This window comes from Peromyscus maniculatus, chromosome 1 (assembly GCF_049852395.1).
Source record: "Peromyscus maniculatus bairdii isolate BWxNUB_F1_BW_parent chromosome 1, HU_Pman_BW_mat_3.1, whole genome shotgun sequence".
NCBI classification, from domain to species: Eukaryota; Metazoa; Chordata; class Mammalia; order Rodentia; family Cricetidae; genus Peromyscus; species Peromyscus maniculatus.
Genome location: NC_134852.1, coordinates 10460958 through 10605136, shown reverse-complemented (window position 1 = coordinate 10605136; position 144179 = coordinate 10460958). Strand labels below are relative to the sequence as shown.

The window sequence follows — 144179 nt, the reverse complement described above, 5'->3', positions numbered from 1 at the left end:
GATGTTTCTTGTCTATGTTCATTGTCGAGAATATTATATGTCCTACTGAAATAAAGAACACGTGCTGTAGAGTCAGGAAAGAGCCGTGTAAAATAAAAATGTCTGAAAATATTCAAAACCATGTTTTCAAATTTTACATATTAAACATTTTCAGATATTTCCATGTCAACCATTCAACAATGAAGTGAAACAACACGACATAAAAATACATTTCTGGCTGGGCGGTGGTGGCGCACGCCTTTAATCCCAGCACTCAGGAGGCAGAGGCAGGTGGGTCTTTGTGAGTTCGAGTCCAGCCTGGGCTACCAAGTGAGTTACAGGAAAGGCGCAAAGCTACACAGAGAAACCCAGTCTTGAAAAACCACACACACAAAAAAATACATTTCTGGTGCTCTTGGTAAAGAATGGTGAGTGTACAGGGCTAGAGAAATAACTTACAAATTAAGAGTGTGTTCTGAACTTGCAGAGGACCCAACTTCAGTTCTCAGTGCTCACAGCAGGAGGCTCACAACTGCCTGTGACTCCAGCTCCAGGGGATCCAATCAATGCCCTCTTATGCCTTTACAAGCACCAGAACTCCCATGCACAGATTCACCCACCATTTAATCAGTGTGTGCTCTCATACTATGCTAAAGCAGACTCCCCTTTTACAATTGCCTTTTGCCATTTACCAAGGACCATAGCTTGGTTTGTGTATCAGAGTAATTGTGGCCTCAGAAAAAACCCTTTGTTTATATTTGTGAAATAACTTGAGTAATATTGGCATCAACACTTAGAGATTTTGGTAGAATTCTGCACTAAATCTATTTCTTTTTGCTGGGGAGATATTTTATTGACTGCTTTGATTTCACTTAAATTGCTTATCTAATCTTCATTTAATCTTTATTTTTTGTAAGTGGTGTGCATAGAGATAATTATCCATTTCTTCTAGATTTTCCAATTTGGTGCAGAACAGGTTTTTAAAATATGTCCTTATGATTCCTTTGATTTACTTTTGTCTGTTTTTTTTATGTCCCATGTTCATGTCTTGTTTCTTAATTTAGATATTCTTCCTACGGTTTAGTTAAGTTGCATAAGGGTTTGTGAATGTTATTGATTTTTCCAAATGACTAAAATTGTTTTATTGTTTCTTTGTATTTATTTTGTTTGTATTGCATTAAATTCAACCATGAGTTTGATTATTTCTTGCCCTCTACTCCTGCTGTGTGTGATTTCTCCTTTTTGTTCTAGAGCTTTCTGGTGTTGCTGTTAACTTCCTTGTATTATACCTCTCCAATATTTTATTTATGTACTTAATAAGTTTGGGTATATCCATTATGTATGTAACTGTGACCTGTAATCATGTTTGTATCTATTTTTCTAACACCTATTATATATCTATCATCTATGAATCTATTATTTATCTATCACATGTCCAGTCATCGTTGTATTTTTTCTATGTATGTATGTATCTATCTATATATCCATCTATCATCTATCTCTATATCTATCATTTAATATCTATTTTCTGTCTACATACATATATACCTATTAACTATCCATCATCTTTTTTCTCTTCTCTTCATTCTGTCAATCAGATGATCTGTCAGTCAATTATTTATGTATTTGTGATTTATTAATCTATCTTTCAATTATCTATTTTTGCACATCTTTCTTCTACCCATTACCTATTTACATCTGCTTGTCATTCTGTCTGCCTATTATATTCTTTTAAATAGCTCTAAATATCATGTTTTTCTGTATATTCAATACATATTTTTCTTTTCAAAGTAAGCACAGTCTTGAGGATTTCCATGGAGTTTTCAGTCCCTCAGTCTCCTCTCAAGAATTTTCATTCATCATGTAACCAAGACAGTATGCCATGGGTTGAAGAGAGGCAACCAAGCTTCACAGTTCCAGACACAATCACAGTCACCTTAGCAGAATGCTAAGGAGATTAGACTATCCTTGCCTGCCACTAAAATAAGTTAGTATTCTTGTTAAGAGATAGTCTAGCTTTTGTGGGAGTCCTTTCTTCCTTGATAACTTGTTTTCTTTAAGGACTCACTGGGACACAGGAAGGTGTTTTTTGTGGGTTCAAATGCTGATATAGCTGCAGTCCAGTTAGCTTCCTGTTTGTGTGCCTTCAAAACCACAGGTAATTATGAGGCAGTAGGACCCACAGGAGGTGTGAGATCTCAGTTACTGACCATACTTTTCTAAATTCATTACTTCAAATGCAAAATAAACAGTTCTTTTTTGAAATAATTAGTTGGTCTTGTGGGGAATTGCCGAAGAAACAAAGAATCCTTCTGTTTATATTTCCAGCATGAAAGGAGAATTTCCCTAAAAATGTCTAATGTTTCTCAAATTCCTATCTCTTTTTTTTTCTTATATTTAGCCTAGATTATACCAGAATTCAGTCATGGAGCAGATGCTAGCCTCAAACTTGAGTTAATTCTCTTCAATTCTGCCCAATTCTAGGAATATACATGCTCATTCTAACACTTGTCTGTAAACATTTTTATCTTTATTTTTATTTTTAAAGAGAAAATATTTGTTTCACTTACAGTTCCATCACCTTAGGTGAATCACAGGGACTGTCACTTGAGAGACAGTTGGTTAATTTGGACCCACAATTAAAAATCATATCAAGGAGTATTTCCTTATACTGAACTGTTTACTTCACTCTTAAAGATTTAAGGACTACCTACTTAGGAAATGATGCCACTCTCTAAATGTTGGGCAGGTTCCTTCACACCAATCAAACTAAACAGGAAAATCTCCCCCTAGACATGCCCATATGCAAACTCTCTGTGATTTATACAACTCTTAGACTCTAGAAAGTATTATGTATTCTGGCAAGTTGATATTTTAAATTAAATTCACACTAGCAGATATACCAAGATAATACTCCCATTTACAATTGCCTAAAATATTTAGAACCAAGTGCTACACCACTCTTGAGAATATTCCTGAAGGAATTTATTATCAGCACACCATGGATACAGTTGCATATTCATGTCTGTTGATCCACTAGGTGTTCCCGGCTGCTGTGAGTTCATTTGTAGTATTGCCTTGTCATATTCAGAGACCAGACTCTCACTGTTCTTCTTCCCATCTTCTAACTCTTATGCTCATTTGAAAGCCTTCTTTTGTGATGATCCCTGAAGCTGGAGGGGTCATTGTAGATGTTCCAAATGGCCATTTGTCTCTATATAGTGTTTTAGAACTCTTTGGCTGATGTGTCTGAGAAATGTTTCAATTTTTCTTGGAAGACTTTAGATCACCACCACCCCTACTCCTGCTGGTTTCTTTTCTACTTCTAGTTGGTTCTCTCTTCTGCTTTCCTGTTACATGCTCTTCTTACCCACCATCCTTTATTCTCTACCCCTGTTATTCTCCTCTTCTTCTCTGTCACATCTGTCACTACAAGTCTCATGGATCATTGTAAGAGATGGCATTAGTCCTCTCTTTCTGTCTATCTCTCTCTTTCACACCTACACACAGACATACAAACATACACACAGTATAACATATATGTGTAAAATGCCATAAAGAAACTTTTTACTTTGTTAGCTAACCTAAAAATGAATAAAAACTAAAAACATAGAAATATAATCTTTAATTTGTATACCACATAACGAAATATGTGGTATTTATCTTTCTGAAATGTGCTCTTATGATAAACTATAATTCCCATTTGCATCCATTTTCTTGTAAACTTTCTATTTAAGTTTTCATTATGAATACATGTTGGGATAACAAAAATATTTGTGCCCACTGATTACTAGGGAAACCAGGAATGTTAACCATCCATGCTTGTCTTTTCAAAAAAGAGATTATAGCCTGAATTTTTCCTGGATATATGAGAATTAAATATGATTAATACCTTGGTGATCTGTGTTGTCTGAAGGCTCAGATCCTATCAATCTCCTACAAGCAGGTTCAGAAGCAGCTAATAGTCTATATAATCACTGTTTTCTGTGAAAGATCAGTACATATCAAGCTCCCAAAATGAGGACTGCAGAAACTTAATATTCTTTGTGTACCTTACATTATCTGCACAGCCTGGTACTCCCTCAGGCTCCAAGAACCAGGACCAGAGTTGGCTAATAGTTCAAATGACTGCTAAGCTATTTGTGTGATAGAGAACACACAAGAGTCTACCCAAGGCCCTTAACCCAACACAGGTAGCCTATCTCTACAGTCTATCTTTTGGAACAAACCATGTTCTGACATAGATGCCATTATACTTCCTTTTGCACTAGGGATTGTATTATATCAGGATTTTCCCCTCAAAGTGTACTGTGTTTCAATATACTTAAACTGCTTGGTGTCAGACTTCAGAAGTTTGTACCAGCGGGGACAACTAAGTCATGCTGAAACGGGTTTCCTTCTTGCCTTTCAAGTTTAATTTCTTTGCCACCCATAACATTTGCAAGGATCCCCACAGCTGACAACCAGTGTGAAGTGCTCAGTCCTTAGTGAAGGGTAAAACACTTTTCTAGTGTAGGGCAAATCCTATAATGCTATGAACATAGTTGAGCATGTGCCCTGTGGTATGATTGAGTATTCCTTGGATATATGTCCAAGAGTGGTATAGCTGGGTTTTGAGGAAGGTTGATTGCCAATTTCTGAGAAAACACCACACTGATTTCAAAAGTAGCTGTACGTTTGCACTCCAACCATCAGTGGAGGAGTGTCCCCGTTTTTCCACAACCTCTCCAACATAAGCTGTCTTCTATGCTTTTGATTTTAGCCATGCTAACAGGTGTAAAATGATATCTCAGAGTTGTTTTAATTTTCATCTTCCTGATTATTAAGGATGCTGAGCAATTAATTAAATGCCTTTCGCCATTTGAAATTCTTCCTTTGAGCATTCTCTGTGAGTAGCTCTATAGCCTATTTCTTAATTGGATTGTTCATTATTTTGAAGCCCAGTTTCTTGAATTCTTTATATATTTTGGAGATCAGCCTTATGTCAGATGTGGAGTTGTGAAGATCTTTTCCCATTCTGTAGGCTGTCCTTTTATCTTATTTACTGTGTCCTTTGCCTTACAGAAGCTTCTCAGTTTCAGGAGGTCTCATTTATTAATTGTTTCTCTCAGTGTCTGTGCTACTGGTGTTATATTTAGGAAGTAGTCTCCTGTGCCAATGCGTTCATGACTACTTCCTACTTTCTCTTCTATCAGGTTCAGTGTAACTGGTTTTATATTGAGGTCTTTGATCCAAATGGACTTTAGTTTTGTAAATGGCAATAGATAGGGTTCTATTTGCCATCTTCTACATGTTGACATCCATTTAGGCCAGCACCATTTGTTGAAGATGCTTTCTATTTTAGTTTGTCCAGTTTTGACTTCTTTGTCAAAAATCGTATGTTCATAAGTGTGTGGGTAAATGTCAAGGTCTCCAATTCAATTCCATTGGTCCATATGTTGGTTTTTATGCCAATACCAAGCTGTTTTTTTATTACTATAGCTCTTATAGTAGAGCTTGAGGTCAGGGATGCTGATGCTACCAGAAGTGGCTTTGTTGTAAAGGCTTCTTTTAGCTATCCTGGTTTTTCTGTTTTTCCAAATGAATTTGAGTATTGTTGTTTCCAGGTCTGTGAAGAATTGTGTTGGAATTTTGATGAGGATTGCATTGAATCTGTAGATTGCTTTTGGCAAAATTGCCATTTTTACTATGCTAATCATACCTATCCATGAGCATGGGAGATCTTTTCATTTTGTGGTATCTTCGATTTCTTTCTTCAGAGACTTAATGTGCTTGTCATACAGGTTTTTCACTTGCTTAGTTAGAGTTACCCCAAGGTATTTTATATTATTTGTGGCTATTGTTTAAGGTGATGTTTCTCTGATTTCCTTCTCAGCCCATTTATTATTTGTATATAGGAGGGCTACTGATTTTTTGAGTTAATCATGTATCCTGACAAATTACTACAGGTGTTTATCAGCTGTAGGAGTTCCCTGTTAGAATTTTGGGGGTCACTTATGTATACTATCATATCGTCTGCGAATAGTGTCCACTTGAATTCTTCCTGTCCAATTTGTATCCCTTTGATCTCCTTTTGGTTTCTTATTGCTCTAGCTAGGACTTCAAGTACTATGTTAAATATCTGTGAGGAGAGTGGACAGCCTTGTCTTATTTCTGGTTTTTAGTTGAATTGCATTGAGTTTCTCACCATTTAATTTGATGTTGGCTGTTGGCTTGCTATAAATTGTCTTTATTATCTTTAGGTATATTTCTTGTAATCTTGATCTCTCTAAGATCTTCATCATGAAGAGGTGTTGGATTTTGTCAAAGGCCCTTCCACCAACTAAGAAAATGATTATGGGGTTTTTGTCTTTCACTTTGTTTATATGGTGTATTACATTGACAGATTTTTATATGTTGAACCATTTTTATATCTCTGGAGAAGCCTACTTGATTATGGTGGATAATTTTTTTTGATGTGTTCTTGGATTCAGTTTGCCAATATTTTATTGAATATTTTTGCATCAATGTTCAAGAGGGAGATTGGTGTGTAATTCTCTTTCTTTGGTGCATCTTTGTGTGGCTTGGGAATCAGAGTAACTGTAGCCCCATAAAAGGAGTTTGGTAGCATTCCTTGTTTCTATTGTGTGGTACAATTTGAAGAGTATTGGTATTAACTCTTTGAAAAACTGTTCTAATTCTGTGTTGAATCTGTCAACGGCTGGGCTTTTTCTTTTTCTTTGGTAGGGAAAGTTTTAATGAGTCTTTCTAATTCCTTAGGGTTATTGGTCTATTTATATTGTTTGTCTGGTCTTGATTTAACTTTGGTATGTAGTATCTGTTCAGACAATTGTCCATTTCTTTTAGATTTTCCAATTTTGTGGAGTACAGGTGCTTGAAATATGACCTGTTGAATCTTTGGGTTTCCTCATTGTCTGCTGTTATATCTCCCTTTGCATTTCTGATTTTGTTAATTTGGATGTTCTCTTTGCATTTTGGTTAGTTTGCATAAGGGCTTGTGTATCTTGTTGGTTTTCACAAAGAACCAACTCTTTGTTTCATTGATTTTTTGTTTTGTTCTCTTTGTTTCTATTTTATTGATTTCAGCTCTCAATTTGATTTTTCTTGTATCTATTCCTCCTGGGTAATTTTGCTTTGTTTTGTTGTAGAGTTTTTAGCTGTGATGTTACTTTACTAGTGTGAGATTTCTCCAATTTCTTTATGTGGGCCTTTAGTGCTATGAATTTTCCTTTTAGCACTGCTTTCATAGTGTCTCATAAGTTTGGGTATGTAGTATATTCATTATCATTGCATTCGAGGAATTCTTTAACTTTCCTTCCTTCCTTCCTTCCTTCCTTCCTTCCTTCCTTCCTTCCTTCCTTCCTTCCTTCCTTCCTTCCTTCCTTTCTCCTTCCTTTCTTTATTAACCTCTTGGTGATTCAGCTGAGCATTATTCAGTTTCCATAAGATCATACACTTTCTGTATTTTTTGTTGTTCTTGAAATCTAACTTTAATCCATGGTGGTTCAATAAAATACAGGAGGTTATTCCAATTTTTTGTATCTGTTAAGATTTTCCTTGTGACTGAGTATGTGTTCAATTATAGAGAAAGTTCTATGTAGTGCTGAGAAGAAGGTAAATACTTTTTTGTTAGGATGGAATATTCTGTATATATATAAGGGCATTTGAGTCATATCATCTGTTAATTCCCTTATTTATCTGTCAAGTTTTGATCTGGCAGATCTGTCTAGTGTTTAGAGTTGAGTGTTGAAGTCTCCCACTATTAATGCGTGGGCTTTTGATATGTGATTAAGCTTTAGCAATGTTTCTTTTACATGTGTAGGTGCCCTTGTATTGGGGGCATAAATGTTCAGAATTGAAACTTCATCTTGGTGGATTTTTCCTGTGATGAATATGTAATGTCCTTCCCTAGCTCTTTTGATTGATTTCAGTTTGAAGTCTATTTTGTTAGATATTAGGATATTTATACCAGCTTGCTTCTTAAGTACATTTGATTGGAAAGTCTTTTCCCAGTCTTTTACTCTGAGGTAGTTTCTGTCTTTGAAGTTGAGCTGTGTTTCTTGTATTCAGCAGAAGGATGGATCATGATTTCTTTTCCCTACTTTTATCCTCTGTCTTTTTATAGGTGAATTAAGTCCATTGATATTAAGGGATATTAATGACCAGTGATTGTTAATTTCTGTTAACTTTTGGTGGTAGTATGTGTGTATTTCCCTTCTTTGGGATTTACTGCTGTGGGGTTATCTATTGCCTGTGTTTTCATGGATTTATCTGCCTTCTTTAGGTTGGAATTTTCCTACTCGTATTTTCTGTAGGGCTGGATTTGTGGATAGGTATTGTTTAAATCTGGTTTTGTCTTGGAATGTCTTATTTACTCTGTCTATGGTGATTGAAAATTTTGCTGGGTATATTAGTCTAGGCTAGCATCCATGGTCTCTTAGTGTCTGTATTACATCTGTCCAAGAACTTCTGGCTTTCAGTCTCCATGGTGTGTTATTCTGATGGGTATAACTTTATATCACTTGGCCTTTTTCCCTGCTGCTCTTAATATTCTTTCTTTATTCTGTATGTTTAGTTGTTTAATTATTATGTGGCAAGGGGACATTTTTGGGGCACCTAGTCTATTTGGTGTTATATAAGCTCCTTGTATCTTCATGGGTGTTTCCTTCTTTAAGTTGGGAAAGTTTTCTTCCATGATTTTGTTTTATATATTTTCTATGACTTTGAGTTGGTATTTTTCACCTTCTTCTATCTCTATTATTCTTAGGTTTGGTCTTTTCATGGTGTCCCAGTTTTCCTGGACATTTTGTTATGACTGTTTTTGGCTTTGGTATATTCTTTGACTGATGAGTCTTTTTCCTCTATTGTATCATCTACACTAGAAAATTTCTCTTCCATCTCTTGTATTATTTTGGTTATGCTTGCATTTGTGTTTCCTGTTCATTTACTCTGATTTTCTATTTCCAGCATACCCTTTGTTTGTGTCTCCTTCATTGTTTCTATTTCACTTTTTAGGTCTTGAACTGTTTCCTTCACATGTTTAATTGCTTATTCGTTGATTTCTTGGCTTTCTTTAAGGGATTTATTGGTTTCTTCCATTTTTTTTGTTTTTCTTTTCCCCAATTTCTTTAACAGAATTTTTCATTGCTTCTTTAAAGCTTCTGGCATCTTCAATAAGTTCTTTTTAAGGCTGCTTTTCCCTACTTCTTTTACATTGTGATGTTGAGGTCTTGCTGTTGTAGAAGGTGATGCCATATGCTCTTTTTGTTGTATGTATTTTTGCATTGACATCTACCCATCTCTTCCTCCAATAGGTTTAAGATGTGCCTCTGTCTGAGTGAGCTGCTATTTGTCTAATCTGTGCTTGCTGTTTCTGTTTCTTAGGGGGCCCCTCTGGGTCCATTCTTAGCTCTTGGTCTAATTGGAGTTGGCAGAATCTGTATTGCAGGGAGCTGCTCTTGGTCCAATTCAAGCTACCTGATTCTGTGGCTCATGGATTTGCTCTTGGTCCTATCAGGGTTCTTATTCCAGTCATAGCTGGCAGATTCTTTGTCTCAAGAAGCCTCTCTTGGTCCAAAGAGAGCTGGCAGATTCTGTGTCTCATAAGCCACTGATGTTGCATGTTGATGAGTATTGGTTTGTGGTGTGGGTCTTGTAGATTGCTGGGTCCAATGGGTAGTTTTGGTGGAGAAGCCTGTCTGTAGGAGATATCCCTGCTGACCAGCTATGGGGAAGATTTGGGTGGGGGTTCCCTAAGACTGCTTATGTCCCAGGACTTGGGTCCTAGAGGCTTGTGTAATTTTTATACATTTGAATTTTTCTTTTTTGAAATTAAGGTATTTTCTAAGTGTACAAAAGAATGGGATCATGATATTTTCATAGTACAAATTGTACCATGTTCTTGTCTCCTCCCTCTACTATCTTCTTCACTCTTATTTTGCACCTCAGTGTTCTCTTGTCTGTTTCCAAAACATCTCCTGAGTTCTTCTGATTTTACACCACAGACATATAAATACAATTGTCTAATTTCACCATGAGAAAACACACATTTCATGTCACACATTCATATTTAAATCATGATTATGCCTTTGAAAGAAAATGTCAGATTTATCTTTAATAGCCTAAATTATTTCATTTACCTTGAGGACCCCCCAGTGGTATACTTTTTCCTACAAATGGCACAGCTTTATTTTCCTTTATGGCTGCATAAAAATCCATTGAAGATGCATGAATGGCATTTCTTATCACACTGATATGCTGATAGGCATCTGTCCTCATTCCCTATCTTGGCTACTGTGAACACTGCAGTAGTAAACCTGGGTGTGCACGTGTTTCTGGCTTTTGATTTTCGATCTTTTCAACCACACACCCAGGAGTTATACTTGAGCTTTTCTATGCCATTTTTCTCCTCAGATCAGTTTTATACTTTTAGAAAAAATTTACAATACTAATTTTATATCCATGTGCATGTGTGTCTGTACACTCACATATGTGTTAGATACCTTGAAACAGGAGTCCTAGGTTGTTGTGATCCAGTACACATGAGTGAGAAGAACCGAACTCAGGCCCTCTGCTATAGCAAAGCACTCTTAACTGGTGAGCCATCTCTCTAGCCCTGTTCTCAGCAGTTTTGAAGCCATCACTTTTAGTCTGCATGTTTTGCACAGCTTAAAATTCAACCCTGGGTCTTGTATAAGTTATCAGAGCACTCTGCAAATGAACCACATCCCCAGCACTTTTTAGAAGACATCACCTTCTCTGTAGCAAAGGCTGGTCTGTGTATTCAAAGTTGTCTATTGCTTAATGCCTGGAAATAGTCCTTGTGTCTTAAATATATATTTAATGCCAACCCATCAAAGGCAGTCAGCAAATGTGGTGTATCTGAAAAGAGATTTAATAGGAACAAAGAAAAACCAATATACAGGTGGTGTTTTTGGTACCATTTCCCCCTATTATCATGTAACTACACTATGGACTTCCCAAATTAATTCAATATCAACTTATTAAATTCAGATGGGCAAACACATCAAGAGAGACTGAATGTCTAGAATGTCAGAGCAGGGCGGTAGCTCTGATAATGGCTGGATCTCCAGCAGCAAGGCAAAATCACCAGATAATCTTAGAGCTGGATGGGACCTTTGACATGGTCCCAGCACTTTTCCAAACTGAAAGAGATGTTGAAGTAGAATTTAAGCCTTTTGAAACTCCCCTTATGTATGACACCTTATCTTTTAAGGCCATCAGGTGAGTGTGATAAAAAAATAAGTATAGAACTCACAATGTGAGCCATAATGTTCTATTTGGCTGTTTGATTTCTCTATTGTTCTATCATCCATCTCTCCATCTTTCTCTCTATATCTATAAACTATCTATTTGTATGTATGTATCATCTATCTCCCTATCTATCTATCTATCTATCTATCTATCTATCTATCTATCTATCATCTATCTATCGTCTATCTATCTATCTATCTATCTATCTATCTATCTATCTATCTATCTATCTATCATCTATCTATCATCTATCCAACTCTCTATCTTTCATCTATTTACCTCTTACCTATATACCTATATCCATCCAATATCTATCATCATTTGTACTGTCTAGTCTATGTCAACTTCACACAAACCTGTGTAGAAAAATTTCAAAGCAGTCTTATTTAATAAGAAACATGGAGCCAAATGTAGGGGTGAAAGCCTTAGAGTTCAGGGAAATAATGAGAGCCACCACGTAATCTAAACTCACCACACTGTAGTGTGGTACTGCTGCCTGACTTTTGTATTAATGGCTTGCTATTTCCTCTGATCGCCGTGCAAAATTTACTTGTTAACATACAAATAAAATATCACCACAGTTCAGCATAAATAAAGTATCACCACAAACTAGAGATGTCTGAAAGTAGGAAACCTTAAATGAGAAAATGCCTCCATGAGATCCAGCTTTAAGGCCTGTTCTAAATTTGCTTATTGATGATGATGGGGCCAAACCTTGGTGGATGATGCTATTCCAGAGCTGGTGGTCATGGGCTCTATAACAAAGGAGGTTGAGCAAGCCATGAGGAGCAAACCAGTAAGCAGCACTCATTCATGGCCTCTGCATCACCTCCTGCCTCCATGTTCCTGCCCTGTTTGAGTTCCTGTCATGATACCTTTGAAGATGACCATCAATATAGAAGTATATGCAAATAAATCCTATCCTCCTAAACTTGTTCTTTGGTCATGGTGTTTCATTGCAACAATAGAAACCCTAACTAAGAAATTATCTGCTATCCTTTCATCAACCTACACAATTCTGTTCCCTCCCATTTGCCTGTATATACACATGCATGTGCCTTATAAATATAAACATATAAAAGCTAAATTTCCTAAAGTTCTTTTTGATATAGTTGGAATGAGTTATTTCCTTTTATTAGATGCTCAGCAACTTATGTTTCAAATTTTTATTTTTTTTGTATATGGGTGTTTTACCTGAATGTATGTCTGTGTACAGTGGGGACATCTGGTACCTGTAGACTCCAGAAGACAGCACTTGAATCTCTGGAGTTGGAATTCCAGGTGGTTGTGAGCTGCCATGTGGTGCTGGAAATTGATACCAGGTCCTATGGAAGAGTATCGAGTGCTTTTACCCACTGAGCTATTCTCCAGTCCTGCAAACAACTTTTTTATAAGCAAAATATTCTTAATTTAATATTACCAAATTATTCTCAAAATAAATACATAACTTCTTAATTTAAAATTATGTAATTATTCTCAAAATGAAGACACTTGGGGTCAGTCATAACATAGGGGTTAGAGTTTTACTTTGATGGGTAAAATTAGTTTTGTTTGTATTAAAAACCATGAACTTACTGGAAAAAGCAGGTGAATAGAGGGTCTTTCTCTTTCAATCCCTTCTCTTCTCACTTGCATCTTACCAGACAGTGTCATCATTTGAGGATACCTATACTCTTATTTATATTTTTAAATTCATTCACTATTTTTTCCAGCCCAATCACAGTGTCCCCTCCCTCTTTTCTAGCGTTCATTTATCTAACCTTCCTTCTTCCTTCCATCCACTTCTCCTGTCTCTTCAGAAAAGGGTAGGTTTTCCATGTATATCAGTCGGACATGGCACATCAAGTTACAGCAAGCTTATGTATCTCCCTCCTGTTAAGGCCTGATTGGCAACATAGTAGGAGGAAAGGGTTCCAATAGTAGGTAACAGAATGGGAGACAGCCCCTGCTCCCATTGTTAGGAGTTCCACAAGAAGATCAAGTTATAAAACTGTAACATATATGCAGAGGGCCTAGATCAGTACCATGTAAGCTCTCTGGCTGTCATTTCAGGCTCTGCAAGCTTCTCTGAGTCCAGGTTGTTCATATTGTGGGCTTTCTCGTGGTGTCCTTTACCCCTCTTATTCCCGCAATTCTTCCTCCCTTCTGCAACAGGATTCCTTCAGATCTGCCTAATGCTTTGTCTGTGGACCTCTGTGTCTGTGTGTTGACAAATTTCTAAATGATCTTATTAAATAAAAAATGTGGAGCCAAATATAGGAGTGAAAGCCTTAGATCAGGGAAATAGTGAGAGCCACCAGCCAACCTACCTCACCTACTCTGCTTCCAAATGCCAGGACTTCCTGTCTACCCAGGCTTTTATTGCCTTGCTGTTCTGCTCTCTCATTGGCTATCTAGCCCAGATACTTCATTTCCTCTTCCTACACAGCTTTGTCACTTTCTGTCCATCTGCACAGACCTCCAGATCTCTATGGTTGGTACTGAAATGAAAGGTATGTGTCACCATGCTGGGCTGTCTTCCCCAGTGTGGTTTTGAACACACAGAAAACCTGCCTCCTAAGTGATAGGTTTAAGGGCATGTGCCCCCACTTCCTGACTATTGTGTTTACTTAAAATGGCTTGCTATTTCCTCTGGTCTCCAGGCAAACTTTATTTATTAACATACAAATAAAATATCACCACATTTGTTTCCATCACTTGCTGGGTGATGCCTCTCTGATGACAACTGGCCTAGGCACCAGTCTATGACTAGAATAGAATATCATTAGGAACCATTTCATTGACTTTTTTGCCAGTCATATTTTATTTTATACTAAGTTTCTGGTCTATTAGGCTCCACATTCTGGTCTTTCAGGCAATGCTGGATGTGGGTTCCCTCTCATAGTATGAGTCACAAGCTGCACCAGTAATGGGTTGACCACTCCCATAATTTTTGTGCCACCTTTATCCCAGCTCATCATGTTGGCAGAGAAAATTGTAGGTTAGAAGTTATGTAGCTGGATGGGCACCCCTGTTCCTCTACTGTGAGTCTTGCCTTGTTAAGGAGATGGCTGGTTCAGGCTCTGAATCCCCCATTCTTAGGAGTCTTATATAATGTCACTCTCATAGATTCCTGAGTATTTCCATTGCACAAGGTTTTATAGATCATCCCAGAGATCCCCCTGAATCCAAATGTCTCTCCCAACACTCTTTCTCTCCATTTTCTTCTCACTGTATCCCTTCTGTTGCCATGAACACACTCCTAATCCATCACCCCCATTTACCTATGATGTCCATTCTATTTACCCTTCACAGTGAGATTTTCCCTTGAGCACTGCTTGTTACCCCTTTTGGTTTGTAGATTGCAGCATGCTTTCCCTTTACTTTATGACTACTACACACTTAGAAGTGAGTAAATATCAGCCGGGTAGTGGTGGCGCACACTTTTAATCCCAGCACTTGGGAGGCAGAGCCAGGCGGATCTCAGTGAGTTCGAGGCCAGCCTGGACTACCAAGTGAGTTCCAGGAAAGGTGCAAAGCTACACAGAGAAACCCTGTCTCGAAAAACCAAAAAAAAAAGTGAGTAAATAACATTTTTGTCTTTCTGGGTCTGGGTTACCTCACTCAGGGTGATCTTTTCTAGTTCCATCCATTTGCTAGCAAATTTCTTGGTGTCATTAATTTAACAGCTGAGTAATACTATATTGTGTAATTGTAACACATTTTCTTCATCCATTCTTCATTTGATAGACATCTAGGTTGTTTCCATTTTCTGGATATTGTGAATAATGCTGCTATGAACATAGTTGTGTAAGTGTCCTTGTGGTATTTTAGATGGTCCTCTGGGTATATGCACAGGAGTGGTATAGCTGAGTCTTGAGGTAGGTCAGTTCCCAATTTTCTGCAAAACCACCATATTGACTTCCAAAGTGCCTGTGCAAGTTTGCACTTCCACCTGGAGTGGAGTGGTGTTCCCCTTGTGCCACATCCTCTTCAGCATAAACTGTCATTTGTGTTTTTGATCTTAGCCATTCTGCCAGGTATAAAATGGAATCTCAAAGTCATTTTGATTTTAATTTCCCTGATGGCTAATGGTGTTGATTATTTTTATGTGCTTCTCAGCCATTTGAGGTTCCTCTGTTTAGAGTTCTTTATTTAGATCTATATCCCATTTTTAATTGGATTATATTTTATGAATTCAAATTGATCATATAATAAAAACTCATTGCTAGATATTGGGGTAAATGCTGAAAGATCAGAGGAAACAAGCCACAGCCACTTGTCACCTTGCCAACTCCTCAGCTCATCCTGTCCCCATGAATCCTTAGACTGAATTCTCTGAGTCCTCAGCCAAAATGCTCTAGTTCCTGTATCCTCAAACCTTCTATGCCTTTCTCTGCCCATACATTTTACTTCTTCCCTAATGCTGGGATCAATGGCATATGTCCTTCCCAAATATTGATAGCAAAGACATGAGATCTCAAGAATTGGGATTAAAGGCTTGACTCTCAAGTACTAGGATTAAAGGTATGTGCCACCAATGCCTGCTCTCTTTCTCTGCTAGACTGAATCAATTTCATATAGTCCAGTGTGGCTTTGAACACACAGAGATCTAAACAGATCTCTGCCTCCTGAGTGATAGGATTTAAGGTGTATGCTATCACTGCCTGGCTTCTTTGTTTAATCTAGTGCCTGTTTCTGTCCTCTGAACCCCAAGAAAGCTTTATTTGGTATACAATATATCATCACAGGATGATTTGATTTTTTTTTTTGATGCCTGTTTTCTTGGGTTATTTATATATGTTGAGAATCAGCCTTCTGTTAGATGTGGGTTGGGTGTGTTTGCTTGTTTTTTTTGTTCTAGAGCTTTCAGGTATCTTGTTATGTTGCTAGTATGACATCTTTCTAATTTCCTTATGAAGACACTTAAAACTTTCCTCTTAACCCTGCTTTTATTATGTCTCGTAAGTTTGGGTAGTATGTGTATTTATTTTCATTCATTCTAGGAAGTCTTTATTTCCTTTCTTCATTTATTCCTTGACTCAGTTGTGATTAGGCAGACAGTTATTCAGTTTCTATGACTTTGTAGGCTTTCTGTTGTTTTTGTTAATGTTGAAATACATCTTTAATTCATAGTTTTCTGGGAGGATGCAGGGGCTTATTTAAATTTTCCTGTATCTGTTGAGAGTTGCTTTGTGACTCACTATAAGGTTGATTTTGGAAAGATTTGATGGGAAGAAGGTATATTCTTTTGTGTTTGGGTGAAATGTTCTGTAGATATTTGGTTTATAGTGCCTGTTAGCACTATTATGTCTCTTTTTGTTTTGTCGTGATGACATTTTCATTGGGGGTAGTGGGGTATTGAAGTCTCCCATAATTAATGTGTGAGGTTCAATGTGTAATTTAAGCTTTAGTTATGTTTCTTTTCAAATGTATGTGTCCCTGTGTCTGAGGCATAGATGTGAAGAATTGCAATGTTCTCTTGATGGATTTTTCCTTTAATGAGTTTGAAATGTCTTTCTCTATCCCTTTTGATTAATTTTGGGAGGAAGTCTATTTTGTTGGACATTAGAATAGCTACATCAGTTTGCTTCTTAGGTCCATTTGCTTGGAAACAGTTTTTCATCGGTTTACCCTTAGACAATGTCTATGTTTAGTGTTGAGGTGTATTCCCTGCATGCAGCAAAGGGATGGATTGCATTTCCATATTCATTCTGCTAGTTTGTGTCTTTTTATTGGGGAATTGAATTCCATTGCTACTGAGAGATATTAAGGACCACTGCTTGTTAATTCCTATTATTATGTTGTTGTTGTTGTTCGTATTTTGTGTGTGTGTGTGTTTGTTTCAGATCTCTGGGATTTGCTTGTGTGTGTTTATTTATTGCTTGTGTTTTCATGGATATATTTAACCTCCCTGGGTTAGAATTTTCCTGTTTGTACCTTTTCTGGGCCTGTATTTGTGTGTAGATATTGTTTACATTTGACTTTGAAATGAAATGTCTTGTTCCTTCCATCTGTGGTGATTGAAAGTTTTGCTGGGTATCATATTCTGTGCTTGCATCTCTGTTCTCTTACCGTCTATGAAACACCAATCTAGGCCCTTCTGGCTTCTAAAGTCTCTATTAAGAAGTCACCTGTCATTCTAACAGTTCTGCCTTTATATGTTACTTGGCCTTTTTTCCTTTGCACCTTTTAATAATCTGTCTTTTTTACTGTATATTTTGTGTTTTGATTATTATATGGTGTGGGAACTTTTTTTTCCTTTTCCTATCTATTTGGTGTTCTGTAAGCTTCTTGTTCCTCATAGGCATTTTGTCCTTAGGTTGGGAAATTTTTCTTCTATGATTTTGTTGAATATATTTTCTGCTCATTTGAGCTGGGGTTCTTCTTTTTCTTATATTCCTCTTATTCATAGATTTGGCTTTTTCATAATGTCCCAGATTTCCTGGATGTTTTCTGTTCATAATATTTTAGAATTAACATTTTGTTTGATGGATTCATCTCTTCCCTCCAATATATCTTCTATGCTTGTGATTCTCTCTACTATCTCATATATTGTGTTGGTGATGTTTGCATCTGTAGTTCCTGTTCACTTACTCATATTTTCTATTTCCAAAGTCCTTCCTTTTATGTTTTCTTAACTGCTTCTATTTCCATTTTCATGTCTTGAAGAGTTTCTTTCACCTGCCTTTTTTCTATTAGCTTTTTTGGCATTATTTATGAAATTTATTTATTTCTTCCTATGTTTTATTTTAGCCCACGACTTCAGAACAAGTCTTCTTCTTACACAAGGCAAGGTTGGATCTAAGGACCCAGGGTAAGACACTACTCACTGCCAGCTAAGATTCCCTAAAGCTGACCCAACAGCTCCCAACTGCATCCTCTCCCCTGAGTTCCAAATTCCAGACCACATCTTTGTCAGATAATTTTTACTATACTAGAGACCACACTGTACTAGGAATTCCAGAGACCAAGCAATACCCAAACACCTCAGTCAGATAATTTTTAAATACCAAGTTCCTAAAGTAAACATTCTGTCTTTGTACAAACAGAATGTCACCTGGTACAAAGAAAGCATTTATTTGCAGAAAGAGAAAAAGAATTATTAAATATATATAATACCAGGCAATGACAAAAATAATCACTAAGTAGACTTTAACATTTGCAAATTCAATTTTGATATCTAGTTATCTTTTTTCCCTGAGCTGAAGACTGAACCCAGGGCTTGAGCTTGCTAGGCAAGCGCTCTACCACTGAGCTAAATCTCTAACCCCGATATCTAGTTATCTTAATCACTGAAATTTTAAACTTTTAAACATATAGTTAGCCGTCAATATGACATTAACCATCCCAATGTATGAAGAGATACTTATGGGAGCATGGGTGACACAAAATTTGGTGCACCCCCAAAAACCAATGTCAGTGTGGGTGAAGAAAAAGGAAACCTGCATCCCTGCATATTGTGCAGCTTGGTTAACTGGAGGGTCTCCTCAGCTTTTGTCATTACTCATATGAAATTAGGGAGGACCCTTGTGAATTCCGTATGTTTCAGAATATTCCGGAGCATTTTGAAGTTTAGTTTAGTTCTGGTGACTTAATTATTAATCTTCCAAAACGCAATGTTCCAATTATGAGGAACTAACTTTTCAACAGGAATGCAATTGAAAAAGAAGAGAATGCGGTGCTTATTCAACCACACCTTAGAAAATGTTTCAATAATGGGGATGTATACATTGAAATATTAAAGAAATATGAGGATGGGTCTGGTGAGAGAAGACTTTGACATACAGCATTTGGGGTGCACAGTACAGCAAATGGTAAAACCCAATGTTAAGCGTAGGCTTTCAGAATGATAACTCTAACAGCAGAGTTAGAAAGACAAGATTGGGTTACTGAGTGTGAATATGATATATATGAAATTGTTTTGAAACCCATTATGTTGTATAACATGATTACATATTAGTAACATACACTAATAAAGAGTGAGCCTCTTGTTGATCTGCAATTGTGAGATACTCAACATGGTTACAGCTTCAAGTACATCAAGAACTTACAGCCAGTCAGGTTGTAGAGGTCAATAAGACAAAAAGACAGCCAACAGATTGGGAAAAGATCTTCACCAACCCCACATCTGACAGAGGATTGATCTCCACAATATATAATGAACTCAAGAAACTAGACATCAAAGTACTGAACAGTCCAATTAAAAAATGGGCTAAAGAGCTAAACAGAGAATTCACAAAAAAAGAACTACAAATGGCTGAAAGACATTTAAAGAAATGCTCAACATCCTTAATCATCAGAGAAATGCAAATCAAAACGACTTTGAGATACCACCTTACACCTGATAGAATGGCTACGATCAAAACACCAATGACAGCCAATGTTGGAGAGGATGTGGAGCAAAGGGAACACTCCTCCACTGTTGGTGGGAATGTAAACTTGTACAACCACTGTGGAAATCAGTATGGCGGTTTCTCAGAAAATTAGGAATCGAACTACCTCAAAACCCAGCCATCCCACTCTTGGGCATATACCCAAGGAATGCTGATTCATACCATAAAGATACATGCTCAGCTATGTTCATAGCAGCACTATTTGTAATAGCCAGGACCTGGAAACAACCTAGATGCCCATCAACGGAAGAATGGATGAAAAAATGTGGTACATATACACAATGGAGTACTACTCATCAGAGAAAAGCAATGAAAGCATGAAATTTGCTGGCAAATGGATGGAACTAGGAAAAAATTATCCTGAGTGAGGTAACCTAAACCCAGAAAGACAGTTATGGTATGTACTCACTCATAGGTGGATTCTAGATATAAAATAAAGAACAATCAGACCACAACCCATAGAACCATAGAGGCTATATATATAGCATGGAGGTCCCTAGGACGACTGTGGCATATAATAAATTTCAGTTTTATTCAATTATTGAAAAAAAATAGCCAAATGAATGGAAACACATGAACTATGAACCAAAGGCTGAGGGGCCCCCAGCTGGATCAGGCCCTCTGAATAGGTGAGACAGTTGATTGGCTTGATCAGTTTGGGAGGCAACTAGGCAGTGGGACCAAGTCCGGTGCTCATTGCATGAGTTGGCTGTTTGAAACCTGGAACTTATGCAGGGACACTTGGCTCAGTCTGGGAGGAAGGGACTGGACCTCCCTGGACTGAGTCTACCAGGTTGATTGCAGTCCTCAGGGGAGGACTTGTCCTGGAGGAGGTGGGAATGGAGGATGGGCTGGGGGTAAGGGGAGGGGGTTGGAGGGGGAAGAATAGGGGAACACATGGCTGATATGTAGAACTGAATGGTATTGTAAAATTATATATATATATATATATATATATATATATATATGTATTAAAAATGTTTCAATAATGGGGATGTATACATTGAAATATTAAAGAAATATGAGGATGGGTCTGGTGAGAGAAGACTTTGATATACAGCATTTGGGGTGCACAGTACAGCAAAAGGTAAAACCCAATGTTAAGTGTAGGCTTTCAGAATTATAACTCTAACAGCAGAGTTAGAAAGACAAGATTGGGTTACTGAGGGTGAATATGATATATATGAAATTGTTTTGAAACCCATTGTGTTGTATAACATGATTACATATTAGTAACATACACTAATAAAGAGTGAGCCTCTTGTTGATCTGCAATTGTGAGATACTCAACATGGTTACAGCTTCAAGTACATCAAGAACTTATAGCCAGTCAGGTTATAGAGGTCTGCAGGAGTGAAATGAAATAGAGACCCATGAACAAAGCAAAAGAGTTTGATTTCTGTTGAGTAGGTTGCAAGGACCTTAGCCTTTGTAAGTAAAGGAAAGCCACTTTCAGAATCATATTACAATAATGAAGCATGGTCCCAAAGTTAGAGACCTCTGTCTTCACATTCCAGCTCTTGTTTCACTGCATCTATCGGTCTTTACTGGAGAAAGGACTGTGGTCTTCCTCAGAACTTTCTTTGAGAACTCATGGATGAACATATTTCATCTCAGCTTAACATTCCCTGACATCCATGTATAAACTGGGATCTGTGGAAAATTCCTTGGGAATCTGGGAATCGGGAATGGTCAATTTTTGTTTGAAGGTCATCTGATCAAATTTTAAGTATGTCACCTCCTGCACTTCTTCTCTTTCAGGATTCTAGAAAGAGGTAAACGTTAACTGATATTGTGTACACATAATCTTGCAGAGAATAAAGGTATATTAGACTGTGTGGAAGAGAGAAGACTCAGGAGGACCTACCTGTCTGTTCAGTGTTGCTCTCACTTCAGAGCCTTGATCCATGATGGCTGCATTTTAGAAGACAGAATTAATCAAACCCATGTAATAAAGTACTTCTGTACTCTCATTTCAAATGCAAGGTACTAGTGAGAGATATTGTGAAACCCAAGGTTGCTCACCCACTGCAAATTAGAACTAGATTTTCTACAATGTTGCACCCTAGAAATTCTTTCTTCAGCATATACTCTCTGCCCTCCTCCCTCCCTCCCTCCATCCTTCCGTTCCTCCTTCTCTCCCTGCCTCCCAATTTCTCCTCTCTCTCTCTCTCTCTCTCTCTCTCTCTCTCTCTCTCTCTCACACACACACACACACACACACACACAATCACTCTTGTTAAACCTTCTCCTTGATATTAGTGCATTCTTTGAATGCAAAGATGCAGAAGATGCTTTGAGGAATTATTCAGTGTCTAAAAACTGTGGAGAAGAGCAGGGGCTGTTTTTTCTGGGATTTTCTCTAGAAAGCTCTGTCTTAGTTTCCCTGTCTTGGTCAAAGTATTTTCTTATAAATTAAGAAAACATACCTCTACTTCTCTGGTCTTGTTTTCTCACAGGAGTCAGATGACTTTCACTGTCTTGTTCCTGAGACTTACTTTTTTTGGCAGAGCAACAAGAATAAATGAGGATGATGAAGAAGACAAGGATCATAGTCACTGACAGTCCAATCAGCATATGCAGGTTCCTGCGGTTATCTGGAGGAAGATGTGAACCCAATAAGAGGTATATCTCAGTATCCTCATTTTGACAGATTGCATAGTATTTATTGATTAATAGGTAACTGATAAAATATTGCTTTAGGACAAGAGTCTTGATGGAGAACCCACTAGTAATATCCTACTCAATGGAAACAATATCAAATGGACTTCTAATGAATTATTATTATACCCAGATATGATTATATTTCTCAACTCTCAACAGAGGAATCTATATTTGTGGTAGAAGGTGATTAATACAGATACCCACAACTGGGGAAGCTGTGGAAATAAAGAGACTGTAGAATTATGGCACTAAATGAGATGTTTACATCTCAAATCGGTCTCCAAATGTTTAGCATCATTGTGAAAGATATGGAAGAAGATATTGTAAAGAGGCTGTAGTTAAATATAGAAAGCTGTCTTCTGTACACTGAGGGCAGGTGAAAAATGAACTTCACAGGAGGTTGAGATAGCATGCCCAAGAATGGTGCAAGTTCAAGCATGACCAAATGTCATCATGGAGAGTGGAGGTGGATATGAGGTCCCATCCCTAGTCAAGTGACTATAGGCTATCGGTGACTGTTGGGAGAATGAGTGTCAGTTTCAGGAGAGTTTCTACTAGTAAATTGACTATGCTCCAGCAGAGGTCCACATATCCAGGAATATATTGGTGTTATGCAAGTGGCAGAAAACCACAGGACCCTAGGTTCAAATCATGTGTTCAGTAGCTCAATCTGAGATTGATATCAGTGCTCATTAGATCTGCTTTGCTTCTGTAATACCTTGAACTAAACATTTCATTCTCTTGTAGAGAAAAAGTGAAGTCAAGTCTAATCTGTCAGAAGTAGTATTTTTATATAAAATCTTCCCTTTTGCTCACTTGTTTCCTTCTTCAGGCCCCATCACCTCCTCTCCAGGAGGAACAGAGTTAGAACGAGCACTTCATTGATCCTGAAAAGGGAGTAAAATTTACTCTTCTTTTCTCTCACCAAGGTCTCAGGTACAGAAATTAGAGATGTATAGTCATTAAATTTCCCAAACTGCTCCTAAACAACTTCTAATGTTGAAGAGTTCAAGAATCAGAGAGGGGAGATGATGATGATAAGACAGAGTAAGGAAGGAGCTGAGACAAAATAATCCAAAGAGCTTTGGGTCTCTAAGTTTTCACAATAGAGAAGAGGAATCAATTACTCACTGGTTGTGAAGTATGCTTCTGTGCAAGAAGTGCAGTTTCTTGTTGAGTTAACTAAAGAAGGGGACAGAAGAGGGAGAAAGTTCATCAGAGGCTGTCTGCCTTCCCCTTAAGGAAAGTTTTTTAAATTTGGACAATGACCACCACCCACTCCACCTCTTAGTCCTGAGCCTGTAGAGTTATAGAATGATATTTAGTGGTTTGCTTCTAGGTGTTGACTCTCTCATCTGATTTCAAGATTTGATGATTCATAGAAATGCTGTGGGAAGATATATGTGAGCAAGAGGTCAGGAGGGCTGCTCCATCTCTGCTCTGCCCAAACTGATATGAACCTCATCCCTAATGAGTCATCTGTAATGGCCAGACCAATTTATATATCTGCCTCTCTATATAGATATCCCAGTGTGGATGCAAAGTCATATAAGGAGTTTTGGGGAGACTCCCTGTCTATTACTTTGTATTCTGTTTTCAAGTCCCAAATTCCATGTTTTTTTGTTTTTTACAAAAGGTTTTCAGTTGAAATATAATTCTTTCCCTTTCCCATCCCTTTCCTCTCTCCAGTCCCTCCCAGAAACCCTTTTGCCAAGCTTTCTCATATCCTCACACCTCTCTTAAATCTATAGCCTCTTTTTCATTGACAATTATTGTTACATATATGATGGCTAAAGCTATGCATATTCACACATATATGTACACATGTCATATATATATGTATATATGTATACATGTACATATATACACATCAAATATGTATACACATATATAAATGTAACACACACAAATATACGTTTAATCCCACACACGTGACATTAGGACTCACAACAGTCCTTTGTAGCTCCCAATGCTACTTTCTCTCTATCATCTATTGGAGGATTCTGAGACATGGCTTCAGTATTTCATCAGTCACAAGATATGAGGTATATATGAAGTTCTCTTACCTGTGACAAGAATGTACAAGGGGTCACTTGGGGTTGACCACAGATGGGAAGAGTTCCTGAAAGAGCCATAGCATCTATAGTTCCCTGCCTGGACCACAGGACCCAGATGGAAGCTGTCCTGGAATGTTCCATTGTGGCTCTTCACTGAAGGTAGCCCATGGTCCTTGGGTACCCCTTCCCTGGACAGATGGAACATGTCAAACTGAAGGTCAGAGAAACAGGTCAAGGTCATGTTTTCTCCTGACATCACCACAGGTTCCATCAGGGCTGACAGAGAAGGTTTCTTGTATAAACCTGAGAGAAAAGAGGCAGAGATAGTTAGTTACCAGTGTTCATTCACTCCTCAGTGTTCCTTCTGCCTGCTTCTATTTCTCTCTTTTCTTACCTAACCTCCTCTCTATGTCTCCATTTCTCCTCTCCCCTCTTTCTCTCATTCTCTCTATTTTTATGTTACCATCTTTAGTCTATGACCTCACTCTGGACTCAAATATTTTATGCCAATTTTTGCTCAGTGACATTTTCTGCCTATTTTGGCATTGGTTCATTCCATCTGTCTTTTAAAGTTTGTTTTTATGAGCATAATTAATTTTATCTAGCAATAACCTTCATAATGAAATATTCATATGCATGCATAATATATTTTTATGCTTGTTTTGAAAATATTTCTTAATTTTTGAAATTGAAGTATATCATTTAATGTATTTATATCATTTAATAATTTTAAAAATTGTTGTTACATATATTTATAGATGAATACTATTAACAATATTAATGTTATTATTCTTTCTTGCCCCTCAACTTCCACTAATCACACTCAATTTTCTAATTGGTCTTCTCTATACTTTCACTTTTTTCCAGTTGTTTTACAAGTAAGTGAGTTCAATTAGAGTTACTCATAATTTTGTTTTAATTAGCAGACCAAGTAACAGCCTTCATTATATTATCCTCATTCAGCTCCTTTTGTTCATTTTCTTTCCTCTTCCACCCCTTGTACAGCATTGCTGATATCTTTACTCCTCTCAATTCATCCTCCATGTCATATGTCTTTCATTTCTTTCCCATCCCTCTCTATTAAATTTTTCTTCCTTGGTCACTTGCTAATTTCATGACCTATAACTTTGCTATCCTATGTATATTAAAAATTTAGAATCTAATGTCATTCTATTTTTCATTCTTGTATCAGTTTACATATCTATGTTAATTAATCTCTCTTTTCAAAATACATAATACTTCATGAAATTCTATATTTCTCTTGAACAATGACCATGGTGATCTTTCCTCTCTTGTTCCTTTTAGTGTGTTTACTGCTCAAGTGTGATTTGCCATCTGCTTCCTAATCACTTAGTTCAGAATTTGTTTTTCGCTTCTGCCTTTATGTCTTCCTCCAAGAGAGCCAGACATATCATGTGTCTGACAAGCTCTTTCTTGAAATATTTAATATCTACTATAATTTTTCCATCTCTACTATCAAAGTTTCCATGTAGGCTTCTGTCTTTTTTTGTAGATTTTTCTCTTAGCACACATTCCATGTTTACTAATTTTCAGCCCCTCCTGGTTCCACCTGTGTGAAGGCTCAAAGACTCATTAAGTACCAGCCCAATTAAGTATTTGGACTCAGGTCAGACACATGATCTGTCTTGCTCTTTTGGTAGAATTCTTATAGATGTAGAAGTCAGTAATTTTCTGAATGTCAGTAGAGAGACTTCATTCTCTCTGGTTCATATTATGCTCACCTAATTGTCATTTTCTGTTTATATCTACTTTGCACCTCCCTGTATCTGTGCTTTATGTTATAACCAAGGGTCTGTTCTTCTGTATTTCTTTTCATTGTCTATGCCAGTAAAACAATTAACAAGGTTGCCTTTATGTAAATTATTTACACTCCTTTTTTTCTGGTGATATCCCATAGTTTTTAGTGTATAGAATATGTTTCTGTATCACAAAGAGAATGATGAGCAGGTGACATGCTCTTACCTGTGATCTTTATGTCAATGGGGCCACTGGATTCAGACCACTCATATGGAGAGTGATTGAAGGAACCATAGCATGTGTATGTCCCAGCATCATCAGGTGTCACAGGACCTATTGAGAAGTTGGCTTGGGAACCTCCATGATAATGTCCTGCAGAAAGCTCAAAAGAGTCTTTGATTGTTCCATTTTTATGGGAAGTCAAAATGAAGGTGTCAAACATAATCTCTGATCGACACTCCAGTGTCACCTTCTCTCCTAAATTCACAAGGGAAGGTTGTAAGGCCAAGAGGAAAGGCTTCCTGTAGACTCCTAAGAATAAAAAAATTGTATGAATGTGATAAAAATCTCTGTCTTTGAAGACACGTGGTTCCCCCTCAATTGGTCTGTTCTCCCTGTCAATACTCCAGTGAACTTGTTTTTGTCTAATTCCACTCTAGACACAGCCTCCTCCATCTTTGTTTCCTTTTCCCACTAAATTGATTTTAGGATTAGCACAATATCTTCCCACTGGCTTGTAATGAGAATGTGTCTATTGAATCCTACTTCCATAGGCACTATTGTCTTTTGCTAAGACTGGAAAATGCAGGAAACATGGCAAGCTTCACACCAGGCTGCTTTATGTGTCTTTTTATGCAACTTTTGATTATGTATAATCCTTGGCAGGATAAAGGAATTAGTACTGAACATAGTTATGAGGGAAAGACTTCTAGAGCTCACTGTGGTTCAAACCTCTATAAGGCATTCCTGATCCAGAATCATGAACATTTTTTCCTCCAACACATTGATGAATTAGCATCCTGATTTTTACTGCACTCAGAGCATCCCTTTCTTGAGACTCAATTTGCTCTTGACTTGAGTTCCTATATAATTTTCCAGTTGCTAACATAACAAATTACAACAAATTTCATTCTTAAAAGAATACAGGTATTGTGGAGATCAGAATTCTGAAAAGCTCAAATGGCATAAATCAGGTTTCTACAGGGATAGTAACTACTGAAATCCCTAGAACTGTCCATTATTTTTTACATTCTAGGTTCTAGGGCCTCATGCATTCCTTGGCACTTGGACCCTTCATCCATGTTTAGAGTTAGTGACAGGGTGTCTCCCTCATCATGATTTCTTTGGCCCACAACTGAATTTTTCCTTACTTTGTTACATCAACCCTTGTAGTTCTACAGACATGAAATAATTTAGGATATTCTTGCATCCTGATATCAATTGTTAAAAATCTGTGTTCCATCCTCCAGCTCAATTTTCCTTGACTTATTTAACACACAGGGTGCCTTAGGGACTAGAAAAAAATGCATGACCTTGTACATCTTATTATGCCCAGAACATTATATATTTCTCTGTGTTGAATATTCCTTTATAAGTCCAAACCTCTTACTAACACTTTTTCTGAAAAATACAGGGTTGGGAGATTTGGGGAAATGAAAGGAACTCAAAACATCATCTCTAACCTGAAATTATGATCTTCACAGGGTCACTTATTTCTGAAATTTTAATAGGGTAATGAAAATTCAAACCATAGCATCTGTATGTCCCTGCATGTTCTGATGTCACACGATTCAAGACAAATTTCTTCTGGAATGGTCTTCCCTGGTTCTGAGGGATATGATTACCATGGTCTTTGTACAACTTGAAGTTGTAATAGTCACTATGAGTGTCACATCGAAGTTCCACACGCTGTCCCAAAGGAACAATATGGCTTGGCCAGGCAGAGAGTGAAGGCTTGTCATGACTTCCTGCAGAGGGATGCACAGAGAAAATATTTAATGATGCTCCTTCATCCCTGAGAGCTGAGTCTCCAATTTTCTCTTCTTTGGGGTCCTTTGTATAACACTTTTCTCTGAACTGATACAGCCCTTGTTCAATGTAAGAGGCTGAGATGTTCAGGAGATTCAGAAAGTAAACAAACTTTCTCTGTCATGGAAAGGTGAAACATTCAAGAGTCATCAGTGGCCCTTCCCAGCTCTATAGAAAGAGTGAGACACTGGACCACCTGGACTCTGAGTGCTAATGTTTATGCCCTATTGGGCTGCCCGTAAGTTGTGCACTGAGCTCCAGGGTTTTGGCTTCATGATAATCACTCATATTCGGGTGTGCTTTAAGTAAGGGTTGCGTCACCCTTGCTTCGTTGAGTAACCTCTAATCCATACTGCTATCAGTAGCAGAGTAAACCCATGGATTCTCATGGTTATGCTTTGGTGCAATCACTCTTTGGTCTGCCACGGATTTCTTTCATGAGGTGAGTAGAATTGTAAGTATTGTACACATAGGGTCATTTTGAAGTGATGAGTGTGAAAACTGTGGTTTTTTGAATAGTTATGTTTTCCATAGATGCATCTGTTTCAATGTACAGCACATAGGGGATGTCAGTAATAGTAGGTATGTCCTCATTGGAGTAGGTGTGGCCTTGGTGGAGGAAGTATGTCACTGTGGAGGCACACTGTGTAGTCTCTTATGCTCAAGCTATTAAAGCTATTAACAGTATGAAGCACAGTGTCAGTCTGCTGACAGTGGATCAAAATGAAAAAAATCTCCACTCCTTCTCGAGCATCATCATCATGACTGCCTGCACACTGCTAGGTTTTCTACCATGATTTTAGTGGACTAAAACTCTAAACTGTACATCTGCCCCAATCAGATATCTCCCTTTATTAGAATTTCCATGGTCATGGTGACTCTTCAAACAGCAATAGAAACCATAAGACAAAGATTGTAGGTGTTATCTAATATAATATATATATATATGTATATATATATATATATATATATATATATATATATATGATATGTCTTTCATGTTAAGATATTCTAGCTGAGAATTTTGAGTTTGGAATCATGAAGTAAATTCATCATGAAAATATTATAATTTAAAAAGAAATTACACCAGAAGTATAACAGGAAAGATCAATGAGATTGAGATGATAGATCAATATTGATGCCTCTAAGGAAGTAGAAAATGGCAGCTCTTGATTCTCCAACTCTAGAAATGTAACAATATTCAGATTATAAGTATATCATGAATATTCCAAAACTCATGAATGATGGAAAGATAGCCCCCAGGACCACAGAATTGAGAAGATCTCTAACAATGATGAGGAATGAGTCTTTTGAACTACTTTGCCCCTTAAGTACTTAAGTACTTTGTAAACATTTTTATTCACAGAGGTTATAGAGGCTCATTTTTCTACACTAGTGTGATAAGCTAGAGGCTAATATATAGTTTCTCCATCATTTCAAGTCTCATTTTATGTGAAATATTGGGAGTCTAGTATAGCAAAGCAACTTATTTATTTGTATTTCTGGTGGATTTGGACTCATTTGGACTACATGGTTGAGGAGTTCATATTATTAGTGCACAGGCACCCAAGTGTAAGAGCATAACAATTAAAATCAGAGACGTAAAACATTACAGAGAACAATGGTGAGACTCAAGAAGAAAACACAAAATTAGGAGACCTATAAACTCCATGATGAATAATTCTAGAGTGTCTTTAATTACAGAAGTATAAGAAACCACCAACAAAACCTGGGCAGAATCTGCTGCTCATGGACATGCCAGAATGGTCTGAAGAACATGAGAAGGCCACCATCAGTAATAAGAACAGAGAGGCTGCCCTCCAGCATGTGTAACTCTCCAACTCAATAGGTTCAGTTTCCCACCACTCAATATTCTGCTTCCCTTCTTGACCTACCATCCAGCAAAGCTTTCAATCACCATATATGGGAAAAGCAACATATTCCAAGATAAAGTGAAATTTTAACAATATCTGTCTCTACATCCAGCCCTACAGAAATACTAGAAAGACATTTTCATGCCAATAACACTAACTACACCCATGTAAAAAGAGGATATAAACAATTTCAAACTCACACACACACACACACACACACACACACACACACACACCACACACACACCACACACACACACACACACACACACACACACACTCACACACACACACAGAGAGAAAGATATATATATTGAGAGAGAGAGAGAGAGAGAGAGAGAGAGAGAGAGAGAGAGAGAGAGAGAGAGAGAGAGACTACCCCTATCACCACCAAAATAACAGGAATTAACAATCATTGGTCATTAATATTTTTCAATATCAATGGACACAATTCCTCCATGAAAAGATCCAGAGTAGCAGAATAGTGTGAAAACAGGACCCATCCTTCCGTTGCATACAAGAAACACCCCTAATATCGAAGGTAAACATCACCTCATTATCTCAGAATAAAGCACTGGTCAAAGCATTTCTAAGCAAATGGATATAAGAAGCAGGCTGTGTCATCCATTCTATTATAAAACAATATAGATTTCTGTGGTGATTTGAAAGGCAATGGCCTGAAAGGGAGTGGGCTATTAGGAGGGGTGGCCTTGTTGGGGTTGCTGTGGTCTTGTTGGAGGAAAGTAAACAGAGAAACACTGGACCTAACAGACATGGTGTCCCAAATGAACATAATAGCTATCCACATCACATATCACCCAAATACTTAAGAATAAACCCTCTTCTCAGTACCTCATGAATTTTTTTTCAAAAATTAACCACATACTCTTTCACAGAACAAGTTTCTACAGATATAAGAAAATTGAAATAACCCCTGTATTATATCAGACCACTACATATTGAAGCTGGAATTCTAGGAAACAGAAACAAAAGAAAGCCTACAAACTCATAGAAAGTTAAGAACGCTATACTGAATGAAACCTGGGACAAGACCAAAGTAAGAAAGAAATGAAAAACATTACACAGTTCAATGAAAATGAATGCACAACATACCCAATCCTATGGGACATAATGAGAACAGTGCTAAGAGAAAAGTTCATAACTTTAAGTGCCTACATATATAAATTAAAGAGATCTCATATTAGCAACTTATCAGCACACCTGAAAGATCTAGAACAAAAAAAATAGCAAACACATCCAAGACATCAGGAAATCTAACTGAGGGCTGAAATCAACAACAGAGAAACCAAGAAAATAATTCAAAGAATCAATAAAATGAAGAGTTCATTCTTTGAGATAATCAACAGAATGGACACTACTTTGCTGTGGGATGTTCTTTAAGCTGTGAATATGTGTTGCTCCTATTGTTTGATAAATAAATGCTGTTTGGCCAGTAGCCAGACAGGCAGAACAAGCAGAGAAGGATAATTCTGGGAAGAAGAAGGTTGAGTCAGGAGATGACGGCCTGAATTCCAGGAAGCAGCATGTAATGGCACACAGGTAAAGCCACAGAGCACATGGCAACAAAAAGATTCACGGATATGGGCTGAGTTTAAGTGATCATTTTAAAAGCGGCTGTGGGTTTCGTGGGGCTGGGCTGGGAAAACCTTTCAGCTACACCACCTCATCCAAACTAACTAAAAGGCAGGCAGAGAATATACAAATTATCAAAATTAGAAATGAAATGTTGGACATAACAACAGACATCTAAGATAACAAAGACATCACTAGGGCACACATTAAGAACCTGTAATCCACAACACTGAAAAATCTAAAAGAAATGAATAATTTTCTCATTATTTACCACTTTCCAAAGTAAAATCAAGGTCAGATAAACAATATAAACAGCCCTATGTCCCCTAAGGAAACAGAAGTTCTTCATTAAAGTTTCCCAAAGAAAAAAGTACAGTCAGTAGATTCTAGGCCAGTCTTTCTCATGAACATTAATGCAAAATATTCCATTAAATACTAGCAAACTGTATCCAAGAACACATTAAAAAGATCATCCACAGTGATCAAGTAGGCTCCATCACAGAGATGTATGGGTGTTTTAACATATGAAAATCTGTTAATGTAATCTACCATATACTTCTGAAAAAATTCCACATAATTTTCTTATTAAATGCTAAAAAAGCCTTTGAGATTAATCTAAAAATTCTTCATGATAAAAGGACATTAGGGATACAAGGAACATATGTAAATATAGCAAAACAATATACAGAAGGCCTTTAGTCAACATCAAATTAAAAGGAGAGAAACTCAAAGCATTTCCATTAAAATCAGGAAAACCACAAGGTTGTCCAATTTCTCTGTATGTATGCAATTTGGTTTCAAATCTACAGAGAAACTCTGTCTTAAAAAAAGAGGTTAAAAGCCAGGCGGTAGTGGCGCACGCCTTTAATCCCAGCACTCGGGAGGCAGAGGCAGGCGAATCTCTGTGAGTTCGAGGCCAGCCTGGGCTACCAAGTGAGTTCCAGGAAAGGCGCAAAGCTACACAGAGAAACCCTGTCTCGAAAAACCAAAAAAAAAAAAAAAAAAAAAAAAAAAAGAGGTTAGAGAGGTTGATTGATAAAAAGACAGAAATATACAACGGAAAAAAAAGCATCTTTAACAAATGGTCTAACTGGATGTCTACATGCAGAAGAATGATAATGGATGGATAACTATCACTCTTAAAATTGAAAGTCTAAGTGGATCAAAGACATCAACATCAAACCAGAAATATCAACAGATGGGGGGCAGATGCAGCGATCCACACCCAAACATTAGGCAGGGCTCTAGGAAGCCCAAATAATAAGAGAAAGGAAGGTAGGAGCCAAAGAGGTAAAGGCATCACCAGCGCTTGAGTCAGTGATTCAAGTAGGATGGGCTCCTGGCCTGCAGTTACAGAGACTGAAGAGTCCATCAGGGAACTTGTATAGCTACTGTGCATATGTGTTATGTATGTGTAGCTTAGTGTTTGTTCTTGGACTCCTAGAATAGGGAGTTCGTGCTATCTGTAATTTTTATACCTACATTTGGGACCCTGTTCCATCTACTGGGTTTCCTTGTCCAGTGTTCATACAAGCATATGTGCTAGGCTTAGTGATACTTTTTTGTTGTTTTTTCTTTTCAAGACAGGGTTTCTCTGTGTATCTTTGGAACTTTCCTGGAACTCACTCTGTAGCCCAGGCTGGCCTCGAATTTACAGAGATATGCCTGCCACTTTCTCCCAAATACTGGGATTAAAGGCGTGCACCACCGCCACCTGGATTAGTCTTAATTTTAGTGCTTTTATCTGTTGATGTCCTAGGGAGCTTTGCTCTTTTCTGAAGGGAAATGAAGGAGGGTTAGATCTGGAGAAGATGAGGGTGTGTGTGTGTGTCTGTGTGTGTGTGTATGTTTGTTTGTGTGCTGGAGAAATGGAAGTAGGAGAAACTGTGGTAGGCTTATAAAATATGAGAGAAGAATAAAAAGAAGAATAAAAAATCACTGTCAATTATTAAGAGAATAAAACACATATAAAGCTTTAGAGCTATCAGCTACTGATAAAAGAGAAAATGTGCCATTTGTTTTTCTGGGTCTGGGTTACCTTGGTCAGTGTGACATTTCTTAATTTATCTATGTCAATGCTAATTCCATTGATATTTACCTTTGAACAGTATTCCACAGTGTACATGTGTTAAAATTTTATTATCCATTCGTCAGCTGAAGGACATTCAGGTTTTTTCCTAGTCTTGGCTATTGAAAATACAGCAGCAAAGAACATGACTGAACAAGCATTTATGCCATAGGATGTCAAGTTCTTTGGATACATTCCAAGGGGTGGAAATGATGTACATAGAACTGTTATGTATGAAATTCTCCATATACTAAATTTATAATGAAAAACATCTTTTATAAAAAAGATGCAATCTAACTATGAAAAAAAGAAACTCTGGGTAGAAAATGTTTTGAAATTTTGAAATGAATCACCAACAGCATAAACATTTGTAAACCACTCCCACAGACAAAAAAATCATCCACTGAATTGGAAAAACATATGCACCCACTTGATGTCTAAGTGGGCAAAGGCTCTTTCTGGTAAGTTTTACTCTCCAAAAGCCACTGCCAGGATGCACATGGTTAAAAGAGAAATTTGATTCCAGCAGGTTTTTCTCTAACTACACTCTTGTGTCATGGTGCATGTACACACACACACACACACACACACACACACACACACACTCACATTCACCAAAGAAATGTAAAAATTTAAAAGTTAAGAGAACATTCCAACAGTTTACTTGATTATAATATAGGAGTCTGAGTGAGCTTAGATTATGCATTACATGATCTCACATGTAAATACAAAACCTGAATGAAAATACAAAGAAAATAAATTGAAACCATCCAAATTCCAAATTGTAAGTCATAAAAATTCAAGAAAGGGTAAAGGAACATTGAGTTTTCCTTGGGAGGATGGAGGTGGAATGTAGCATGAGGTTTGGGAGCACAATGAATATTATTAAACATATTATTTGAAATTCACAAAGAAATTGTATAATATTTACAAAAACACAGAAAAACAAAGCTTAGAAAAAAGGAGAGAAACACTTATTTAGAAAAGTTACTGTACAACACTCTTGAGACAGAAGAAAACTGAAAATGTTCAGACAAAAGATTGTGAAATGACATGAAACAAATTCAAATACAATCATCAAGATCACCGAGCATATAATTGTCATAAGAGATCCTGACATCAGATTGACAAAAGAGGAAAAGAACATGGGTGACTTCCAGTACAGCTAATGTCAGACTTGTGAGCGAATACCTACAGGACACAGGAGACCAGGATGACCAGCTCAGTGGAAAAAGGAAAAACTCTGCCTATAAATGTCAACAGCACTCTCCTTCAGAGATGAAGTATATAAAAATTATATCAGAAAACTTGTAGCAGACAGAGTTTTTCACAGTAAGCTCAGGTAAATCTGTGGAATCCCTCATGCTGAAATGAAGGCTTGTCATATGTTTCCAGGTGTTTTATTTGCACCACTTGAGAGGCAGAGGTGAATATCTGAGTTCATGGGTAGCCTGGTCTACCAAGTAAATTCTAGGATAGTCGTGGCAACAAAGAAAAACCCTGTGTTGAGAAACCAGAAATTAAAAATTTATCCAATATGTGTTGATTCCTGACTCAGCGAAGAGCTGTATCTGGGACAATGTATGAAAGAGCTGAGTGGCAGGTTTTCAGAGTCCTAATTTCAAAAATCAGAAGGCTCACCAACAAGTCACTCACAGAAGCCAGCAGCCAACACACTGTGATGCCTGCTCTCCTGTTAGAATGAAACCTATCTATTGCAATGGATAATATCTCAATATTTAAGGATGGACTCACCTGTATGTGCCAATGTCCTCAGGATTAGGAAGAGACCTGAAAGAAAAACTCATGATGAACTCATCTTTCTCTTTTCAGTAGCCTGGCCATCTGACATCCCTGTCCTGTTGGTCCTCTGTACATTAGAATCAGAACTTACTTAGTTAAGATGAACTCATGCATTAATATAAACCATGAACGCCAGTGTTTCTGCTGTAGGCGGATTCAGCCTACCTGCATGATATTTCCACCCAGTTATTGCACACCATCTATTCCCAGCAGGACTCACCAGTACAGATCAGGTTTAGGAGCACAGACAGCATGGTGCTGCTTTGGCTGACAAGAGGCAGAACCAGAATAAAACTTATAGGATGTGAGAGGCTGGAGGTGTCTACCTGACCACAGCTCGGAAAACTTACCAACAGAAACTTCTGCTCTCACTGCCTCATTTATGGTGTGTGTGTGTGTGTGTGTGTGTGTGTGTGTGTGTGTGTGTGTGTGTGTGTGTCAGGGTTTTTCTGTAGTCCTGGCTATACTGGAAAGCCCTTTGTAGACCAAGCTACGTTGGCTTTGAATTAAAAGCCCCACTAGCATCTGCCTCCCAAGTGCTTTGATTAAATCTCTTTAACCATTGACTTTGAGGATCATAACTTCTTGGAATTTGTTCTGACTTTAGCTTTTCAGCAAAGGTATGTACCATGACTACAACTGAATTGCATCTTGAACCCAGTCCCTTTATTCAAAATGTTAAATCTGATTATTGTTCTCAAACTTTTGATGTGTTCTTTGCTTTTTTAATTCACGACTCAGTGTTTCCTTTGGCATTCTATACAACATGTCCCATAATTATTTTTCATATTGTAAGATTAGTCCTAATGTGTCAGTCAAAATGATTATACTGCTATTATTCAAGTTTTAGGTTATAGTTATTCAATTTCTTAATTAATCATGTTGGTATTTAGAATAATAAAATTCCACTTTTTAAAAATGAAACAAACAAAGCATGTAAGTTTTTGTTGTATTTGAAATTTGTTTTAAAAAGCTGAAAAAATATCAAAAGATGGAGAATCTCTCCTGCACATGTATCAGTAGGAATTTCATAGTAAAATGGCCATCCTATCAAAAGTAATCTAAAGAATCTCATCTATGCAGTCACATCAAAATTCCAACACAATGCTACACAGATCTTAAAAAGACAAATTCTGGCTTTAATGTAAACACACATAGAAATTAACAGGATAGTTAAACAATCATGAAAACTAAAATAAATGCTGGAGGTCTCACTACTCCTAACTTCAGGTCATACTATAGACCTATGTGAATAAACACACCACAGTATTGGTGCAAAGACAGACAGGTTCATCAACGGAATCAATTTGAAGGCCCAGACAGAATTCTAAACATCTATGTGTATCTGATCTTTGCTAAAGAAACCCAAAACATTCACTCGAAAACAAGACAGTATCTTCAACAAATGGTTTGATCAAACTGTATGGCTGCATGTAGAAGAATGCAAATAGCTTCATACTTATCAATTGCAATAAACTCAAAATGAGTATAATCCCTAAGTGCATTATAAATATGTAAATATTCTCCTTATAGATACATGGAAATGTAGCTCTCACACCTGACAGAATCTTCTAGAAAGAATATTCTCTATTATGAGAATATTGATGTTTCTTTTCTAGGTTCCTTTTCGAGATGACATATGTCCTACTGAAGTAAAGAGCAAGTGCTGTAGAGTCAGGAAAGAGCCTTGTAAAATAAAAATGTCTGAAAATATGCAAAAACATTTGTCAAATTATACATATTAAGCATTCTTAGATATTTCTAAGTCAACCATTCAACAATGAAGTGAAACAACACGACATAAGAATACATATCTGGTGGTTTTGGTAAAGAATGGTGAGTGTACAGGGCTAGAGAAATCATTTATCCATTAAGAGTGTGTTCTGAACTTGCAGAGGACCCAACTTCTGTTCCTAGTGCCCACACAAGAGGCTCACAACTGCCTGAGACTCCAGCTCCAGGGGATCCCATCAATGTCCTCTTCTGCCCTTATAAGCACCATAACTCACATGCACATATTCACACATCATTTAATCAGTGTGTGCTCTTACACCAGGCTAAAAAATTCCCCGTCTTTCTGTATATTCACAACACCTTTTCTTTTCAAATAAGCACAGTCTTGAGGGTTTCCATGTAGATTTCAGTCACTCATTGTCCTTTCAGTAATGTTCATTTACCCTGAAACCCAGACAGTATGTCATGGGTTGAAGAGAGGCAGCCAAGCCCCACAGCTCCAGAAACAGTTTCAGTCACATTAGCAGAATGCTTAGGAGGTTAGACTATCTTTGCCTGCCACTAAAATAAGTTATTCTTCCTGTTAAGAGACAGTCTAGCTTTTGTGGGAGCCCTGTCATCCTTGATAACCTGCTTTCATTAAGGACTCACTGGGGACACACGAATGTGTTTTTTTGTGTGTTTAAATGCTGATATAGCTGCAGTCCAGTTAGCTTTCTGTTTGTGTGCATTCAAAACTACAGGTACTTGAGAGGTAGTAGGACCCACAGGATGTGTGAGGTCTCAGTTACTGACCACACATTTCTAAATTTGTTACTTCACATGCAAAATACGCAGTTCTTTTTTGAAATACTTAGACTTGTGAAGAGTTGCAGAAGAAAGAAAGAATCCTTTTGTTTATATTTCCAACATGAAAGGAGGGTTTCCCTATAAATGTCTAAGTTTGCTCAAATTCCTGCCCCTCTTTCCATCTTAAATTTATTTTTATATTTTTCCTGGCAGCCTATATTGTGCAGTCCAGGTTTTACCAGAATTTAGTCATGAAGCCAAGACTGGTCTCAAACTTGAGTTAATTCTCCTCCATCCTGCCCAAATCTGGGAATATAGGTGTTCACTACCATACTTGCCTGTAACCATTTTTATCTTTATTTTTATTTTTGAAGGAGCAAAGTTTTGTTTCACTTGCAATTTCATCATTGTGGATGAATCAAAATTACTGTCACTGAGGAGACAGTGGTCAAATTATATCTACAAATAAAAATCAGATCAAGGAATGTATGCTTATAGTTAACTTGTTTACTTCATTCTTAAAGGTTTAAGGACTTCCTCCTAAGGAAATGATGCCACTCACTAAATATTGGGTAGGTCTCTTCACACCAATAATACTGAACCAGAATATTTCCCTCCAGACAAGCCCATATGCAAACTCTCTGTGATTTCTACAACTCTTAGATTCTAGAAATGATTCTTGATTCTGGCAAGTTGACATTTTAAATTAAAATTCATACAAGTAGATATATCAAGATAATATTGCCATTTACAATTGCCTAAAACATTTAGAAACAAGAGGACACCTTTCTTGAGAATATTTATGAAGGACTGTTAGTCATCAGCACACCATGGATACAATTGCACATTCATGTCTGTTGATCCACTAGGTAGTTTTACAGCTCTGGTGCTTTCATTTGTATAACAGCCTTGTCATGTTCAGAGACCAGCCTCTCACTGTACTTCTTCCCATCTTCTAGTTCTTATGCTCTCTTCAAAGCCTTCTTTTGTGATGATCCCTGAAGCTTGGATGGGGTTGCTGTAGATGTTCCAAGATTACCATTTGTCTCTATATAGTGTTTTATGGCTCTCGGGCTGATGTGTCTGAGAAATGCCTGAATTTGTTCTTGAAAGACTTTAGATCACACCCACTGCTCCTGCTAGTTTCCTTTCTGCTTCGAGCTTGGTATCTCTTCTGCTTTCCTGTTACATGCACTTCTCACCCACCATCCTTAATTTTTATTCTCCTCTTCTCTCTCTCTCTCTCTCTCTCTCTATATATATATATATATATATATATATATATATATATATATATATATATGGCATAAATGCTATATTTTGTTGCTAACAAAAAATAATAAAATTAAAAATATAGAAACATAATTCTTAATTTAATTCAACATAATGAAATATGTGGTAGTTTATCTTTCTGAAACTTGCTCATTAGGATAAACTATGATTTCCAGTTGATGCCAGTTTTCTAAAACATTTCTATTTAATTTTTCATTATGTATACATGTTAGGAAAACAAAATATTTGTGCCCAGTTCCAACTAGTGAAGCCAGGAATGTCAACCATCCATGGTTGTCTTTTCAAAAAACAGATGTATATCCTGATTTTTTCCTAGAGTGCTGGTAATTAAAAGTGATCAATAGCCTGGTGATCTCTATTGTCTGAAGGGGCAGAATCTATGAATTACCTATAAGCAGGCCTAGAAGTAGCTAATAGTCTGTATAAACTGTTTTCTCTGAAAGGCCAGGCCATATGAAGCTCCCAAAATGAGGACTGCAGATGCTTAATAGTCTTTGAATCCTTTACATTATCTGCACAGTCAAGTACTCCCTCATGCTCCAAAAAACAGGAACAGAGATGGTTAATAGTCCAATGACCACTAAAGTATTTTTGTGATAGAAAACACATAGCAGCCTTCCCTAGGCCTTTTTAGCACTTTGTTTCTTCCTTTTCTCATGTGGTCTTAATTTACCACAGTCTCCGATTCCTTGTTCTCCCTCTATGTTCTTTATCCAGCTGGGATCTCCTGCTCTCTTTCCCTCACACTTCGACCTTCATTGTTCCCACTCATGTCCAGGTTGTTCATGTAGATCTCAGCCATTTCTCCATTATTGGGTGATCCTCATGTCTTTCTTTGGGTCCTGTTTTCCAGGTAGCCTCACTGGTGATGTGAGTAGCAGTCCAGTCATCCTTGTTCCACATCTAGTATCCTCCTATGAGTGAGTACATACCATATTTGTCTTTCTGAGTCTGGGTTACCTCACTCAGGATGAATTTTTCTAGATCCATCCATTTGCCTGCAAACCTCATGATGTCTTTGTTTTTCTCTGCTGAGTAGTATTCCATTGTGAATATGTACCACAATTTATTTATCCATTCTTCAGTTGAAGGGCATCTAGGTTGTTTCCAGGTTTTGGCTATTACAAACAATGCTGATATGAACATAGCAGAGCAAGTGTTCTTGTGGTATGATTGAGGATTTCTTGGGTATATGCCCAAGAGTGGTATAGCTGGATCTTGGGGGAGATTGATTCCCAATTTTCTAAGAAAGCGCCATATTGATTTCCAAAGTGTTTGTACAAGCTTGCATTCCCACCAGCAGTGGAGGAGAGTCCCCCTAGTTCCACATCGTCTCCAGCATAAAGTGTCTTCAGTGATTTTTATCTTAGCCATTCTGACAGGCATAAGGTGGTATCTCAGAGTTGTTTTCATTTGCATTTCCCTGATGATTAGGGATGTTGAGCAATTCCTTAAATGTCTTTCAGCCATTTGAGTTTCCTCTGTTGAGAATTCTCTGTTTAATTCTATAGCCCATTTCTCAATTGGACTGTTGGTCGTTTTGATGTCTAATTTCTTGAGTTCCTTATATATTCTGGATATCAGTCCTCTATCAGATGTGGGGTTGGTGAAGATCTTTTCCCATTTTCTAGGCTGTCGCTTTGCCTTGTTGACTGTAACTTTTGCTCTACAAAAGCATCTCAGTTTCAAGAGGTCCCATTGATTGATTGTTTCTCTCAGTGTCTGTGCTATTGGTGTTATATTTAGGAAGTGATCTCCTATGCCAATGCATTCAAGACTACTTCCTACTTTCTCTTTTAGCAGGTTCAGAGTAGCTGGATTTATGTTGAGGTCCTTGATCCACTTGGACTTAAGTTTTGTACACGGTGATACATATGGATCTATTTGCAGCCTTCTACACATTGATATCCAGTTATGCCAGCACCATGTATTGAAGATGCTCTCTTTTTCCATTGTACACTTTTGGCTTCTTTGTCAAAAATTATATGTTCTTAGGTGTATGGGTTAATGTCAGGTCTTCAATTCGATTCCATTGGTCCACATGTCAGGTTTTATGCCAATACCAAGCTGTTTTTATTACTGTAGCTCTAAAGTAGAGCTTGAAGTCAGGGTTTGTGATGCCTCCAGAGGTTGTTTTATTGTACAGGATTCTTTTGGCTATCCTGGGTTTTTTGTTTTTCTATATGAAGTTGAGTATTATTCTTTCCATGTCTGTGAAGAATTGTGTTGGTATTTTGATGGGGATTGCATTGAATCTGTAGATTGCTTTTTGTAAGATTTCCTATCCATGAGCATGGGAGATCTTTCCATTTTCTGACATCTTCTTCAATTTCTTTTTCAGGGACTTAAAGTTCTTGTCATATAGGTCCTTCACTTGCTTGGCTAGTGTTTCCCCAAGGTATTTTATGTCATTTGTGGCTATTGTAAAGGGTGATGTATCTCTAATTGCCTTCTCAGCTTCTTTGTACATTGTATATAGGAGGGCTACTGATTTTTTTGAGTTGATCTTGTATCCTGCTATGTTGCTGAAGGTGTTTATAAGCTTTATGAGTTCCTGGGTGGAATCTTTGGGGTCACTCAAGTATACTATCATGTCATCTGCAAATAGGGAAAGCTTGACTTCTTCCTTTCCAATTTGTATCCCCTTAATCTCCTTATGTTGTCTTATTGCTCTGGCTAGAACTTCAAGTACTATATTGAATAAGTATGGGGAGAGTGGACAGCCTTGCCTCGTTCCTGATTTTAGTGGAATTGCTTTGAGTTTCTCTCCATTTAATCTGATATTGGCTGTTGGCTTGCTGTAAATTGCCTTTATTATGTTTAGGTATGTTCCCTGTATTCCTGATCGCTCCAAGACTTTTATCATGAAGGGGTGTTGGATTTTGTCAAATGCCTTTTCTGCATCTAGTGAGATGATCATGTGTTTTTTTTTCCTTTGAGTTTGTTTATATGGTGTATTACATTGACAGACTTTCGTATGTTGAACCACCCTTGCATCCCTGGGATGAAGCCTACTTGATCATAGTGGATAATTGTTCTGATGTGTTCTTGGAGTTTGTTTGCCAGTATTTTACTGAGTATTTTTGCATCATTGTTCATGAGGGAGATCGGTCTGTAGTTCTATTTCTTTGTTGTATCATTGTTTGGTTTAGGAATCAGGGTAATTGTAGCCTCATAGAAGGAGTTTGGTAATGTTCCTTCTGTTTTTATTATGTGGAACAATTTAGAGAGTATTGGTATTAACTCTTCTTTGAAGATCTGGTAGAATTCTGCGCTGAAACCATCTGGTCCTGGGCTTTTTTTGGTTGGGAGACTTCTAATGACTGTTTCTATTTCCTTAGGGGTTATTGGACTATTTAAATAGTTTATCTGGACTTGATTTAACTTAGGTATGTGGTACCTATCCAGAAAATTCTTCATTTCTTTTACATTTTCCAGTTTTGTGGAGTAGAGGTTTTTGAAATATGACCTGATAATTCTCTGGATTTCTCAATGTCTATTGTTATGTCCCCCTTTTCATTTCTGATTTTGTTGATTTGGATTCTCTCTCTCTGTCTTTTGGTTAGTTTGGATAACAGCTTGTCTATCTTGTTGATTTTCTCAAAGAACCAACTCTTTGTTTCATTATTTTTTTTGTATTATTCTCTTAGTTTCTATTTTATTAATTTCACCTCTCACTTTGATAATTTCCTGGCGTCTATTCTTCCTGGGAGACTTTGCTGCTTCTTGTTCTAGAGCTTTCAGGTGTGCTGTTAAGTCACTAGTGTGAGATTTCTCCAACTTCTTTATGTGGGCATTTAGTGCTATGAATTTCTCTCTTAGCACTGCTTTCATAGCGTCCCATAAGTTTGGGTATGTGGTGTCTTCATTTTGGTTGATCTCTAGGAAGTCTTTAATTTCTTTCTTATTTCTTCCTTAATCCATTGATGATTCAATTGAGCATTATTCAGTTTCCATGAGATTGTAGGTTTTCTGTAGTTTTTGTTGTTGTTGAAATCTAACTTTAAACCATGGTGGTCTGATAGAACACAGGAGGTTATTCAATTGTTTTGTATCTGTTGAGATTTGCTTTGTGGCCAAGTATGTGGTCAATTTTAGAGAAAGTTCCATGGGGTGCTGAGAAGAAGGTATATTCTTTTTTTTGTTAGGATGGAATGTTCTGTAGATATCTATTAGGTCCAATTGGGTCAGGACATCAGTTAAGTCCTTTATTTCTCTGTTAAGTTTCGATTTGGGAGATCTGTCCAGTGGTGAAAGTGGGGTGTTGAGATCTCCCACTATTAATGTGTGGGGTTTTATATGTGGTTTAAGCTTTAGTAATGTTTGTTTTACATATGTGGGTGCCCTTGTGTTTGGGGCATAAATGTTCAGAATTGAAACTTCATCTTGGTGGATCATTCCTGTGATGAGGATGTAATACCCTTCTTGATCTCTTTTGATTGATTTTAGTTTGAAGTCAATTTCGTTGGTTATCAGGATGGCTACACCCGATTGTTTCTTAAGACCATTTGATTGGAAAGTGTTTTCCCAGCCCTTTATTCTTAGGTAGTGTCTGTCTTTGAATTTGAGATGTGTTTCTTGTATGCAGCAGAAAGATGGGTCCTGCTTTTGTATCCATTCTGTAAGCTTATGTCTTTTTATAGGTGAATTAAGTCCATTGATATTAAGGGATATTAACAACCAGTGATTGTTCATCACTATTATTTTTGGTGGTAGTGTGTGTGTACTTCTCTTCTTTGGGGTTTACTGCTGTGGCTTTATCTATTGCCTGTGCTTTCAAGTGTGTATCTGACTTCCTTCTGTTAGAATTTTCCTTCTAGTGCTTTCGGTAAGGCTGGGTTTGTGGATAAGTATTGTTTAAATCTGGCTTTGTCTTAGAATGTCTTGTTTACTCCGGCTATGATGATTGAAAGTTTTGCTGGGTATATTAGTCTGGGCTGACATCCATGGTCTCTTAGTGTCTGCATTACATCTGTCCAGGTCCTTCTGGCTTCAAAGTCTCCATTGAGACATCAGATGTTATTCTGATGGGTTTGCCTTTATCGGTCGTTTGGCCTTTTTCCTTTGCTGCTCTTAACATTCTTTCTTTATTCTGTGCATTTAATTGTTTAATTATTATGTGTCTAGGGGACTTTTGGGTGGTCTAGTCTGTTTGGTGTTCTATAGGCTTCCTGTATCTTCATAGGCATTTCCTTCTTTAAGTTGGGAAAGTTTTCTTCTATAATTTTGTTGAATATATTTTCTGTGCTTTTGAGTTGGTATTCTTCACCTTCTTCTATATCTATAATTCATAGGTTTGGTCTTTTCATGATGTCCCAAATTTCTTGGACATTTTGGTTCAAGACTTTGTTGGCTTTAGTGTTTTCTTTGACTGATCAAACTATTTCTTCTACTGTATATTCTATGCCAGAGATCCTCTCTTCCATCTCTTGCATTCTGTTGGTTATATTTGCATCTGAAGTTCCTGATCCTTTACTCAGATTTTCTATTTCCATCATTCTCTCTGTTTGTGTCTTCTTCATTTTTTCTATTTCTCTTTTCAGGTCTTGGACTTTTTCCTTTATTTGTTTCATTGCTTTTTCATGATTTTCTTTCAGTACTTTATTGTTTTTTTCCAGGACTTTATTTTTTTCTTCCATGATTTTATTGTTTTCTTCTAATTTGTTTGCCCTTTCCTCTAGTTGTTTATAGCATTCTTCCCATTTTTTTTTGTCTTTTCCTCTACACAAGCCTCTACCTTCCTCATGATGTTATCCATAAGGCTGTTTTCTTCTGCTTCTTCCAATTTTTGATGTTCAGGTCTAGATGTTGGAGGTGGGCTAGGTTCTGGTTATGCTGTATTGCTCTTCATTTTATTGTATGTACTTCTGCCTTGACGTCTGCCCATCTACTTGTGTTTCGTTCTTGGTCTTATCAGCGCACTTGGTTCAGACAGAGCTGACAGATTCAGGAAGTCTCTCTCTCTCATCCAGATGGGAGCTCTCTTGTCCAAATGGGAACTCCAGAGTAGGATGGAAGCTCTTATCTGGACAGGCAGTCTGGGGCAGGATGGGAGTTTTTGTCCAGACAGGAATTCTGGGGTAGGATGGGCACTCTTGTCCAGAAGGGAAGTCCAGTGCAGGATGTGAGCTCTTGTCCAGAAGGGAAGTCCAGGTCAGGATGTGAGTTCTTGAACAGAAGGGAAGTCCAGGCCAGTATGGGAGCTGGGGCCAGTCTCTAAGTCTCAGGAAGTGGCTGGGCTCTCTGGCAGATGGCCGTGGGGGCAGGGTGTGGTGATTGCAGGGCCTGCTGGGGCGGTTTGGAGAAGGGGATCCTTCCTGGTGGTGCTAGAAGGGGACCTGCCCGGTGGCCAGAACCTGGGGCCAAGTTGGGCAGGTCTTCCTCGGAATGGCTTGTGCCCAGGGATGGGGTCTGTGTTGGGACGGATACTCACCTCTGGTCCATAAGAAATGTTGGGGGCAGGATGGGAGCTGGGGGCTGGTTTCTAAGTCTCAGGGTGTGGCTGGGGTCTCAGGCAGATGGGCATGGGGCAGGGCATGGAGATTACAGGGGGTGCCAGGGGGCTTGGAGAAGGGTATCCTTCCAGGAGGTGCTATAAGTGGACCTGCCCGGTGGCCAGAACCTGGGGCCAAGTTGGGCAGGTCTTTCCCGGATTGGCTGGTGTCCAGAGATGGGGTCTGGGTTGGGCCCGGATACTCACCTCTGGGGGGTTGTGTTCTTAAGATTACTTCCTGCTGTCTGGATATGACAACATCTTTAGGGAATCCTGTAAAGTAATTGGGTTAATTTTCAAGTCTTGGAAGAGCTAGCTGTATCATTTGTTGTCCAGTCTTTTCATAATTGGAAAAAGCTGACTTATTAGTCTGTGAAGCTGGATCGTTTCAGCTCATTACCCTGAAATTGTCCTGAGCAGTTTGCAGTCCAAAGTCAAACTTTAGGTGATGTTTGTCAGCTTAGTGGCATTGTCAGATTCCTGCTGAATTCATTGCTGTGGAGCCCCATCCTCCTTTTGGAGACTTCACGCTTAAATATTAGGTCATATTTAAACTTTTTCAGGTAGTTCTCTCTTCTTCTTTGGAAGCTTATTTGTCCAAAGTTCTTTAAATTCTTCAAGATGGTTCTTTTATTTTCCTGGAAAGACAAAATAAAACTCTGCCTCAACACTAACTTGGGGAGTTCCTTTTTCCAAATTATAGCTGATCAAATGAAAAGCATTTGTTAGTCATATAAATTAGTTTAGATTGAACGGTCATGCTGTTTGATGAACTATCATCTCTGCTAATTAAGAGGACTCTCTTGTTCAAATCTAATCTTTGTCAGTTATTATTTATGGTTTTCCTTGAAATATTCAGTTTATTTTTGAAAGCTGCTCTATGATCAAGAGCAATGTGATTTTTTACAATAGGTATTAGGTTCTTTAATTGCAGTGAGGAGTTTCCTCCATGATGACAGGAAATGACTGAACCCAATTTGACAGGGGGCACTGTAAGAGGCTCCTCAAAGGATTTCTGAATGGTTAAGGGTTACCTTGGCTGTCCCTTGTTGATTTGCATTCATTGGTCCAGTGTCTGACTTTGCCACACCTTCTACATAGACCAGAAGGCAGGGGTCATCTGTTGAGATTGTTCTTAGAAAAAAAAACTTTTTGGTAGGAAAGTCCTGTTTTTAAGCTATATTTAATTGACCTTTAAGCACCTAACATTTTTTTCTTCTTATTTTTTTAAACCATTTTTTAAAAATTTATTTTACAACACCATTCAGTTCAACATAATAGCCACAGATTCCCCTGTTCTCCCCCTCTCGCCCCCTCCCCCTCCCCCCAGCTCATCCCCCATTCCCACCTCCTCCAGATCAAGGTCTCCCCTGAGGACCGGGGTCGACCTGGTAGACTCAGTCCAGGCAGGTCCAGTCCCCCCCTCCCAGACTGAGCCAAGTGTCCCTGCATAAGTCCCAGGATTCAAACAGCCAACTCATGCAATGAGCTCAGGACCAAGCACCAACACACAGTTGCCTCCCAAACAGATCAAACCAAAAGACTGTCTCACTCATTCAGGGGGCCTGATCCATTTGGGGGCCCCTCAGCCTTTGGTTCATAGATCCTGTTAAGCACCTAACATTTTAATTTTTCTTTAAACCTCTGGAAATTACCTTTGTATCTAAGTATCCTCATAGTTATGAGTGGTTATGAGATCAATATTTACTGTATGTCAGATTCATCCCTCCAAGGGTTCTGATCTTGCCTTTAATGGCCTAATTACCCTTTTGCATTATAAATTAACATTTCCAAAAACCAGAGATTCAACTATTTTATTGGGCCTTGTATAACTTTAGTAAGTGACTCACTTTTCTTTACTACTTCTTCAATTCTGTACCAAGCATTCAAAGCTGGTACAAGGCATAAAGGCATGGTGTGGTCATCATATAGAGATATCCTTTGTACATTAGCATAATATTCCTCTCTATGAAGTTGGTCTTGGGAGATTTCCATATCTCTAGCCCTACTTTGTTGTTAAATGGTCCTAACCTTATTCTTCCACCAGGTCCTCCATTGTAGTTGAGGACCAGGCTCCAAGAGTGGTGTAACCAAATCTTTCCAGTCTTGAGGGATATAGTTCTATTAGAAGTTGACCATGAGTTTAACATCTGTTTCACATATGGTGAATGCATGCCACATGACACTATCAGTTCGTTGAGTCTCCTGAAATCTAACATTTACACAGAAACCCATTCATCTGTTATACACCTTGGGGATAACTATCATTTAGCAGTTCCTGTGAGGTTACTGGATAAATTCAGGTTGGCTGTTTTCAAACCTTAGGCTGTTCCTCTCTAACTTGATAATGCAATGCTCAGATTGGTTTTCCTTTAAATTCCTCTGCCTGAGTCTGAATATTTCTATGATCTGTTTTAATAAGTTTTTCTAAAACTTGTATCTTGGCACTCATATTAACCAACGTTTTAATGATAAAACAGGAATCTTCAAACAAATAGTATTTATAATTGATAATATGTAAATCCTCTCTATACTAATTATCCTCCAATTTAATTGCTCCATTTTCAAACTGTCCAGCATATTATCATACAGATACCTAACTCCTTCTATTGTAATAGTGTTTCCATTTCTTTAATGTGCTAGAATCTCTCTCTTTCAACTACTTCTCCTTTTGAGAATTCCCTATTTTCTCACCAAATCTGCCAATGATGATGGTAAGACGTGAGGCTGACTGCTTCTGTGTAGAACAGGAGAAGCCTGAGATGTTTTCAAGGTAGCTACCTAGTGTGGCAGCAGCCTGAGGAGGGTGTCCAGGAAAAGACCAAAACCCACACAGAGAGAAGAACCCAAAGAGCCAGCCATGTGCATGGAAGAATGTGCAAAAGTGTCTAACTCAAGCCGGGCGTGGTGGCGCACGCCTTTAATCCCAGCACTCGGGAGGCAGAGCCAGGCGGATCTCTGTGAGTTCGAGGCCAGCCTGGGCTACCAAGTGAGCTCCAGGAAAGGTGCAAAGCTACACAGAGAAACCCTGTCTCGAAAAATCAAAAAAAAAAAAGTGTCTAACTCCTGCGGGTTTTGGAGTTTGCCTCAGACAAGCTGCAACAGAAAAATCCCACCTCACTCAGAGGCTTGAGAAAAAGCAAAAAACCTTAGCCTCCATGGTAGTGACAACTTTGTCTGTATATAGCTCTGGCTTATCCTGGCACCTGCAAAGTCACAGGCAATCAGCTTTTTTGTGAATTGGTGCCCCACAAGTTGGACCCAGATGTATTCCAAATCCTAATGGGTGTTTACAATAAGACCTGAGGCCAGCTATCTGGGTAAATGCTGAAAGGTCAGAGGCAAAGGAACAAGCCACAGCCACCTCTTACCTCTCACCAAGTTCTCAGGCAAATAAAGTGGGGACACCTGTCTCTGCCCTGCCTTATCACTTTCTGTTTCCTCCAAACCAGTGCTGGGATTAAAGGTGGGTGCCCATTGTCTGGACTCTGTGGTTAACTAGTGACTAGCTCTCCACTCTGATCTTCAGACAAGCTTTATTTGGTAGAGCACAAACAAAATATTACCACTATTAGGGTTTTATGAAACTCTGGCCTCTCACACAAGGGTTCACACCCCTAAGTTAGACAGCATAATTAACATAGGTTCTAATCAGTCCTTTGAGTCAAATAATTTATAAGAATTATTGGATGTTTGCTAAGACTAAAAGTAAATGTAACAAAATATTCAGAACAATAGCTCTACAATTTCATTCACATAAGAACTAGTATAAGTAGAGCTTACAAATGGGAGATAAAATCCCTGCCAATTATTTTAGAAGCCAGAGAACAGTAATATTTGCTCATTCCCTTTCGGGAAGAATAAATGCAAAAGAATAAAAGGAGAGAGGAAGGAGAGGGACAGAGAGAGACAGAGAGAGTCAGAGACAGAGACAGAAAGAAATTGAGTAATAGGTGGAGAAGGAAGTGAGTTTTCTACTTGAGACATCTTGTCTACTCTCAGATAGGTGATGGTCCTAGTGGTCTTTGCAGCTGATCCAATTAGAGGATATCCACATCCATTCAGGGTTCACCCTCCAAAGCTATCTGAGTGGAATCAAATTATCTAGCTATACCTGTCTTGCTTATGTCTTCAGGATACTCAAAATCCTTGAAAACTTAACTCTTGATAGGTTGATGCAGGATTATGCCAAGTTGGAGGGTACTAAGGCCATCCCTGTTTCAAATCAACAGACTGACCGACCGACCAACAGACAGACAGAATACTCACACAAAAGTGTTACATCTCACAGTACCAGCATGAGAAACGTGTACTCTACGAAATTGAAAAATCTAAAGGAAATGAATGATTTTCTTGATAGGGACCACATACCAAAGTTAAATCAAGAACAGATAAACAACTTAAGAAAATAGAAGCAGATAGAACAGATAAACAGATAAACAACTTAAGAAAATAGAAGCAGTCATTAAAAGGCTCCCAACTAAAATCAAAGCCCAGGGCCAGATGGTTTCATCACAGAATTCTCACAGAACTTCAAATAAGAGGATATACCAATACATCTCTATTTTTTTCACAAAATAGAAATAGAGGGAACATTGCCAAATTCTTTTTATAAAGCTACAGCTACCCTGATATTCAAACCACTAAAAAATGCAACAAAAAGATAATTAGCGAACAATGTCCCCCATGAACATTGATGCAAAAATATTCAATTAAATATTGGAAAACTGAATCCTAGAGCACACAAAAATTCATCCACCATGACCGAGTTGGCTTCATCCCATAGATGCAGGAATGGATCAACATACAAAAATCTGTCAATGTAATCCACCATATGAACAAACTGAAAGAAAAAAAAAACAATTTTCATCTTATTAGATGCTGAAGAGGCCTTTGACAAAATTGAACACCCCTTCATGAAAAGGTCTTGTAGAGATCAGGGGTACAATGAACATATTTAAAAATATAATAAAACCAATATAAACTAGTATAAAGCAGGCTGACAACCAACATCAAATCAAATGGAGAGAAACTCAAATCAATTTACTAAAATCAGGAAAAAAACAAGCCTGTCCGCTTCATCTACATCTATTCGATATAGTACTCAAAGTTCTAGATAGAGCAATACAAGAAGAAAAGGAGAACAAGGGGATACTAATTGGAGAGGAGGAAGTTGACCTTTCACTATTTGCAGATGATATGATAGCATACATAAGTGACCACAATATTCTACCAGGGAACTCCTACAGCTGATAAACACCTTCAGTAGTGTGTTGGGATACAAGATTAACTAAAAAATTCAATAGCCCTCCTATATACAAAGGAGAAATGTGGTGAAAAAGAAATCTAAGAAATATCACCCTTTACAATAGTCACAAATAGTATAAAATATCTAACCAAACAAGTCCTGCATGAAAACAACTTTAAATATTTAAAGAGAAAAGTTGGAGAAGATATCAGAATGGAAAGCTCTCCCTGCCCATGATAGGTAGGGTTAACATAGTAAAAATTGCAAACTTATCAAAAGCAATCTACAGATTCAGTGCAATCCCCTAAACCCAAACACAATTCTTCACATAACTTGAAAGAACAATACTCAATTTCATAGGGGAAAACAATACCCCAAATTGCTAAAACAATTATTCTTAGTAAAGTAACTTCCAGAAGCATCACCACTCCTGATTTCAAGCAATACTATAGAGCTCTAGTAAGAAAAACAGCTTGGTATTGGCATTAAAAGAGACATGTGAATCAATGGAATCAAATTGCAGACCCTGATCTAATTCCACACAACTATGAACATATGATTTTTGACAAAAAAAGCCAAAATTAGACAATGGAAAAAAGCATCTTCAACAAATGGTGCTGGCATAACTGGATGTTGACATGTAGAAGAATGCAAATCAAACCATATAACTCACCCTGCACAAAACGGAAGTCTAAGTGGATCAAAAACCTCAACATAAATCCAATAACACTGAACCTGATAGAAGAGAAAGTAGGAAGTAGCCTTGAACACATTGGCACAGGAAACCATTTCCTGAATTTAACACCAGTAGCATAGACATTGAGATCAATAATTAATAAATGGGACCTCCTGAAATGGAAAAGCTCTTGAAAGGCAAATGACATGGTCAGTAAGATAAAATAGCAACCTAGAGATTGGGAAAAGATCTTCACCAACCCAACATTTGACAGAGGGCTGATCTCCAAAATGTATTACAAAAACCCTCAGTCATCTAGGCATCAAAATATTAAATAATCTGATTAAAATGTGGGACCCAAATCTAAACTGAGAATTCTCAACAGTAAAATCTCAAATGGCCAAAAGATATTTAAGGAATTGCTCAGCATCCTTAGTCATCAGGTAAATGCAAATCAAAATGACTCTGATATACCATCTTACAACTGTCAGAATGGCTAAGATAGAAAACACTGATGATAGATCATGTTGGGAGAATGTGGAGTAAGAGGAACAGTGCTTCATTGTTGGTGGGAGTGCAAACTTGTACAGCCACTTTGAAAATCAATATAGAAATTTCTCAGAAAATCGGGAATCAATCTTCCTCAAGACCCAGTTATATCACTTTTGGGTATATACCTGAAGGATGCTCAAAGATACAACGAGGACACTTGGCCAACTACATTCATAGTAGCATTGTTCATAATAGCCAGAACCTGGAAACATCTTAGATTCCTCTCAACCAAAGAATGCATAAAGAAAATGTGGTACATTTGAAAACAATGAGATCATGAAATTTGCAGGGAAATGGATGGAACTCCAAAAAAAATCATTATGAGTGAGGTATCCCAGATCCAGAAAGATAAACATGGTATATATACACTGATAAGTGAATACTAGGAGTAAAGTATGGGATAATCCACAGCCCCAAAGAGGCTAGATAACATGGAGGGCCCAAAGAGGGATGCATGGATATCCCAGGGAAGGTAAAATAAAAGAGCTCTCCTGGGTAAACTGAAGGGAAGGGAGGGCAGGAATTGAGAGATGGGAATTTGAAAAAGTGAGTTTGGTGGGCTGGTGCTGGAAGCGGGAAGGAGGTAGGACAGAGGGAGATTGTAAGGAAAGAGATGTCATAATCGGGAGGCATTTTAGGGTTACATAGAAACCTGGCCCCAGAGAAACCCCCAGGAATTCACAAAGATAACCTCTGCTAAGACTCTGAGCAGTAGTGGAGAGAGTGCCTGACCTGGCCATTACTGTTAATTATCTTCAGAGATACTCTATCTAGTGACTGATGGAGGCAGATTTGTGATCTGCAGCCAATCACTGGACTGAGCTCCAGGAAATTTGCTGAAGAAAGGGAGGAGGAATTGTTGGAGACAGAGGGACCATGACTGGGAAACCCACAGAGATAGCTGACCTGAGCTGATGTGAACTCATGGACTTTGGCCCACCAATTAGGGAACTTCCCTGGGAAAGACCTAGGCCCACTGCATATGTGTGATAGTTGTGTAGCTCCAGCTCTTTGTACGGATCCTAGCAGTGATAGCAGGACCTGTCCCTGGTGCTTATCTGGAATTTGGGAATCTATTCCCCATGCTGGATTACCTTGCTGAGCCTTGATGAACAGGAAAGAGCTTTGTTCTGCCTCTACTTGATGTGCCATGTTTTGTTCAAACCAGTGGGAGGCTAGCCCATTTCTGAATGGATATGGAGGAGGAGTGGAAGTCAGGACTAGATGGGAAGACAAGGGAGACGGGAAGGAGAGTAGAATGGCAAACTGCAGTGAGTAGGAAAAAAATTTAAAAAGTTATACCAATAAAATAAAATAAAATAAAATAAAATAAAATAAAATAAAATAAAATAAAATAAAATAAAATAAAATAAAATAAAATAAAATAAAATGATGGGGCTTCTTATCTAATGAAGTGTATGGAGCAAGTCCCACTTCTTTATATCTGCATTGAACAAACTAATATCTGAGTCATAAACACATTTATCTTTTGTTAAATCTATTAAATTTAAGACAGTTTTAGAAAACATCACTTACTGTAACATGTACTTATTAGTAATAAATAAATGGATGGATTGACCATTGATTCCTTATTTGATTTGGGTTGTTGAAAACTACAAGTTATGAAAATCAAGTCCAGATATGAGTCACTAGTTGTTAGTATAGATTCACTCTTAATTTTAAGACCTGAGTAAGTTTCAATATTTTGCCAAAAGTCCTTTGAAAAGGGACTTCACTATAACGAAAATCAATTACTGTGAATGTTTTCCCCACATCAATAATCATAGTTAGATCTTATGGTCCCCAAATGATAAATGTAAAACCCGAGTCTCAGAAAATTACCCCAGAGCATACACCTAGAAACATCAGACCTGGGAATCTAGCTTACATTCTCTACACTTAGATAAGACTGGGTTGTACTGTGTTGGCTCTATCATGCTCATGCTCTGCCATGTACAGGAAGAAGTTTCTGTCCCACTAGTGAACTCCCTAATAACCAGATGGAGACTTACTAATTATGAAACCTCAGCAGATAGCTTAAGTTTGTTTCTAACTAGTTCTCATAGCTTAAATTTACCCATATTTTTAAATCTACACTCTTTTAAGTGGCTTAGTTTCCCTTATTTTTACTCCCTATCCTACTTTCTCTCTGTCTAGATGGTGACTGTGCCCTTCTTCCCAGTGTTCTCTGAGTCTGGTTCTCCTGCCTAACCTATTCCTGCCTAGCTATTAGACAGTTTGCTCTTTATTAAACCAATGAGAGTAACTTATCTTCAGAGTGTACAAAAGATGATGTCACAGCAGTGATGCATAAGTTGGGATCATTTATCAACATCTCTTTATGCAATGGCACATTGGATATTAAGTACTTACTAAGGCTAAGATGTCTGCTTCTAGGAGAGACATTAGTTGACTGACCCTCAAATCAGTGTAATATAGGACAAGAAGACAATCTGTTGAATAGATTAGCTCAGCTGTTCTTTTTCATTTAACAAACACATTTTGTCATATATCAAAACAAAGAAAATGCAAAAGAGAACACATGGGGTAGTGTCCCAGTTATTTATTTATTTATTTTTGTCAGTTTGAAACAAGATATGGTCATTTGGGCCTATCAATTGAGAATATGCATCCACACAAATTGCGTGGAGGCAATCTGTTGGGAATTTTCTTGTTTCAAGGTTGATGTGGGAAGGCCTAGACCTCTGTGAGTAGATTCACTTCTTGCCAGGTCATCATAAATTGCAGAGTAATGCAGGCTGACCAAGCCATTAAGAACATTTAAGTATGTGGTGAAACTTCATTGCATCTGCTTCAGTTCTTTCATCCATGTTCCTGCCTCGGCTTCGCTCAATGGATTGTAACCTGGGATATTTAAGATATGTTAGCCAAATAAACCCTTTACCTCAATTCGCTTTTGATCATGGGATTAAAACATATTTAAGATTGTTAATGTGTACAAAGGTTGTGTGAATCTTTCTGGTAAAACATGAGCATACATCTCTTGTTTCTAGCAGATAGGGCACCAATGACAGATCCAATAAATGATCCAGACAGGTCTAAATTATTGAATTAAGGAGGTTATTATGATTACTTACAGGATCATGGTGTTATGGGTGTGGGCTCATTCAGGAATTCACCTCTCTGATCATTAATAAATTTTAAGGAAGCAAAGGCTTTTATTCACATACTGACACCAGATATATACCTGAGACTTGGGGTTCCCAAAGGAAGCCCCAAGAAGCTCAATCAGGGGATGTAAAAACCAGAGTAACCAACATTACACTCTATCTTCAGGCAAACAGAAGGTCATCTGGTACAAAGCAAGCTTTAATTTACAGAAACATGCAAAGAAGTTTTGTTAAAGCTGTACAAGACTAGGCAATTACAAAAATGAACCCTTAGCAGGCTTTAACATTTCAAGTCTAATTTCACTTTATAGTTTGATTTCTGTCCACAGGAAAATTGAGAACCATAGCATTTTAATCGTAGAAAATCCACATTCAGATCCATTTCAGAACAATGACAGATGGCACCAAAGTTAGAGACTTCTATCCTATGATTTCAGCAATTGTTTCACTCTATCTATTCATTTTTGCTTCCAAAAAGGCTGTGGTCTTTACAGAAGAATTCCTGATATCTTTCTTTGAGAACTCATAGGATACCAACAATCTTTGATCTCAGCTTGTCATTTCATAACTCCCATGCACACCCTGATACGTGTGGAGGCTTCCTTGGGTGTGAGGACCTGGTCCTGATAAATTGATGTTTGAAGATCCACTGATCAAATTCTGTCCATGTCACATTCTGCATTTATTTTCCTTCAGGGTCCTAAAAAGAGGCAAATTTTGAGTGCTTTTATATGAACATATTCTTGTCCGGTATGAGGGGATGTAGGACACTCTTCATGGGAAAATATGAGTTCATGAGGACCTATATCTTCCAAATTCTTTTCACTTCAGACCCTTGCTCATTGGTGTTGCATTTTTAGAGGAAAGGAATAATTAATAACACCTAAGAAAGCACTTCTGCATGCTCATTTCAAATACCAATTTATTAATGAGAGATATAGTAAAACCCAAGGTTTCTCTTCTCCCACACATGAGAACCATACGTTCTGTATCTCTATGTTCCAGCCCCATCTCTTTCTTCCTCTATGCTCCTAGTTGTCTCTTTAGTGCTCTCTCTTTCATAAAACCTTCTTCTAGATGTTAGTCTGCTTTGAATGTGAATATACAGTGGAGAATTAGTCACTGGTCTGTGAGCTGAGGGAAAGAACAAGGGCTCAGCTGTTCTCTCTGCAAAGACCCACATCAGTGTCCCTCTCTTAGGCCAAGTAAATGAATACCACACACCTGTATCCTTCCAGTTTCAGTTTCTCATGCTACTCAGATGACACTCAATGCCGCCTTCTTGATGTACATTCCTTTTTGCATGGCACCAAGAATGGATGAGGAAAATGAGCAAGAAAACCATCATGTAGAATGACAGTCTGATCAGAATATAAAGGAGCCCATGATTGTCTGATGGAACATATGAATGCAATAAATAAGATGACAATCATAAGATGCCTGTAATAGATTGCCTAACATTTATTGATAGATGGATAACTAATATATTATTATCTTTAGGACAAGATTCTTGATGAAGAAGCTACTATTCTCATTGTGCTAAATGCACACAGTATTAAACTTGCTCCTATGACTTTGCTTTGGATCCCTATTTTAATGCATCTCTCAAACCTCAGCAGGGAAGTTTATATTTGCAATATATGGTGATCAATACAGGTACCCACAAGTAGCCAAAGTGCAGAGTAACATGAATCTTAAATAATCTTATTAATAAAAACAAACCTGGAGTCAGGTATTGGGGTGAATGCTGGAAGATCAGAGAAGCAGAACAAGCCACAGCTTCCTCACCTCCCCAATTCCTCAGCTGATCTTGTTTCCTCAGACTGGAAGCTTCTGAGTCCTCATCCAAATGGATCTCTGCTGGACTGCTGCTCAAAGCCTAAAAGCTTAACCAGCTCTGGTTCCTGGTCCTCACACCTTTTATACCTTTCTGCCTTCTGCCATCACTTCCTGGGATTAAAAGCTCTTGTTACCACTCCTGTCTGTTTTCAGTGTGGCCTTGAACTCACAGATATCTAGTCAGATCCCTGCCTCCAGAATGTCAGAATTAAAGGTGTGTGTGCCACAATTTTCTGGCCTCTGTATCTAGTGGCTGTTTTTTTTCTCTAACCCCAGATGAGTTTATTAGGGTGCACAATTTTGGGGAACACAATATCACCACAGAGCAGAGCATAAAGGACTGTGGAATGCTTGGCTCACATATGACATTTACAAGACATCTAAGTCTATAAAGTCTCTGTCTTAATTGTGAAAATGATGGAACAAAAATGACTGAATGAGGTTTATGATAATGAAAAAGAAATAGTATCTACTGGACACAAAAAAGAAGCTGCACATATGAATTCAAATGCAGATGTGACAGCATGCACAAGAACAGTACATGTGCAAGGTAGACCAAATCCTAGCATGCTCTGAGGCTGTGGACATGAAGTCCCACCCTTAGACAAGGGGCTATAAGCAAATGATAGCTGTTGGAAGAGTATATTTCAAGAAAGTTGTGAAAAGTAAGTGCACAATGCTCCAGTGAGAGGTCACACATTCATAAATATATGGACATCACGAATTGAACTTCATGGACAAAAGAGATAACAGCTGGGTTGGGTAGGTCCAGGAGGATTTGAGTAAGGGGGTGTATATGATTAAAGCCTATTGGTTCAAATTCTCAAAAAACTAATGAAATCAAGTAATAAGAAATAGGGATTTAGTTGGCATATGTGCTATGACTATGTGTTCTGCATTTTCTCACATGAAATTTTAAGAAGAAATAAAACATGTGCTTTATATGGTATGAATGGAGGTAAGGAGGAACATTCCAGAATATCCTTTGCTCTGTTTCTGCCTACACTACAAATGCCATATAGTTTAGCTGTATGTTCCTATGGCTTCAGTGTATAAAATCCAACATGGGCTGTCTTTCATCTTCCATGAAGCACTGTGCAGAAGGAAAGTATTGATGCAATGCATTGTCATTCACAAAATTCCTTGACCGATAGACTCCAATAACTCGAAACCTCAATTTTTATCTCTTAAAGCTTACTTCTAAGTAATTCTATTTCATGTGAATTGTGCATAACTTTTCCATCTCATCACCCCTATGCCACTGACAGAAAAATGGCAGGACACAATGTAAAGGTCATGTGTTCAGTGTCTTAACTGAGATTCATATCAGTGTACATTGAATCTTCTGTGGAATTAATATATCTACAACACCACTGAATCAACATTAATTTCTCTCAAAGGGAAAAAGTGAAGTCAAGGCTATTCTGTCAGAAGTATTATTTTTATATAAAATCCTCCCTTCTGCTCACTTGTTTCCTTCTTCAGGCCCCATCCCCTCCTCTCCGGGAGGTAGTAATGTTACCTTGCTTCCTACCATTTTCAGACCAGATCATCCCTCTTCTGAACTATAGAGAAGAATTATCACTTCACTTTTATTTAGAAGAGAGACAAATTTCCCCTTCTGTTCACTTACAGGGGACTCAGGTGAAGACATTAGGGATTGAGAGTCCCCATGGATTCCTTGATGCCAGTGAATAATTTCTGATTTGGCTGAGTTTGAGAGTCAGACAAGAGAAGTGACTAGGCAAACTTTACAGAGCTGTGAGGCAGCTGACACAGCACATGACCCCAAGAGGTTTGTTTACCTACACTTTTACATAAAAAGAGGAATAATTTATTCACTAGTTTTGGAGTCTGGTTCTCTGCAGGAAGAACAATTTCTGGATGAGTTCACTATGTAATACAAAGAGGAGAGGGGGGGTTGTCAATGATGCTGTCTGTCTTCCTCCTATGGAAAGTCCTTTCAGGTTGGTCAGTGACCAGCACCCACTTCACCCTTAGTTCTAATTGTCAGTGTCATAGGAGGCCTTCATATGGTTTCCTTAGAGGATGGCACTCTGTCCTTGGATTTCAAGTTGTGATGAGACAATAGGAATACTGTGGAGAGATCTATGTGATTGACATATCAGGAGGGATGCTCCATCTCTGCTCTACCCAACTGATCCCAATCTCCTCCATTGTGAGTCTTTCCTGACCACTTTCTATATCTGTGTGTACATACGATGTCCTGTTGTGTCTGGTCAAGCAAGGTAAGGAATGTTTGAAATGCTCCTGGTCTATTAATTTGTAGTCTGATATCCTTACTCAAACTTCATCTGTTTTTATTAAAAAAGTTTCTAATTGATATAAGATTATATCCCTTCACTCTCCCTTGCATCTTCCCAGCACTTCCCTGGTATCCTTACCCCAAGTTTCCCATATCACCCACCACTCTTAAGTTGTTATTCTCTTTTTCTTTATTATTTTTGTATGTGTTATAGTATTTGTATATTGATATATTGTAATTTTTATATATAATGCATATCTTGCTGAGTATTGCGTTTTAATACACATCACACTCACAAACACACACACATATGGAATAAACACATATGTACATATATACATATATATGAATAACTACAGGAAAGTGTCTCTGGACATAGTAGGGCAGACACATATATGAACTCCACAAGAGGTTGTGACTGCATTCCCATGACCAGTGCAAGCTCAAGTTAGAGAAAATCCTAGCATGGGGACTGGTGGTGACATGAAGTCCCACCCCTAGCCAAGGTATAGACAACTGATAACTATTCAGAGGAGAGTCAGTGTTAGGAGTGTTGTTACTCGTATATTGACTATGGCCCAGCAGAAAGTGACACATCCAATGATATATTTTCATTGTGCCATTGGCAGAAACCTGCAGGACCCTATGTGTAAATCACCTGTTCAGTTTCTCCATCTGAGATTGACACTAGTGCTCAGCTAAGCTGCTTTGCAAATTCTACTTCTACAACACCTTGAACTAGACATTGAATTCTCTTGTAGGGAAAAAGCGAAGTCAAGGCTATTCTGTCAGAAGTAGTATTTTTATATAAAATCCTCCCTTCTGCTCACTTGTTTCCTTCTTCAGGCCCCATCACCTCCTGTCCAGGAGGAACAGAGCTAGAATGAGCACTTCATTCATCCCGAGAAGGGAGAAAATTTACTCTCCTTTTCACTCACCAAGGTCTCAGGTATAGAAATTAGAGATGAATAGCCATTAATTTTTTCATACTGCTCCTAAACAACTTCTAATGTTGAAGAGTTCAAGAATCAGAGAGGGGAGATGATGATGACAAGAACACAGAGTCAGGAAGGTGCTGAGACAAAAAAAACCAAAGAGCATTTTGTCCCTAATTTTCCACAATAGAAGAGGAATCAGTTACTCACTAGTTTTGGAGTCTGCTTCTGTGCATGAAGTGCAATTTCTTGCTGAGTTAACTAGAGAAGGGGACAGGAGAGGGAGAAAGTTCATCAGAGGCTGTCTGCCTTCCCCTTAAGGAAAGTTTTTTTAAATTTGGAGAATGAACACCACCCACTCCACCTCTTAGTGCTGAGCCTGCAGAGTTATAGGGTGACTTTTAGTGGTTTGCTTTTAGGTGTTGGCTCTCTCCTTGGATTTCAAGTTTTGATGATTCATAGGAATGCTGTGGGAAGATCTATGTGAGCAAGAGTTCAAGAAGGCTGCTCCATCCTTGGTCTGCCCAAACTGATATGAACCTTATCCCTAATGTGTCTGTCCTGACACATTACAATATCTACCTCTATTCATAGATATCCCAGTATGGATGCATATAAGTCATATAAGAAGTGTTCAGGGGGCTGTCTGTCTGTTATTTTGTAATCTGCTACCAAGTCCCAAATTCCATGTTTTTTTACAAAATATTTTCAGTTGAAATATAATTGTTTCCCTTTCCCCTCCCTTTCCTCTCTCCAGTCCCTCCCAGAAACCCTTATGCCAAGCTTTCTCATATCCCCACTCCACTCTTAAATTGATAGCCTCTTTTCCCCTGAAAATTATTGTTAGATATATGTCTAAAGCTATGTATATTCACTTATATATGTACACATGACATATATACACACCTATATATGCATACATGTACATATATACACATCACATATGTATACACACATATATAAATGTAACACACACAAATATATGTTTAATCTCACACACGTGACATTAGGATTCACAGCAGTCCTTTGTAGCTCCCAATGCTACTTTCTCTCTATCATCGATTGGAGGATTCTGAGACATGGCTTCTGTATTTCATTAGTCACATGGTATGAGATATATATGAAGTTCTCTTACCTGTGACAGGAAGGTACAAGGGGTCACTTGGGGTTGACCACAAATGGGAAGAGTTCCCGAAAGAGCCATAGCATCTATAGTACCCTGCCTGGACCACAGGACCAAGATGGAAGTTGGCCTGGAATGTCCTATTGTGGTTCAAGATTGAAGGCAGCCCATGTTCCTTGGGTACCCCTTCCCTGGACAGATGAAACATGTCAAACTGAAGGTCAGAGACACAGGACAAGGTCATGTTCTCTCCTGACATCACCACAGGGCCCATCAGTGATGACAGAGAGGGTTTCTTGTATAACCCTGGAAGAAAAGAGGAAGATGGAGTTAGTTACCAGCGTTCATTCACTCCTGAGTGTTTCCCCTAGCAGCTTCTATTTTTTGTTTTCTCTCTGCCTCTTACCATCTCCTCCTCTCTATTTCTCCATTTCTCCTCTCCTCTCTTTCTCTCATTCTCTCGATTTTTATGTTACCACCTTTAGTCTATGACCTCATTCTGGACTCAAATATTTTATGCCAACTTTTGCTTATTGACATTTTCTGCCTGTATTGGCATTGGTTTATTCCATCTGTCTTTTTAAAGTTTGTTTTTATGAGCATAATTAATTTTATCTAGCAATAATCTTCATTATGAAATATTCATATGCATTCAAAATATATTTGTATGCTTGTTTGAAAATATTTCTTAATTTTTGAAATTGAACTATATAATTTAATGTATTTATATCATTTAATGTTTTTAAAAATTGTTATTACATATAATTATAGATTTATACTATTAACAATATTAATGTTATTATTCTTTCTTGCCCCTCAACTTCCACTAATCACATCCTTTTTTCTTTTTTTTTCTTTTTTCTTTTGGTTTTTTTTCAAGACAGGGTTTCTCTGTGTAGCTTTGTGCCTTTCTTGAAACTCGCTTTGGAGACCAGGCTGGTCTCAAACTCACAGAGATCCGCCTGCCTCTGCCTCCTGAGTGCTGGGATTAAAGGCATGTGCCACCACCGCCCAGCCTCACATTTTTTTTTCTAATTGGTCTTCTCTATACTTTCATTTTTTCCAATTGTTTTACAAGTCAATGGGTTCAACTAGAATTACTCATGATTTTGTTTTAATTAGCATACAGAGTAACAGTCTTCATTATAACATCCTCATACAGCTCCTTTTGTTCATTTTCTTCCCTCTCCCCTCCTTGTACAGCATTTCTGATCTCTTTACTCCCCTCATTTCCTCCTCCATGTCATATGTCTTTCATTTCTTTCCCACCCCTTTCTATTAAATTTTTCTTCCTCTCATGGTCACTTGCTAATTTCACGACCTTTAACTTTGCCATCCTATGTATAATAAAAATCTAGAATCTAATGTCATTCTCTTTTTCATTCTTGTATCTGTTTACATATTTGTGTTAATTAATCTCTCTTTTCAAAGTACACAATACTCCATCAATATCTATATTTATCTTGAACAAAGGCCATAGTGATCTTTCCTCTCTTGTTACTCTTAGTGTGTGTACTGCTCAAGTGTGATCTATCATGTGCTTTCCAAGCACTTAGTTCAGAATTTGATTTTTGCTTTTACCTTTTAAGACTTCTACCAAGAGAGCAAGACATACCATTTGTCTGATAATCTCTGCCTTGACATATTTAACATCTGCTGTAATTTTTCATCTCTACTATCAAATTTTCCATGCAGGCTTCTGTCTTTCTGTAGATTTTTCTCTTGGCACACGTTCCATGTTTACTAGTTTCAGCCCTACCTGGGCTCCACCTGTGTGAAGGCTTAAAGACTCATTAAGTACCAGCCCAACTAAGTATTTGGACTCAGGTCTCTCTTGCTCTTTTGGTAGACTTCTTATAGATGTAAAAGTCAATAATTTTCTGGATGTCAGTAGAAAGACTTCATTCTCTCTGGTTCATATTATGCTCACCTAATTGTCATTTTCTGTTTATAACTACTTATGATTCTTTTGCATTTCCCTGTATCTGTGCTTTATGTTATACACAAGGGTCTGCTCTTGTGTATTTCTTTTCATTGTCTATGCCAGTAAAACACTTAACAAGGTTGCCTTTATATAAATTATTTACACTCCTTTTTCTGGTGACCTTGCACAGTTTTTAGTGTATAGAATATTTTTCTGTATCACAAAGAGAATGATGAGCAGGTAACATGTTCTTACCTGTGATCTTTATGTCAATGGGATCACTGGATTCAGACCACTCAAAAGGGGGGTGATTGCAAGAACCGTAGCATGTGTATGTCCCAGCATCATCAGGTGTCACAGGACCTATTGAGAAGTTGGCGTGGGAACCTCCATGATAATGTTCTGCAGAAAGCTCGAAAGAGTCTTTGATTGTTCCATTTTTATGTGAAGTCAAAATGAAGGTTTCAAACATAATCTCTGATCGACACTCCAGTGTCACCTTCTCTCCTAAATTCACCAGGGAAGGTTGTAAGGCCAAGAGGAAAGGCTTCTTGTAGACTCCTAAGAATAAAAAAATGTATGAACCTGATCAAAATCTCTGTGTCCTTGAAGACCCTTGGTTCCCCCTCAATTGGTCTGTTTTCCCTGTTAGTACTCCAGTGAATTTGTTTTTTGTCTGCTTCCACTCTAGACACAGCCTACTCCATCTTTGTGTCCATTTCTCACTTATTTGAGTCTAGGATTAGTACAATATCTTCCCACTGGCTTGTGATGACAATGTGTCTTTTGAGTACTACTTCCATAGGCCCTCTTGTTTTTTCTAAGCCTGGAAAGTACAGGAAACATGGCAAGCTTCACACCAGCCTGCTTTATGTTTCTTTTTTTATGCAACTTTGGATAAAGTATAATCCTTGGCAGGATCAAGGAATTAGTATTGAACATATTTATGAGGGAAAGACTTCTAGCTCTCACTGTGGTTCAAACCCCTATAAGGCATTCCTGATCCAGAATCATGAACATTGTTTCCTCTAACATGTTGATGAATTAGCATCCTGACCTTACTGCTCTCAGATCATCCATTCCATGCTTCTTAATTTGCCCTTGACATGGGTTCCTATATTATTTTCCAAATGCTAATGTAACAAATATCACAAATTTGATTCTTAAAAAGAATGTAAGTGTTGTGGAGATCAGAATTCTGAAAAGCTTAATTGGCATAAATCAAGTATCTTCAGGGATAGTAACTACTGATCCCTAGGAAAGTGTCCATTTTTTTGCCTTCCAGCTTCTAGAGCCTCATGCATTCCTTGGCACTTGGACCCTTCCTCCATGTTCAGAGTTTGTGACAGGGGGTCTCCCTCATGATCATTTGTTTTGCCCACAACTGAATTTTTCCCTATTTTGTTACACTAACCCTTGTAGTTCTACAGACCCAGGATAATTCAGGATATTCTAGCATCCTGATGTCCACTTGTTAAGACTTGAGTTCCATCTTCCAGCCCAAATTTTGCTTGACCTACTTAACACACAGGAAGCTTTAGGGACTAGAAAAATGCATGACCTTGTGTATCATATTATGCCCAGAACATTATATATTTCTCTATGTTGAATATTGCGTATAAATCCAAGCCTCTGACTAATACTCTTTCAGACAAATACAGTTTGGGAGATTTGGGGGAATAAAAAATACTATAAATGTCATCTCTGACCTGAAATTATGATCTTCAGAGGGTCACTGTGTGCTGAAGTTTCATCAGGAGATTGATAATTAAAACCATAGCATCTGTATGTTCCTGCATATGCTGGTGTCACAGGACCCAAGACAAGTTTCCTCTGAAATATTCTTCCATTGATCTGAGGAATAGGATTACCATGTTCTTTGTACAACTTGAATATGTCATAGTCACTATGATAGTTACATTCAAATTCCACATGATGTCCCTGAGGAACAACATGGCTTGGCCTGGCAGAGAGTGAAGGCTTGTCATGAACACCTGCAGAGAGATGCACAGCATAAAAAAATTAATGATGCTCCTTCATCCCTGTGGTGATATTGTCTTCCCCAAAATACTGTACAAGCTTATAAACTTATCTGGGGTCAGACAACAGAACAGCCACTAGAGATAGAGGCCAGAAAATGGTGGCACACACGCCTTTAATCCTATCACTTGGGAGGCAGAGATCCATCCAGATCTCTGTGAGTTCAAAGCCACATGGAAACAGCCAGGCATGCTGACTCAAGCCTTTAATCCTAGGAAGTGAGGGCAGAAAGCAGAAAGGTATATAAGGCGTGAGCACCAGGAACTAGGCTGGTTAAGCTTTTAAGCTTTGAGCAACAGTTCAGCTGTGATTCACTCTGGATAAGAACTGAGAAGCTTCCAGTGCAAGGAAACAGGATCAGCTGGGGAACTGGTGAGGTAAGGTGGCTGTGGCTTGTTGCTTCTCTGATCTTCCAGCATTCACCCCAACACCTGGCTTCCCGGGTTTCTTTTTATTAGCAAGACCCTTTAAGATTCCTGCTACACATCCCTGAAAGCTGAGCTTCCAATTTTCATATCCTTTGGGGTCTTCTGTATAACATTTTTCTCTGAATTGAAACATCCCTGTTTCAATGTGAGAGGTTGAGGGGCTCAGAATAATCAGAAAGTAAACAAATATTCTATGCCCTGGGAAGCTGAGGCATCCAGGATTCATGAGTGGCCCTTTCAACTATATAGAAAGAGTAAGCTACTGGGCCAGCTGAGCTCTAAGAGGAGATTTCTAAGACCTGTTGAATTGCCTGTAAGTTTTGCACAGAGTTCCAGGGCTTTGGCTCTCATGATAAGCACTCATATAGAGATGTGCTTTCAGTACTGTTTTGAGTCATCACTTGCTTCTGTAAGTAACCTATAAACTACACTCACAGAGGAGGTACAAAAAAAGAAAATAAAATAATGCAGGGAACCATGACCATGCCTATCAGCAGCTTTGAAATCTTCAAAAGGATGGCAGGATCCCACATTGATGATTCCACATGGACTATGATAATGTCATTAAGCTGATTAACAGCACTGAAAGAACTGTTTTGGACTAAAACTTGCTTAGGACAATTTTGCGATGGCTAGCTGAGATGATCCAGATTCACAGAGTACTCAAGGAAGGACTTAAGCCTGCATTTTCCCATTATGGAAAGACTGGACAAATGATACAGGACTTGATAATTAACCCCAAAATTTTCTTTTCAGGATCCCCTGAAGACGTCTTTGTCCCAAGAAAGCAGGAAGTAATTTGAAGAAAATGATTTTCACATTCCCAAGAGGCAGGGTGGATAGTTTTTGGTTATTTAAGTTATGAATAGTGTCATTGTTTACAATAGTTGGTTACAAGTTGTTAATTGTTAATGTTCAGGAAAAAGCTAAACAAGGAGATTAGATTCAGAGTTTTTTGTTTAAAAAAAGGAAAAGAGAAAAAAGGATATAGATATGAGGTAGATCATGGAGTCTACTGTGAAAAAAATATAGAAATAATAGAATAAAAGTTAGCTCATTAAATATACTCTAAAAGGAAAAAAGAGAAGATATAGAAATGATAACATAAACGGTAGATTTTTGAATCTACTCAGAAAAGAAAAAAGAGAGACTATGGATATGATAAAAAGGTAGATTATTCCATCTGCTTTAAAAAAGGAAATACTTGTTTTCAATATTTTACATTGAATTGGATTTTTGTATATTATGTACAAATTTTTTATTGGACTCACCAAAATAGGGTACATTTTCATTATTCACTCATCAGCTGAAGAACATTCAGGTTGTTCCCTTTTCCTAGCTATTGAGAATAGAGCAGCAAAGAACATGACTGAACAAGCATCCATGGCATAGGATGTCAGGTTCTTTGGACACATGCCAAAGGGTGCACATGATGAATATATAGTACTCATGTATGAAAGTCTCAAAAATATTAAATTTACAGAGAAAATCATCTTTTATTAAACAAAAAAGGTGTAATCTGACTATGAAAAAACTCTAGGTTGAAATTGTTATGAATTTTTAAATGATTCATCAAGCAACATAAAAACTTTAAAAACCACCCCTGTAGACAAAGAATACACCTACTGAATTGGAAAATTTTATGGACCAGCTTAATGTCTAAGTAGGTAATGGCTATTGCTACCAAGCCTGATTCTGAAAATCATTGCTGGGACCCAAACGGGGAGAGGAAAAAAACTAATTCCAGTAGATATTCCTCTGACCTCCACATTTTTAAAATAGTACACACACACACACACACGCACACGCACACGCACACGCACACGCACACGCACACGCACACACACACACATCAACTGAATGTAAACTTTAAAAAGTTAAGAGAGCATTTCAATAGTTTACTTGATGATAAAATAGGAGAATGAGTGAGCTTAGATTGGTCAGTTTATCATCAGAAGTAAATACAGAAGTTGAATAAAAATACAATTAAAGAATGATCAGATAATTTTGAAACTATCCTAATACCAAATTATAAGTCACAAAAATTCAAGAAAGTTTAAAGAAACATTGAGACTTACATGGGAGGATGGTGGTGACAGCTAGAATGAGTTTAGGGAGTGGGTTGAATATTATTAAAAGTATTGTATGAAATTCTCAAAGAGTTTGTAAAACATTTACAAAAAGACATAAAAATATCTAATAAAAAGAAGCAGAAAATACTATACAATGTTATCGAAACATAAAAAAAAATGAATACGGTCAGGTCCAAGATGGGCAAATGACATGAAACAAATTCAAACCAAATAGTCAAGATCACAGAACATATAATTATCATAAGAGATCCAGATATCAGAATGGCAAAAGAAGCAAAGAACACAAGAGACATTTCCAGCAATGCTAATGGCAGTCTTCCGAGAAAAATCTACAGGACAAAAGAGACCAGGGTGACCAGATAAAGGAAAACAAGAAAACACTCTACAAATGTCAGCAACAGTGTTGTTCAGAAATGAAGCATATAAAGATTTTCTCAGAAATACAGTAGCAGACAAAGTTCATCACAATAAGCTCAGGAAATGCTGTGGTGTTCTTGAAGCTGAAAGAAAAGGCTGATAATGAGTTACATGAAAATATCTCCCTGTAGAAAAAATAAAAGTAGCTCACTAAAGCAATACAAAATTAGATGATACAATAGTGTGGTGATGGTACACAAATTCTATCTTTAGCACAGATGTTGCAAGACAAAATAATCCCATAATAATTTGTCCATTGACATATATGTCTAAAAAGTCATAAATTATAACATCAAAATCTCAATACAGGGGAGGTAGTCATGGAATGGAGTAATATGGAAGATACTTTTTTTTTCAAAAAAAGAAAGATTATCCAGCAGGTGCTGTGGTCCACACTTTTAAATGCAGCACTTGAGAGGCAGAGGCAGGTGAATACCTGAGTTCATGGGTAGCCTGGTCTACAAAGTAAACTCTAGGATAGTCAAGGTAACACAGAGAAAACCTCTTTTAAAGAACCAAAAAGTTCATCCAATCAAAGTTGATGCCTGACCCAGCCAAGGGCAGTGTCTGGGACAATTTGGGAAAGAACTGACTGATAGGAAGGTTTCCAGGGTCTTAATTTTGAAATTCAAAATACTCACCAACAAGTCACTCACAGAAGCTAGCAGCCAACACCCTGTGATGCCTTCTCTCCTGTTAGAATAAAATCTATCTATTTTGATGGATAGTATTTCAAGGTTTTAAGGATGGACTCACCTGCTTGTGCCAATGTCCTCAGGACTAGAAAGAGGCCTGGGAAGAAAAACTCATGATGAATGATCTTTGTTTTTTCAGTAGCCTGCCCTCTTACATCTGTGTCCCTGTTGGGCCTCTGTACATTAGAATTAGATCTTAGTTAAGATGAACTCATGCACTAATATAAAACATGGAGGCCAGTGTTTCTGCTGTAGGCAGATTCAGCCTCCCAGGTTGATATTTCCACCCTGTTATTGCTCACCATCTATTCCCATCAGGACTCACCAGTACAGATCAGGTTTAGGAGCACAGACGGCATGGTGCTGCTTTGGCTGACAAGAGGCAGAACCAGAATAAAATTTAATATGGGATGTTAAAGGCTTGAGGCATCTACTTGACCACAGTACCAAAAGCTTACCAACAGAACATCTGCCCTCACTGCCACTTTCATTATTATTTTTTTGTGTCTTTGAGTATTTTTCTGTAGCCCTGGCTATACTGGAATGTACTTTGTAGAGCAGGCTAGGCTGGGTTTGAATTCAAAGCCCCACTAGCATCTGCCTCCCAGGTGCTTGGATTAAAAGTGTGGGTTCTCTTACCAGGTAGTAAAAGACTCTGCTTTTACCATTGCCTTGTTGAACCATAGCTTCTTGATTATTGTACATACTTTATCTTTTCAGAAAAAGTATTTGAAATGACTACAGCTCGGTTGTATCTTATACCGACTTCCTTGTTTCAAAATGGTTAAATCTGACCCGAGCATTGGTGGCGCACGCCTTTAATCCCAGTACTCAGGAGGCAGAGGCAGGCAGATCTCTGTGAGTTCAAGGCCAGCCTGAGCTACCAAGTGAGTTCCAGGAAAGGCTCAAAGCTACACAGAGAGACTCTGTCTCGAAAAAAACAAACAAATAAATAAATAAAAATAAAAAAGCTTAAATCTGATTATTGTACTCAAACTTTTGATGTGTTCTTTTGCTTTTTATATCTGAGACTCAGTGTTTCCTCTGGATTTCTATGCAGCATGACCAATAATTATTATTTATATTGTAAGAGCAATCCAAATTGTCATTCAAAATGATTGTACTGCTAGTCTTCCAGTTTCAGGTTACAGATATTCAGTTTCTTAACTAATCATGTAGGTATTTACAATAATAAAATACCAATTTTTAATAATAGAACAAACAAAGCAAGTAAGTTTTTGCTTCATTTGAAATTTGTTTTAAGAAGTTGAAAAATATCAAAAAATGGAGAATATTTCATACTCATGTATCAGTAGGAGTTGCATATTAAAAATGCCCATCCTATCAAAAGTAATCTAAAGAATCCCATCTAGGCAGTCATATCAAAATTTCAACATAATGCTACACAGATCTTAAAGACAATTTCAGTTTTAATGTAAACACACATAGAAACTAACAGGATAGTTAAACTATCATGAACACTAACAGAACTGCTGGAGGTCTCACCTCTCCTAACTTCCATTCATTCTGTAGACCTACATTAATAAACACACCACAGTATTGGTACAAGACAGACACATTCATCCATGTAATCAAATTGAAGAACCCAGACATAATTCCAAACATTTATGCATATCTGATCTTGATAAAGAAACTCCTAACATTCACTGGAAAAAAAAGACAGTATCTTCAACAAATAATTTTGATCAACCTGGGTGGCTGCATGTAGAAAAGTGCAAATATCTTCATACTTACCAATTGCAACAAAACCCAAAACAATTATATCATTCTAAAGATGTATATATTTTCCTTCTAGATACATAGAAATGTAGCTTTCACATCTGAAGGGAAAAAATCCTTTGATTAACATCAAACAAACACCAATAAAAACCCCAAAACAAAAACAATAGAGAGAACAGATGACTATGAGGTGTTGAGGCCTAGCTGATCTATTACAACAGAACTCCTGAACCTAAGGCAGAGGCAACATCATGCAAGCATGGAAAGAAAGATTGTAATAAATAGACTAAGAGGATGTTTGCTGTGAGATGGCATCTGCTAGAAATTTAAATATAAAATCATGTAAATATAAATAACATTATACACATTAATCTGATTGCATTCATAAAATTAGGAATATATGTAGATATTGAAAGGTAATTAAAAATAAAGATGAATTTGAAAGAAGAAAATGGCTGTTTGTGAGAGGTTGAGAGGATTAAGGAAAGGAAAAATGGTTTAATTATGATTTATTTGAAAAAGTATATTAATAAAAGTTTTAAGTTTAGAAATGTAGATTAGTACATAAGAAAAAAGCCTAATAATATAATAAAACATTGCAGATACTAAATATTACATATGCATACTATACTTCTAGGATTTCTGTCCTATTTCAAATGTTCCCACTTCTTTGCAGTGTTTTGCATCTTCTTGGCCTCTGATAAAATCTTCTAGAAATATATCATGAAAATATTGATGTTTCATATCTATGTTCATTATCAAGTGTAGTGTATGTCCTACTGAAATAATGAACACGTGCTGTAGAGTCAGGCAAGAGCCGTGTAAAACAAAAATGTCTGAAAATTGGCAACAACAAGTTTTCAAATGTTACATATTAAACATTCTCAGATATTTCTATGTCAACCATTCAACAATGAAGTGAAACAACACGGCATAAAAATACATTTCTGGTGCTCTTGGTAAAGAATGGTGAGTGCACAGGGCTAGAGAAATCACTTATCCATTAAGAGTGTGTTCTGAACTTGCAGAGGACCCAACTTCAGTTCCCAGTGCTCACAGCAGGAGGCTCACAACTGCCTGTGACTCCAGCTCCAGGGGATCCAACCAATGCCCTCTTCTGCCCTTACAAGCACCAGAACTCACATGCACATATTCACCCACCATTTAATCAGTGTGTGCTCTCATACTATGCTAAAGCAGACTCCCCTTTTACCATTGCCTTTTACCATTTACCAAGGACCATAGCTTGGTTTGTGTATCAGAGTAATTGTGGCCTCAGAAAATACCCTTTGTTGATATTTGTGGAATAACTTGAGTAATATTGGCATCAACTCTTTGAAATTCTGGTAGAATTCTGCACTAAATCTATTCCTTTTTGCTGGGGAGATATTTTCCTGACTGCTTTGATTTCACTTAAATTGTGTATCTAATCTTTATTTAATCTTTATCCTTTATAAGTGGTGTGCATAGAGAAAATTATCCATTTCTTCTAGATTTTCTAATTTGGTGCAGAACAGGTTTTTAAAGTATGTCCTTATGATTCTCTTGATTTACTTTTGTCTATTTTTTATGTCCCATGTTTGTGTCTTATTTCTTAATTTCGAAATTCTTCCTTTGGTTTAGTTAATTTGGATAAGGGTTTGTGAATCTTATTGATTTTTCCCAATGACTAAAATTGTTTTATTGTTTTTTTGTATTTATTTTGTTTGTATTGCATTAAATTCAACCATGAGTTTGATTATTTCTTGCCCTCTACTCCTGCTGGGTGTGATTTCTTCTTTTTGTTCTAGAGATTTCTAGTGTTGCTGTTAACTTCCTTGTATTATACCTCTCCAATATTTTATTTATGTATTTAATGATCTGACCATAAGTTTGGGTATATCCATTATGTATGTCACTGTGACCTGTAATCATGTTTGTATCTATTTTTCTACCACCTATTATCTATCATCTATGAATCTATTATTTAATCTACCATGTATCTAGTCATCTTTGTATTTTTTATGTATGTATATATGTATGTATGTATCTATCCATCTATCTATATCTATCTATCATCTATCTATCTATCTATCTATCTATCTATCTATCTATCTATCTATCTATCTATCTCTTAATATCTATTGTCTGTCTACGTACATATATACCTATTAACTATCCATCATCTTTTATCTCTTCTCTTCATTCTATCAATCAGATGATGTGTCAGTCAATTATTTATGTATTTGTGATTTATTAATCTATCTTTCAGTCAACTAGTTTTGCACATCTTTCTTCTACCCATTATCTATTTACCTCTGCTTGTCATTCTGTCTGCCTATTATAGTCTTTTAAATATCTCTAAATATCATGTTTTTCTGTATATTCACAACATATTTTTCTTTTCAAAGTAAGCACCATCTTGAGGATTTCCATGGAGTTTTCAGTCCCTCAGTCTCCTCTCAAGAATTTTCATTCATCATGCAACCAAGACAGTATGCCATGGGTTGAAGAGAGGCAACCAAGCTTCACAGTTCCAGACACAATCACAGTCACCTTAGCAGAATGCTAAGGAGATTAGACTATCCTTGCCTGCCACTAAAATAAGTTAGTATTCCAGTTAAGAGATAGTCTAGCTTTTGTTGGAGTGTTTTCTTCCTTGATAACTCATTTTCATTAAGGACTCACTGGGACACAGGAAGGTGTTTTTTGTGGGTTCAAATGCTGATATAGCTGCAGTCCAGTTAGCTTCCTGTTTGTGTGCCTTCAAAACCACAGGTAATTATGAGGCAGTAGGACCCACAGGAGGTGTGAGATCTCAGTTACAGACCACACTTTTCTAAATTCATTACTTCAAATGCAAAATAAGCAGTTCTTTTTTGAAATAATTAGTTGGTCTTGTGGGGAATTGCAGAAGAAACAAAGAATCCTTCTGTTTATATTTCCAGCATGAAAGGAGGATTTCCCTAAAAATGTCTAATGTTTCTCAAATTCCTGTCTATTTTTTCTCCTTATATTTAGCCTAGGTTATACCAGAATTCAGTCATGGAGCAGATGCTAGCCTCAAACTTGAGTTAATTCTCTTCAATTCTGCCCAATTCTAGGAATATAGATGCTCATTCTGACACTTGTCCGTAAACATGTTTATCTTTATTTTTATTTTTAAAGGAGAAACGATTAGTTTCACTTACAGTTCCATCACCCTGGGTGAATCACAGGGACTGTCACTCAAGAGATATTTGGTTAATTTGGACCCACAATTAAAAATAAGATCAAGGAGTATTTCCTTATACTGACTGTTTAATTCACTCCTAAAGATTTAATTACTACCTACTTAGGAAATGATGCCACTCTCTAAAAGTTGGGCAGGTCCCTTCACACCAATCAAACTAAACAGGAAAATCCCCCCTAGACATGCCCATATGCAAACTCTCTGTGATTTATACAAGTCTTAGACACTAGAAATTATTCTGTATTCTGGCAAGTTGATATTTTAAATTAAATCCACACTAGCAGATATACCAAGATAATACTCCCATTTACAATTGCCTAAAATATTTAGAACCAAGTGCTACACCTCTCTTGAGAATATTCCTGAAGGAATTTATTATCATCACACCATGGATACAGTTGAATATTCATGTCTGTTGATCTACTAGGTAATCCCGGCTGCTGTGAGTTCATTTGTAGTATTGCCTTGTCATGTTAAGAGACCAGACTCTCACTGTACTCCTTCCCATCTTCTAGCTCTTATGATCATTTGAAAGCCTTCTTTTGTGATGATCCCTGAAGCTGGAGGGGTCATTGTAGATGTTCCAAATGGCCGTTTGTCTCTATATAGTGTTTTAGAAGTCTTTGGCTGATGTGTCTGAGAAATGTTTCAATTTTTCTTGGAAGACTTTATATCACTACCACCCCTACTCATGCTGGTTTCCTTTCTACTTCTAGTTGGTTCTCTCTTCTGCTTTCCTGTTACATGCTCTTCTTACCCACCATCCTTTATTCTCCATCCCTTTTATTCTCCTCTTCTTCTCTGTCACATCTGTCACTACAAGTCTCATGGATCATTGTAAGAGACGGCATTAGTCCTCTCTTTCTGTCTATCTCTCTCTTTCACACCTACACACAGACATACAAACATACACACAGATAACATACATGTGTAAATATGCCATAAAGAAACTCTTTACTTTGTTAGCTAACCTAAAAATGAATAAAAACTAAAAACATAGAAATATAATTTTTAATTTGTATACCACATAATGAAATATGTGGTATTTATCTTTCTGAAATGTGCTCTTATGATAAACTATAATTCCCATTTGCATCCATTTTCCTGTAAATTTTCTATTTAAGTTTTTCTTATGAATACATGTTGGGATAACCAAAATATTTTTGCCCACTGATTACTAGGGAAACCAGGAATGTTAACCATCCATGCTTGTCTTTTCAAAAAACAGATGTATAGCCTGAATTTTTCCTGGAGGTTTGGGAATTAAATGTGATTAATACCTTGGGGATCTGTGTTGTCTGAAGGCTCAGATCCTATCAATCTCCTACAAGCAGGTTCAGAAGCAGCTAATAGTCTATATAATCACTGTTTTCTCTAAAAAATCAGGACATATCAAGCTCCCAAAATGAGGACTGCAAGGACAGCAGAAACTTAATATTCTTTGTGTACCTTACATAATCTGCACAGCCTGGTACTCTGTCAGGCTTCAAGAACCAGGACCAGAGTTGGCTAATAGTTCAAATGACCGCTAAGCTATTTGTGTGATAGAGAACACACAAGAGTCTACCCAAGGCCCTTAACCCAACACAGGTAGCCTATCTCTACAGTCTATCTTTTGGAACAAACCATTTTCTGATATTAGATGCCATTGTACTTCCTTTTGCACTAGGGATTGTATTATATCAGGATTTTCCCCTCAAAGTGTACCGTGTTTCATTATACTTAAACTGCTTGGTGTCAGACTTCAGAAGTTTGTGCCAGCGGGGACAACTAAGTCATGCTGAAATGAGTTTCCTTCTTGCCTTTCAAGTTTAATTTCTTTGCCACCCATAACATTTGCAAGGGTCCCCACAGCTGACAACCAGTGTGAAGGGCTAAGTCCTCAGTGAAGAGTAAAACACTTTTCTAGTATAGGGCAAATCCTATAATGCTATGAACATAGTTGAGCATGTGTCCCTGTGGAATGATTGAGTATTCCTTGGATATATGTCCAAGAGTGGTATAGCTGGGTTTTGAGGAAGGTTGATTGCCAATTTCTGAGAAAACGCCACACTGATTTCAAAAGTAGCTGTACAAGTTTGCATTCCAACCATCAGTGGAGGAGTGTTCCCTTTTTTCCACATCCTCTCCAACATAAGCTGTTCAGTGCTTTAGCTTTTAGCCATGCTGACAGGTGTAAAATGATATCTCAGAGTTATTTTAATTTTCATCTTCCTGATGAATAAGGATGCTGAGCAATTAATTAAATGCCTTTCGGCAATTTGAAATTCTTCCTTTGAGCATTCTCTGTGTGTAGCTCTATAGCCCATTTCTTAATTGGATTGTATGTTATTTTGAAGCCAAGTTTCTTGAATTCTTTATATATTTTGGAGATCAGTCTTATGTCAGATGTAGAGTTGGTGAAGATCTTTTCCCATTCTGTAGGCTGTCCTTTTGTCTTATTTACTGTGTCCTTTGCCTTACAGAAGCTTCTCAGATTCAGGAGGTCCCATTTATTAATTGTTTCTCTCAGTGTCTGTGCTACTGGTGTTATATATAGGAAGTAGTCTCCTGTGCCAATGCGTTCAAGACTACTTCCTACTTTCTCTTCTGTCAGGTTTAGTGTAACTGGTTTTATATTGAGGTCTTTGATCCAAATGGACTTGAATTTTGTAAATGGCAATAGATATGGATCTATTTGCCATCTTCTACATGTTGACATTCATTTAGGTCAGCACCATTTGTTGAAGATGCTTTCTATTTTAGTTTGTCCAGTTTTGACTTCTTTGTCAAAAATCAGGTGTTCATAAGTGTGTGGGTAAATGTCAAGGTCTTCAATTCAGTTCCATTGGTCCACATGTTGTTTTTTATGCCAATACCAAGCTATTTTTATTACTATAGCTCTGTAGTAGAGCTTGAGGTCAGGGATGCTGATACTACCAGAAGTGGCTTTGCTGTACAGGATTCTTTTAGCTATCCTGTGTTTTCTGTTTTTCCAAATAAATTTGAGTATTGTTCTTTCCAGGTCTGTGAAGAATTGTGTTGGAATTTTGATGGGGATTGCATTGAATCTGTAGATTGCTTTTGGCAAGATTGCCATTTTTATTATGTTCATCCTACCTATACATGAGCATGGGAGATGTTTCCATTTTGTGGTATCTTCTTTGATTTCTTTCTTCAGAGACTTAATGTGCTTGTCATACAGGTTTTTCACTTGCTTAGTCAGAGTTACCCCAGGGTATTTTATATTATTTGTGGCTATTGTATAGTGTGATGTTTCTCTGATTTCTTTCTCAGCCCATTTATCATTTGTATATAGGAGGGCTACTGATTTTCTGAGTTAATCATGTATCCTGCCAAATTATTAAAGGTGTTTGTCAGCTGTCGGAGTTCCCTGGTAGAATTTTGGGGGTCACTTATGTATACTATCATGGCATCTGCAAATAGTGTCCTCTTGAATTCTTCTTTTCCAATTTCTATCTCTTTTATCTCCTTTTGGTTTCTTATTGCTCTAGCTAGGACTTCAAGTACATTGTTAAATAACCATGGGGAGAGGGGACAGCCTTGTCTTATTTCTGGTTTTTAATGGAATTGCATTGAGTTTCTCACCATTTAATTTGATGTTGGCAGTGGGCTTGCTATAAATTGTCTTTATTATGTTTAGGTATGTTCCTTGTATTCTTGATCTCTCTAAGACCTTCATCATGAAGAGGTGTCAGATTTTGTCAAAGGCCCTTCTACCATCTAAGAAAATAATTATGTTGTTTTTGTCTTTCACTTTGTTTATATGGTGTATTACATTGACAGATTTTCATATGTTGAACCATTTTTATATCTCTGGAGAAGCCTACTTGATCACGGTGGATAATTTTTTTTTGATGTGGCCCAGACGGACCCCATCCCTGGGCAACAGCCACTTCTGGGAACACCTGCTCAACTTGTCCCCAGGTTCTGGCCACAGGGCAGGTCCCCTTCTAGCCCCACCAGGAAGGATCCCCTTGTCCAAGCCCCTGGCAGCCCCTGCAATCTCCATGCCCTGCCCCCATGCCCATCTGCCCGAGACCCCAGCCACTTTCTGAGACTTAGAGACTGGCCCCCAGCTCCCATCCTGCCCCCGACTTCCCTCCTGGACCAGAGGTGAGTATCCGGGCCCATCCCAGACCCCATCCCTGGCACCAGCCACTTCTGGGAACACATGCCCAACTTGTCCCCAAGTTCTGGCCACCAGGCAGGTCCCCTTCTAGCCCCACCAGGAAGGATCCCCTTGTCCAAGCCCCTGGCAGCCCCTGCAATCTCCATGCCCTGCCCCCACGCCCATCTGCCCGAGACCCCAGCCACTTCCTGAGACTTAGAGTCCGGCACCCAGCTCCCATCCTGCCCCTGACTTCCCTTCTGGACCAGAGAGGGCTCCCATCCTGCCCTGGAATTCCCTTCTGGACAAGAGTGCATATCCTGCCCTGGAATTCCCTTCAGGATAAGCGCGCCCATCCTACCACTGACTTCCTGTCTGGACAAAAGCTCCCATCCTGCCCCAGTTTCCCATCCAGATAAGAGCTTCCATCCTGCCCCGGAGTAACCAGTTGGACAAGGGAGCTCCCATCTGGACAAGAGAGAGAGAATTCCTGAATCTGTCAGCTCTGTCTGAAACAAGTGCATTGATAAGGCCAAGATTGCACCATAAGGAGATGGGCAGACGTCAAGGTAGAAGTACATACAACAAAATGAAGAGCAATACAGCATCACCAGAACCTAGCCCGCCTCCAACATCTAGATCTGAATTTCAAAAATTGGAAGAAGCAGAAGAAAATAGCATTATGAATAACATCATGAAGAAGTTAAAGGCTTGGCTAGAGGAAAAGATAAAAAAATGGGAAGAACGCAGAAAACAACTAGAGGAAAGGGCAAACAAATCAGAAGCAAACAAAGTCCTGGAAGAAAACAATAAAGTACTGGAAGAAAACAATAAAGTACTGAAAGAAAATCATGAAAAAGCAATGAAACAAATAAAGGAAATGGTCCAAGACCTGAAAAGGGAAATGGAAAAAATGAAGAAGACACAAACAGAGGGAATGCTGGAAATAGAAAATCTGAGTAAAAGATCAGGAACTTCAGATGCAAGTATAACCAACAGAATGCACGGATGGAAGAGAGGATCTCTGGCATTGAAGATACAGTGGAAGAAATAGATTCATCAGTCAAAGAAAACATTAAAGCCAACAAAGTCATGAACCAAAATGTCCAAGAAATTTGGGACACCATGAAAAGACCAAACCTATGAATTATAGGGATAGAAGAAGGTGAAGAATACCAACTCAAAGGCACAGAAAATATATTCAACAAAATCATAGAAGAAAACTTTCCCAACTTAAAGAAGGAAATGCCTATGAATATACAAGAAGCCTATAGAACACCAAACAGACTAGACCTCCCAAAAAAGTCCCCTCGACACATAATAATTAAACAACTAATTGTACATAATAAAAAAAAGAATATTAAGAGCAGCCAAGGAAAAAGGCCAAATGACCTATAAAGGCAAACCCATCAGAATTTTTTTGATGTGTTCTTGGATTCAGTTTGCCAATATTTTATTGAGTATTTTTGCAACAATGTTCAAGAGGGAGAATGGTGTGTAATTCTCTTTCTTTGTTGCATCTTTGTGTGTGTTGGGAATCAGAGTAACTGTAGCCCCATAAAAGAAGTGTGGTAACATTTCTTGTTTATCTTGTGTGGTACCATTTGAAGAGTATTGGTATTAACTCTTCTTTGAAAACCTGGTCGAATTCTGTGTTGAAATGGTCAACTCCCGGGCTTTTTCTTTTTTTTTGGTAGGGAGACTTTTAATGAGTCTTTCTAATTCCTTAGGGGTTATTGGTCTATTTATATTGTGTGTCTGGTCTTGATTTAACTTTGGTATGTGGTATCTGTCCAGAATATTGTCCATTTCTTTTAGATTTTCCAATATTGTGGAGTACAGGTTTTTGAAATATGACCTGTTGATTTTTTGGGTCTCCTCATTGTCTGCTGTTACATCTCCCTTTGCATTTCTGATTTTGTTAATTTGAATGCTCTTTTTGCCTTTTGGTTAGTTTGGATAAGGGCTTGTCTATCATATTGGTTTTCTCAAAGAACCAAATCTTTGTTTCATTGATTTTTTTGTTTTGTTCTCTTTGTTTCTATTTTATTGATTTCAGCTCTCAATTTGATTTTTTCTTGTATCTATTCCTCCTGAGTGACTTTGCTTCTTTTTGTTGTAGAGTTTTTAGCTGTGCTGTTAATTCACTAGTGTGAGATTTCTCCAACTTCTTTATGTGGGCATTTAGTGCTATGGATTTTACTCTAAGCACTGCTTTCATAGTTTCTCATAAGTTTGGGTATGTGGTGTCTTGATTATCATTGCATTCTAGGAATTCTTTAATTTTCCTTCCTTCCTTCCTTCCTTCCTTCCTTCCTTCCTTCCTTCCTTCCTTCCTTCCTTCCTTCCTCCCCTCCCTCCTTCCCTCCCTCCCTCCCTCCCTCCCTCCCTCCCTCCCTCTGTCCCTCCCTCCTTTCTTACTTTCTTTCTTCTTGACCTGTTGGTGATTCAGCTGAACATTTTTCAGTTTCCATAAGATTGTATGCTTTCTGTAATTTTTGTTGTTGAAATCTAAATTTAAGCCATGGTGGTTCGATAAAATACACGAGGTTATTCCATTTTTTTTGTATTCGTTAAGATTTGCCTTGTGGGAAAGAATAATACTCAACTTCATATGGAAAAACAAAAAACCCAGGATAGCTAAAAGAAACATGTACAATAAAACAACTTCTGGAGGCATCACAATCCCTGACTTCAAGCTCTACTATAGAGCTACAGTAATAAAAAACATCTTGGTATTGGCATAAAAACCGACATGTGGACCAATGGCATCGAATTGAAGACCCTGACATTAACCCACACAGCTATGGACATATAATTTTTGACAAAGAAGCCAAAAGTGTACAATGGAAAACAGAAAGCATCTTCAACAAATGGTGCTGGCATAACTGGATATCAACATGTAGAAGGCTGCAAATAGATCCATATCTGTCTCCGTGTACAAAACTTAAGTCCAAGTGGATCAAAGACCTCAACATAAATCCAGCTACTCTGAACCTGCTAGAAGAGAAAGTAGGAAGTAGTCTTGAACGCACTGACATAGGAGATCACTTCCTAAATATAACACCAGTAGCGCAGACACTGAGACAAACGATCAATCAATGGGACCTCTTGAAACTGAGAAGCTTTTGTAGAGCAAAGGATACGGTCAACAAGGCAACGCGACAGCCTACAGAATGGGAAAAGATCTTCACCAACCCCACATCTGACAGAGGACTGATATCCAGAGTATATAAGGAACTCAAGAAATTAGACATCAAAAGGACCAACAGTCCAATTGAGAAATGGGCTATAGAACTAAACAGAGAATTCTCAACAGAGGAAACTCAAATGGCTGAAAGACATTTAAGGAATTGCTCAACATCCCTAACGATCAGGGAAATGCAAATCAAACCAACTCTGAGATACCACCTTACACCTGTCAGAGTGGCTAAGATCAAAAACACTGAAGACACTTTATGCTGGAGAGGATGTGGAACTAGGGGATCTCTCCTCCACTGCTGGTGGGAATGCAAGCTTGTACAACCACTTTGGAAATCAATATGGCTCTTTCTTAGAAAATTGGGAATCAATCTCCCCCAAGATCCAGCTATACCACTGTTGGGCATATAGCCAAGAAATGCTCAATACCACAAGAGCACTTGCTCAGCTATGTTTATCTCAGCATTGTTTGTAATAGCCAAAACCTGGAAACAACCTAGATGCCCTTCAACTGAAGAATGGATAAATAAATTGTGGCACATATACACAATGAAATACTACTCAGCAGAGAAAAACAATGACTTCATGAGTTTTGCAGGCAAATGTATGGATCTAGAAAAAATCATCCTGAGTGAGGTAACCCAGACTCAGAAAGACAAATATGGTATGTACTCACTCATAGGAAGATGCTAGATGTGGAACAAGGATGACTGGACTGCTACTCACATCACCAGTGAGGCTATCTGGAAAACAGGACCCCAAAAAAGACACGGAGAAATGGATGAGATCTACATGAACAGCCTGGTCATGAGTGGGAGCAATGAAGGGCGACGGTCAAGGGAAAGAGAGTGGGAGATCCTAGCTGGATCAAGAAAAGAGAGGGAGAACAAGGAATAGGAGACCATGGTAAATGAAGACCACATGAGAAGGGGAGGAAGCAGAGAGCTAGGGAGGCCCACGGAGATCCACAAAGATACCCCCGCAAAAGACTGCTGGCAATGGTCGTGAGACGGCAGGAACTGACCTACTCTGGTGATGGGATGGCCAAACACCCTGATAGTTGTGCCATAAACCCCATCCAAGGACTGAGGAATCTGGATGCAGACATCCATGGCTGGGCCCTTGGTGGAGCACTGGGAGTCTAATTAGTGAGAAAGAGGAGGGTTTATATGAGTGAGAATTGTTGAAGCCAAGGTTGGATAAAGTACAGGGACAAATAACCAAATGAATGGAAGCACATGAACTATGAACCAAAGGCTGAGGGGCCCCCAACTGGAACAGGCCCTCTGAATGGGTGAGACAGTCATTTGGCTTGATCTGTTTGGGAGGAAGCTGTGCAGTGGTGCCAGGTCCTGGGCTCGTTGCATGAATTGGCTGTTTGAATCCTGGGACTTATGCAGGGAAGCTTGGCTCAGTCTGGGAGGAGGGGACTGGACCTGCCTGGACTGAGTCTATCAGGTCTATCTCGGTCCTCGGGGGAGACCTTGATCTGGAGGAGGTGGGAATGGGGGGTGGGCTGGGGGGAGGGGGAGGAAGGCGAGAGGGGGAGAACAGGGGAATCTGTGGCTATTATGTGGAACTGAATGGTGTTGTAACAAAAAAAGATTTGCCTTGTGACTGAGTATGTGTTCAATTATAGAGAAGGTTCTATGTAGTGCTGAGAAGAAGGTTTATACTCATTTGTTAGGGTGGAATATTATATATATATATATATATATATATACATATATATATATATATATATATATATATATATATATATATATATATGAATCATAACATCTGTTAAGTCCCTTATTCATCTGTCAAGTTTTGATCTGGCAGATCTGTCTAGTGTTGAGATTTGAGTGTTGAAGTCTCCCACTATTAATGTGTGGGCTTTGATATGTGATTAAACTTTAGCAATGTTTCTTTACATGTGTAGGTACCCTTGTATTTGGGGCATAAATGTTCAGAATTGAAACTTCATCTTTGTGGATTTTTCCTGTGATGAATATGTAATGTCCTTCTCTAGCTCTTTTGATTGATTTCAGTTTGAATTCTATTTTGTTAGATATTAGGATAGTTATACCAGCTTGCTTCTTAAGTACATTTGATTGGAAAGTCTTTTCCCAGTCTTTTACTCTGAGGTAGTGTCTGTCTTTGAAGTTGAACTGTGTTTCTTGTATACAGCAGAAGGATGGGTCTTGATTTCTTATCCCTACTTTTATCCTCTGTCTTTTTATAGGTGAAATAATTCCATTGATATTAAGGGATATTAATGACCAGTGATTGTTAATTTCTGCTAACTTTTGGTGGTAGTTTGTGTGTATTTCCCTTCTTTGGGATTTACTGCTGTGGGGTTATCTATTGCCTGTGTTTTCATGGATGTATCTGCCTTCTTTAGGTTGGAATTTTGCTACTAGTATTTTCTGTAAGGCTGGATTTGTGGATAGGTATTGTTTAAATCTCATTTTGTCTTGGAATGTCTTATTCACTCTGTCTATGGTGATTGAAAATTTTGCTGAGTATATTAGTCTAGGCTGGCAACCATGGTCTCTTAGTGTCTGCATTACATCTGCCAAAGAACTTCTGGCTTTCAAATTCTCCATGGAGAATTTGGGTGTTATTCTGCTGGGTATAACTTTATATAATTTGGCCTTTTTCCTTTGCTGCTCTTAATATTCTTTCTTTATTATGTAGGTTTAGTTGTTTAATTATTATGTGGCAAGGGGACTTTTTTGGAACGTCTAGTCTATTTGGTGTTGTATAAGCTTCCTGTATCTTCATGGGTGTTTCCTTCTTTAAGTTGGGAAAGTTTTCTTCCATGATTTTGTTTTATATATTTTCTGTGCTTTTGAGTTCGTATTTTTCTCCTTCTTCTATCTCTATTATTCTTAGGTTTGGCCTTTTCATGGTGTCCCAGTTTTCCTGAACATTTTGTTATGACTGTTTTTGGCTTTGGTATATTCTTTGACTGATGAGTCTTTTTCCTCTATTGTATCATCTACACTAGAAAATTTCTCTTCCATCTCTTGTATTATTTTGGTTATGCTTGCATTTGTGTTTCCTGTTCATTTACTCTGATTTCCTATTTCCAGAATACCCTTTGTTTGTGTCTCCTTCATTGTTTCTATTTCACTTTTTATGTCTTGAACTGTTTCCTTCACGTGTTTAATTGCTTATTTGTTTATTTCTTGGCTTTCTTTAAGGGATTTATTGGTTTCTTCCAATTTTTTTGTTTTTCTTTTCCTCAAATTCTTCAACAGAATTTTACAATTCTTCTATAAAGCTTCTGGTATCTTCATTAAGTTCTTTTAAAGGCTGCTTTTAAGCCGGGTGGTTGTGGTGCATGCCTTTAATCCCAGCACTCGGGAGGCTGAGGCAGGCAGATCTTTGTGAGTTCGAGGCCAGCCTGGTCTCCAAAGCGAGTTCCAGGAAAGGTGCAAAGCTACACAGAGGAACCCTGTCCCGAAAAAAACAACAACAAAAAAATTAAAGGCTGCTTTTCTCTGCTTCTTCTACATTGTAATGTTGAGCTCTTGCTGTTGTAGAAGGTGATGCCATATTGCTCTTTTTTGTTGTATGTATTTTTGCATTGACGTCTACCCATCTCTTCCTCCAATAGGAGTAAGATGTGCTTATGTCTGACTGAGCTGCTATTTGTCCAATCTGTGCTTGCTGTTTCTGTGTCTCAGGGGGCCCCTCTGGGTCCATTCTTAGCTCTTGATCTAATTGGATTTGGCAGATTCTGTATCTCAGGGAGCTGCTCTTGGTCCAATTCAAGCTAGCTGATTCTGAGGCTCATGGAGTTGCTCTTGGTCTTATCAGGGTTCTTGTTCCAGTCATAGCTGGCAGATTCTTTGCCTCAAGAAGCCTCTCTTGGTCCAAAGAGAGCTGGCAGATTCTGTGTCTCATAAGCCACTGATGTTGCAGGGTGATGAGTATTGGTTTGGGGTTTAGGGTGTGGGTCTTGTAGATTGCTGGGTCCAATGGGTAGTTTTGGTGGAGAAGCCTGCCTGTAGAAGATATCCCTGCTGACCAGCTTGTGGGGCAGATTTGGGTAGGGGTTCCCTAAGACTGGTTATGTCCTAGAATTGGTGTCCTAGAAGTTTGTATAATTTTTATACATATGAATTTTTCTTTTTTGAAATCAAGTTATTTTCTTAGTGTTCAAAAGAATGGGATCATGATATTTTCATAGTACACACTGTACCATGTTCTTGTCTCCTCCCTCTAATATCTTCTTCACTCTTCTTTTGCACCTCAGTTTTCTGCTGCTTATTCCCAAAACATCTCCTGTGTTCTTCTGATTTTATACCACAGGCATATAAATACAATTGTCTAATTTCACCATGAGAAAACACACATTTCTTGTCACACATTCATATTTAAATCCTGATTATGCCTTTGAAAGAAAATGTCAGATTCTTCTTTAATAGCCTAAATTATTTCATTTACCTTGAGGATCCCCAGTGCTATACTTTTTCCTACAAATGGCACAGCTTTATTTTCCTTTATGCCTGCATAAAAATCCATTGGAGATGCATGAACGGCATTTCTTATCACACTGATGTGCTGATAGGCATCTGTCCTCGTTCCCTATCTTGGCTACTGTGAACACTGCAGTAGTAAACCTGGGTGTGCACATGTTTCTGGCTTTTGATTTTCAATCTTTTCAACCACACACCCAGGAGTTATACTTGAGCTTTTCTATGCCATTTTTCTCCTCAGATCAGTTTTATACTTTTCGAAAAAATTTAAAATACTAATTTTATTTTTATCCATGTGCATGTGTGTCTGCATGCTCACATGCGTGTTAGATACCCTGAAACAGGAGTTTTAGGTTGTTGTGATCCAGCACTCATGAGTGAGAAGAACCGAACTCAGGCCCTCTGCTATAGCAAAGCACTCTTAACTGGTGAGCCATCTCTCTAACCCTGTTCTCAGTAGTTTTGAAGCCATCACATTTAGTATGCATGTTTTGCACAGCTTAAAATTCAACCCTGTGTCTTGTATAAGTTATCTGAGCACTCTGCAAATGAACCACATCCCCAGCACTTATTAGAAGACCTTCCCTTCTATGTAGCAAAGGCTGGTCTGTGTATTCAAAGTTGTCTATTGTTTAATGCCTGGAAATAATCTTTGTGTCTTAAATATATTTTTAATGCCAACCCACCAAGTGCAATCAGCAAATGTGGTGTATCTGAAAAGAGATTAAGTAGGAACAAAGAAAAACCAATATACAAGTGGTGTTTTTTTGGTACCATTTTCCTCTATTATCATGTAACTACATTATGGACTTCCCAAATTAATTAAATATCAACTTATTAAATTCAAATTGGCAAATGCATCAAGAGGGTCTGAATGTCTAGAAACTCCCAAGGCCTTCAGAGCAGGGCGGTTGCTCTGATAATGGCTGGATCTCCAGCAGCAAGGCAAAATCCCCAGAAAATCTTAGAGCTGGATGGGACCTTTGACATTGTCCCAGCATTTTTCCAAACTGAAAGAGATGTTGAACTAGAATTTAAGCCTTCTAAATCTCCCCTTATGTATGACACCTTATCTTTTAAGGCCATCTGGTGAGCGTGATAAAAAATAAGTATAGAACTCACAATGTGAGGCATAATGTTCTATTTGGCTGTTTGATTTCTCTTTTGTTCTATCATCCATCTACCCATCTTTCTCTGTATATCTATAAACTATTTGTATGTATGTATGTATGTATGTATGTATGTATGTAACTCTCATCTATCTATCTATCATCTAGCTATCTGTCTATCTTTCATCTATTTATCTATTAACTATTTATGTAATATCCATCCAATATCTACCATCATTTGTACTGTCTAGTCTATGTCAACTTGACACACAAACTAGTGTAGGCAAATTTCAAAGCGGTCTTATTTAATAAGAAACATGGAGCCAATTTGTAGGCGTGAAAGCCTTAGAGTTCAGGGAAATAATGAGAGCCACCACGTAATCTAAACTCACCACACTGTAGTGTGGTACTTCTGCCTGACTTTTGTATTAATGACTTGCTATTTCCTCTGATCCCCAGACAAATATTACTATTAACATACAAATAAAATATCACCACAGTTCAGCGCAAATAAAGTATCCCCACAAACTAGAGTTGTCTGAAAGTAGGAAACCTTAAATGAGAAAATGCCTCCATGAGATCCAGCTTTAAGGCCTGTTCTAAATTGCTTATTGATGGTGATGGGCCCAATCCTTGGTGGATGATGCTGTTCCAGAGGTGGTGTTCATGGGCTCTATAACAGAGCATGTTGAGCAAGCCATGAACAGCAAACCAGTAAGCAGCACTCATTCATGGCCTCTGCATCAACTCCTGCCTCCCTGTTCCTGCCCTGTTTGAGTTCCTGTCCTGACATCCTTTAAAGATGAGCATCAATATAGAAGTATATGTGAAATAAACCCTATCCTCCTAAACTTGTTCTTTGGTCATGGTGTTTCAATAGAACAATAGAAACCCTAGCTAAGAAATTATCTACTAACCTTTCATCCACCTACACAATTCTGTTCCCTCCTATTTACCTGTATATACACATGCATGTGCCTTATAAATATAAACATATAAAAGCTAAGTTGCCTAAAGTTCTTTTTGATATAGTTGGAATGAGTTATTTCCTTTCATTAGATGCTCACCAACTTATGTTTCAAATTTTTATTTTTTGTATATGGGTGATTTACCTGAATGTATGTCTGTGTACAGTGGGGACATCTGGTACCTGAAGACTCCAGAAGACTGCTCTTGATTCTCTGGAATTGGAATTACAGGTGGTTGTGAGCTGCCATGTGGTGCTGGGAATTGATTCCAGGTCCTATGGAAGAGTATCGAGTACTTTTACCCACTGAGCTATTCTCCAGTCCTGTAGGTTAGAAGTTATGTAGGTGTATGGGCACCCCTGTTCTTCTACTGGAAGTCTTCCCTTGTTAAGGAGATGGCTGGTTCAGGCTCTGAATCCCCCATTCTTTGAAGTCTTATATAATGTCACCCTCATAGATTCCTGGGTGTTTCCATTGCACAAGGTTTTATAGATCATTCCAGAGATCCCCCTGAATCCAAATGTCTCTCCAAACACTCTTTCTCTCCATTTTCTTCTCACTGGATCCCTTCTGTTCCCACGAACACACTCATAATCCACCACCCCCATTTACCTATGATGTCCATTCTATTTACCCTTCACAGTGAGATTTATGTGTCTCCCTTGAGCACTGATGGTTACTCCTTTGGGTTTGTAGATTATAGCATGCTTTCCCTTTACTTTATGACTACTACACACTTAGAAGTGAGTAAATATCAGCCGGGTGGTGGTGGCACACGCCTTTAATCCCAGCACTTGGAAGGCAGAGCCAGGTGGATCTCTGTGAGTTCGAGGCCAGCCTGGACTACCAAGTGAGTTCCAGGAAAGGTGCAAAGCTACACAGAGAAACCCTGTCTCGAAAAACCAAAAAAAAGTGAGTAAATATCATTTTTGTCTTTCTGGGTCTGGGTTACCTCACTGAGGGTGATCTTTTCTAGTTCCATCCATTTGCTAACAAATTTCTTGGTGTCATTAATTTAACAGCTGAGTAATACTATACTGTGTAAATATAACACATTTTCTTCATCCATTCTTCATTTGATAGACATCTAGGTTGTTTCCATTTTCTGGATATTGTGAATAATGCTGCTATGAACATAGTTAAGCAAGTGTCCTTGTGGTATGATAGAGGGTCCTCTGGGTATATGCACAGGAGTGGTATAGCTGGGTCTTGAGGTAGGTCAGTTCCCAATTTTCTGCAAAACCACCCTATTGACTTCCAAAGTGCCTGTGCAAGTTTGCACTTCCACCTGCAGTGGAGCGGTGTTCCCCTTGTGCCACATCCTCTTCAGCATAAACTGTCATTTGTGTTTTTGATCTTAGCCATTCTGACAGGTGTAAGATGGAATCTCAAAGTCATTTTGATTTTAATTTCCCTGATGGCTAATGGTGTTGATTATTTTTTATGTGCTTCTCAGCCATTTGAGGTTCCTCTGTTTAGAGTTCTTTATTTAGATCTACATCCCATTTTTAATTGGATTATATTTTATGAATTCTAATTGGTCATATAATAAAAACTCATTGCTAGATATTGGGGTAAATCCTGAAATATTAGAGGAAACAAGCCACAGCCACTTGTCACCGTGTCAACTCCTCAGCTCATCCTGTCCCCATGAATCCTCCGACTGAATTCCTCTGAGTCCTCAGCCAAAATGCTCTAGTTCCTGTATCCTCAAATCTTCTATGCCTTCCTCTGCCCATACATTTTACTTCTTCCCTAATGCTGCGATTAATGTCATGTGCCCTTCCCAAATACTGATAGCAAAGACATGAGATCTCAAGAATTGGGATTAAAGGCTTGACTCTCAAGTACTAGGATTAAAGGTATGTGCCACCACTGCCTGCTCTCTTTCTCTGCTAGACTGAATCAATTTCATGTAGTCCATGTGGCTTTGAACTCACAGAGATCTAAACAGTTCTCTGCCTCCTGAGTGCTAGGACTTAAGGTGTATGCTATCACTGCCTGGCTTCTATGTTTAATCTAGTGCCTGTTTCTGCCTTCTGAACCCCAGGAAAGCTAAAGCTTTATTTGGTATACAATATATCATCACAGGATTATTTGATTATTTTGATGCCTGAAATCAGGCTTCTGTTAGATGTGGGTTGGGTGTGTTTGCTTGTTTTTTTTCTAGAGCTTTCAGGTATCTTGTTATGTTGCTAGTATGACATCTTTCTAATTTCTTTATGAAGACACTTAAAACTTTCCTCTTAACACTGCTTTTATTATGTCCCATAAGTTTGGGTAGTATGTATATTCATTTTCATTCATTCTAGGAAGTCTTTAATTCCTTTCTTCATTTATTCTTAGACTCAGTTGTGATTAGGCAGACAGTTATTCAGTTTCCATAACTTTGTAGGCTTTCTGTTGTTTTTGTTATTGTTGAAATACATCTTTAATTCATAGTTTTCTGAGAGGATGCAGGAGCTTATTTAAATTCTCCTGTATCTGTTGAGAGTTGCTTTGTGACTCACTATTAAGTTTAATTTTGGAAAAATTTGATGGGAAGAAGGTATATCCTTTTGTGTTTGCGTCAAATGTTCTGTAGATATCTGTTAGACCCATTTGATTCATAAAGCCTGTTAGCACTATTATGCCTCTTCTTGTTTTGTCCTGATGACCTTTTCATTGGGGATAGTGGGGTACTGAAGTCTTCCATAATTAATGTGTGAGGTTCAATGTGTAATTTAAGCTTTAGGTATGTTTCTCTTACAAATGTATGTGCCCCTGTGTCTGGGGCATAGATGTGAAGAATTGCAATGTCCTCTTGGTATTATATAAATTATTAAATTTATATAATACCAGGTAGTGACAAAAATAATCACTAAGTAGACTTTAACATTTGCAAATTCAATTTTGATATGCAGTTACCTTTTTTTCCAGAGCTGAGGATTGAACACAGGGATTGAGCTTGCTAGGCAAGTGCTCTACCACTGAGCTAAATCCCCAACCCCAATATCTAGTTATCTTAATCACAGAAATTTTAAACTTTTAAACACATAGTTAGCCGTCAATATGACATTAACCATCCCAATGTATGAAGAGACACTTATGGGAACATGGGTGACACAAAATTTGGTGCACCCCCAAAAACCAATGTCAGTGTGGGTGAAGATAAAGGAAACCTGCATCCCTACATATTGTGCAGCTTGGTTAACTGGAGGATCTCCTCAGCTTTTGTTATTACTCATATGAAATTAGGGAGGACCCTTCTGCATTCTGTATATTTCACAATCTTCTGGAGCCTTTTGAAGTTTAATTTAGTTCTTGTGACTTAATTATTTTTCTCCCAAAAGGCAATGTTCCAATTCTGAGGAACTAACTTTTCAACAGGAAAGTAATTGAAAAAGAAGAGAATGAGGTGCTTATTCAACCACACCTTAGAAAATGTTTCGATAATGGGGATGTATACATTGAAATATTTAAAAAATATGAGGATGGTTCTGGTTAGAGAAGACTTTGACATACAGCAATTGGGGTATACAGTATAGCAAATGGTAAAACCCAATGTTAACCGTAGGCTTTCAGAATGATAACTCTAAGAGCAGAGTTAGAAAGACAAGATGGGGTTACTGAGTGTGAATAAGATATATATGAAATTGTTTTGAAACCCATTGTGTTGTATAACATGATTACATATTAGTAACATACACTAATAAAGAGTGAGCCTCTTGTTGATCTGCAGTTGTGAGATACTCAACATGGTTACAGCTTCAAGTACATCAAGAATTTAGAGCCAGTCAGGTTATAGAGGTCTGCCAGAGAGAAATTAAATAGAGACCCATGAACTAAGGAAAAGAGTTTCATTTCTGTTGAGTGGGTTGCAAGGACCATAACCTTTGTAAGTAAAGGAAAGCCACTTTCAGAACCATATTACAATGATGAAGCATAGTCCCAAAATTAGAGACCTCTGTCTTCACATTCCAGCTCTTGTTTCACTGCATCTATTGGTCTTTACTGGAGAAGGGACTGTGGTCTTCCTCAGAACTTTCTTTGAGAATTCATGGGATGACCATCTTTCATCTCAGTTTAACATTTCCTGACTTCCATGTATAAACTGGGATCTGTGGAAAATTCCTTGGGAATCTGGGAATTGGGATTGGTCAATTTTTGTTTGAAGATCATCTGATCAAATTTTAAGTATGTCACCTCCTGCACTTCTTCTCTTTCAGGGTCCTAGAAAGAGGTAAACATTAAGTGATATTGTGTACACATAATCTTGCAGAGAATAAAGGTATATTAGACTGTATGGAAGAGAGAAGACTCAGGACGACCTACCTGTCTGTTCAGTGTTGCTCTTACTTCAGAGTCTTGACCCATAATGGCTGCATTTTAGAAGACAGAATTAATCAAACCCATGTAATAAAGTACTTCTGCACTCTCATTTCAAATGCAAGATACTAGTGAGAGATATGGTAAAACCCAAGGTTGCTCACCCACTGCAAATTAGAACTAGATTTTCTACAATGCTGTACCCTAGAAATTCTTTCTTCAGCACATACTCTCTGCCCTCTTCCTCCTTTCCACCCTCCCTCCTTCTCTTCCTCCTTCTCTGCCTGCCTCCCAATCTCTCTCTCTCTCTCTCTCTCTCTCTCTCTCTCTCTCTCTCTCTCTCTCTCTCTCTCTCTCGTTAAACCTTCTCCTTGATATTAGTGCATGCTTTGGATGCGAAGATGCATTGAGGAATTATTCAGTGGTCTGAAAACTGTTGGGAAGAGCAAGGGCTGTGGATTTTCTCTAGAAAGCTCTGTCTTAGTTTTCCTGTCTTGGTCAAAGTATTTTCTTATAAATTAAGAAAACATACCTCTACTTCTCTGGTCTTGTTTTCTCACACTACTCAGATGACATTCACTGGCTTGGTCCAGAGACTGACTCTTTTTGGCAGAGCACCAAGAATAAAGGAGGATGATGAGGAAGACAATGATCATGGTCACTGACAGTCCAATCAGAATATGCAGGTTTCTGTGGTTCTCTGGAGGAAGATGTCAACCGAATAAGAGGTATATCTCAGTACCCCCATTTTGACAGATTACATAGTAGTTATTGATTAATAGGTAACTGATAAAATATTGCTTTAGGACAAGAGTCTTGATGGAGAACCCACTAATAATATCTGCTCAATGGAAACAGTATTAAATGGACTTCTAATTAAATATCATTATACCCAGATATGACTATATTTCTCAACTCTCATTAGAGGAATCTATATTTGGTATAGATGGTGATTAATACAGATACCCACAACTGGGCAAATTGTGGAGATGAAGAGACTATAGAATTATGGCACTAAATGCGATGTTTACATCTCAAATTGGTCTCCAAATGTCTAGCATCATTTTTAAAGATATGGGGGAAGAGATTGCAAAAAGAGGCTATGGGTAACTATAAGAAATCTGTCTTCTGTACACTGAGGGCAGGTGAAAAATGAACTTCACAGGAGGTTGAGATAGCCTGCCCAAGACTGGTGCAAGTTCAAGCATGGCCAAATGTCATCATGGAGAGTGGAGTTGGACATGAGGTCTCATCCCTAGTCAAGGGTCTATAGGCTATTTGTGAATGTTGGGAGAATGAGTTTCAGTTTTAGGAGTGTTGTTATTAGTAAACTGACTATGCTCCAGCAGAGGTCCACACATCCAGGAATATATTGGTGTTATGCAAGTGGCAGAAAACCGCAGGACCCTAGGTTCAAATCACATGTTCAGTAGCTCAATCTGAGATTGATATCAGTGCTCATTAGATCTGCTTTGCTTCTGTGACACCTTGAACTAAACATTTAGTTCTCTTGTTGGGAAAAAGGGAAGTCAAGTCCAATCTGTCAGAAGTAGTATTTTTTTATATATAAAATCCTCCCTTCTGCTCACTTGTTTCCTTCTTCAGTCCCCATCACCTCCTCTCCAGGAGGAACAGAGCTAGAATGAGCACTTCATTGCTCCTGGGGAGGGAGAAAATTTACTCTCCTTTTCACTCACCAAGGTCTCAGGTACAGAAATTAGAGATGAATAGTCATTAAATTTCCCATGCTGCTCTAAATAACATCTAATGTTGATGATATCAAGAATCAGAGAGGGGAGACAATGATGATAAGAACACAGAGTCAAGAAGGAGCTGAGACAAAAACAAAACAAAACAAGAGCTTTTGGTCCCTAAGTTTCCACATTAGAAGAGGAATCAGTTACTCACTAGTTTTGGAGTCTTGTTCTGTGTAAGAAGTACAGTTTCTTGTTGAGTTAACTAGAGAAGGGGACAGGAGAGGGAGAAAGTTCCTGAGAGGCTGTCTGCCTTCCCCTTAAGGAAAGTTTTTTAAATTTGGACAGTGACCACCACCCACTCCACCTCTTAGTGCTGAGCCTGTAGAGTTATAGGATGACATTTAGTGTATTGCTTCTGGGTGTTGGCTCTCTCTTTGGATTTCAAGTTTTGATGATTCATAGGACTGCTGTGGGAAGATCTATGTGAGCAAGAGTTCAGGAGGGCTGCTCCATCTCTGCTCTGCCCAAAGTGATATGAAGCTCATGCCTAATGAGTCTGTCCTGACCCATTTTTATATACACCTCTATACACAGACATCCCACTGTGGATGCAAAGTCATATAAATCGTTTTTGGTAGACTCCTTTCTGTTATTTTGTAATCTGCTACCAAATCCCAAATTCTATGTTGTTTTTTTTTACAAAAGGTTTTTAGTTGAAATATAATTCTTTCCTTTTCCCCTCCCTTTCCTCTCTCCAGACGCTCCCAGCAACCCTTCCTCCAAGTTTCTCATATCCTCACAACACTCTTAAATTGATATCCTCTTTTTCATTGAAAACTATTATTATGTGTATGTCTAAAGCTATGCATAATCACATATATATGTACACATGTTGTATATACCCATACATATATAATACATGTACATATATATCATATATGTATACACACATGTATAAATGTAACACACACACACACACACACACACACACACACACACACACACACACACACAAACACATGGCATTAGAACACAGTGCGGTCCTTCTTTGTAGTTCCCAATGCTATTTTCTCTCTATCATCAATTGGAGGATTCTGAGACATGGCTTCAGTATATGATATATAAATGAAGTTCTCTTACCAGTGACAAGAAGGTACAAGGGGTCACTTGGAGTGGACCACACATGGGAAGAGTTCCTGAAAGATCCATAGCATCTATAGTTCCCTGCTGGGACCACAGGACCAAGAAGGAAATCTGCCTGGAATGTCTCATTTTGGTTCTGCACTGCAGGCAGACCATTTCCCTCAGGTACCCCTTCCCTGGACAAATGGAACATGTCAAACTGAAGGGCAGAGACACAGGACAAGGTCATGTTCTCTCCTGAGATTACCACAGGGCCCATCAGGGCTGACAGAGAAGGATTCTTGTATAAACCTGGAAGAAAAGAGGAAGAGACAGTTAGTTACCAGTGTTCATTCATCCTCAGTGTTCCCACTACATGCTTCTATTTCTTTGATTTCTCTCTGCCTCTTACCATCTCCCCCTCTCTATTTCTCCCTTTCTCTTCTCCTATCTTTTGCTCCTTCTCTCTCTTTATTTCTATGTTACCATCTTTAGTCTATGACCTCACTCTGTCATAGACTATTTTTTCCAATTTTTGCTTAATGACTTTTTCTCCCTCTATTTGCTTGGGTTCATTCCATCTGTCTTTTAAAGTTTGTTTTTGTGAGCATAATTAATTTTATCTAGCACTCAATTTCATTATGAAATATTCCTATGCAAACAAAATATATTTTATGTTTGTTTTAAGTTTTGAAATTGAACTATATATCATTTAATATTTTAAAAAATTGTTGTTACATATATAATTATAGATGTACAATATTAACCATATTAAGGATAGTATTCTTTATTGACCTTCTACTTCCAATAATCACATTCATTTTACCGATTTCTCTTCTCTATATTTCAATTTTTCCAAATGTTTTGCAAGTCAATGGGTTCAATTAGAATTAATCATGATTTTGTTTTAATTAGCATACCAAGTAACAGTCTTCATTATAACATTCTCATACAGCTCCTTTTGTTCATTTTTTCCTCTCTTCTCTCCCTTGGACCAGATTGGCTGATCTCTTTACTCCCCTCATTTCCTACTCCATAGTCATACATCTTTCATTTATTTCCCATCCCTCAACATTAAATATTTCTTCCTCTCATGGTCACTTGTTAAATTCATGACCTATAACATTGCCATCCTATATATAATAAAAATCTAGAATCTAATATCTTTCTATTTTTCTTTGTAGGTGTTGTATCTGTTTACATGTGTGTTAATTAATCTCTCTTTCAAAGTACAGAATATTCCATAAATATCTATATTTCTCTTAAACAATGGCCATGGTGATCTTCCCTCTCTTATTCCTCTTAGTGTGTGTACTACTCAAGTGTGATCTGTCATCTACTTCCCAAGCACTTAGTTCAGAATTTGTTTTTTGCTTCTACCTTTATAAGACTTCTACCAAGAGAGCCAGGCATATCATATGTCAGACAAGCTCTGTCTTGACATATTTAATATCTGCTATAATTATTCCATCTCTGCTTTCGAAGTTTCCATTCAGGCTTCTGTCTTTTTGTAGTTTTTCTCTTAGCACACATTCCATGTTTACTAATTCACAGCCCTTTCTGGTTTCCACCTGTGTGAAGGCATAAGGATTCATTAATAACCAGCCCAATTATGTATTTGGAGTCAGGTCAGACACATGATCTCTCTGGCTCTCTTGACAGACTTCTTATTGAGGTAGAAGTAAAAAAAAATCTGAATGTTAGTAGAAAGACTTCATTCTCTCTGGTTCATATTATGCTCACCTAATTGCCATTTTTTTGTGTACCTCTACTTATGACTCATTTGTACCTCCCTGTATCTATGCTTGATGTTATAACCAAGGGTCTGTTCTTGTGTATTTCTTTTCATTCTCTATATCAATAAAATACTCACCAAGGTTGCCTTCATGTAAATTTCCCACACTCATTTTCTTGTGGCTTCCCACAGCTTTTAGTGTAGAGAATATTTTTCTGTATCACAAAGAGAATGAAAAGTGTGTATGCACCCTCTTACCTGTGATCTTTATATCAATGGGGTCACTAGAGTCTGACCACTCATATGGTGAGTGATTGTAAGAACCATAGCATTTGTAAGTTCCAGCATGGTCAGGTGTCACAGGACCTATTGAGAATTTGGCCTTGAGATTCCAACGATGATGTTCTGCAGAAAGTTTGAAAGAGTCCTTGATTGTTCCATTTTTATATGAAGTCAAAATGAAGATTTCAAACATAATCTCTGATCGACATTCCAGTGTCACCTTCTCTCCTAAATCCACCAGGGGAGTTGGTAAGGCCAAAAGGAAAGGCTTCTTGTAGATTCCTAACAATAAAGTAATTGTATGAACCTGATCAAAATCTCTGTGTCCTTGAAGACCTATGGTTCTCCCTCAATTGGTCTGTTCTTCCTATGAGTGCTCCAGTGCACTTGCTCTTGTCTATTTCAACTCTAGACACAGACTCCTCCAACTTTGTGTCCATTTCCTCCTTATCTGACTCTAGGATTATCACAATATTTTCATACTGGCTTTTTGTGACAATGGGTCTTTTGAACCCTAATTCCATAGGCCCTATTGTCTTTTTCTAAGACTGGAACGTGCAGGAAACATGGCAATTTTCACACCAGGCAGCTCTATGTGTCCTTTTTAATGCAACTTTGGATAAAGTATAATCCTTGGCAGAATGAAGGAATTAGTATTGAACATGGTTATCAGAGAAACACTTCTAGCCCTATGCTTGGTTCAAACTTCTGTAAGACATTCCTGATCCAGAATCAAAAGCATTGTTTCCTCCCAATATGTTGATGAATTAGCATCCTGAACTTGCTGCTCTCAGAGCATCCAAACCATGCTTCTAAAATTGCTCTTGACATGGGTTCCTATATTATTTTCCAATTGCTATCATAAAAATTACCACAAATTTCATTCTTAAAATGAATACAAGTATTGTGGAGATCAGAATTCTGAAAAGTCCAAATGGCATAAATCAGGTTTCTTCAGGGATAGTAACTACTGAAATCACTAGGAAAGTATCCATTTTTTGTCTTCTAGCTTCTAGAGCCTCAAGCATTCCTTGGCACTTGTACATTTCCTCCATGTTCAGAGTTTGGGACACAGTGTCTCCTTCATGATGCTTGTTTTTCCCACGAATGGATTTTTTCCTATTTTGTTATATCAACCCTTGTAGTTCTACAGACCTGGAATAATTCAGGATATTCTTGCATCCTGATATCAACTTGTTAAGATCTGAGTTCCATCTTCCAGCCCATTTTTTCCTTGACATATTTAACACACAGGAAGCCATAGGGACTAGAAAAAAATGTATGACCTTTACATTTTATTATGCCCAGAGTATTATCTATTTTTCTGTGTTGAATATTCCTTGATAAGTCCAAACCTCTTACTAACACTGTTTCTGAAAATTTCAGGGTTGGGAGATTTGGGGAAATGAAAGGAACTCAAACATCATTTCTCACCTGAAATTATGATCTTCACAGGGTCACTTTTTTCTGAAATTTTAATAGGGTAATGAAAATTCAAACCATAGCATCTGTATGTCCCTGCATGTGCTGATGTCACAGGATCCAATAAAATTTTCTTCTGGAATGATCTTCCCTGGATCTGAGGGATAGGATTACCATTTTCTTTGTACACCTTGAATTTGTAATAGGCACTATGAGAGTCACATCGAAGTTCCACACGCTGTCCCAAAGGAACAATATGGCTTGGCCAGGCAGAGAGTGAAGGCTTGTCATGATATCCTGCAGAGGAATGCACAGAGAAAATATTTAATGATGCTCCTTCATCCCTGAGATCTGAGTCTCCATTTTTCTCTTCTTTGGGGTCCTTTGTATAACACTTTTCTCTGAATTGAAACATCCCTGCTTCAATGTAAGAGGCTGAAATTTTCAGGAGATACAGAAAGGAAACAAACTTTCTCTGTCATGGAAAGGTGAAACATTCAATTCATCAGTGGCCCTTCCCAGCTCTATAGAAGGAGTAAGATACTGGACAAGCTGAGCTCTGAGTGCTAATGTCTAAGACCTGTTGGGCTGCTTGCAAGTTGTGCACTGAGCTCCAGGGTTTTGGCTTCATGATAATCACTCATACTGGGGTGTCCTTTAAGTAAGGTTTGAGTCACCCTTGCTTCTATGAGTAACCCCTAATCCACGATGCTGTCAGTAACAGAGTAAATCTATAGATTCACAGAGTTGTGCTTTGGTGCAATTAGTGTTTGGTCTGCCATGGATTTCTTTCATGAGTTGAGTAGATTTGTATGTGTTGTACACAATAGTGTCATTTTGAAATGATGAGTGTAAAAGACTGTGGCTTTTTGAATAGTTGTGGTCCACATAGACGCTTCTGTTTAATTACATGGCACATAGGGAATATCACTAATATGAGATATGGCCTCATTGGAGTAGGTGTGGCCTTATTGGAGGAAGTGTGTCACTGTGGAGGCACACTTTGTAGTCTGTTAACTCAAGCTATTAGCAGTCTGAAACACAGTCGCCTTCTTCTGCCAGTGGATCAAAACGAAGAAATCTCTGCTCCTTCTCTAGCATCATCATCCTGACTACCTACACACTGCTAGGTTTTCTACCGTGATTTTAAAGGACAAAAACTCTGAACTGTAAGTCAACCTCAATCAGATGTTTTTCTTTCTTAGAATTTCCATGGTCATGGTGTCTCTTCAGAGCAATAAAAACCCTAAGACAAAGACTGTAAGTGTTATCCAACATACCATATATATGCTATATCTTTAATGTTAAGATATTCTAGCTGAGAATTTTGAGTTTTGAATAATGAAGCAAATTTCATAATGACAATAATATAATTTAAAAAGAAATTACACCAGAAGTGTAGAAGGAAAGGTTAATGTGATTGAGATGATAGATCAGAATTGATGCCACCAAGGGAGCAGAAAATGACAGTTCTGGATGCACCAACTCCAGAATTCTAACAATATTCCAGTGAGAAGTATATCGTGAATGTTCTTAAACTCATGGATGAGGGAGAGATAGCCAACAGGACCACAGAAGTGAGAAGATCTAGAACAATGATGAGGAATGAGTCTTTTGAACTAATTTGCCCTCGTGTACTTTTGTAAAAATTTTCATTCACAGAGTTTATACAGGCTCATGTTTCTATAATAAGTGTGATAAACTAGAGGCTGATATATACATAGTTCCTCCATCATTTCAAGGCTCCTTTTATGTGAAATGTTGGGAGTCTAGTATTGCTCAGCATCTTGTTTATGTATATTTAGAATCGATTTGGACTCATAATGGCCAGCTCATGAATCTTGTTCATTTATCTGCATCCTGAGGAAGGAGACAACAGCAACTCTCTGTATTCACGACTATGTAGACTCCAAGCTATACTACCAGTCAGCTCTGGTGGATATCTTGCAACACTGGCCTCCCAGCAAACATCATAGACCCTATCCAGAGACTGTTCTTTATTTCAGAGTGTTTTCAGGCCTTTTAAAGCACCAGGAAGTACATCCAGCAACAGCATCTGATCTCAAAATACAGGAAGGAACCCAGCCAAACTATAGAAGCTCACACCAAATTCAGTCAATCCAGGGTTGCAACAAGTTGACCTGACTACTATCACCAGTTATACTAAATAGTAAAGGAATATGTAGCAACACTGAACTCCTCTACATGGCAGAGGAGTTCATTATTATTAGTGCACAGGCACACAAGTGTAAGAGCATAAGCATGGAAATCAGAGACGTAAAACATTACAGAGAACAATGGTGAGACTCAAGAAGTAAACACAAAAAAGGGAGACCTATAAACCCCATGATGAATAATTCCCAGAGTGTTTTTAATTAGTTTACAGAAGTATAAGAAACCACCAACAAAACATGGGCAGATAGCTGCTGCTCATGGACAGGCCAGAACAGTCAGAAGAACAGGTGAAGGCTCCACCAGCATGAAGAGCAGATAGGCTGCCCTCCACCACATGTAGCTCTCTGAATCAGTAGGTTCAGTTTCCCAAGAGTCAATATGCTGCCACAGTTCTTGACCCACCATCCAGCAAAACTTTCAATCACCATATCTGGGAAAAGCAACATATTCCAAGATAAAGTCAAATTTGAACAATAGCTGTCTTGAGATCCAGCCCCACAGGTATACTAGAAAGACATCTTCATCCCAATAATATTAACTACACTCATGTAAAAACAGGAAATAAATAATTTCACACTAGTAAAGGCAAATAATGGAAGAACATGTATGTTCATGTACTTGCCAACATATACACACACACATACACACACACACACACACATACACACATACACAAAGAGAGAGACAGAGAGAGAGACTACCACTACCCCCACCAAAATAGCAGGAATTAACAATCATCGGTCATTAATATTTTTCAATATCAATGGACACAATTCCTTAATAAAAAGATCCAGACTAGCAAAATAGTGTGAAAACAGGACCCATCCTTTTGTTCCATACTAGAAACACCCCTAATATTGAAGGTAAACATCACCTCATTATCTCAGAATAAAGCACTGGTCCAAGAATTTCTAAGCAAATGGATATAAGAAGCAGGTTGGTTTTTCCATACTAATATCTAACAAAATAGACTTCTGTGGTGATTTGAAAGGCAATGGCCTGAAAGGGAGTGGGCTATTAGGAGGAGTGGCCTTGTTGGGGTTGCTGTGGTCTTGTTGGAGGAAAGAAAACAGAGAAACACTGGACCTAACAGACATGGTGTCCCAAATGAACATAATAGCTATCCACATCACATATCACCCAAATGCTAAAGAATATACCTTCTTCTCAGCACCTCATGATTTTTTTTCAAAAATTGACCACATACTCTTTCACAGAACAAGTTTCTACAGATACAAGAAACTTTAAATAACCCCTGAATTATATCAGACCACTATAGTTTGAAGCTGGAATTCTAGGAAACAGAATCAAAAGAAAGCCTGCAAACTCAAAGAAAGTTAAGAATGCTATACTGAAAGAAAACTGGGCCAAGACCAAAGTAAGAAAGAAATGAAAAACATTACACAGTTCAATGAAAATGAATGCAAAACATACCCACACCAATGGGACACAATGAGAACAGTGCTAAGAGAAAAGTTCATAACTTTACGTGCCTACATATATAAATTAAAGAGATTGCATATTAGCAACTTAACAGCACACCTGAAAGATCTAGAAAAAATAGCAAACACATCCAAGACAGGAGGGAATAATCTAACTGAGGGTTGACATCAACAAAGGAGAAACAAAGAAAATAATATAAAGAATCATTAAAATGAAAAGTTTGTTCTTTGAGAAAATCAACAGAATGGACACCAACTTGCTGTGTGATGTTCTATATGCTGTGAATATGTGTTGCTCCAACTGGTTGATAAAATGCTGATTGGCCAGTAGCAAGGCAGGAAGTATAGGCAGGATAAGCAGACAATGATATTTTTGGGAACAGGAAAGCTGAGTCAGGAGATGACGGCCTGCTGTCTGGGAAGCAGCATGTAATGGCACACAGGTAAAGCCACAGAGCACATGACAACAAAAAGATGAACAGAAATGGGCTTAGTTTAAATGATTATTTTAGAATCTGCTGTGGGATCTGTGGGTTTGGGCAAGACCAGGGAAAACTTTCAGCTACACCACCTAATTCATATTAACTAAAAGGCAGGCAGAAAATACACAAATTAACAAAGTCAGAAATGAAATGTGGGACATAACAAGACACATCTAAGACAACAAATGCATCACTAGGGCACACATTTAAAACCTGTAATCCACAAAACTGAAAAATCTAAGAAAATGAATAATTTTCTCATTAGCTACCACATTCCAAAGTAAATCAAGGTCAGATAAACAATATAAACAGCCCTATAACCCCTAAGGAAACAGGAGTTCTCCATAAAAGTTTCCCAAAGAAAAAAGTAGAGTCAGTAGATTCTAGTGAAGAATTCTTCCAGACTTAAGAAGAGATAATGCCAATATTTCTCAAATTATTCTTAGAAACAGAAGTAACATTGCTTCATTTTAAGAAAGCACAGTTACCTGATACCCAAATCATGCAATGGTTCAATAAAAATATAATTACAGGCCAATCTCTCTCATGAACACTGATGCAAACATATTCCATTAAACACTTGCAAAAATACATCCAAGAACACATTAAAGGATTTCCAAAGTGATCAAGGAGACTCCATCATAGAGATGTACGGGTATTTCAATATATGAAAATCTGTCAAGGCAATCCACCATATACTCCTGAAAAAAATTCACATAATTTTTTTTTAGATTAGCCTGAAAAAGGCTTTGAACTTAATCTAACATGGCTTAATGATAAAGGGATATGAGGGATACAAGGAACATACTTAAACATAACAAAAGCAATATACAGAAGCTCTTTAGTCAACATCAAACAAAAAGGAGAGAAACTCAAAGCAATTCCACTAAAATCAGGAATAACACAAGTCTGTCGGCTTTCTCTGTATGTATGAAATTTGGCACCACAACTGCACAGATAAACACTGTCTTAAAAAACCAAACCAAACCAAACCAAAAAACCCAGAAAACAAAGAGGTTGATCAATACAATGTAATTGAAGACCCAAATGTCAATCTGCAAAGCTATGAATACCTGATTGTTGATAAAGAAGACAGAAATATACAATGGAAAAAACAAAGTATCTTCAACAAATGGTATAACTGGATGTCTACACGCAGAAGAATGCAAATAGATGGCTCTCTTTCACCATTCAAAACCATTGTCTAAGTGGATGTAAGACCTCAAAATCAAAATCAAAACAGATATATCAACAGATGGCAGCTCATACAGAGATCCACAACCAAACATTAGGCAGTATTTCTGGAAGCCCATGGAAGATGGGAAGAAGGGTTGAAGAAGCCAGAGGGGTCAAGGGCATCATCAGAACATGACCCAAAGATTCAATTAGGATGAGCTCATGGCCTTCAGTTACAGAGACTGAAGAGTTCATCAAGGAACCTGTATGAGTCTAAGATAGGTACTCTGCACATGTGTTATGGATGTTTAGCTTGGTGTTCTTCTTGGACTCCTAGAATTGGGACTTGGTGCTGTCTCTGATTCTTATACCTACACTTGGTATCCTGTTCCTCCTATAGAGTTTCCTTGTTTAGTGTTGATACAAGCATATGTGCTAGACTGAGTGTTACTTTTTGTGCTTTGATCTGTTGATATCCCAGGGAGCCTTGCTCTTTTCTGAAGGGGTATGAAGGGAGGGTGGATATGGGGAAGATAAGTAGTATGTGTTTGAGAGTGTGTGTGTGTGTGTGTGTGTGTGTGTGTGTGTGTGTGTGTGTGCATGCACGCACGCTCGCTGGTGAAGTGGAAGTAGGAGAAACTGTGGTAGGAATATAATATATGAAAGAAGAATAAAAAAAATCCTTGTCAATTGTTAGGAGAATAAAACACACAAATAAAACATTGGAGCTATCAGTCACATACAAAAGAGAAAATATGCCATTTGTTTTTCTGTGCCTGGGTTATCTTGTTCAGTATGAGATTTCCTAGTTCTATCTATGTCAATGCTAATTCCATTGTTTTTACCTTTGAACAGAATTCCACAGTAACATGTGTTAAAATTTCATTATCCATTCATCAGCTGAAGGACATTCAGGTTGTTTACTTGTCCTGGCTATTGCAAATAGAGCAGCAAAGAACATGACTGAATAAGCATTTATTCCATAGTTCATCACATTCTTTGGATACATTCCAAGGGTGGAAATGAAGTAAATAGAATAGTTATGTATGGAAATCTCCATATAATTTACAATGAAAAACATCTTTTATAAAAGTAAAAAGATGCAATCTAACTATGAAAAAAGAAACTCTGGGTAGAAAATGTTTTGAAATTTTGAAATGAATCACCAACAACATAAAAATTTTGTAAACCACCCCCACAGACAAAAAAATCAGCTATTGAATTGGAAGAATACATGGGCCAGCTTGATGTCTAAGTGGGCAAATGCTCTTTCTGCCAATCTTGACTCTCTGAAAACCATTGCCAGGATGCACATAGTAAAAAGAGAAAATTGATTCCAGCAGGTTTTCCTCTACCTCCACACTTGTGCCATGGTGCATGCTGCATGCACACACACACACACACACACACACACACACACACACACACACACATACACACTCACTCAATCACTTACTCACACTCACACATTCACCAAATAAATATAAACATTAAAAAGTTAAGAGAACATTCCAACAGTTTACTTGATTATAATATAGGAGAGTGAGTAAGCTTAGATCATGATCTGAAATGTAAATACAAAACCTGAATGAAAATGAATTGAAACCATCCAAATACCAAATTGTAAGTCATAAAATTTCAAGAAAGGAAAACGAACATTGAGTTTTACTTGGGAGGATGGAGGTGCCATTTAGAATGAGTTTGGGGAGCAGAATGAATATTATTAAAATATTATATGAATTCACAAAGAAATTTTATAATGTTTACAGAAAGACAGAAAAATAAAGCTTAGAAAAAGGAGAGAAAAATTTACTTAGAGAAAATACTGTACAACTCTCTTGAGACATGAAGAAAACTGAAAATGGTCAGGTAGGATAGTCAAATGACATGAAACAAATTCAAATCGAATCATCAAGATCACCGAGCATATAGTTGTCATGAGAGATCCTGATATCAGATTGACAAAAGAAGAAAAGAACATGAGTGACTTCCAGTACAGCTAATGTCAGACTTCTGAGCGAACACCTACAGTACACAGGAGACAGGACGACCAGCTGAGTGGAAAAAAGAAAAACTCTGCCTACAAATGTCAACAATACTCTCCTGCAGAGATAATAAAAATTTTCTCAGAAAAACTGTAACAGACAGAGTTTCTGACAATAAGCTCAGGGAAGTGTGTGGAATCCCTCAAGCTGAAAGAGTGTCTGGTCATGAGTTACAGGGTGTTATGGCCCACACTTTTAATTGCAGCACTTGGGAGACAGAGGCAGGTGAATATCTGAGTTCATGGGTAGCCTGGTCTACGAAGTAAATTCTAGGATAGTCAAGGCAACACAGAGAAACCCTGTGTTGAACAACCCGAAATTAAAAGTGTATCCAATAAAAGTTGAAGTCTGATTCAGCCAAGAACAGTGTGTGGGACAATCTATGAAAGAACTGAGTGACAGGTTTTCAGAGTCCTAATTTAAAAATTCAGAAGGCTCACCAACAAGTCACTCACAGAAGCCACCAGCCAACACCCTGTGATGCCTGCTCTCCTGTTAGAATGAAACCTATCTATTGCAATGGATAGTATCTCAATATTTAATTTTTTTTTTGTTTTTTTGACACAGGGTTTCTCTGTGTAGCTTTGCTCCTTTCCTGGAACTTTCTCTGTAGCCCAGTTTGGCCAACGCCTTTAATCTCAGCACTCAGGAGGCAGAGGTAGGCAGATCTCTGAGTATCTCCATATTTAAAGATGGACTCACCTTCTTGTGCCACTGTCCTCAGGAATAGCAAGAGACCTGGAAAGAAAAACTCATGATTATCTCATCTTTCTTTATTCATTAGCCTGGCCATCTAACATCCCTGTCTTGTTCGGCCTCTGTACATTAGAATGAGAGTTTACTTAGTTAAGATGAACTCATGCACTAAATATAAAACATGGAAGCCCAGTGTTTCTGTTGTAGGCAGGCAAATTCAGCCTCCCAGGATGATATTTCCACCCTGTTATTCCACACCATCTATTCCCAGCAGGACTCACCAGTGCAGATCAGGTTTAGGAGCACAGACAGCATGGTGCTGCTTTGGATGGCAAGAGGCAGAAGCAGAATATAACATATTGGGTGTCGTAAGAGGCTTGCAGTGTCTACCTGACCACAACACGGAGGGCATAACAAGAGAAACATCCGCCCTCGCTGCTACATTCATTATTTTTTGTGTGTGACAGGCTTTCTCTGTTGCCCTGGCTATACTGGAATGCACTTTGTAGACCAAGCTAGGTCGAATTTGAATTCATTTGCCTCCCAAGTGCTTTGATTAAAGTGTATGTTCTCATACTAAGTTAAAAAAAAATCTCTTTTGTCATTGACTTTGTGGATCATAACTTCTTGGAAATTGTTCAGACTTTAGGTTTTCATCAAAAGTATTTATCATGACTACAACTGAGTTGCATCTTGAACCCACTTCCTTGATTCAAAATGGTTATATCTGATTATTGTACTAAAAGTTTTGATGTGTTCCTTTGCTTTTTAAATTCGAGACTCAGTGTTTCCTCTGGCATTCTATACAAGATGTTCAACAATTATTTTTCATATTGTAAGAACAGTCCTAATGTGTCAGTTAAAATGACTATACTGCTATTATTCCAGTTTCAGGTTATAGTTATTCATTTTCTTAATTAATCATGTAGGTATTTAGAATAATAAAATTACACTCTTTAAAAATCAAACAAACAAAGCAAGTAAGTTTTTGTTGTATTTGAAATTTGTTTTAAGAAGTTGAAAAAATATCAAAAGATGGAGAATCTCTCATGCTCATGTATCAGTAGGAATAGCATAGAAAAAAAAGCCCATCCTATCAAAAGTAATCTAAAGAATCCCATTTACACAGTCACATCAAAATTTCAACACAATGCTACACAGATCTTAAAAAGACAATTTCTGGCTTTAATGTAAACACACAGAGAAACTAACAGGATAGTTAAACCATCATGAACACTAACAGAACTGCTGGAGGTCTCACCACTCCTAACTTCAAGTCCTACTATAGACCTATGTGAATAAACACACCACAGTGTATGTGAAAAGACAGATAGGTTCATCAACGGAATGAATTTGAAAACCCAGACATAATTCCAGACATATATGCATAGCTGATCTTTGCTAAAGAAACCCAAAACATTCACTGGAAAACAAGACAGTATCTTCAACAAATGGTTTTGTTCAGACTGAATCACTGTTTGTATAAGAATGCAAATAGCTTCATACTTATCAACTGCAACAAACTCAAAGCAAGTATAACCCCTAATTGCATTCTAGATATCTAAATATTCTCCTTATAGATACATGGAAATGAAGGGGGAAACACATGAATGGAAAAAAATCCATTGATTAGCATCAAACAAACACCAATACAAACCCCAAAACAAAAAAATAGAGAGAACAGGTGATTATGAGGTGTCCAGGTCTAGCTGATCTATTACAGCAGAACTCCTGTACCTAAGGCACAGGCAACATCATGCAAGAAGGGAAAGAAAGATTGTAATAAATAGAGCAAGAAGATGTTTGCTGTGAGGTGGCATCTGTTAGAAATGTACATATAAAATCATGTAAATATAAATAACATTATACACATCAATCTGATTACATTCATAAAATTAGGAATACATATATAGATATTTAATGGTAATTAAAAATAAAGATAAATTTGAGAGAAGAAAATGGCCATATTTGAGAGGTTGAGGGGAGTAAGGAAAGGAAAAATTGTTTAAGTATAATTTATTTGAAACAATAAGCCTAACAATATAATAAAATGTTGTAGGTCTTAAATATTACATATGCATACTCTACTTCTAGGATTTCTGTGGCCAATAGTCAGTCCAGTTTCCAATGTTCCCAGTTCTTTGCAGTGTTTTGCAGCTTCATGGCCTCTGACAGAATCTACTAGAAATACATCAGGAGAATATTGATGTTTCTTTTGTAGGTTCATTGTCGAGAATAGTGTATGTCCTGCTGAAATAAAGAGCAAGTGCTGTAGAGTCAGGAAAGAGCCTGGTAAAATAAAAATGTCTGAAAATATGCAAAGACAAGTTGTCAAATTTTACATATTAAACATTCTCAGATATTTCCATGTCAACCATTCAACAATGAAGTGAAACAACACGACATAAAAATTCATTTCTGGTGTGTTTGGTAAAGAATGGTGAGTGTACAGGGCTAGAGAAATCACTTATCCATTTAGAGTGTGTTCTGAACTTGCAGAGGACCCAACTTCAGTTCCCATTACTCACAGAAGGAGGCTCACAACTGCCTGTGACTCCAGCTCCAGGGGATCCAACCAATGCCCTCTTTTGCCCTTACAAGCACCAGAACTCCCATGCACAGATTCACCCACCATTTAATCAGTGTGTGCTCTCATGCGATGCTAAAAGGACTCCCCTTTTACAATTGCCTTTTGCCTTTTACCAAGGACCATAGCTTGGTTTGTGTATCAGGGTGACTGTGGCCTCATAGAATACCCTTTTTGTATTTTGTGGAATAACTGGAGGAATATTGGCATTATGGCAGAATTTTGTGCTAAATAAATTTTTTTGCCTAGGGATATGTTTTATTGAGTGCTTTGATTTCAATAAGTATTACAGGTCTGCTTAAATTCTTATGTAATCTTCATTTAATCTTTATCCTTTATAAGTGTTGTACATAGATAAAATTATCCATTTCTTTCAGATTTTCCAATTTGGTGCAGTACAGGTTTGTAAAGTATGATTCCTTTGATTTACCTTTGTCTTTTTTATGTCCTATGTTCATGTCTTATTTCTTAATTTAGATATTCTTCCTATGATTTAATTAAGTTGACTAAGGGTTTGTAAATCTTACTGATTTTTCTGATGAATAAGTTGTTTTATAGATTCTTTGTATTTATTAAGTTGGTATCATGTTAAGTTCAACCATGAGTTTGATGATTTCTTGCCCTATCCTCCTGCTGGGGTGTGATTTCTTCTTTTAGTTCTAGAGCTTTCTGGTGTGCTGTTAACTTCCTTGTATTATACCTCTACAATATTTTATTTATGTACTTAATGATCTGACAATAAGTTTGGGTATATCAACTATGTATGTCACTGTGACCTGTAATTATGTTGGTAGCTATCTTTCTAGGACTTATTATCTATCTCTCATCTATGAATCTATTATTTATCTGTCATGTATCTAGTCAGTTTGGTTATTTCTATGTATCTATATGTATATATGTATCTATCATCTATCTATCTATTACCTGTCTACATACATATATATGCATTAGCTATCAATCATCATTTTTTCTATCCTCTTCATTCTATCAGTAAAATGATCTGTCAATTATTTATGTATTTGTGATTTATTAATCTATTTTTCAATCATCTCTTTTTACACAACTTTATTCTACTCATTATCTATTTACCTCTGTTTGTCATTCTGTCTATCATTTCTTCTTGTTTTTTTTGAGACAGATTTCTCTGTGTAATTTTGTGCCTGTCCTGGGTCTTGCTCTATAGACCAGGCTGGCCTTGAACTCACAGATATTTGCCTTACTCTGCCTCCCAAGTGCTGGGATTCAAGGCATGTGCCCCCCCAGTCTATCATTTCTTATAAATATCTCTAACTCTCACATGTCTTTCTGTATATTCATAACACATTTTTCTTTTCAAAATAAGCAGTCTTGAGGGTTTCCATGCAGTTTTCTTTCCCTCATTCTCCTCTCAATAATTTTCATTCACCCTGAAACCCAGTTTGTCATTGGTTGAAGAGAGACAGCCAAACCCCACAGCTCCAGACAGTTACAGTCACATTAGCAGAATGCTTAGGAGGTTATCCTTGCCTGCCACTAAAATAAGTTCGTCTCCCTTTTAAGAGAAGTTTAGATTTTGTGGGAGCTCTGTCTTCCTTGATAACTGACTTTCATTAAGGACTCACTGGGACATAGGAAGATGTTTTTTTGTGGGTTTAAAAGCTGATATAGCTGCAGTCCAGTTAGCTTCTTGTTAGTGTGCATTCAAAACCACAGGTACTTGTGAGGTAGTAGGCACCACAGGATGTGTGAGGTCTCAGTTACTGACCACACATTTCTAAATTTGTTACTTCTAATGCAAAATAAACAGTTCCTTTTTGAAATACTTAGTTGGTCTTGTGGGGAATTGCAGAAGAAACAAAGAATCCTTTTGTTTATATTTCCAACACGAAAGGAGAGTTTTCCTAAAAATGTCTAAAGTTGCTCAAAATCCTATCTCTCTTTTCATGCTAAATTTCTTTTTATATTTTTTCTGGCAGCCTATATTATGCAGCCCAGGTTATACCAGATTTCAGTCATGAAGCCAAGACTGGCCTCTAACTTGAGTTAATTCGCTTCCATCCTACCCAATTCTGGGAATATAGGTGTTCACTACCACATTTGCCTGTAACCATTTTTACCTTTATCTTTATTTTTGGAGGATAAAACGTTTGTTTCACTTGCAGTTTCATCATTGTGGGTGAATCAAAAGTACTGTCACTCAAGAGACAGTGGTCAAATTGTATCTACAAACAAAAATCAGATCAAGGAATGTATGCTTATACTCAACTTGTTTACTTCACTCCTAAAGATTTAAGGACTTCCTACGTAGGAAATGATGCCACTCACTAAATATTGGGCAGGGCTCTTCACACCAATTCTACTAAGCCAGAAAATTTCCCTCCAGACATGCCCATATCCAAACTCTCTGTGATTTACACAGCTCTTAGATTCTAGAAAAGATTCTGGATTCTGGCAAGTTGACATTTTACATTAAAATTCACACTAGCAGATATATCAAGATAATACTGCCATTTACAATTGCCTAAAATATTTAGAAACAAGAGCTACACCTCTCTTGAGAATATTTATGAAGGACTGTTAGTCATCAGCTCAGCATGGATACAGTTGCATATTCATGTCTGTTGATTGACTAGGTAGTTTTACAGTTGTGGCGCTTTCATTTGTATAACAGCCTTGTCATGTTCAGAGACCAGCCTCTCACTGTACTCCTTCCCATCTTCTAGCTTTTATGTTCTTTTCAAAGCCTTCTTTTGTGATGGTCCCTGAATCTTGGAAGGGGTTGCTGTAGATGTTCCAAGATGGCTATTGGTCTCTATACTGTGTTTTAGAACTCTTGGCCTGATGTGTCTGAGAAATGCCTGAATTTGTTCTTGAAAGACTTTAGATCACACCCCGCTGCTCCTGCTGGTTTTCTTTCTACTTCTAGTTGATTCTCTCTTCTGCTTTCCTGTTACATGAACTTCTTATGCACCATCCTTTATTCTCCAACCCTTTTCATTCTCCTCTTCTTATCTGTCACATCTGAGTCTACAAGTCTCATGGATTATCATAAGAGATGGCATTGTTTCTTTCTCTCTCTCTCTCTCTCTCTCTCTCTCTCTCTCTCTCACACACACACACACACACACACACACACACACACACACATACACACACACAGTATAACATACGTGTATATGCAAAAAAGAAACGTTATATTTTGTTTTCTAAAATAAAAACTAATAAAAATTAAAATTATAGAAACAATTTTTATCTAATACTACATAATGAAATATGTAGTATTTTATCTTTCTGAAACTTGCTCATTATGATAAACTCTGATTTTCAGTTGATTCCATTTTCCTGAAAACTTTCTATTTAATTTTTCATTATGAATACTTGCTAGGAAAACAAAATATTTGTGCTCAATGACCACTAGGGAAGCCAGGAAAATCAATAATCCATGGTTGTCTTTTCAAAAAACAGGCATAGAGCCTAAATTTTTCCTAGAGAGATGGAAATTAAAAGTGATCAATAGCCTGGTGATCTCTGTTGTCTGAAGGGTCAGATTCTATCAATCTCCTATAAGCAGGTCTAGAAGTAGCTAGTAGTCTATATAACCACTCTTTTCTCTGAAAGGCCAGGCTATATCAAGCTCCCAAAATGAGGACCGAAGATGCTTAATAGTCTTTGTGTAAATTATCTGCATAGCCAGGTACTCCCTTAGGCTCTGAAAACCAGGACCAGATTTGGTTAATAGCCAATGACCACTAAGCTATTTGTGATAGAGAACACATAAGAACTTTCCCTAGACCCTTAAACTAATACAGGTAGCCTATCTCTACAGTCTATCTTTTGCAAAAAATTACATGTACACTGTTTTGATTCTGAATGTCATTATACTTCCTTTTGCATTAGGGACTGCATTATATTGGGATACTTTTTTTTCCCTTCAAAGTGTACTGTTTCAATATGCTTAAAACAAACTGTTTGTTTTCAGACTCCAGAAGTTTGTACCAGTCAGGACAACTAAGTCATGCTGAACTGTGTTTCCTTCTTGTCTTTCAATGTTTATTTCTCTGCCACCCATAGCATTTGCAAGGATCCCCACAGCTGACAACCAGTGTGAAGGGCTAAGTCCTCAGTGAAGGTTAGAACACGTTTCCATTGTAGCTTGAATTCTGATGGGTAGTAAAATAAAGACTCGGAGCTAGATATCAGCCTAGATGCTGAAAGATCAGAGAGACAAAGGAGCTAGCCACTTCACCTCTTATCTCACCAAATCTATGAAATCTCACCAAATCTTATCTCACCAGCCTGGAAAGGGAGTCAAGTTCCTGTTTACACCCCATCTTATTACTTCCTCTCTCTGCCCAGCCACATCATTTCCTGTTTCCTTCACCCAAGTGCTAGGATTAAAGGTATGTGACAGCATTGCTTGGCCTCTATGGTTAACTCATGGCTAGCACTGCCCTCTGATTTCCAGGTAAGCTTTATTTTTAGAGCACAAACAAAATATTACCACATTTCTCCTTTTTGTCTAAATTTAAAGAAAGTAGGGTAAAATAATATAGGAAAACTATATACAATAGGCACATGACTAAATACAATATATAGGCAATAAATACATCAAAAATGTCTAGTCAATAAACATTTGACAAATTCAGAGAAAAGACTCCATTATCTATCAGATTTTGGTGATTGCAAAAGTTGTACCTAATTCATTTTCTACCCTAATTTGCATTATCAAAATTACCTTTTAATGTCGCTCAATCTTATTCACTTTACCTGTCATAGTGAGTTTATTTTCTGTGGTGTAACAAGGAAAACTATAACTATAGCTGTAAAATCTTCAACTTCCTCAGAGATTGGAGAAAGGAATGATATTTCCTCCATATGCAAGGAGTGCAAGTGACTTCCAAAAATTGTGAGAAATGACAGCAACAGCTAGCTGCATAGATAGTCAGCCAAAGTTCATCTGTAATGTTGGGGCATCCATCTTCAGACTAAAGGCCCAGAATATCTGACTGACTTTTCTGTGATGCAGATTGTTCTGAAGGGCTGTTCTACTTAGTCTTGGCAAAATTTTGGCAGCTGCTTTCTTTTGTGTCCTGCTTGTCCAGTTTGGACACAAAGTGCCACCAGTTGAGGCAAGAGCACTTTCTTGTCCAGTGGCTCCCTTTTGCCACAATGATAGTAAGCTCATGTGGATTTTCTTCAATGCCCATCATCTTCTCTGATGTATATTGGTACTGCCAGGAGCAGACATGTCTCCTTGTCAAAAAAAATGCCTACATTATTAAAATATCTTAAATATCATATTCTGTAAATCTCTGAAGTGTTTGAAGACAACCTATCTAAAATATGTCTCTGTTTGATCTTCAAAACATACTTTATATGACTACAAATTTGATTGTTATAAATAACTACTAACTTGCATCTCTTTATATCATACTTAGTTGCTAAAATAATTTTCAAGGAATGGAAATTTTCATTACATTGCTAAATGAGTTATATGGGTATAATGCTTGAACAAGAGTAGACATGTTCTAACAAAAATAACCATAAATTCTTACCAATATGCAGAGATCCATATCAATGTAAATATTTAAAGCTAGTAGTTGTTCTTTTAAAATGAGATTAAATAACCTGCATTTTTATCTTATCACTTTTATATTCCCAGACACTTATATTCTCAGACACTTATCATTTTTATATTCCCACTTATCACTTTTATATTCCCAGACACTTATATTCTCAGACACTGAGATCAATAATAAATGGGACCTCCTGAAACTGAAAAGCTCTTGTAAGGCAAATGATATGGTCAATAAGATAAAATGACAGCCTATAGAATGGGAAAAGATCTTCACCAACCCCACATCTGACAAAGGGCTGATCTCCAAAATATATAAAGAACTCAAGCAACTAGACATCAAAATACTAAGTAATCTGATCAAAATGTGGGACACAAATCTAAACAGAGAATTCTCAACAGAAGAATCTCAGATGGCCAAAAGACATTGAAGGAGTTGCTCAACATCCTTAGTCATTAGGTAAATGCAAATCAAAATGACTCTTAGATATCATCTTACAACTGTTGGAATGGCTAAGATAGAAAACACTGATGATAGCTCATGTTGGAGAGAAGTGGAGTAAGGGGAATACTCCTCCATTGTTGGTGGGATTGCAAACTTGTACAGTCACTTTGGAAATCAATATAGAAGTTTCTTAGAAAATTGGGAATCAATCTTCCTCAAGACGTAGTTATACCACTCTTGGGTATATGCCCAAATGATGCTCAATGATACCACATGGATACTTGCTCAACTACATTCATAGTAGCATTGTTCATAATACCCAGAACCTGGAAACATCTTAGATTCTCCTCAACCAAAGAATGGATAAAGAGAATGTGGTACATTTAAAAAAAATGAGATCCTGAAATTTGCAGGCAAATGGATGGAACTTGAAAAAAATCTTTCTGAGTGAGGTATCCCAGATCTAGAAAAATAAACATGGTATATGTTAGTAAACTGCAAAAGCTCTGCATTTGGTATTCCAGGTTTCGGCACCAATGTTAGTAAACTGCAAAAACTCTGGGTTTGGTGTCCTGGGTTTTGGCACCAAATGTAGGTAAACTGATGGCTGAAACTGCGAGGAGACAGTTCAGCCCTAGAAGGCGAGGTATCCCAGACACCTCAGAGCTACTTAGGACAAGAGCTCGGCCTGAAGGTGTCCTGGATACCTGGAGCTGTTTAGCACAGCTCTGATGGCTGAGACTGTAACAAAACAGCTCAATCTTGGAAAGGAAGGTTTTCTGACTTCTCAGGAGAGTCAAGCCTGGAACTTCTTCAGCAAGGAAGATTATCTTGACTCTTCGGGAAGGTCAAGATATACCTGGTATGATGGAATGATGGGGGATGGTTTCCCCACAGGACACAGCAATCCTGCTCCTCTCCTGGAGAACCGCAATCTCTGGCTCAGTGTTACCAGCTCTTAGTCACTCAGTCCACTATGGGACGTCACAGCAAGGTTCTTCTGTTCAGCTCCCCCTTGCTCAGTCCACTATGGGACCTCCCAGCAAGGTTCTTCTGTTCAGCTGTCAATGAAGGTCTTCACCCAATACTGTTTTGAAAAAGAGGTTTATTTGGGAAGGAGGAGTCCAGGAGAGTAGCTGCCTCTACCAGGGTGGAGAGAACACCTCACAACTGACCAGACAGTGTGGTTTATATAGGATGTCTAGGGGGAAGAGTCAACTGTGATTGGTTAGTTTATTTTCTGCCCAGGGATTGGCCAGTTTTGTGAGCAAGGGGCAGAGATGGCCCTGATTTCAGGGCCAAACTGTGTTTCTTTCACTGGCCTTTCTTGGCTTTTTGACACTACCTCTAAGGCCAGGGCACATTTCTTTCACTGACTCTGATTCTAGGGGCCAAGAGTGTTATATTTTGATACTAGTTTCAGAGTCAGGGCATATTTCCTAGGTTCTGGATTTGGGGATAAAGTGTTCACTTCTCTGCCTCAGGTCCCAAACACAGGCTGTGTTTCTTTCCCTGGTCCTGGGACCTAGGGCCAGTATTCTACTGTTCTGCTCTATAATTGGTTGTTTTCACAAGTCAGTTGGACAGGGGCAGAGATGGCTCTGATCTGAGCTAAACTGTGTTTCCCTCACTGGCTTTATCTGAGTCATCCTTCCCTAATCCTGGCCTCCAGGGTCAGGGTGGGTTTCTCTAGCCAGTCCCGTTTTATATATTCACCAGTGTATATTCACTGATAATTGAATATTTGGAGTAAGTATAGGATAAGGAACCTATAATCCACAGCCCCAGAGAGGCTAGACAACAAGGAGGGCCCAAAGAGGGATGCTTGGATATCCCTGGGGAGGCAAAATAAAGGAGATCTCCTGGGTAAACTGGGGGGAGGGCAGGTGAGGTCCCTCCAGATGGCAATTTGAAGGAGTGAGTTTGGTGGGCTGGGTGCTGGATGCAGGAAGGAGGCAGGACAAAAGGGAGTGTAATAAAAGAGATTTCATAATGGGGGCCTTTTGGGGTTACAGAGAAACCTGGCCCCAGAGAATCCCCAGGAATTCACAAAGATAACCACTGCTAACAATCTTAGCAGTAGTGGAGAGAATGCCTGACCTGACCATCTAATGTTAATTGTCATCATACATACTCTATTTAGTGACTGATGGAGGCAGATTTATGATCCACAGGAAAGCATTGGGCTGAGCTGCAGGAAACTTGATGAAGAAAGGGAGGAGGAATTGTTGGAGCCATTGGAGTCATGACTGGGAAACCCACAGAGATAGCTGACCTGTGCTGGTGTGAGCTCATTGATTCTGGTCTACAAATTAGGGAAATTCCATGGGACAGACATAGGCCCACTGCATATGTGTGATAGCTGTGTATCTCCAGCTCTTTGTAAGGATCCTAGCAGTGAGATCAGGACCTGTCCCTGGTGCTTGGCTGGATTTTGGAAATCCATTCCCCATGCTCGATTAACCTTGCTGAGATTTGATGAAAGGGGAGTAGCTTGGATCTGTCTCTACTTGATGTGCCATGTTTTGTTCAAAGTAGTGGGAGGCTAGCCCATTTCTGAATGGATATGGAGGAGGAGTGGAAGTCAGGGCTAGATGGGAAGTCACAGGGGACTAGGAGGAGAGAAGAAGGGGAAAATGTTGTTGATAGGAAAAAATAAATTACAAAAGTTATAGCAATAAAATAAAATAAAATGACAGGGCTTCTTATCCCTTTGGTCATCATAGGATTGTATGGAGCACATCATACTTCTTTCTATCTGCATTGAACAAACTAATATCTGAGTCATAAACTTAAGTGTCTTCTGTTAAATTTCTTAAATTTAAAACAGTTTTAGAAAAGATCACCTACTGTGACATGTGCTTATTACTAGTAAATAAATGGATGGATTGACAACGGATTCCTTATTTGATTTGGGTTATTGAAAACTTCTAATTATGGAAAACAATGTCCAGATACGAGCCACTAGTTTTTAATGTAGATTCACTCTTAATTTTAAGACCTGAATAAATTTCAACATTTTGCTCAAAGTCCTTTGATAAAGGGCTTTACTATAACAAAAAATCAAGTACTGTGAATATTTTCCCCACATCGATAACCACAGTTAAATGTTATGGTCCCAAAATGATAAATGCAAAGCCTTAGTCTCAGAAAATTACCCTGGAGCATACACCTAGAAACATCACACCTGGGAATCTAGCTTATATTCTCAACACTTAGATAAGACTAGGTTGTACTGTTTTTGCTTTATCATGCTTATGCTCTGCCATGTGCAGGAAGAAGTTTCTGTCCCACCAGCCAACTCCCTAATAATCAAATGGAGACTTGATAATTATGAAACCTCAGCAGATAGCTTAAGTTTGTTTTAACTAGTTCTTATAGCTTAAATTTACCCATATTTTTAAATCCACATTCTTTTAAGTGGCTTTGTTTTCCCAATTCTCTACTTTCTATCCTGCTTTCTCTCTGTCTGGCTGGTGACCCTGGCCTTCTTCCCAGTGTTCTCTCATTCTGGATCTCCTGCCTAACCTCTTCCTGCCTAGCTATTGAACTGTTGGCTCTTTATTAAACCAATGAGAGCAACTCATCTTTACAGCATATAAAAAGATTATTGTAGAGCAGCCATGCATAAGTTTGGATCATTCATCAACACCTCTGTATACAACGGCCTGTTAGAAATTAAGCTCTTACTAAGGCTTTGATGTCTGGTTCTAGGAGACATATTAGTTGAATGATCCTCAAATCAGTATAATATAGGACAGGAAGACAATCTTACCAAAAGCAATTTACAGATTCAATGCAATCCCCATCAAGATACCAACACAATTCTTCACAGATCTGGAAAGAACAATACTCAACTTCATATGGAAAAACAAAAAACCCAGGATAGCTAAAAGAAACCTGTACAATAAAACAACTTCTGGAGGCATCACAATCCCCGACTTCAAGCTCTACTATAGAGCTACAGTAATAAAAACAGCCTGGTATTGGCATAAAAACCGACATGTGGACCAATGGAATCGAATTGAAGACCCTGACATTAACCCGCACACCTATGGACATATAATTTTTGACAAAGAAGCCAAAAGTATACAATGGAAAAAAGAAAGCATCTTCAACAAATGGTGCTGGCATAACTGGATATCAGCGTGTAGAAGGCTGCAAATAGATCCATATCTGTCACCGTGCACAAAACTTAAGTCCAAGTGGATCAAAGACCTCAACATAAATCCAGCTACTCTGAACCTGCTAGAAGAAAAAGTAGGAAATAGTCTTGAACGCCTTGGCATAGGAGATCACTTCCTAAATATAACACCAGTAGCGCAGACACTGAGACAAACAATCAATCAATGGGACCTCTTGAAACTGAGAAGCTTTTGTAGAGCAAAGGATACGGTCAACAAGGCAAAGCGACAGCCTACAGAATGGGAAAAGATCTTCACCAACCCCACATCTGACAGAGGACTGATATCCAGAATATATAAGGAACTCAAGAAATTAGACATCAAAAGGACCAACAGTCCAATTGAGAAATGGGCTTTAGAACTAAACAGAGAATTCTCAACAGAGGAATCCCAAATGGCTGAAAGACATTTAAGGAATTGCTCAACTTCCCTAATCATCAGGGAAATGCAAATCAAGACAACTCTGAGATACCACCTTACGCCTGTCAGAGTGGCTAAGATCAAAAACACTGAAGACACTTTATGCTGGAGAGGATGTGGAACTAGGGGAACTCTCCTCCACTGCTGGTGGGAATGCAAGCTTGTACAACCACTTTGGAAATCAATATGGCGCTTTCTTAGAAAATTGGGAATCAATCTCCCCCAAGATCCAGCTATACCACTCCTGGGCATATACCCAAGAAATGCTCAATCATACCACAAGAGCACTTGCTCAGCTATGTTCATATCAGCATTGTTTGTAATAGCCAAAACCTGGAAACAACCTAGATGCCCTTCAACTGAAGAATGGATAAATAAATTGTGGCACATATACACAATGGAATACTACTCAGCAGAGAAAAACAACGACATCACACGGTTTGCAGGCAAATGGATGGATCTAGAAAAAATCATCCTGAGTGAGGTAACCCAGACTCAGAAAGACAAATATGGTATGTACTCACTCATAGGAAGATGCTAGATGTGGAACAAGGATGACTAGACTGCTACTCACATCACCAGTGAGGCTACCTGGAAAACGGGACCCCAAAAAAAGACACGGAGAAATGGACGAGATCTACATGAATAGCCTGGTCATGAGTGGGAACAATGAAGGGCAACAGTCGAGGGAAAGAGTGGGAGATCCTAGCTGGATCAAGAAAAGAGAGGGAGAACAAGGAATAGGAGACCATGGTAAATGAAGACCACATGAGAAGGTGAGAAGGGGAGGAAGCAGAGAGCTAGGGAGGCCCACGGAGATCCACAAAGATACCCCCTCAAAAGACTGCTGGCAATGGTCGCGAGACGGCAGGAACTGACCTACTCTGGTGATGGGATGGCCAGACACCCAGATAGTGGTGCCATAAACCCCATCCAAGGACTGAGGAATCTGAAGGCAGACATCCACGGCTGGGCCCCTGGTGGAGCACTGGGAGTCTAATTAGTGAGTAAGAAGAGGGTTTATATGAGCGAGAATTGTTGAAGCCAAGGTTGGATAAAGCACCGGGACAAATAACCAAATGAATGGAAGCACAGGATCTATGAACCAAAGGCTGAGGGGCCCCCAACTGGATCAGGCCACCTGAACGGGTGAGAAAGTCATTTGGCTTGATCTGTTTGGGAGGCAGCTGTGCATTGGTGCCAGGTCCTGGGCTCGTTGCATGAGTTGGCTGTTTGAATCCTGGGACTTATGCAGGGACACTTGGCTCGGTCTGGGAGGGGGGAATGGACCTGCCTGGACTGAGTCTACCAGGTCAACCCCGGTCCTCGGGGGAGACCTTGATCTGGAGGAGGTGGGAATGGGGGGTGGGCTGGGGGGAGGGGTGGGCGAGAGGGGGAGAACAGGGGATTCTGTGGCTATTATGTTGAACTGAATGGTGTTGTAAAATAATAATAATAATAATAAAAAAAAACAAAAAAAACAAAAAAAAGAAGAATGAGTTCATTTTTATACTCAAAATTATTTTCAACAAAAATAAAACATCAGAAATCTTGAAAAAAAAAAAGAAATTAAGCTCTTACTAAGGCTTTGATGTCTGGTTCTAGGAGACATATTAGTTGAATGATCCTCAAATCAGTATAATATAGGACAGGAAGACAATCTGTTGAATAGCTCAGCTTTTCTTTTTGATTTAACAAATATATTTTATCATATATTAAAACCAATAAAATGCAAAAGAGACCATATGGGGTTGTGTCCTATTTATTTATTTATTTATTTTTGCTAATTTGAAAGAAGATATAGTCATTAGGGAAGATGGACTATCAATTGAGAAGATGCATCCACACAAACTGCCTGGAGGCAATCTGTTGGGAATTTTCTTGTTTCAAGGTTGATGTGGGAAGGCCTAGACCTCTGTGGGTAGTTTAACTTCTTGACAGGTCATCATAAAATTCAGAGTAATGCAGGGTGACCAAGTTATGAAGAACGTTCAAGTATGTGGTGACTCATCATTGCGTTTGCTTCAGTTCTTTCATCCCTGTTCCTGCCTTGGTTTCACTCAATGCATTGTGACCTGGGATATTTAATATATGTAAGCCAAAGAAATTCTTTACCTCAATTAGCTTTTGGTCATGGTGATTTATCACAGAAATAAAAATCATATTTAAAATTGGTAGTGTGTATAAAGGTTGTGTGAATCTTTTTGGTAAAACATGAGCAAACATCTCTTGATTTTAGCAGATGGCACACCCATGTCAGATCCAATAAATGATCCAAACAGGTATATATTATTGAAATAAGAAAGTTACTATAATTACTTACAAGATCATGGTGTTATGGGTGTGGCCTCATTCAGAGATTCACCTCTCTGATCATTAACAAATTTTAAGAAAGCAAAGGTTTTGATTCACATACTGACACTAGATATATACCTGGGACTTGGAGTTCCCAAAGGCAGCCCCAAGACACCTCAATCAGGGGATCAAAAAGCCAGAGTTCAGGCTTCTGTTCAGGCAAACAGAAGGTCATCTGGTACACAGCAAGCTTTAATTTACAGAAACATGCAAAGAAGTTTTGTTAATGTTGTGCAAGACTAGGTATTTACAAAAACGAACCCTTAGCATGCTTTAACATTTTAAGTCTTATTTCACTTTATAGTTTGATTTCTCTCCAAAGGAAAAGTGAGAACTATAACATTTTAAGTATAGGAAATACATATAAGAATAATGACAGATGGCCCCAAAGTTAGAGACTTCTATCCTATGATTACAGCAATTGTTTCACTGCATCTATTCATTTTTGCTTCCAAAAGGGCTTTGGTCTTTACAGATGAATTCCTGATATCTTTCTTTGAGAACTCATAGGGTACTAAAAATCTTTGATCTCAGCTTATCATTCCATTGCTCCCAGGCACACACTGATACATGTGGAAGGATTCCTTGGGCTGCTGTGAACTGGTCCTGATAAATTGCTGTTTGAAGATCCACTGATCAAATTCTGTGTATGTCACATTCTGCATTTGTTTTCCTTCAGGGTCCTAGAAAGAGGTAAATGTTGAGTGCTTTTGTATGCACATATTCTTGTGGAGGATGAGGGGAGGTAGGACCCACACTCTGAAAAATGGTGAGTTCATGACGACCTATCTCTTCCATATTCTTTTCACTTCAAACCCTTGTTCATTGGTGCTGCATTTTTAGAGGAGAGAAGTAGTTATTAACACCTAAGATAGAACTTGTGCATGCTTCTTTCAAATATCAAGGATTAATGAGAGATATGGTCAAACCCAAGATTTCTCTTCTCCCACACAGCCAAGTCATATGTCCTGCATCTCTGTTTCAACCCCATCTCATTAATGCTGTATGCTCCTAGTTCTCTCTTTAGTGCTCTCCCTTAAAAACAACCTTCTTCTAGATATTAGTCTGCTTTGGATATGTGAAGAATTAGTCACTGGTCTGAGTGCTGAGGGAAAGAACAAGGGCTCAGCAGTTCTCTCTGCAAAGACCCACATCAGTGTCCCTGTCCTAGGCCAAGTAAATGAATACCACACACCTGTATTCCTCCAGGTTCAGTTTCTCATGCTACTCAGATGATACTCACTTCCTCCTTCTTCTTGATATGCATTTCTTTTTGCACAGCACTGAGAATGGATGAGGAAAATGAGGAAGCTAACCATCGTGTAGAATGAGAGTCTAACCAGAATATGCAGGAGCTCATGATTATCTGATGGAACATATGAATGCAATAAATAAGATGACAATCTTAGGATCCCTGTAATAGATTACCTATCATTTATTGATAGATGGATAGTTAATGGACTATTAATCTTTAGGACAATGTTCTTGGTGAAGAAGCTACTATTCTCATTCTGCTAAAGCACACAGTATAAATTCCCTCTCCCTTTCATCTCTCCAGCATTTTCCAGGTATCTTTCCTCCAAGCTTCCCATATTCTTTGATTATTACTTTTGTATGTGTTATATATATATATATATATATATCTTGCTGAGTATAGTATTTTAATACACACATACATATGTATATTATATCTTGAATATACACATGTATATATATATATATATATGTGTGTGTGTGTTTACACACACACATATATATGTATATATACACATACACACACATATATACATATACATATATCTATACATATACATACAACGGATTCCTTATTTGATTTGGGTTATTGAAAACTTCTAATTATGGAAAACAATGTCCAGATATGAGCCACTAGTTGTTAGTGTAGATTCACTCTTAATTTTAAGACCTGAATAAATTTCAATATTTTGCCCAAAGTCCTTTGATAAAGGGCTTTACTATAACAAAAAATCAAGTGCTGTGAATGTTTTCCCCACATCGATAACCACAGTTAAATGTTATGGTCCCAAAATGATAAATGCAAAACTTGAGTCTCAGAAAATTACCCAGGAGTATACACCTAGAAACATCACACATGGGAATCTAGCTTATATTCTCAACACTTAGATAAGACTGGGTTGTACTGTTTTTGCTCTATCATGCTCATGCTCTGCCATGTGCAGGAAGAAGTTTCTGTCCCACCAGCCAACTGCCTAATAACTAAATAAAAACTTACTAATTATGAAACCTCAGCAGATAGCTTATGTTTGTTTCTAACTAGTTCTTATAGCTTAAATTTACCAATATTTTTAAATCCACATTCTTTTAAGTGGCTTTGTTTCCCCAATTCTCTACTTCCTATCCTGCTTTCTCTCTGTCTGGCTGGTGACCCTGCCCTTCTTCCCACTGTTCTCTCGTTCTGGGTCTCCTGCCTAACCTCTTCCTGCCTAGATATTGAACTGTTGGCTCTTTATTAAACCAATGAGAGCAACTCATCTTTACAGCATATAAAAAGATGATTGTAGAGCAGCCATGCATAAGTTGGGGTCATTCATCAACACCTCTGTTTACAATGGCCTGTTAGAAATTAAGCTCTTACTAAGGCTTTGATGTCTGGTTCTAGGAGACATATTAGTTGAATGATCCTCAAATCAGTATAATATAGGACAAGAAGACAATCTGTTGAATAGCTCAGGTTTTCTTTTTGATTTAACAAACATATTTTATCATATATTAAAACCAAGAAAATGCAAAAGAGAACATATGGGGTTGTGTCCTATTTATTTATTTATTTTTGCTAATTTGAAAGAAGATATAGTCATTAGGGAAGTGGGACTATCAATTCAGAAGATGCATCCACACAAATTGCCTGGAGGCAATCTGTTGGGAATTTTCTTGTTTCAAGGTTGATGTGGGAAGGCCTAGACCTCTGTGGGTAGTTCCACTTCTTGACAGGTCATCATAAAATTCAGAGTAATGCAGGGTGACCAAGTCATGAAGAACATTCAAGTATGTGGTGAATCATCATTGCATTTGCTTCAGTTCTTTCATCCATGTTCCTGCCTTGGCTTCTCTCAATGGATTGTGACCTGGGATATTTAAAATATGTAAGCCAAAGAAATTCTTTACCTCAATTAGCTTTTGGTCATGGTGATTTATCACAGCAATAAAAATCATATTTAAAATTGGTAGTGTGTATAAAGGTTGTGTGAATCTTTTTGGTAAAACATGAGCAAACATCTCTTGATTTTAGCAGATGGCACACCCATGTCAGATCCAATAAATGATCCAAACAGGTATATATTATTGAAATAAGAAAGTTACTATAATTACTTACAAGATCATGGTGTTATGGGTGTGGCCTCATTCAGAGATTCACCTCTCTGATCATTAACAAATTTTAAGAAAGCAAAGGTTTTGATTCACATACTGACACTAGATATATACCTGGGACTTGGAGTTCCCAAAGGCAGCCCCAAGACACCTCAATCAGGGGATCAAAAAGCCAGAGTTCAGGCTTCTGTTCAGGCAAACAGAAGGTCATCTGGTACACAGCAAGCTTTAATTTACAGAAACATGCAAAGAAGTTTTGTTAATGTTGTGCAAGACTAGGTATTTACAAAAACGAACCCTTAGCATGCTTTAACATTTTAAGTCTTATTTCACTTTATAGTTTGATTTCTCTCCAAAGGAAAAGTGAGAACTATAACATTTTAAGTATAGGAAATACATATAAGAATAATGACAGATGGCCCCAAAGTTAAAGACTTCTATCCTATGATTTCAGCAATTGTTTCACTGCATCTATTCATTTTTGCTTCCAAAAGGGCTTTGGTCTTCACAGATGAATTCCTGGTATCTTTCTTTGAGTACTCATAGGGTACTAACAATCTTTGATCTCAGTTTATCATTCCATTGCTCCCATGCACACAATGATACATGTGGAAGGATTCCTTGGGCTGCTGTGAACTGGTCCTGATAAATTGCTGTTTGAAGATCCACTGATCAAATTCTGTGTATGTCACATTCTGCTTTTGTTTTCCTTCAGGGTCCTAGAAAGAGGTAAATGTTGAGGGCTTTTGTATGCACATATTCTTGTGGAGGATGAGGGGAGGTAGGACCCACACTCTGAAAAATGGTGAGTTCATGACGACCTATCTCTTCCATATTCTTTTCACTTCAGACCCTTGGTCAATGGTGCTGCATTTTTAGAGGAGAGGAGTAGTTATTAACACCTAAGATAGAACTTCTGCATGCTCCTTTCAAATACCAAGGATTAATGAGAGAGATGGTCAAACCCAAGGTTTCTCTTCTCCCACACAGCCAAGTCATATGTCCTGCATCTCTATGTTTCAACCCCATCTCATTAATGCTGCATGCTCCTAGTTCTCTCTTTAGTGCTTTCTCTTTCAAAAAAAACCCTTCTTCTAGATATTAGTCTGCTTTGAATATGAATACACAGTGAAGAATTAGTCACTGGTCTGAGAGCTGAGGGAAAGAACAAGGGCTCTGCTGTTCTCTCTGCAAAGACCCACATCAGTGTCCCTGTCCTAGGCCAAGTAAATGAATACCACACACCTGTATTCCTCCAGGTTCAGTTTCTCATGCTACTCAGATGATACTCATGGCCTTCTTCTTGATATTCATTCCTTTTTGCACAGCACTGAGAATGGATGAGGAAAATGAGGAAGCTAACCATCGTGTAGAATGAGAGTCTAATCAGAATATGCAGGAGCCCATGATTATCTAATGGAACATATGAATGAAATAAATAAGAAGACAATCTTAGGATCCCTGTAATAGATTACCTAGCATTTATTAATAGATGGATAGTTAATGGACTATTAATCTTTAGGACAATGTTCTAGGTGAAGAAGCTACTATTCTCATTCTGCTAAAGCACACAGTATAAATTGGCTCCTAATGACTTTCCTTTGGATCCCTTTATTAATGCATCTCTCAACCTTCAGCAGGGAAGTATTTATTTTCAATAAATGGTGATCAATACAGGCACCCACAACTAGCCAAAGTGCAGAGAATAAAGGACTGTTGAATGCTTGGCTCTAAATATGACATTTACCTGATACCCACTTCTACAAGGCTCAGTGTTAATTGTGAAAATGATGGATCAAAAATGACTGAATGAGGTTCATGATAATAAAAAAGAAAAAGGGTCTCCTGGACCCAAGATGTCAGTTGTATATATGAACTCAAAAGCAGATGTTACAGCATGCAAATGATCACTACACGTGCAAGCTAGACCAAATCCCAGCATGCATTGAGGCTGATTACATGAAGTCCCACCCTTAGTCAAGGGGCTATAGGCAAATGATAGCTGTTGGGAGAATCAGTTTCAAGAGAGTTGTGATTAATATGTTGACCATGCTCCAGTGAGAGGCCACACATTCATGAATATATGGACATCAGAAATTGAACTCCATGGATAAAAAAGATAACAGCATTGGGTGGGTAGGTCTAGGAGGACTTGAGTAAGGTGGTGTATATGTAGTGGGTAGCCATTCCAGCTTTGATCTGGAAGTTCCATCCCCCATTGAGGCTTCAGTAACTGTCATGCCTACCAGGCGGGGCCAAGAGAGGACCCTGAAGACCCAAGATCTGGATGGGCCTGCTCTCTTGGTTCCTGAACCTTGAACGCTGGAGGTAGACCAAGCAGAGTTCTCCAGAGAACACAACTGGACTGCGTCACACCTTTCCCAGACCCTTTTACTTATCCCTTCACTTGTAAGTTACCCCACAAAATAAACCTCCCTTTTAACTACATGAAGTGGCCTTAATAATTTTACCAATATCAACACATTGTTTGAAATTCTCAAAAAACAAATACAAATTAAATAATAAGAAATAAGCATCTATAGAAATGATCCCTGAAAGTACAATCTTTGGAAGGGAGTCAAATTTCCCCTTCTGTTCACTTACAGGGGACTCAGGTGCAGAAATTAGGGATCAAACGTCCCCATGGATCCCATGCTGCCCATGAATAACTTCTGATTTTGCAGAGTTTGAGAATCAGAGAAGAGAGATGACTAGACAAATACTTAAGAGCTGTGAGGCAGCTGACACAGCACATGACCTCAAGAGATTTGTTTACCTACAGTTCTAAATGAAGAAGAGGAATAATTTACTCACTAGTTTTGGAGTCTGGTTCTGTGCATGAAGTGCCATTTCTGGAAGTGTTTACTATGCAATGGGAACAGGAGAGGGAGAGAGAGGCGATCAATGTTGCTGTCTGTCTTCCTCTTATGGAAAGTTTTTTCAGGTTGGTCAGTGACCAGCACCCACTTTACCCTTAGTTCTGAGTGTCAGTGTTATAGGAGGCCTTTATATGGTTTGCTTAGAGGATGGCACTCTGTCCTTGGATTTCAAGTTGTGATGAGACAATAGGAATACTGTGGAGAGATCTATGTGATAGGGATATCAGGAGGGATGCTCCATCTCTTCTCTGCCCAACTGATCCCAATCTCATTTATTATGAGTCTTTCCTGACCACTTTCTGTATCTGTGTGTACATATGGTGTCCCAGTCTGTCTGGCAAGTAAGGTCAGCATTGTTTCAGGTGTTCTCTGTCTCTTATTATATAATCTGCTACCCTTACTCAAACTTTATCTGTTGTTTTTTAAAAAAGTTTTAATTGATATATAATTATATCCCTTCCCTCTCCCTTTCATCTCTCCAGCACTTTCCAGGTATCTTTCCTCCAAGCTTCCCATATTCTTTGATTATTACTTTTGTATGTGTTATATATTTTCATATATATATATATATATATATATATATATATATATATATATATATCTTGCTGAGTATAGTATTTTAATACACACATACATATGTATATTATATCTTGAATATACACATGTATATATATATACACATACACACACATATATACATATACATATATATACATATATATATATATATATATATATATATATATACAAAAAAAATACTCATGGTTCTTCGTTCTAGCTCCCTATGAGATTTTCTCTCTATTTTTAGTAAGATGGTTCTAAGACATGGATGCAGGATTTTATTAGCCACAAGACATCATATCTCTATCTCTATCTCTATCTCTATCTCTATCTCTATCTCTATCTCTATCTCTATCTCTATCTCTATCTCTATCTCTATCATCATCTCTATCTCTATCTCTATCTCTATCTCTATCTCTATCTCTATCTCTATCTCTATCTCTATCATCTCTATCTCTATCTCTATCTCTATTTCTATCTATGAGGCTTTCTCACCTGTGACAGAAACGTAAAAGAGGTCACTTGGGGATGGCCAGTCATGGGAAGAGTTACTGAAAGAGCCATAACATCTATAGGTCGCTTTCTGAGTAAGAGGACCAAGAAAAAAGTTGGCCTTGAATGTCCCATTGTGGCTCTGCACTGCAGGCAGCCCTTGCCCCTGAGGCACCCCTTCCCTGGACAGATGGAACATGTCAAACTGATGGTCAGAGATGCAGGACAAGGTCACGTTCTCTCCTGACATCACCACAGGGCTCATCAGGGCTGACAGAGAAGGTTTCTTATACAAACCTGGAAGAAAAGAGGCAGAGACAGTTAGAGGGGCAGCTCCTTACCAGTGTTTATTTCCTCCTCATTGCTCTCTCCTCCTTCCTGATCTCTGATCTCTCTCTGTCTATCTGTCTGGCTGTCTCTGTACTGCCTTTATTTCTCCTTTTTTCTACTTCCTGATTTTCCCCTCTCTTTCTTACCTCCTAAATTGTTTAATGGAGGCTCTGAATTCAGTCCTACAACTATACATTGTACCCCATTTTTTGCTTTTTGCCAGTGTCTGCCTCTATATGCATTGGTTCATACCATGTGTGTTTTAAGTTTTTTTCATTAACATATGTTAACTTTATATAGCTATTGAATGCCTTATCAAATTTTCTTGTATAGATAATGCATGAGTGTATTTATTTTCAATAAAAACTTGAAATTAAAATATAATTAAAATTTTCCTGGCCTCTTTTTCTTTAAGTGATGTCTCATATATATTTATATATGTAATGTGGATCATATTTATGCTGTTATTCACTCTTGTCCACAAACTTCCACTGATTCCATTATGTTATATTTTGTCCTTTCAGTTTTTCCAAATGTTTTGTCAATCAATTCTTTTAATTAGAGGCACAAGTTATTTTGTTTTAATTAGAGTGCAGTGTAATGGATTTCGTTAAGTCATCCTCAGAGAGTTCTTGCTGGTTCCCTCACTTGTACCACCTTTGCTGGTCCTTTCCCCCCCTTTTACTCTTCCATGGCATGTGTATTCCACCTCTTTCCCCATCCCTGCTTGTAAATCTCCTCCCTCCTCATGGTTAGTTTCTGATTTCATAACCTATTACTCCTTCATCCTATGTATGCTGATAATCCAGAATCTGACTTCATTCTATGTTTTACATATTCTGTCTGGTCTCTTTTTGTAATCCATTTTAATTAGTCTCTCTTTTCAAGGCACAGGATGTTCTATGAAATGTGTTTGTTTCCCTTGGTCAGGGGACAAGATGATCTTCCTTCTCTTGTTTCTCTTAGCATGTGTACTGTTCAAGTGTGATCTACCATCTGCCTCCCTAGTTTTTTCTGGAAACTTACAGCATTTGCCATTATTTCTCCACCTCTACTTTCAAGTCTTCCATTCAAGCTTAAGACTTTTACAGGTTTTCTCTTCCCATGCCATGCTTATTATTTCCTCAGCCCTTTCCATCTTTGAATCTTTCTCTCAGGCCCTGTCTGAGTTACTGTGTGCATATATTTCCATGTCTCTGTTTTACATGTGTCTGCTTATCCCAGCAGGCACCTCGTCAGATTTTTTCCTTCAGCCATCCTCAAATGTCTGAATAACTTAGAACATGAACTGACAAGAGTTTGGTGATATGGAGAACAGACAGTGATTGGTGATCTACTCAGTTACCCAAGGTAATGCTCTTCTGGGATGAATAATGGGTCAACCACAAGAAAGGAATCATGACAGTCTAGACAGAAATTCTAAGGGTGCCATCTGTACCAAGACTTCAGGACTCATGAAGAACCAGCCCCACCCTTCACATGAACTCAGGTCAGACTTATAATATGTCTATGTAGTCTTGCAGATGTCCTGTGTCTGTAGAAGGCAATCAAAATCCTGCACTTTCAAGGCCTTTGAACATTAGGAAAAGGACTTCACTGTCTTTTATTCATATCAAGCTCATCAAGCTGCCTCTTTCTCCTTACTCCTAGTTATAACTCCTTTGATTTCCCTGTAGCTGTGCCTTCCATTGTAACCAGTGGTCTGTTTTTGTATCTCTGTTTTCATTGTTCCTGTCAGTAATAAACTCACCAAGGCTGCCTTTCTCTAAGTTTGACACCCTCATATTACACATGACATCCCAAGACTTGCAGTCTATAGAATAATTTCTTTGCACCACAGAGAGGATGAAGGGTAGATAACACCCTCTTATCTGTGATCTTTATGTCAACAGGGTCACTGGATTCTGACCACTCATATGGTGTTTGATTGTAAGAACCATAGCATGTGTAAGTCCCAGCATGGTCAGGTGTCACAGGACCTATTGAAAAGTTGGCATGGTACCCCCCAAGATGAGATTCTGCAGAAAGCTGGAAAGAGTCCTTGGTTATCTTATTTTTGTGTAGAGTCAAAATGAAGTTGTCAAACATAATCTCTGAATGACACTCCAGTTTCGCCTTCTCTCCTGAATTTACCAGGAGAGTTGGCAGGGCCAAGAAGAAAGGCTTCCTGTAGATGCCTAGAAATAAAGAGATTGTGAGTATGAACCTGACACCAATCTATGAATCCCAGAAAACCTATGGTTTTCCCTCCATCAGCTGTTTTTCCTGTCTGTGTCCCAGTGTCCTTGTCTCTGTTTATGTTAACTTTGTAAACAGACTCCTCCATCATTCTCTGAACATTTCCCACTTCTGTGACTCTTGTAGTAGTAGCACAACATTTTCCCTTGGCTTGTTGTGAGAGTGTGTCTGCTGAACCTGTCTACCCTAGCCATTATTGTCCCTTTCTAAGTTTTGGGAAGGCACAAAACATGCCAAGCTTCCTGAAGGGTCAGGATAATTCAGGACTATCTCTCATCCTGATGTCAACTTGCTAGTTCCTGAGTTCCATCTTCAACCCCAATTTTCCTTTATTTGTTTAACACTCATGAAGTGTTAGGGAAAAGGAAGTGCATGTCCTTGCGTTTATGTTATGGCCATAGCAGTATCGAATTCCCTGTGTTAAATATTCTTTATAATGATGAGACTCTGCCTAATATTCCTTGGAAATTCTAAGGTTGGAAGGTTTGGGGTGAATGAAGTTACACTCAAAATATACACTCTCACCTGAAATTATGATCTTCAGAGGGTCACTGTGTGATGACAGTTCATTAGTGTATTGATGACTGTTAAAATAGCATCTGTAGATTCCAGAATATTCTGGAGTCATAGGACCCAAGACATAGTTCTTTTGGAATATTTCTTCATGTAACTGAGGTACAGCAGCCCCAAATTCTTTGTACAGGTTGAATGTCAAAGACTCATTATGAGTGTCACAGATAAGAGTCACATTTTGTCCCTGTGCAACAACATAGCTTGGTAAGGCAGACAGTGAAGGCTTGTCATGACTTCCTGCAGAAAGATGGACAGAGTAAAAAATGTAGTGATGCCCATTCATCCTCAAGAGATGAGCCTCAAATTTTCATGGCTTTGGGGTCCTACATATAACATTTCTTTTTCTGAATTGAAACATCCCTGTTTCAATATGAGAGGCTGAGATGTTCAGGTGATAAACAAATATTGTATGGACTGGAAAGTAGAAACTTGCAATATTCACCAGTGGCCCTTCCCAGCTCTATAGAGAGAGTAAACTGCTGGGCCAGCTGAGCTCTCCTTGTTAATATCTAAGACCTGCTGAGTTGTATTCAAGTTGTGCAGAAATCTACAGGGTTTTGGTTTTCATGATAATTACACATAGTGAGGTGTGCTTTATGTAAAGCTTTGAGTCATCCCTTGCTTCTGAAAATAACCCTGTTACTCATACTAGTATTAATACTCTTGGTAAACCCACAGATTCACATATTTGGAATCTGGTGCAATTATTATTTGCTCTGTCATAGTTTTCCTTTATGGGGTGAGCAGACTTGCATGTATCACATCTTTCAAAGGAAACTACCCAATACAATAGGATACTTTTCCTGTAATGAGTACTCCCTCAACTAAAACATTTCATATGGTATATCTTTCTATTATGCTAAGATATGTTACCTAAGATTTTTGCTTAAGTATTAAATAACAAAGTAGATTTGGTCAAAGAAAATGTAATCTCAAAAGAAATTATATCAGATGATTAAAGGAAAAGATTCATTTGTGATATGACACATAAGAATTGTGGCCACTAATATGGCAGAAAAAGAATGCCCTTGATTTACCATCACTAATCTAGATATGTCACAATATTCAGATGAGAATTACATTGTGATTTTTCTAGACCTAAGGGATGAGGACGAGCCAGCCCATAGTACCAAAGAATTGAGAAAATCCACAAAAATAGGAGGGAAGAGTCCTTGGAAGTACAGCGTCCCTAAGGCACTCGTGCATAGAGTTTCATTCACAGAGGTTATACTGGCTCATTTTTCTACACTAAGAGTGGTAAGTAGAGGCAGATATGTAGTTTTTCCACCTTTTCAAAGCTCCTGGCATGATAAAAATTGAAAATATAGTATTGTTCTGCTACTTGGATCACTTGGTGATGAAAAGGATTTGGACTCATGATTGACAGCCCATGCATCTTGGTATATGTTCTGTATTCACATGGTGGATGTTTCTGATGAAAGAAACAATAACAAAACACTACAGTGAAGAAAATATGGACTCTAGACAGTGAGGACATCTTGCAACCCTATCCTGGTAGAGGCGATTATGGACCCAGTGAGAAACTGTCCCTGGTTGTGGAGTGTGGTCAGTGATCTTACTGAACCAGAAGCCCAAGTAGCAACAACATCTGATCTCAAAACAAAGGATGCAAGCTAGTCAAACAGCAGACATTGACACCAAGGTCATCTGGTACAAGATTGCAACAGATTTGCTCAACTTCATTCTCAGGTTAGATTATATAGCAAAGGTCTATTTCCAACCAAAGAACTTCTGCATGTGGCAGAGGAGGTGGTTCTCTTCAATACGCAGGTGTGTTTGTGTCAGAACTTAAATATGAATCAGAGAAGTCAAACATTAACAGAGAACAATGGTGAGGTTTTGGTAGTGAGCACAGAGGAAAGGAAGACCTATGGAGCCCATAATAAATAATTCACAGTAGTATTTTATCTTTAATGAATTGTCAGAATTATAAGAAACCATGACTAAAGATTTGTAGCTATGAAGCACAAATGAGGGAAAAAATGTTGCAGTTTTTTTTTCTGGATCTGGGTTGCCTCACTCAGTATAATATTTTATAGTTTCATTTTTTTTCTCAGATTTTCATGGTCACTGTTACTTACCACTGACTACGATTCCAAAGTGAACATGTAATATATTTTTGTTTTCCATTGAACTGCTGAAAAACATTAAGTTGTTTCCTTCTCCTAGCTGTTGAGAATAGAGCAGCAAAGAACAAGACTGAAAAAGCATCTATGCCTTAGTCTGTCAGGTTATTTGGATAAATGCCAATGGGTAGAAATGATGCAAAGATAGTTTTCATGTATGAAAGTCTCAAGAAATTAAATTTAAAAAGAAAAGTATTTTATAAAACAATAGCCACGATCTAACTATGTAGAAGAGAAACTGTTGGAATATTTTATAATATTTTGAAATGAATCATTGAACAACATAAAATTTTGGTAACATCCCTTTTAGGTAAACAATACAACTACTGAATTGGAAAATGTGTGGGCTAGCCTGATATCTAAGTAGGAAAGGATCTTGCTACCATGCCTGACTCTCTGGAATCCATCGCTGGGACTCATGTGGTGAGAGGAGATAGATAACTGATTCAAGAAGGTTGTTCTTTGACCTCCACACTTGTGCAATACTCCATGTATATACAATACCACACACACACACACACACACTCACACATGAAAACACATTCATGTAGGTGCTCATGGGAGTGTCTCAAGTAAATGCAAAATTTAAAAAAAGTTAATAGTGTTTCAATAATACACTTGATTCAATAGGAGGATGAGTGAGCTTACATCAGACATTATACAACCTGATGGATAAATACAGAAACTGAAAGAAAGCATAATAAAGAAGAATGACAGGATTTTTTGATATTACCCAAATACCAAATTATCAGTAATAAAAAATCAAGAATGTGTAAAGAAATAGAGAGATTTCCTTGGATGTGGAGGGGAGGGGATGGAACTAGGATGAGTTTAGGCAGGAGATGAATATAACTAATATACATTGTGTTCTCAAAAAGTGATAAAATGTTAAAAGAAGAAATAACAGCACTAATAAAAATAAACAGATAAAAATGTAGAGAAGAAAGTATAGAGCATTCTTGAATATGGAGTAAAACTTATATGGTCAAGAACAAAAAAGATCAAGTGACACAAAAGAAATCCAACCCAAATAATAACAACCAGAGAGCATATAATTATAATAAGAGATCCTGAAATCAGAATGATAAAAGAAGCAAAGAACACATGTGGGACTTCCAATACAGCTCATGGCAGACTTCTGAGCAAAGACCTACAGGCCTCAAGAGGTTTGGCATGATATATTCAATAAGGTAATTTGAAAAAACAAAGAGAGACACTGCCTATAAATGTCATCAACACTGATCTTCAGAAATGGGGAAAATTAATTTCTTGGAAAACTAGTAGCAGACAGAGTTCATCACAATAAGCACAGGAAATGCTATGAAGTTAAGCTGAAAGAAAAGGCTGCTAATGTTACCTGAAAACATGTTCATGTAGAAAAAGCAAAAGTAGCTCAGTAAATGCAAGCCAATATATGAGTTTGCAATAGTGTGCTGGTGGTATACAAATTCTATCTGTAGCACAGATGTTTGAAGAAAAAATAATAACTTCAGTGACACACATATTCAAAAAGTCATAAATTATAACATCAAAATCTCAAAATATGTAGGGGTGGTCACGTGATAGTGTAGCAATAGGAAAGATTAGTTTTTATTTGAAAATATTGATTATCCTCCCAGTGTTATAGACCACTCTTTTAATCATAGCACTTGGGTGTCTGAGGCAGGGCAATATCTGAATTCATGGGCAGCCTGTTGTACAAAGTAACTTCTAGGACAGCAGGGCTCCACAGCAAAACCCTGGCTCAAGGAGCCTCCATGGGACTGGACTAGGCCCTCTGCATAAGCAAGACAGTTTTGTAGCTTGATATGCTTAAGGGGCCCCCTGGCAGTAGGATCAGGATCCATCCCTGGTGCATGAGCTGGCTTTTTGGAGCTCACTACCTATGCTGGGACACCTTGCACAGCCTTAATGCAGGGGGAGGGGCTTGGACCCTACTCAACTGAATGTACCAGGCTCTGCTGACTCTCCATGGGATGCCTTACCTTGTCAGAGGAGGGAATGAGGGGTGGGTTTTCCAGGGGAGAGACTGGGGAACAGGAGGAAGGATGAGAGGGGGATCTATGGTTGGTATGTAAAATGAATAAAAAAAATATTAATAATAAATAAAGAAAGACCACAAAAATTTATCTGGTCAAAGTTGATGCCTAACTCAGCCAGGGGCAGTTTCTGAGAGTTTCTGGGAGAGAACTGAGAGGCAGGTTTCTGAGGTCTTACGTTTGAATTTCAGAAAATTCAACAAGGAATCACTCACAAGACCCACCAGCCAACATTCTGTGATGCTTTTTCTCCTGTCAGAATGAAACTTATCTATTGGGAAGGGTAGTATCTCAAGGTTTTATGGATAGACTCACCTGCTTGTACCAAGGTCCTCAGGATTAGGAAGAAGCCTGGAAAGAAAAACTCATGATGGATCATCTATCCCCTTCCAATAGCCTGGTGATCTGACCTACCTTTCCTTGTTGGGCCTCTGTACAGTAGATTCAGGGACCATTTAGTTAAGATAAACTCATGCACCAAAATCCAACATGGATGCCAGTGTTTCTGCTGTGGGTGGATCCAGCCTCTCAGGACAGTATTTCCCAGGACACACACCCCCATTCCCAGCAGGACTCACCAGTACACACAAGGTTCATGAGCTGTCTGTACAGCATGGTGCTGCTTTAGCTGACAAGAGGCAGAGCCAGAATAAAACTTACAGGATGCTCTGAGAGGCTTGAAGCAACTACCTGACCACAGCACGAAAAGATTACCAACAGAGCACAACCGCCCTCACCCTTACATTCATTGACTTGTTTCCACACAGGGTTTCTCTGTACTTCTGGCTGTCTTAGAATGCACTTGTAGGTAGACCAGGCTGGCCTGAATTCAAAGGTCTACTCTAGGGGGCCTCCCATGTGCTTGGATTGAAGGTATGTGTCCCCATCCCAGATATCAAAAGTGCTCCCTCCTTTTACTATGGCTTTAGGGGACCACAGCGTCTTGGAAATTGTTCAGATTTCAGCTCTTCAGCCACGGCATTTACCATGACTACAACTGTGTTTTGTATTCTAGACCCAACACATTTTATTCCAAATAATCAAATTTGATTATGTCCTAAATATTTGCATGTTGTTACTTTTTAAATCTGAGACTCATTGCAATCTCTTGTGTTCTTTGCGACATGTGCAATGAGGATTCATGTTATAACAGCAATCACAATATGTCAATCAAAATGATTATGCTGGTAATACTCTAGGGTCAGGTTATACTTGTTCCCTTTTTCATTTGATTAATTGTGTGGTTTCTCTAGAATAATAAAATTGTACATATATTCAAAAATCAAAGAAATAAAGCAAGTATATTTTTGCTTTATATCTTCCCCTTTATCTTTTTAGAGTAGATTATGTGATCTACCCATTTATCCTATTATTTCTTTATCTTTCTTTTTCCTTTTTTTAAACAAAAACCTCTGAATCTAATCTCCATGTTCAGCTTTTTTCTTGACCATTAACAATTAACTTGTAACCAACGATCATATACATTGACAATATCCAAAACTCATTAAACGACCAAAAACCTCTCATCCCACCTTTTGGGAATGTGGGTGTCATTTTCTTAAAATTACTTCCTGATTTCTAGGGGTGAAGACATCTTTAAGGAATCCTGAAAAGAAAATTTTTGGGTTACTTGTCAAGTCCTGTATCATTTGTCCAGTCTCTGCATAATAGGAAAGTTCAGGGCTTTTCACAAGTCCTTGTTTGAATAGTCTGTCAGGCTGGATCATCTCAGCCAGTCATCTTGAAATTGTCCTGAACAGTTTGTAGTCCAAAGTCAATATTTCTATGGTGTTTAATAAGCTTAATGGCTTTACCATAGTCCATGTGGAATCATCTTTGTGGGGTTCCATCATCCTTTTTCTAAGTTGCTGTTAGGTGTGTTCATGATTCCCTGCAGACTTTTTTTTGCACCTCCTCTGTAGTTTGGGGCAATCACAGTCTGATAAATGTCTGTCTCTCAGAACCATGAATGTTCTTCCCTAAAAGAGAAAATCTTCACAGCAATTTCTCCCCACCATTTGTCTTGCCAAACTTTTCCAAATTGACCTTTGTCGATGCTTTCTTGTAACACAATGGTCCTGGCAATTCTTCTCCGAACAAGCAGCAGGAAACACTTCATTCCAGGTAGAAGCATCACTGCAGTGACCAACATGATGAGAAGCAGCCAGCAACTTTGAGCAGCAGCCACTGCCTCCATGGTCCCACTGCCACCATTTGTGGCTGGGCCCCCGGCCGAAGCTTCTCCTTAGCAAGCTTCCTAGGCCAGCCTCAAACTCGGGATCCTCCTGCCTCTGCCTCCTTCAGCAAATGCTACTGGCATGCACCACCACAACTAGCCAAATGTAGCTCAGGCCTGAGCTGGGGCCCACAAGGCCCACAGGCAAGTAGATTTTTTGAGAATTCGTACCACGAACGTTGGGTGCCAGATGTAGCATGAATCTTAAAAGTCCTTATTAATAAAATCAAACCTGAGGCCAGTTATTGGGGTGAACACTGGAAAATCAGCGATCCAGAACAAGCCTAGGCTACCTCACCTTGCTGGATCCTCAGCTGGTCTTGTTTCCTCAGACTGGAGGCTTCTGAGTCCTCACATCCAGAATGGGTCTCAGCTGAATTGCTGCTCAAAAGCCTGAATCCTTAAATAGGCCAAATGCTTCTAGTTTCTGGTCCTCACGCCTTATACATCTTTCTGCTTTCTACCAGCACTCCCTAGGATTAAAGGCTTGCTTTCTGGGATTAAAAGCATGTGTCGCCATACCTGCTGTTTCCAGTGTGGTCATGAACTCACAGAGAGTCAGAGGGATTTCTGCCTCTGGAATGCTAGGATTAAAGGTGTGAGTGCCACCATTTTTTAGCCTTTGTATCTAGTGGCTGTTCTGTTCTCTGACCCCAGATAAGTTTATTAAGGTACACAATATTTTGGGGAACACAATACCACCACAATGTACATGTGATTGCTGGTTTCTTGTTAGGCTAGAAGAGGGCACTGATTGGATCCCCTGGAAATGGATCTCAGGCTGTTGTAAGATTCTTGCTGTGGGCATTGGAAACTGAAGTTGGGTTCTCTGCAATTGCAGAATACATTGTTTACCTCTGTGAGATCTGTCCAGCTCTAAACACTTATCATTCTTTACGCCAAGTCCCAGATATATACTTATGTTGTGTTTTTTCACTTCATTGTTGAATGGTTGACATAGACATCTGAGATTATCCAATATGTTCAATTTGACAAGTTGTTTCTGCATTTTTCAAACAGTTTTATTTTAGAGGGCTCATCCCTGACTCTATAGCACTTTAAATAAATGACAATGAATCTAAATTGTAGCTGAAGGTTTCCTGTTCCTGCCCAGCTCCCATGGCCCCGTGGCTGCTTGGACCCAAGTAAACACACAGAAGTTTATATTAATTAAAATTGTATGGCTTAATGCCTCAGGCTTCTTGCTAGCTAGATCTTACATCTTAAATTAACCCATTTCTATAAATCTATACCTTGACATGTGGCTTGTGGCTTATTGGTATCTTTACCACTTGCTTCTCATGGTGGTGGCTGGCAGCATCTCCTGACTCAGCCTTCCTGTTCCCGGAATTTTCCTTTCTCTTTGTCCTGCCTGTACTATACTTCCTGCCTGGCTACTGGCCAATCAACATTTTATTTACCAACCAAATCAGAGCAACACATTTTCAGCATACAGAGCGATATCCACAGCACTAAACAAAAAACTTCAATATTCTTATTGTATTTTTAGTACAATCTGTCAAAGGACAAAAATCTGTAAGAGACTGCAAAAAACTGGGAATATTTGAAAAGAGACTGACAAGGCCACACAAAACTTGGGATTGTGGTATGTATTTACAGTATTTATTGTATGCTGTATTTTGTTACATTGTTAAACTGTTCTTTTTATGTATTGCTCTATATTTCTATAGTTAAAATTTTGCTAACAGATTTTTCAAATGTATTATAATCATACCACATCTCCTTTCCTTACTCCCCTCAGTTTCTCATACATAACTCTTTTGTTAATTCATCTTCATCTTTAATTACCTTTATATATCTGCAAACACACGGAGACACACTTATATATTTAGATTCTTAAGTATCTAAATGGAACCTGGTAATCTGTATAATGTTATGCATATTATTTCCAGGCTGACTACATTTCTAGGGGATGCAATCTCACAGTAAACTTCCCGTTCCCCTGGTTCTTACGACCTTTCTTCTCCATCTTGTGTGACGTCCCCTGAGGTGTAGGGTGTAGGAGTTCTGTTGTAGATAGATCAGGTAAGCTGGGTATGACACAATCACCCGTTATCTGTATTTTTTATTAGTTTCTGTTTTTGTAATGGTGTTTGGCTGAGGCTAATAGACGTTTGCTTTTGATGAGATGTAAGAGCTATATCTATCTGTGGGTACAAGGATAAATATTTAGATATTTAGATTGTAATCAGGAATTATGCTTATTTAGTAAAGTTGTGTTTTTAGTTTTTTTTTTAAAGTCAGTAACCACACTAGCCCTTAATAGTTGATTAGATTTTCAGAACCAGACAATATTCCCTTGTATTTGAGCAGAACTTACGTCCAATTAAACAGCTACTATCTACCTCTAAGATGTATGGGCCACTATTGGAGCCTTAGTGTCATTGTGCCATACTGGTCTTGAAGAGACTAAGCAAGGCTTCAACCTTTCATCTTTAGAAATTCTGAATAGTCAGCAATAGCTTCCTGTTAATGGTTCTTAAAGATAAATGATCCAATGTGTCCATAGGACTAGCTTTAAAAATAATTACTTGTCTATGGGAAAGATGGCTCAATGAGGGATAGACCTGCTATGTAAGTCTGGTGACATGGAATCCATTCCAGGAATCCATTTAAAGCTGTAGAACAAGTACTGATTCCACATCGTGGTCACTGACCTCCACCCGAATGATAGAAAGCACCCTACCCTTTCCCTACCCCTCCTTATCAGTACCCACTGTTATTAATAAGTAAGTAAATTACATAGGATACAAATTGCAATATTCCAGTAGCTCCATTGTTCCTTCAAGAAGCCAGCAGTAGGTGAGTGAAAATAACTTGCATTTTTAGTTTTATTTTTCTTCTTATTAAAAATGGATTTGTTTTTCATATAATACATCTTAATTGTGGTTATGGTTTTCATTTGCTCTACCCCCTACAAGTTCTTCCACACCTCCACTCTAATATAGATCCACTCCCTTTCTGTCTCTTCTTAGCAAATTCACAAGCTTCTAAGGGATAACAATAAAATATGACAAAATAAAATATAGTAAGAGAAAACAAAATCTATCACATCAGAACTTGACAAGACAAAGAAACAGGAGGAAAGGTGCCTAAGAGAAGTCACAAGAATCAGAGACCCACTCATTTGCACACTCAGGAATCCCATTGAAAACTTTAAGTTGGAAGCCATAATATATATTCAGAGGACACTTGTGGGCCCTGTGAATGCTGCTCTCCAGTCTGTGAGTTCATATGAGCTTTGATCACTGTGATTTAAAGCAGAAGTTCTCAACCTGTGGGTCAGGACCCCTTTATAGTCAAATGACACTTTCACTTGTGTTGCATATTAGATATCTTGCATATAAGATATTTAAATTTAAATTAAAATTCTTAGCAGCATCAAAATTAGAGTTATGTACTAGTAACAAAAATAATTTTATGGTTTGTCGTAACCACATAAGGAACATGTTGCAGCATTAGGAAGGTTGTGATCCACTGATTTAGAGGGTCTTGCTCACTTGGTGTCCTCCATCCTCTTTGACTTATACTTTTTCTGCTTCCTCTTTCTCTAAGTTCATTGAGCTCTAAGAGGAGTTTGTAGATGCATCTATTTAGGACTGAGTGTTCAGGTACTCAACTGAGTGTGGTAGAATATCATTAGGAGTCATTTTATTGCTACTTTTTAAAAAAGAGCAGTAGTGTTTCTTATACCCCAGGTCTCTGAGCTATCTGGTCTCTGGTTCTTGGTCTCCTGAACAGTGTTCAGTACCGGTTCCATCTTGTGAACCAGGTCATAAGTGAAACCAGATATTGATTGGTTACTCTAACAACCTTCTGTTGCCAAAGCTCTAGCATAGCTTGTAGGCATGACAACAATATATATCAAAGGGTTAGTGGCTGTGTTGGTATTTGTGCGTAGTAGTGGGCAGGGTACCTTTGTGTACCTTTGTGCTCTATGTAGGCACCAAATCAACTTGTCCATGTTCAATGAGTTTAAAAAGTCATAAATTATAACATCAAAATCTCAATATAGGGGGAGGTAGTCATGGGGAGTGGAGTAATATGGAAGATACTTTTTTTAAAAAAAAATTGTTATCCAGAAGGTGCTGTGGCCCACACTTTTAAATGCAGGACTTGAGAGGCAGAGGCAGGTGAATACCTGAGTTCATGGGTACACTGGTCTACAAAGTAAACTCTAGGATAATCAAGGTAACACAGAGAAACCCTGTTTTTTTTAAAAAAAAAAAAAAGTTCATCCAATCAAAGTTGATGCCTGACCCAGCCAAGGGCAGTGTCTGGGACAATCTGGGAAAGAACTGACTGAAAGCAAGGTTTCCAGGGTCTTAATTTTGAAATTCAAAACACTCACCAACAAATCACTCACAGAAGCTAGCAGCCAACACCCTGTGAAGCCTTCTCTCCTGTTAGAATAAAATCTATCTATTTTGATGGATAGTATTTCAAGATTTTAGGGATGGACTCACCTGCTTGTGCCAATGTCCTCAGGACTAGGAAGAGGCCTGGGAAGAAAAACTCATGTTTTTCCAGTAGCCTGCCCCTCTTACATCCGTGTCCCTGTTGGTCCTCTGTACCTTAGAATTAGAGCTTACAATTAGCACTAATATAAAACATGGAGGCCAGTGTTTCTGCTGTAGATAGATTTGGCCTCCCAGGATGATATTTCCACCCTCTTATTCCACACCATCTATTCCCAGCAGGACTCACCAGTACAGACCAGGTTTAGGAGCACAGACAGCATGGTGCTGCTTTGGCTGACAAGAGGCAGAACCAGAATAAAACTTAATATGGGATGTGAAAGGCTTGAGGCATCTACTTGACCACAGTACCAAAAGGTTACCAACAGAACATCCGCCCTCACTGCCACTTTCATTATTGTGTGTGTGTGTGTGTGTGTGTATGTGTGTGTGTGTGTGTGTTTGAGTATTTTTCTGTAGCCCTGGATATACTGGAATGCATTTTGTAGAGCAGGCTAGGCTGGTTTTGAATTAAAAGCCCCACTCTCATCTGCCTCCCAGGTGCTTGGATTAAAAGTGTGGGTTCTCTTACCAGGTAGTAAAAGACTCTGCTTTTACCATTGCATTGTTGCCTTGTTGAACCATAGCTTTTTATTATTGTTCAGACTTTACCTTTTCAGAAAAAGTATTTGCCATGACTACTTCCTTGCTTCAAAATGGTTAAATCTGAGCCGGGCCGTGGTGGCGCATGCCTTTAATCCCAGCACTCG

The 144179-nt window shown here is 38.1% G+C and overlaps 3 protein-coding genes across 3 annotated transcripts; all 3 read right to left on the bottom strand.

Annotated features, from left to right (window-relative positions):
• Positions 1–24323: 24323 nt before the first annotated feature.
• On the bottom strand, positions 24324–69508 carry LOC102915767 (putative killer cell immunoglobulin-like receptor like protein KIR3DP1). Its single transcript, XM_076564014.1, has 7 exons — positions 69475–69508; positions 65348–65470; positions 63732–64037; positions 61565–61858; positions 27952–28074; positions 26333–26638; positions 24324–24652 (listed from the first exon to the last, which is right to left on the bottom strand). The coding sequence occupies exons 1-7, from the start codon at positions 69506–69508 to the stop codon at positions 24324–24326; spliced, it is 1515 nt and encodes a 504-aa protein (XP_076420129.1).
• A 22281-nt stretch (positions 69509–91789) lies between these two features.
• On the bottom strand, positions 91790–123407 carry LOC143271811 (killer cell immunoglobulin-like receptor 3DL1). The gene is made up of 7 exons (XM_076563960.1): positions 123332–123407; positions 98540–98824; positions 97082–97387; positions 95107–95400; positions 92844–92969; positions 92276–92298; positions 91790–92173 (listed from the first exon to the last, which is right to left on the bottom strand). Exons 1-7 carry the CDS (start codon positions 123405–123407, stop codon positions 92027–92029), a joined length of 1257 nt encoding a protein of 418 aa, XP_076420075.1. The 3' UTR covers positions 91790–92026.
• A 5947-nt stretch (positions 123408–129354) lies between these two features.
• On the bottom strand, positions 129355–138847 carry LOC102919689 (killer cell immunoglobulin-like receptor 3DL1). Its single transcript, XM_076563898.1, has 4 exons — positions 138742–138847; positions 132462–132746; positions 131573–131875; positions 129355–129668 (listed from the first exon to the last, which is right to left on the bottom strand). The coding sequence occupies exons 1-4, from the start codon at positions 138845–138847 to the stop codon at positions 129355–129357; spliced, it is 1008 nt and encodes a 335-aa protein (XP_076420013.1).
• Positions 138848–144179: the final 5332 nt, after the last annotated feature.

Excerpts from the sequence above, each read along its gene's own strand:
- LOC102915767 (XM_076564014.1), bottom strand. The coding sequence starts at position 69,508 with ATGCCGTCTGTGCTCCTAAACCTGATCTGTACTG. Across the intron at positions 65,471-69,474 it reads CCTAAACCTGATCTGTACTG|GTGTTCATGACAAGCCTTCA; the intron begins GTGAGTCCTGAT and ends ATCTCTCTGCAG. Across the intron at positions 26,639-27,951 it reads CAAGTTGTACAAAGACCATG|GAGTCTACAGGAAGCCTTTC; the intron begins GTAATCATATCC and ends TTTTATTCTTAG.
- LOC102919689 (XM_076563898.1), bottom strand. The coding sequence starts at position 138,847 with ATGTTGGTCACTGCAGTGATGCTTCTACCTGGAATGAAGTGTTTCCTG. Across the intron at positions 131,876-132,461 it reads TCTGAAGATCATAATTTCAG|GCATCTACAGGAAGCCTTTC; the intron begins GTGAGAGTGTAT and ends CTTTATTTCTAG. Across the intron at positions 129,669-131,572 it reads CCCTGTTGACATAAAGATCA|CAGGTTTGTATAAGAAACCT; the intron begins CAGATAAGAGGG and ends CCTCTTTTCTTC.
- LOC143271811 (XM_076563960.1), bottom strand. The coding sequence starts at position 123,407 with ATGGTTAGCTTCCTCATTTTCCTCATCCATTCTCAGTGCTGTGCAAAA. Across the intron at positions 92,970-95,106 it reads CTTGTACCTTCTTGTCACTG|AGAACCACAGAAACCTGCAT; the intron begins GTAAGAGAACTT and ends ATCTTCCTCCAG. Across the intron at positions 92,299-92,843 it reads TCTGGACCAAGCCAGTGAAT|TAAGAGCAACACTGAACAGA; the intron begins GTCATCTGAGTA and ends AAGACTCTGAAG.